This window comes from Pseudophryne corroboree, chromosome 3, assembly GCF_028390025.1.
Source record: "Pseudophryne corroboree isolate aPseCor3 chromosome 3, aPseCor3.hap2, whole genome shotgun sequence".
NCBI lineage: Eukaryota > Metazoa > Chordata > Amphibia > Anura > Myobatrachidae > Pseudophryne > Pseudophryne corroboree.
In genome coordinates, this window is record NC_086446.1 from 307763219 (window position 1) to 307907397 (window position 144179).

Sequence of the window (144179 nt, forward strand, 5' to 3'; positions counted from 1 at the left end):
AACTGCTGTTCGTGCAGATCTCCTGCACATGCGATTGCACACCTCCACAGCGAATTCCCTCTCCCCCTGTAGACTATCTGATCGCAGGGGTGCAAAAAACGCACCCTAGCAATTAGGTTTGAATTACCCCCTTTGTACACAGTGGCTGTTCAATAATATACTAATGCCGCAGGCAGTGGTCGAAGTGGAATTTTTGAAGTGGGGGTATGGAAAAGTTAAGGATGCAATTATGAGCGCGCCTTCGGTGCGCGCACTCCAGAAAAGGATGTGTGGCCACTCAAAGGGGGCATATCCAGTGTAGTAGCCGAAATTCACATTATAGCACACGGTACGAGCCTAAATTCACATTATAGCACACTGAATAAGCCAAAATTCACATTATAGCACACTGAAAGAGACGAAATTCACATTATAGCACACAGAATGAGCCGAAATTCACATTATAGCACATGGTATTATCCACAATTCACATTATGACACACGGTATGATCCACAATTCACATTATGCCACATTGCATGATCCACAATTCACATTATGACACATGGTATGATCCACAATTCACAATATGACACATGGTATGATCCACAATTCACATTAAGACACACGGTATGATCCACAATTCACATTATGACACACGGTATGATCCACAATTCACATTATGACACATGGTATGATCCACAATTCACATTATGACACATGGTATGATCCACAATTCACATTAAGACACACGGTATGATCCACAATTCACATTATGACACATGGTATGATCCACAATTCACATTATGACACATGGTATGATCCACAATTCACATTATGACACATGGTATGATCCACAATTCACATTAAGACACACGGTATGATCCACAATTCCCATTATGACACACAGTATGATCCACAATTCACATTATGACACATGGTATGATCCACAATTCCCATTATGACACATGGTATGATCCACAATTCACATTATGACACACGGTATGATCCACAATTATGGGAGAGGGAGAGTGACAGCAGGGACATAGGGACAGTGCCAGGGAGAGTGAAAGTAGGGACAGTGACAGAGAGAGTGACAGCAGTGACAGGGAGAGTGAGACCCCTACCTATCCCCTATTGATTATAGGCACATTGCCCCAGGGATAGGTTGGAGTGACCTGGGCCTTGCGCCCAGATCACCCTTAATCACCTGAGGGGGGGCACTTATTGGCCTAGCGCCCCCTAACTGCGCACAGGCCAGAGGCCTGACTTCACCCACGGGCCTAGCACCCGCCTAACGTGGGCCCAGTTGGGTGACCTGGGCCTAATGCCCAGGGTCACCTTATTTACCTAAAGGGCCACTCTGAACTAGGGCCTTATGCCCTCTACATGGGGACAGGCCTAATGCCTGAATTAACCCCACGGGCCTTGTGCCCGCCTACTGCGCCACAGGCCTGTAGCCTGATTGTGCCCAAGGGCCTAGTGCCCGAACCCTGATGGTGTAGGGAGGGGGGGGGGGTGACAGGTGCCCTCACCGAGGGCCTACCTGTCCTGGAGGGAGAGGCACCAGGGGGGAGCTTCGTTAGCTCTTTTTCTTTCCAAACCCATGTGGCCTCTCCGGTTCTCAGCTTCTGTCTTCTGCCGCTGGCCTGTCCTGGCTTGCGGCGCCGACTTTTCTGTCTTCTGCCGCAGGACATCTTCCTCCTGGAGCGTGTCTTCTGGCCTCTTCCGCGGCCACCGGAGCTCTTCACCGCTCTTCCGTGTGCCCTCATCTCTTCTACTCGTCCCAGCGGCATCTGACGTCAGATGCCGGGGGCGGGGCCTATGACGCAGCGCATGCTGATTGGCTCGCCGTGGCCGCCTGTGATTTGCCGCTGGTCCGTGAGCCACGATTGGCTCACAGATGGCGCCAATCTTTAAATGCCTCCGCCGCTGCAGCCTCATCAGCGCTGTGATCAGATTCTTGATCCCAGCGCTGTCCACCACGTCCTGCCGGTCCACCAGCACTGGGAACAGACACACTGCCCCAGCGCTGTCTGCTGCAGAGTCCTGTAGGGGACGCAGGTCCCCTGAATGCTGCTGCTATAAAAAAAATAAGAATTTACTTACCGATAATTCTATTTCTCGTAGTCCGTAGTGGATGCTGGGACTCCGTCAGGACCATGGGGATTAGCGGCTCCGCAGGAGACAGGGCACAAAAGTAAAAGCTTTAGGATCAGGTGGTGTGCACTGGCTCCTCCCCCTATGACCCTCCTCCAAGCCTCAGTTAGGATACTGTGCCCGGACGAGCGTACACAATAAGGAAGGATTTTGAATCCCGGGTAAGACTCATACCAGCCACACCAATCACACTGTACAACCTGTGATCTGAACCCAGTTAAAAGTATGATAACAGCGGAGCCTCTGAAAGGATGGCTCACAACAATAATAACCCGATTTTTGTAACAATAACTATGTACAAGTATTGCAGACAATCCGCACTTGGGATGGGCGCCCAGCATCCACTACGGACTACGAGAAATAGAATTATCGGTAAGTAAATTCTTATTTTCTCTGACGTCCTAGTGGATGCTGGGACTCCGTCAGGACCATGGGGATTATACCAAAGCTCCCAAACGGGCGGGAGAGTGCGGATGACTCTGCAGCACCGAATGAGAGAACTCCAGGTCCTCCTCAGCCAGGGTATCAAATTTGTAGAATTTTGCAAACGTGTTTGCCCCTGACCAAGTAGCAGCTCGGCAAAGTTGTAAAGCCGAGACCCCTCGGGCAGCCGCCCAAGATGAGCCCACCTTCCTTGTGAAATGGGCATTTACATATTATGGCTGTGGCAGGCCTGCCACAGAATGTGCAAGCTGAATTGTACTACACATCCAACTAGCAATCGTCTGCTTAGAAGCAAGAGCACCCAGTTTTTTGGGTGCATACAGGATAACAGCAAGTCAGTTTTCCTGACTCCAGCCGTCCTGGAAACTATATTTTCAGGGCCCTGACAACATCTAGCAACTTGGAGTCCTCCAAGTCCCAAGTAGTCGCAGGTACCACAATAAGCTGGTTCAGGTGAAACGCTGACACCACATTAGGGAGAAACTGGGGACGAGTCCGCAGCTCTGCCCTGTCCGAATGGACAATCAGATATGGGCTTTTGTGAGACAAAGCCGCCAATTCTGACACTCGCCTGGCCGAGGCCAGGGCCAACAGCATGGTCACTTTTCATGTGAAATATTTCAAATCCACAGATTTGAGCGGTTTAAAATGTGATTTGAGGAATCCCAGAACTACGTTGAGATCCCACAGTGCCACTGGAGGCACAAAAGGGGTTTGTATATGCAGTACTCCCTTGACAAACTTCTGGACTTCAGGAAGTGAAGCCAATTTTTTCTGGAAGAAAATTGACAGGGCCGAAATTTGAACCTTATGGACCCCAATTTGAGGTCCATAGACACTCCTGTTTGCAGGAAATGCAGGAATCGACCGAGTTGAAATTTCTTCGTGGGGCCTTCCTGGCCTCACACCACGCAACATATTTTCGCCACATGTGGTGATAATGTTGTGCGGTCACCTCCTTCCTGGCTTTGACCAGGGTAGGAATGACCTCTTCCGGAATGCCTTTTTCCCTTAGGATCCGGCGTTCCACCGCCATGCCGTCAAACGCAGCCGCGGTAAGTCTTGGAACAGACATGGTACTTGCTGAAACAAGTCCCTTCTTAGCGGCAGAGGCCATGAGTCCTCTGTGAGCATTTCTTGAAGTTCCGGGTACCAAGTCCTTCTTGGCCAATCCGGAGCCACGAATATAGTTCTTACTCCTCTAAGTCTTATAATTCTCAGTACCTTGGGTATGAGAAGCAGAGGAGGGAACACATACACCGACTGGTACACCCACGGTGTTACCAGAACGTCCACAGCTATTGCCTGAGGGTCTCTTGACCTGGCGCAATACCTGTCCAATTTTTTGTTCAGGCGGGACGCCATCATGTCCACCTTTGGTCTTACCCAACGGTTCACAATCATGTGGAAGACTTCCCGATGAAGTCCCCACTCTCCCGGGTGGAGGTCGTGCCTGCTGAGGAAGTCTGCTTCCCAGTTGTCCACTCCCGGAATGAACACTGCTGACAGTGCTATCACATGATTTTCCGCCCAGCGAAGAATCCTTGCAGTTTCTTGCCCTCCTGCTTCCTGTGCCGCCCTGTCTGTTTACGTGGGCGACTGCCGTGATGTTGTCCCACTGGATCAATACCGGCTGACCTTGAAGCAGAGGTCTTGCTAAGCTTAGAGCATTGTAAATTGCCCATAGCTCCAGTATATTTATGTGGAGAGAAGTCTCCAGACTTGATCACACTCCCTGGAAATTTTTTTCCTTGTGTGACTGCTCCCCAGCCTCTCAGGCTGGCATCCGTGGTCACCAGGACCCAGTCCTGAATGCCGAAACTGCGGCCCTTTAGTAGATGAGCACTCTGCAGCCACCGCAGAAGAAACACCCTTGTCCTTGGAGACAGGGTTATCCGCTGATGCATCTGAAGATGCGATCCGGACCATTTTTCCAGCAGATCCCACTGAAAAGTTCTTACGTGAAATCTGCCGAATGGAATCGCTTCGTAAGAAGCCACCATTTTTCCCAGGACCCTTGTGCAATGATGCACTAACACTTTTCCTGGTTTTAGGAGGTTCCTGACTAGCTCGGATAACTCCCTGGCTTTCTTCTCCGGGAGAAACACCCTTTTCTGGACTGTGTCCAGAATCATCCCTTTTCTTTGAAGAAGAATCATCATTTCGGCCATTACCTTGGTAAAGACCCGGGGTGCCGTGGTCAATCCAAACGGCAGCGTCTGAAACTGATAGTGACAGTTCTGTACCACGAACCTGAGGTACCCTTGGTGAGAAGGGCAAATTGGGACATGGAAGTAAGTATCCCTGATGTCCAGGGACACCATATAGTCCCCTTCTTCCTGGTTCGCTATCACTGCTCTGAGTGACTCCATCTTGATTTGAACCTTTGTAAGTGTTCAAATATTTCAGATTTAGAATAGGTCTCACCGAGCCTTCTGGCTTCAGTACCACAACATAGTGTGGAATAATACCCCTTTCCTTGTTGTAGGAGGGGTACTTTGATTATCACCTGCTGGGAATACAGCTTGTAGGATCCAAGGGTCCTGTACGGCCCCAGCGTCATGCTGAGAAACTCGGCAGTAGCGGTGGAGGGCTTCTGTTCCTGGGAATGGGCTGCCTGCTGCAGTCTTCTTCCCTTTCCTCTATCCCTGGGCAGATATGACTCTTATGGGGACGAAAGGACTGAGGCTGAAAAGACGGTGTCTTTTTCTGCAGAGATGTGACTTAGGGTAAAAACGGTGGATTTTCCAGCAGTTGCCGTGGCCACCAGGTCCGATGGACCGACCCCAAATAACTCCTCCCCTTTATACGGCAATACTTCTTTGTGCCGTTTGGAATCTGCATCACCTGACCACTGTCGTGTCCATAAACATCTTCTGGCAGATATGGACATCGCACTTACTCTTGATGCCAGAGTGCAAATATCCCTCTGTGCATCTCGCATATATAGAAATGCATCCTTTAAATGCTCTATAGTCAATAAAATACTGTCCCTGTCAAGGGTATCAATATTTTTAGTCAGGGAATCCGACCAAGCCACCCCAGCTCTGCACATCCAGGCTGAGGCGATCGCTGGTCGCAGTATAACACCAGTATGTGTGTATATACTTCTTAGGATATTTTCCAGCCTCCTATCAGTTGGCTCCTTGAGGACGGCCCTATCTGGAGACGGTACCGCCACTTGTTTTGATAAGCGTGTGAGCGCCTTATCCACCCTAAGGGGTGTTTCCCAACGCGCCCTAACTTCTGGCGGGAAAGGGTATACCGCCAATAATTTTCTATCGGGGGAAACCCACGCATCATCACACACTTCATTTAATTTATCTGATTCAGGAAAAACTACAGGTAGTTTTTTCACACCCCACATAATACCCTTTTTTGTGGTACTTGTAGTATCAGAAATATGTAACACCTCCTTCATTGCCCTTAACAAGTAACGTGTGGCCCTAAAGGAAAATACGTTTGTTTCTTCACCGTGGACACTGAAATCAGTGTCCGTGTCTGTGTCTGTGTCGACCGACTGAGGTAAATGGGCGTTTTAAAGCCCCTGACAGTGTTTGAGACGCCTGGACAGGTACTATTTTGTTTGCCGGCCGTCTCTGTTGACATTATCACGTAATTCCTTGAATAAGCCATCCATTCCGGTGTCGACTCCCTAGAGAGTGACATCACCATTACAGGCAATTGCTCCGCCTCCTCACCAACATCGTCCTCATACATGTCGACACACGCGTACCGACACACAGCACTCACACAGGGAATGCTCTGATAGAGGACAGGACCCCACTAGCCCTTTGGGGAGACAGAGGGAGAGTTTGCCAGCACACACCAAAAACGCTATAATTATACAGGGACAACCTTTATATAAGTGTTTTTCCCTTATAGCATTTAATATATATAGTCATATCGCCAAATAAGTGCCCCCCCTCTCTGTTTTAACCCTGTTTCTGTAGTGCAGTGCAGGGGAGAGCCTGGGAGCCTTCCCACCAGCATTTCTGTGAGGGAAAATGGCGCTGTGTGCTGAGGAGAATAGGCCCCGCCCCCTTTTCGGCTGGCTTCTTCTCCCGTTTTTCTGAGACCTGGCAGGGGTTAAATACATCCATATAGCCCCCAGGGGCTATATGTGATGTATTTTTAGCCAGAATAAGGTACTATCATTGCTGCCCAGGGCGCCCCCCCCAGCGCCCTGCACCCTCAGTGACCGCTGCTATGAAGTGTGCTGACAACAATGGCGCACAGCTGCAGTGCTGTGCGCTACCTTATGAAGACTGAAAAGTCTTCTGCCGCCGGTTTCTGGACCTCTTCACTTTTCGGCATCTGCAAGGGGGTCGGCGGCGCGGCTCCGGGACGAACCCCAGGGTGAGACCTGTGTTCCGACTCCCTCTGGAGCTAATGGTGTCCAGTAGCCTAAGAAGCCAATCCATCCTGCACGCAGGTGAGTTCACTTCTCTCCCCTAAGTCCCTCGATGCAGTGAGCCTGTTGCCAGCAGGACTCACTGAAAATAAAAAACCTAACAAAACTTTTACTCTAAGCAGCTCTTTAGGAGAGCCACCTAGATTGCACCCTTCTCGGCCGGGCACAAAAACCTAACTGAGGCTTGGAGGAGGGTCATAGGGGGAGGAGCCAGTGCACACCAGCTAGTTCAAGCTTTTACTTTTGTGCCCTGTCTCCTGCGGAGCCGCTAATCCCCATGGTCCTGACGGAGTCCCAGCATCCACTAGGACGTCAGAGAAAATAAAAAAACTTCTGGGTCTGTGGATAGACGCTTCCTGACGGCTTCTGTGATCTGCTGCTGCATCTGTACACAAAGCATCGGATCATCTGCATGAACATTGGCCATCTGAGTAACTTCTAAGGACACAGTCACTGGCCTAGGCTTACCCAGAAACTGTGGCTCACAAATCAAAGCATGTCAATGATGCTGTAGCTTAGGGGGAACTGCGACTGTCACTGCAGAAACAGATTTGCACATGTACAGTACAGATCCAGCGCATGCACAGATCGCCAAATATTGATGTAACCATCAGGTTTGCATACACATCTTATTCATGGTATCACTGGGGTGGGTGATACCTGGTGCACCACAAAAAATGTTTGTAAAACGGGTGTGGCATCGGAAAGGGCATGGTCTCACAGCACATTTCCGTTTTTGTCAATCCAGGGGCATACCCAGCATTCCCGGAGATGCTGGGCTGACCTCGAAGACTCTTCCTGTACTGCCAGCTCCACCTCCGTGACAGGAGCCGGGCGCTGCATGATAATATCACAGTACAGCACCTGGTTCCATGTGACTGAGGAGAAGCCGGTATTTTGGTGTCACCCCCTGGAAGTGCTCTGAATTAGGCCCTTTGTTGTTACTAATAAATACACATTTGCCATTAATCAAGGAGTTGGAGCCTTAATCTGACAGTAAAAATAAAGATTCCAGAGTCAGAACCCAAGTTGAAAGTTTGGTGAATGTTGCCACAGCCTTGGACTCACAGGTGTCACAAGGGGGGTGCCGTGTGGGACGCACCTAGGCAGAGGCGGATTGGCCATAGGGTTTTCAGGGAAGATTCCCGGTGGGCCGACGCACCCGTGGGGCCTGTTTTGTTTGTGGACATGTGGTCCTTTTTATAGACATAATGAATAAGATGCAAAATAATTTGTATATATGAAAATGACTTTGCCACTTAGCCTGTGATTGCAGATGATCTAGTGTATGCTCTGTCTGCCTGCTTGGCTGACATATAAAGGGGGGTACTCACGGGAGAGATGTGTGCTGAGCGATCTTAACACAGACCGCTCAGCACACATCTCTCCCCCCGCTCAGCACAGCGCGATGTGCTGAGCGAGGGGGAAAGCCGACGGGGGGCCGCTCACTTCACACAACGGTGAAGTGAGCGACCCGCTAGATTGAGCCTGCATGCAGCTCAATCTAGCATCGGCGATAGCGATGCGCGGGGCCGCGCATCGCTATCGCTGGAGGGCATACACACGGCAGATCCGTGCTTAAAATCTAAGCAATCTAGCAAGATTGCTTAGATTTTAAGCACGGATCTCTCCGTGTGTACCCCCCTTAAGATTGAGTGAATAGTGATTGGGATACGGTTGGTGTAATAAGCAAGAAAATATATCTTTCTAAAGAATGATATAGTTTCCTAAATTCTGAAGGTGTATCATATAATGTGCTCATAATATTTAATTTTATTTTTTTATTTCTTTTTAACTTCCCCCTTGATGCTGGACATGCCCACTATCTGGAAAGTCTTGGGGGGAGGGACCTTACACCTCTGGTGCTGCCCATGTGGGGCCACTAGTACAAATTTTTCCAGGGCCGCTTTTTGTTCCCATTCCGCCCCTGCACCTAGGTGTCACACTTCAAAGGAGTGACACCAAAATGCCAGCTCCTCAGCAGTGACAGGAGTTGGGTGCTGTGGTGTGACATTATCCTGCAGCAACCAGCTCCTGTCACTGAGAAGGAGCCGGCATTGCAGGCACTAGTCTCTGGGGGCAGCCAAGCAACTGCGGGGATCCTGGACATGCCCCTGAAGTGAGGTAATCGGCAGCTTTACGCGAGGCCATGCCTCCATAGATACATGAGTGGAGGGCTTCACGAGAAGTCATGTCCCCATAGTGACACCAGCGGAGGACTTCTTCAAGGTCATGCCCCTTTTTCGGGTGCGCACACATGGGTGTCACTGACACAATGTAATATGCGTTAGACTATCACACTGTGTATACACTTATTTGAAGTGTCTTTCATTTTGTATGGTTATTTAATTTTTGCCCTAATTTGCATTAATATGTAACAAGCAATATGTTATATCTATATATATATAAATGCGAAAGCCCTCACTCACTCACTCACTGACTCATCACTAATTCTCTTACTTCCCGATATATTAGGAAGCTGAAATTTTGCATAGATATTCTTCAGGTGGGAAATAGGAAACCTACATAATTAGAATTTTAGTTAACCTCCCCTAAGGGGATGAAAAGGGGGTTGACATAATGATGTCATTACCGCTGCGTGGCTTGGGTTGTGTGAACGATAGCAGCCCAAATGGACAATCGGATCAAAATTTGGATTGCACCTCCAGTGTGTAGAACTTAATAAACTACAAAAATGGTCCTGCCACTTTTTAACGTATCTGCTACGGGTGCTCCTCAGATAGCGCCAAGAACCATGGATTAATATTTATTTACATTAAGATGTCTCAAATTTATATCTCTATAGATTTACCACATTTTTAACACTCATTTATATTTACAACCGTGAAAATCAGAAACTCCCGTGCAAAGAACGGGTAGAACAGCTAGACTTTATATATTTAAAAAAAATATACCTTCAAATGTGTTCTGCATATATATATATTTTATTTTGCTAGTGCTTTAAAGTCCAGTCTTCTGTACCATCTAATTAAAAGCAACTGTTCCATTTTGATCTTCCAATACTGCTAGCTTGAGCCTTGTTTATGTCTGCTTGCACTTAAATACTTCTTTGCCTACATGCACATGAAAGGTAAAGGTGCAACTTTGCTCAATCAGTTCCCATTTTACTGATTTAAGTACCAGATTCCCAATGACATTTTTTTTTTGTTTCAGTTAGCTATGCATTGTGCACAAAAATATGCTAGTCAGTAAATTTGCACTTGAAATCCCCGTACCATCTTTGGAACTCAGTTTCTTTGCTGTTTTAACAGATCTCTGTTGTTATAGAGAATAAATTCTAAAAAATGTGACACTCGCCCATGAGCCACGCCTTTTTAATCCATTAGTCAAGCTCTCTGCTCACCTTGACCACACCCAACACATCAACCATGCGCATAGTGCATAAGCTAAACAAACTTCATTGTCATATTAAAATAACTTGACTGATGAGTATATAGCTATACATATCTCTAGAAATCAGGACATCTACCAACTGTTTCCAACTACACAACTGGGAAATAAATCCAGTACTGTAATAACACACTGACAACTGCATAAAAAATTGAGCGTTTCCTTTACATGTATGTAAGAAAACAATCAGTGATATTATGCTTTGATTTTCCCTCAAACTGTTTCATCTCTTTGTATACAGTGTAACAATGTATTTCAACTCATGTACCACTAGAGGGAGTCAATTAAACCATCCCTCAATTCAAATCTGTATGAACAGATTTTCAATGAACTTCAGAAGCCAATTAACTATGATCTGTCTAGTTCTCACTTAAATGCAATGTTGGTAAATTCCCCCTTGTTATAAAGTAAACTAAATTACATTTATTTATCACAGACATATAGTCATTGCACTAGAGTATTGTGATTTATTAGCTTATATTATTTGTTAACCACCTCCTATGGGAATTTCTATACCTATCTATGTGGGTTTTTTTTATTTGTCTCAGTGATATCAGTAGTTCCTAGTAAATATATTGGCTGCATTTTCAGAATTAACCGTTGACAAAATAAGCATTACTTACCTCATTGCTATCTGAAGATAATATTGTTCACTACGATCTGCAACAATGTTAATTCATGAAATAACTTGTTAATCTGCAAACAGTTATTGACGTTGTTATTATTACTATTTAGTAACTTGTGTGGAAGAATAACAGTACTGCAATCATTTAAAAGAGGAAAAGTGGAGCCTACTTAAACTTGTCCTCCTAATTTGGTTCCATGAGTTTAAATTCTGAAGAAAAAAAAAAAGTATTGTGAGTTAAAGAATTTAAAAGGAAAAACTGAGACTGTCTTGAGTAACCCAGAAGACATGGCAGCCCTAAATAGATGGTGGCTGTTTCATAATTTAGAATAGTCCTGGAGGGTCTGTTCCTGTTTATAGACCAAGAAAGGTGTGTGATCTCTTGGGGCACAGGAATGACTTTACTGAATGCAATGTGTGTGGTTGATAGAAACTGTCCAAGGTTTGGGGGATGATTTGGGCGGAGTGTGGGTGCGGCTCTATTGTCTGATACTGTATTTAAATGTTGGGAGGGATTTTTTTTATTCTCAGTAACTGCCTGGAAAACATGACTATAGCCTGGGTGCGGGAAGCAGTTAGCTTCCCGACGGATGGTATACCAGTTTTCCAGTAACTGCCTGGAAAACATGACTATAGCCTGGGTGCGGGAAGCAGTTAGCTTCCCGACGGATGGTATACCAGTTTTCCAGTAACTGCCTGGAAAACATGACTATAGCCTGGGTGCGGGAAGCAGTTAGCTTCCCGGCGGATGGTATACCAGTTTTCCAGTAACTGCCTGGAAAACATGACTATAGCCTGGGTGCGGGAAGCAGTTAGCTTCCCGACGGATGGTATACCAGTTTTCCAGTAACTGCCTGGAAAACATGACTATAGCCTGGGTGCGGGAAGCAGTTAGCTTCCCGGCGGATGGTATACCAGTTTTCCAGTAACTGCCTGGAAAACATGACTATAGCCTGGGTGCGGGAAGCAGTTAGCTTCCCGGCGGTCGATATAACAGGGCCGGGCTGCGGCCACATCGAATAGTCAATGTTGGGCTGTGCAGCACATTGCACCGTGTGTACACACCATTAGACAATGAAAATAGAAGCCTGATTGATTGATGTGGTTGGGTGAAAAGCTTTCAGCTGCGAAATACTGCCAGTGAGGGTTGTTCAGATCCCGTCCACTCTGCTACTTCATGCGCAAAGTACAGATGTTCAGTACTTTGCGCATGCACAGGACCCATTCTGCGCATTTCCCAAAACGGAGGCATGTCGCCGCTGTTTAGTGGGAGGGTAGAGCCCAGGGATCCCTGTCGTTGGCCTCTGTGACAGACGGCTTGCGTGTCCCCATGGGTGCAGTAAGCCCCCTAATAGTGAGTCAGTGATCCGATGCCTGCATCCTAGGACACAAGTCAGATCACTACTACAGCAGGAGGCGTCTACTTGTAATAGTATTAAATACTACTACCATTGGTTATTTGTTTAAAGGTGTAAATAAACAACAATGTAGACGTCATTAGTATAACCAGTGTTATGAAGATGTTTAATTAGTTAAAAATAAATGCCAGCCTGTACTCAATACACTTATAATTGTAATAATCAGCCCCAGCACTAGACCCATGATCATGGGAACCAGACATCAAACATTTTGCTTTTAATAAAGTGAGAGGGATGGTAGGGCGTGTGCCCCTGCTGCCCTAAACATAACCAGACCAGCACTGAACAGCACAGCCCTGTGTGATATTAAAGACCCTTCAATGTTACATCATTATTATTATTATTATTATTATTATTATTATTATGATGAATCCCATAGCTAACATGCTGGACTTGCTTGCCTGATTTTTTAAAGACCTGCAGCACACGGTACTCCCCTACATCATACCAAATCCAGTGTTGCACGCCCTTGCACGAATAAAAATAAAATATAATTAAATACAAACTAAATACAATACACAAATACTAAGTACATTAAAGTTAAATAGAAACACCTGCTGTTTTCCCTTTACATGGAATAGGAATCTCTTTTTCTGCTGCAGTCAAAATGGAAATATAAATGAATGTAAAAACAGGTACATATCTGACGCAAATATAACGGGTGTAAGTCCACCTCTACATCAGCCCCTTCACGTGTATGGCATCATTTACTGTACCGTGAATAAAAACAAAATATTCATGTGTATTCCTCTTTTGGTACTGTAACTAATTACATACTAGAATCATTTTTGAAATGGTGATAGGTACATTATCTAAAAGAACACCCCCTGTATTTTGATGCATATTTATACGTTTAATACAGTCAGTGTTACTGCCTTTCTGTCTGTATAGTTCTAGCTGTGCAATTTCTTGTGTACAGTATTGTGTGTGGGCGAGATGCATCATCCCTTGGAGAGTGATAAAGTGAAGAGATATAAATAAGGGGAGATGTACTAAGCAGTGAAAAAAGTGGAGAAGTTAGCAAGTGGGGAAGTTGCCCATGGCAACCAATCAGCTTCTCTGTTTAATTTTATAGTATGCATTTTATAAATGTTACTTCAATGCTGATTGTTTGCCATGGGCAACTTCTCCACTGGCTCACTTCTCCACTCTTTTCACTGCTTAGTACATCTCCCCCATAAAGTATTAACTAATCAGCTCCTAACTCTCATTTTTCAAATCCAGCTTGTAACATGACAGTTAGGAGCTGATTGGATGGCACTTTTTCTCTCAGTTTATTACTCTCCAAGTGATGATGCATCTAGCCCTGTGTCTCTTATTTTTGTTATTCAGCATAGAGTATTTGTGTATAACTGAAGTTTTGTATCTCTATGTATACCTGTTTGTACTAGTGTATATTTGTGTATGTATAGTACAGTGTGTATGTGTTTATGTACAGGCTATAAGCATCTACAGCTACATATTGGGGGTAATTCCAAGTTGATCGCAGCAGGAATTTTGTTAGCAGTTGGGCAAAACCATGTGCACTGCAGGGGAGGCAGATATAACATGTGCAGAGAGAGTTAGATTTGGCTGGGTTATTTTGTTTCTGTGCAGGGTAAATACTGGCTGCTTTATTTTTACACTGCAATCTAATTTGAAATCTAACTCTCTCTGCACATGTTATATCTGCCTCCCCTGCAGTGCACATGGTTTTGCCCAATTGCTAAAAAAAAATTCCTGCTGCGATCAACTTGGAATTACCCCCTTTGTGCAGGAGAATCTATATATCTCCTAAAAGTCTTTAGTCCCTGGAGAAAGTCCTATGCAAAGGGCCGCATATGTATGTGTGTATCCCCGAGTGTGTACATATGTGTTAGTGTAATGCGTGGGTGAGAGAGTGGAATGAGGTGAGAGCTTCAAACTATGAATGAACAGCCAGGATGCATTGTAATAATAGTCTGCAAGACCCTGAAAAGTCTCCACCTCTTCTTAGTTTAACCTATAACTGCCAAGCTCCATTAAATCTAACAACACACTGTGGACAGACTGCCTTCATGAACACATTAGTATGTGATCAGAGAGAATACAGAGTTTCTCCACACCAGAAGCCCCTGTGTTACACACAAAGTGCTGACACTGGCCAGCTCAGTGGTGCAGACCGTCTCATCGGTGACAAGTTTTCACTTCTCTTGGATCCAAAACTACTTCTGCTATCAAGACTCTGATTTCCTGGAAGGAGTACGTTATTAGCTGGAAGTGATGGCACAGCGTTACTGCACCCTGGGATGTTTTCTAGGTAGGCAACAAAGCAATTATTTTGCATGCCAAAAATAGGAATCTGTGGGTCTCTAGATTGTTGTAGAACTACAAGTTCCAGCATACCCATTCTGGTACTTGTAATTCTGCTATAGTTGGAGAATTACAAGTTGCCTACCTCTTTTATATTTGAATTAATTTGGGATTCAGAAATGAATTGTATGATATGGAATTCTGAGACTTGTAGTTCCAAAGCAACTGGTGTGCCACTGGTCGTCTGACGTTGATCTGTATGAATAACTGTATACTTCATACATGTGGGAATACTGAACTACCTTAAAAGCTTAAACAATAGACTTTTATTGTCAATATATTTTTTGACATAACAAAATATGTTCTAAATGTAATAAGATAAAGAAAGCTATAGTAGACAGTATAAATGTATATATAAGCAGCTGAGTACAAGCTATTCCTCTCTGTTATCACCAATTTGTGACAAGAGATCATCTTTGGTTTTCCCCCTGATATCTCTTTGGATCTGACAAGCTCCTGATCCCTTTACAAATATATGAATGAAAGTATCAGTACTTCCACTACACTTGTATTGAGGTGCACTGTAGTTACCTTACAAACATAGATATTGGAGGATATTAAGCTTCCATTCTGTTCAGACTGTGTATCAGACTGCATACCATGATGGAACATCTACTACACAGGCATCCAATGGGTCCATCCATTTGGGGGAAACAATACTTTGGCAACCTGCGATTACAATAGCGAATCTAAGAAAAAATGTTTTGTAAGCACTCAAGCAATGTGTCTGAACAGTAGTTTGGTATAATGATGAACATTCAATGTATTATCTGGTGCAAAACAAATCACTGTGCATAATAGCACTTTCCCTGGCGCTATAGAAAAATACTGACAGTTCCCTTGTACTGTACATGGATAGGATTTATTATCTGAAATGTCTGGGACTTGGAGATTTCCATAATTTAGAGCAGCAACTCTAAACTATACTAACTTAAAAAATGTACAGGATGGCACTGTGCTTTGTCACACATTATGTGGTTTAGTATAGATTCTCATAGTGACCGTACAGATAAACCGCTTTTGTGTCTGACATCATCTCAAACGGCAGAAATGATTTACTGGCTTTTACGGTTATATCTGGATATCAGGATTCCTCATAAAAGATCCCATATCTGTGTTCCTTTGTAAAAAGTCTTGTGTGCACTCTGAATGCATACCACAATTGCCATAGTGATCAGTTGGTCTATAATACCTATGCAGATACACACTATAAAGAGTGGGTGTACACAGAACCTGGGGTACCAATGCCGTTCAGATTGGCTCATCTGATCAGGGCTGCAAGCAGGACATTTTTCAAAACAATGAGCTTAATTCCATAGCAGCCAGTCAGGTGGTATCCTATGGTCATTCCGAATGGAACGATCATTGACTAATATGTACACTAGTTTCTAGACAGATTATTTATTGATTGGATGTAACGTTGGTGCATGGCTGACATGTGTACTTAGCTTTAGTCTATTAAGAATAAGATTTGTTGAATCTGATCTGTTCTATTGATGACCAATCATGTTCTTAATAGACCTAGTAGAACATACCAACTTTTCCCATACTTTTATGGAGAATGCATTGAGGATCCTGGCAGTCAGAATGCCGACAGCTGAACCCCAACTCAGAATCCTAACCATCTGTAAATACTGACCTTGAGGATAGGGTTAGGCACTAGAAGGAGGGCTAGGGTAAGGCTGCAGGGGTGGGGGAGGTGAGGGTTAGGCTGCGGGACGGGGAGGATAGGGTTAGTCTGTGGGAGGAGTGCGTTAGGGGTAGAATTAGGGGTAGGGTAAAAACACTTACTGCGATTTGTATGGATCCCGCTGTTGGTATTCTGACTGTCTGGATTCTGACTGCCAGGATTTCGTACCCATCCCATTTTACGGATTCCTATACAAACCATATGTGATAAGCATCACTCAAATATAACTTGCATACCTCAACATGATTTCTAATCTAATGTGTAGAAAGTAGATTGAGAGTTACAGATCATTTATAGATCACATAGATTCTGCATACATTTATCATAGTATTGTACTTATTAGATCTGCAGTGTACTTGCTAGACCTATTACGAGCATAGTGTTAAATAAAGGATCATTAAAGGAACTGGATTAGATGTATTTAGTATAGAAGGAAGCTTGACAAGTGTGTATTGATCTGTTCCATTTACTCCATCTCGCCCTTTGTACCTTGTAGTAAACCACTTAGGCATTCGGTAAATAGAATTAGAGACACATTTTTCTTGGGTCCTCCGGTCAGTTACACCTTTCCCATATTTGTTCATGTAGATAGCATTTATATAACATCTCTAGATTTCATATGGACTCTGCAGCACAGCACATGTATACTCTTTAAATCAGGCATCAGTGTTGTGAAACCAAGAAGCTCAATTAAAGACAGGCAATGTCTGCTGCAACTTCCACTTCTACAATAGCTACCAAAGCATAGGCTACTTGCTTCAATAGAAAACATGATCCAAGAAGCTTTCAACTAAAAAATAAATAAAATACATCCTCAATAGACACTTGCAATCAAATTATATTAATAGTCTATTAAACGGATGTCTGCAGTAATTAACATGCAACAGTGGTTCCCAAACTTTTTGGAATCACAGCGCCCTAGAGTATCAGATTTTTTAATACTGCACCCCAAGGCCAAAAGTTTCTTACTGAGCAATTTAGAAAGAAATGTTAAATTAAGTAAATTGTGTTTTTATGTCATACTTAAGTTCAATTGTGTGCTGAAGGGCAAGATTTTCTTGTTTGTCCACATATTTTATGACTGGCAGCCACCAGCACTGGTTTTGCCTATTACATTGACCATAAATAATTTGAATTGGTCCTGGACCACCTTACCCAGGGTAACCCAGGGTGCCGCGGCACACAGTTTGAGAACCACTGACATACTAGAAGACCTCTTTCGTAAGTAGTTTGCATTGTAATTGTATAGAGCAATACTCTGAAGAAGTTTGCAAACTAGTATTATAATAATGGGAGGTTTATCTGAATGTTTTACAATGCAATGGCATTTTACTCTCTTGCAGTCCTAATGGAAAAGCATTCCACAACAAGGCACAAACTGAGTTATATGTCTGTTACAAAGAGCTAACAATTACAGTAGTTGTTCTTAAAAAGTATTAGCCGCCATACAGTTTGCAATCTACAGTAGTATTGGGATACTGTACCTTGATTAGAACCTAGTAAAGCAAAAGGAGATACTTCACCACAGTGATTGTACAATCCAGCATCTAGAAGAAATTGACACTGCAGAGTTTTGGTGAACTTTACAATAAAAGGATGATAATGACAAAGAGATTCTGATAAAAGCAGATTTTAATGAAAATAATGCGCTACTACTTTAAAATATATGGATATTGAGTGTCATAGACAAGTTCCATGAACAAGGCAACAGGCCAAGTACTTTCTTAAGGGTTGTGAACCCTCTAGGATCTTAGACTCTAGTTGTAAACATTATACAATGCCCACAGTTTTACAATCTAGTAATAGGAGAGATTGATACCTAAGGATTAAACAGTTTAGGGGAACAGAAATACCATTCAGATTACCGTGGAGTAGAATAGAGGTCCATCCTATTAATTCAATGTGATGTGCCCAGATACCCTGGAACCATAGGAGTCTAATGGAAACTTCTCTCTCAGAGGAGTCAGCAGTGAGTAACACTGGAAGGAAATTTTAATATTGGTTTCCATAAGCACCTTTTATTTATCTGTGGCCCTGGAAAATGTCCATGATCTGCAGTCTTTGCTCCCAGATGGAGCCAGGTTCTACCACACTCTTTATAATAGCATGGACGCATCTCTAACACTTGCCATTAATTACTTACTTTCTCTCCTTCTCTCATGTGCACTAGAGGAGATGAGAGGAGTCACTCAGAATAACAGTAGTGTGGGGCCGCCTACGAAACAGAGACTTTGATGACTGATCAAAATGGCATATTATACAACCCGTTTTCAATCAAACATGCAGGAAAGATTTATGAAGATTAACTTTAGTATGAGTACTAAAGGCCTTTCACCATACAGTAGATATATAAAAAGTGTAAGGTATCATGTATATAACATGGAGGATATCCAGAACATTCTTACAAACAGTAGATCATATACAGCAACACATTAGCAACAGAACCACCTGCATTCATCCAGTGTAACTTCTCAAGCAGTAGTAAGCCTTACACTGTTGCTCTTTTCCAACACTATGGAGCCAATTCAATTAGTGGCTTTGTGCCACGAAAACATCTTGTGATGTTCGGGTGCAGATACAGTACAGTAGGCTTAATATATTTTCCCTGCATATCTCTATTGTGTGCAAGAAAAAACTAGCAATGTTGCTGGACTGAATAATCGCAACTTAATAGTCAGTGGAGGACAATGTCATGGCATAGTGGAAAAGATACGTGAAAAATGAGTGATTGTAGAAATGATAAAGGGAATTGCATTGGGGTAATAAGTTAAACTATTTTTACTTTTATATACTAACTAAATATTGGTGTGAATAAGAATAATAAGAAATCAGTTAGCTCAGCAGATCAGTGGCACTGTGCCCGAAATACTATATTACATGTACAGCACATGTCATGACATCTTTGTATGAATTCATATACAAATTGTATTTCTCGCTTATCATTTCTCTGTCACTCATTCATGGTGGAGGCAGAATATTTTGGGCTGAACCAATATTGAACCTATGAATTTTCTAGGTGTTAGAGACATCATAGGTGCATGATGCACAAAGTGTCTTCTCTCAGTGACGTCACATGTTCCTAGTGAATACAAAGGCTTTGTTCTTATACATGTTGGATAGAACCAGAGGATGACAGCCTGCTCATTGAGCATCCAGTGCAGTGTGACAAAGCAGTTAGTTATTTGTGCATTGTGGATAACTAATCACGTCAGACATGGAAGATTCATTAAGGGAGATTACAGCTCTCCAGTAAAAAGTAGCAGCTGGCCGAAACATTTGCTCATTTTGGCACAAAGCTATGTTTCTGAGGTTTTAACCAGAAATAAACACATGCTGATGAATCTACAGATAGGACTTGTGGATATTTTTTACTTGATTAATTGTACATATATCATCTCAGCAAATGGATGCAGTGTTATAGTGTAACAAATCCAAATGTTCTGTTTGCAAACTGTCTTCTGGATCAAATGTTACTGTTCTATCTGTTTATAACAGAATACAAATATGTATACACAACCACAAATAGCCTGATTAGTGCAGCTACTCAGAATAATAATTCACTCTTCTACACATATCACTTGCAGGATTGCTACATCCCTTATCTAAATACCTGTCACATACATCTAGTGGAGGCAGCCATTAGTCATGAGCAGTCACAAGCAACCAGGCAGCGGCTGTGCAGAAGCATGAGGCACTTGGGGAACTGACTGAGCCATACTCTGGAAATGGTAAAGCTTGACCCATTCTGGTGCAGAAAATCTGAACCGCAAGAAGGAACGGTATCTGGTCTTTAGGTCAACAGCACTTAGGTCAGCACTCATTAGGTTGACCACTATTGGTCAACATGCATTAGGTCGACATGGTCAGTAGGTCGACATGGCAATGGTCGGCACATGAAAGGTCGACGTGAATTTTATTTTTTAAATAATGTTTTATTTTTTATTTTTCATACTTTACGATCCATGTGGACTACAATTGGGAATAGTAACCTGTGCCAAGCGCAGGGGTAGCAGAGCGAGTCACCTTGCCCGAAGTTCGGGGACATGGTGCACTAATTGGGGTTCCCGGTCACTCTATGAAGAAAACGACACAAAAAATATATAAAAAACTCATGTCAACCTTTTCTATGTCGACCCAATGACCGCGTTGACCTAATTTATGTTAACACACCTTTACCATATAAATACAATAATTAAGGGCAGGCTATTACAATGGGATCCATATAATGTAAAAGACCCAGCTTCTCCGCCCAGAGCTGCCTGTGTGTTTTCTGTCTCCTGTAGGCTTCTTGTCGATTATTGTAGTTTTCCTTGGCAACTTTCTCCGAGGTGGAGCACTAGCTGATTTCCTCACTGTATTGGCATTATTGTTCAAGCAAGTGCTATGGGTCATATTTGGGTCAAGGTTTTATTAAAAGTGGACTTTCATTTAAATACACTTCTTGATACTTACACATATAAAAGTTACTCTGCATATCAGTATCTTTTACCAAACTAGCAATGTAACACCAGTATCATATTATCATTATTGTTATTATTACCAGTTATTTATATAGCGCACACATATTCCGCAGCGCTTTACAGAGAATATTTGCCCATTCACATCAGTCCCTGCCCCAGTGGAGCTTACAATCTATATTCCCTATCACATGTACATGCACACACATTCACACTAGGGTTAATATTGGTGGTAGCCAATTAACCTACCAGTATATTTTTGGATTATGGGAGGAAACCGGAGTACCCGGAGGAAACCCACACAAGTACAGGGAGAATACACAAACTCCACACATTTAGGGCCATGGTGGGAATCGAACCCATGACCTCAGTGCTGTGAGGCAGTAATGCCCATGATGCAAGTATAAAAAATGTCTTACAGGCACTGTGTGCACGCGCCAAAGGCACGCGCGCCCAAAAAATGGGTGTGGCCAAGTGGCACATGGGGCGTGGCCAATGAAAATGGGGGCGTGATACACATATGGGGGAGGGGGAGATACACATATGACCCCAATAGTGCCAGATACACATTGCCCTACATTGCCAGATATACATTGCCCCACAGTGCCAGATATACAGTTGTGCTCATAAGTTTACATACCCTAGCAGAATTTGTGATTTCCTGGCCATTTGTCAGAGAATATGAATGATAACTCACAAACTTTTCTGTCACTCATGGTTAGTGGTTGGGTGAAGCCATTTATTGTCAAACAACTGTGTTTACTCTTTTTAAATCATAATGACAACAGAAACTACCCAAATGACCCTGATCAAAAGTTTACATACCTTGGAGATTTTGGCCTGATAACATGCACACAAGTTGACACAAACGGGTTTGAATGGCTACTAAAGGTAACCATCCTCACCTGTGATCTGTTTGCTTGTAATCAGTGTGTGTGTATAAAAGGTCATTGAGTTTCTGGACTCCTGAAAGACCCTTGCATCTTTCATCCAGTGCTGCACTGACGTGTCTGGATTCTGAGTCATGGGGAAAGCAAACGAATTGTCAAAGGATCTGCGGGAATAGGTAATTGAACTGTATAAAACAGGAAAGGGATATAAAAAGATATCCAAGCAATTGAGAATGCCAATCATCAGTGTTCAAACTTTAATTAAGAAGTGGAAAATTAGGGATTCTGTGGAAACCAAATCACGGTCAGGTAGACCAACAAAAATTTCAGCCACAACTGCCAGGAAAATTGTTCGGGATGCAAAGAAAAATCCACAAATAACTTCAGCTGAAATACAGGACTCTGAAAACAAGTGGTGTGGTTGTTTCAAGATGCACAATAAGGAGGCATTTAAAGAAAAATGGGCTGCATGGTCGAGTCGCCAGAAGAAAGCCATTACTATGCAAATGCCACAAAGTATCCCGCTTACAATACTCCAAACAGCACAGAGACAAGCCTCAAAACTTCTGCAACTAAGTCATTTGGAGTAATGAGACCAAAATTTAACTTTCTGGCCACAACCATAAACGTTACATTTTGGAGAAACGCGGAGGTGGATCACTGATGTTTTGGGGATGTGTGAGCTACAAAGGCACTGGAAACTTGGTCAAAATTGATGGCAAGATGAATGCAGCATGTTATCAGAAAATACTGGAGGAAAATTTGCACTCATCAGCCCGGAAGCTGCGCATGGCACGTACTTGGACGTTCCAACATGACAATAATCCAAACAACAAGCCAAGTCGACCTGTCATTGGCTACAGCAAAATAAAGTAGTGATGAGCGGGTTCGGTTCCTCGGGATCCGAACCCCCCCGAACTTCACCCATTTTACACGGTTCCGAGGCAGCCTTGGATCTTCCCGCCTTGCTCGGTTAACCCGAGCGCGCCCGAACGTCATCATCCCGCTGTCGGATTCTCGCGAGATTCGTGTTCTATATAAGAAGCCGCGCATCGCCGCCATTTTCATTCGTGCTTTGGAGATGATAGCGAGAGGACGTGGCTGCGTTCTCTCAGTTTCTGTGTTCAGTGTGCTGCAAATATCTGTGCTCAGTGTGCTGCAAATATCTGTGCTCAGTGTGCTTGCAAATATCTGTGCTCAGTGTGCTGAAAATATCTACGTTCTCTGCCTGAAAAACGCTCCATATCTGTGTTGCATTGTAGAATATAGTAGGAGGACAGTGCAGAATTTTGCTGATCAGCAGTATATATATAGCAGTACGGTACAGTAGTCCACTGCTCTACCTCTGTGTCGTCAAGTATACTATGCATCCATACCTGTGCTGCATTTTAGTTGTGCGCAGTATATAGTAGGAGGACAGTACAGAATTTTGCTGACCACCAGTATATATATATATAGCAGTACGGTACAGTAGTCCACTGCTCTACCTCTGTGTCGTCAAGTATACTATGCATCCATACCTGTGCTGCATTTTAGTTGTGCGCAGTATATAGTAGGAGGACAGTGCAGAATTTTGCTGACCACCAGTATATATATAGCAGTACGGTACAGTAGTCTATTGCTCTACCTCTGTGTCGTCAAGTATACTACAAATGTTCAGTAAAATGACCCAAAAATCTAAATTAAAAGCGTCTGATGAGAAGCATAAACTTGCCAATATGCCATTTACGACACGGAGTGGCAAGGAACGGCTGAGGCCCTGGCCTATGTTCATGGCTAGTGGTTCAGATTCACATGAGGATGGAAGCACTCATCCTCTCACTAGAAAACTGCAGTGCCACTCCTATATGGGCCAGGTGTTTGTGTCGGCCACTTGGGTCGCTTAGCTTAGTCATCCAGCAACCTTGGTGCACCTCTTTTTTTCTTTGTATCATGTGCTGTTTGGGGACTATTTTTTGAATCGGCCATCCTGTCTGACACTGCAGTGCCACTCCTAGATGGGCCAGGTGTTTGTGTCGGCCACTTGGGTCGCTTAGCTTAGTCATCCAGTGACCTTGGTGCACCTCTTTTTTTCTTTGCATCATGTGCTGTTTGGGGACTATTTTTTGAAGTGCCATCCTGTCTGATACTGCAGTGCCACTCCTAGGTGGGCCAGGTGTTTGTGTCGGTCACTTGGGTCGCTTAGCTTAGCCATCCAGCGACCTTGGTGCACCTCTTTTTTTATTTGCATCATGTGCTGTTTGGGGACTATTTTTTGAAGTGCCATCCTGTCTGACACTGCAGTGCCACTCCTAGATGGGCCAGGTGTTTGTGTCGGCCACTTGGGTCGCTTAGCTTAGCCATCCAGCGACCTTGGTGCACCTCTTTTTTTCTTTGCATCATGTGCTGTTTGGGGACTATTTTTTTAAGTGCCATCCTGTCTGACACTGCAGTGCCACTCCTAGATGGGCCAGGCATTTGTGTCGGCCACTTGGGTCGCTTAGTTTAGTCATCCAGCGACCTCGGTGCAAATTTTAGGACTAAAAATAATATTGTGAGGTGTGAGGTGTTCAGAATAGACTGGAAATGAGTGGAAATTATGGTTATTGAGGTTAATAATACTATGGGATCAAAATGACCCCAAATTCTATGATTTAAGCTGTTTTTGAGGGTTTTTTGTAAAAAAAACACCCGAATCTGACGAAAAATTTTCAGGGAGGTTTTGCCAAAACACGTCCGAATCCAAAACACGGCCGCGGAACCGAATCCAAAACCCGAAAAATTTCCGGTGCACATCACTAGAATAAAGTGGCCATCTCAGTCTCCTGACCTCAATATCATTGAGCCACTCTGGGAAGATCTCAAACATGCAGTTCATGCAAGACAGCCCAAGAATTTACAGGAACTGGAGGCTTTTTGCCAAGAAGAATGGGCAGCTTTACCATCTGAGAAAATAAAGAGCCTCATCCACAACTACCACAAAAGACTTCAAGCTGTCATTGATGTTAAAGGGGGCAATACACGGTATTAAGAACTGGGGTATGTAAACTTTTGATCAGGGTCATTTGGGTAGTTTCTATGATTTAAAAGAGTAAACACAGTTGTTTGACAATAAATGGCTTCACCCAACCACTAACCATGAGTGAAAGAAAAGTTTGTGAGTTATCATTCATATTCTCTGACAAATGGCCAGAAAATCACAAATTCTGCTAGGGTATGTAAACTTATGAGCACTACTGTACATTGCCCCACAGTGCCAGATACAGAAATGCCCCCCACAGTGCCAGATATGCCCCCAGTGCCAGATACAGAAATTACCCCAGTGCCAGATACAGAAATGCTCCCACAGTGCCAGATATACCCCCAGTGCCAGATATGCCCCCAGTGCCAGATACAGAAATGCCCCCAGTGCCAGATACACATGTCCCCCCAGTGCCAGATATGCCCCCAGTGCCAGATACAGAAATGCCCCCACAGTGACAGATATGCCCCCAGTGCCAGATACAGAAATGCCCCCAGTGCCAAATACACATGTCCCCCCAGTGCCAGATATGCCCCCAGTGCCAGATACAGAAATGCCCCCCCCACAGTGCCAGATATGCTCCCAGTGCCAGATATGACCCCAGTGCCAGATACACATGTCCCCGCAGTGCTAGATATGGCCCAGTGCCAGCTACACATGTCCCCCCAGTGCCAGATATGCCCCCAGTGCCAGATACACATGTCCCCGCAGTGCCAGATATGCCCCCAGTGCCAGATACACATGTCCCCCCCAGTGCCAGATATGCCCCCAGTGCCAGATACACATGTCCCCTCAGTGCCAGATATGCCCCCAGTGCCAGATATGACCCCAGTGCCAGGTACACATGCCCCCCCCCCCCTGCTGCTCACTGCTGCTGCTGTCCTGTGTGTGAGGGGAGGAGAGCGCAGCGTGCGCCTCTCCTGCCCCTCAGTCCCCAGTGGCGGTGCGGGTGTCTACCTTCAATTCAGCGATGATCCAGGCCGGCGCGGAATTGAAGGTAGACACTGAGGGGCCCTCGCAGCAGCGGCGGTGAGCATCAGTGGAGGGAGGGAGGGAGCGTCGGCCCGTCGGCGGTGGGTACGGCGTACCCACGGCTAATTTCTTAAGGGTACGCCGTACCCACCCGTACCCGCCCACTTGCACTTGCACTTGCTGAGTAATGCTAACCATTACACCATCCGTACTGCCCATCATATGAAGTCCATTGAATAATACATGCCAACATTACCAATTTAAAAGTACCGCAACATGGTGAGGCAGAAAACCAGATAGACAATGTTAAAGTATTCAATAAGCAGGGTCCAAATACACATTAGAATTTTATAATAGTCCATTATTGTATACGTTACATAACATTTCAGGGCTAGTTGCTTCTGGCTATGACCCAGATCTACCTTAATCACACCCTAAGCAGCTTTGTCAGACATGTCTCCAATTTCTAGTACACTTACTTTATTTTGCATTGGGAAATATCAGGAAATTCCTTTAAAAATGTGAAATGGGTGTGGGTGTAATGGGAGGGGGTCGGGGAGGTGGGTGTTTAATGTTCATACAGCTTGTTTTAACTATATTTTATTCACAAACATGCTGCATGCCTAACTAAGCCATCTAGCAGGCATTTGATCTATTGAAACATTTGAGCATGTGTATGTGATAAGGCTGCAGATTTATAGGTCTTATCTGGTATCTATATGTCGCCCTTCCACAGTATATTTTCCCTCTCCCCCTACACTATATACCAGCTCTGAGAAAACATCTATTTCATTTGATCTATTTCACTAACTTCTCACACTTGTGAATGAAATCTTCGGAATTCCTCACATACACGCCTGGGACAAAAGCCATTTCTGTCTGACGTTTTTATCTTAGAAGTCAGCTTCACTTGCCAGTACCTCAATAAGATCAGTGACGGTAGCTTTTGATCACATTTTATCTAAATACAGATAAACTGTGAGAAAAACACAAGCAATGTACCCTTTTCACTGCTAATTCTCTCCTTGCCTAGCAGACGTCTCTCCTATTCAGGGCTATTATCACAAGTAGATGGATGAGAGACCGATCTTCCCAGCTTTCCAAACACGGCCCAATTCAATTTAATGCAATATTCTAAAACTAGTTCAAGGAGATTTATTTACATGTTTGGCTTCTGTGCACCATTTACAAAGTATACGTGTGATTGGATGGGTTTATTCTGCCATTGTTTATTGGTTTTACAATTTTATCTTGGGGTTACCCTTGCTGTCAGTAACGTGCAGTTACTAAATAATCCTACTGGTGTTACTCAGCCAACTAGCACTCATCAACTGCAAATGCCAACTGCACACAAGTTATAGGAGAGAAATTGCTGTCACCAACAGGTTCCTTCACTGGCACCTGGAACCACTTACCTGTAGGTGTTGTGTGTAGCCGCAGCATTACTTATTGGTGATTATGGCTGGTTCCTCCGGACTGATAATTTAGGATGAAGACCGCAGTTGGAACAGGCCGAGCATTGACTCAATGCAATGGGTTTGAAACAGGACAGCCAGGGAACAGATTAGAGTCTTATCCACAGATTACAGCAGGTAATAGGCATCATGCAGGATTTTGTAGAAAGAATTGTGTTTATTGCTTATGCACAGACTGTAGAAGGACAGTTACACATCACCATGAGGAAGTGACCTAGGTGAAATACTAAAAGTACACACTTTATATGGGGCACTGGTGCCCTTTTATTCAGTATATACACATATGTTGGTAGCGGGTAATCCAGTCCACACCTCTTTAACTAATCCAGATTTAGGGGGACATTTACTAAGCAGTGATAAGAGCGGAGAAGTGAGCCAGTGGAGAAGTTGCCCCATCAACCAATCAGCAGCTCTGTATCATTTTATAGTATGCAGATTATAGTGCTGATTTGTTGTCATGGGCAACTTCTCCACTGGCTCCCTTCTCAGCTCTTATCACTGCTTAGTAAATGTCCCCCTTAAGGGGGTACACACAGAGAGATCCATGTTTAAAATCTAAGCAATCTGACTAGATTGCTTAGATTTTAAGCACGGATCTGCCGTGTGTATGCCTCCCAGCGATAGCAATGCGCGGCATCGCCGGTGCTAGATTGAGCCTGCATGCTGGCTCAATCTAGCGGGTCGCTCACTTCAGCGCTGTGTGAAGTGAGCGGCCCCCCGTCCCCCCATCCCCTCGCTCAGCACATCGCGCTGTGCTGAGCGGGGGGAGAGATGTGTGCCGAGCGATCTGTGTTAACATCGCTCAGCACACATCTCTCCCGTCAGTACCCCCCCTTTAGTCCACTCTCCACCCTGGCACCACAAAATCTGGTCTGAGAGATTTAGGGCAAAATTTACTAAGCAATGGTTTGTAAATCCTTTATATTGTTGGGTAAGGAGAGCAGTGTGAAAGGGTACAATGCCGGGTGCCACCCGGGAAGAACCCGTTTCCAATTCCCGGGTTGGACCCGGCATTGGGACTTGAAAGGGGTATTACTAATGTCAAAACCGCAGAGAAAGCACACTTTAGAATAGAATAGAACAGAATAGAATATCAAAGCACCATCAATGTTTTAGATCACAGAAGCCCTGGACTTATGAAGCACCAGTTTTGAAACCCACCTAAAATCACTGGCAAACACCCTGAAAAAAATTACTAGCCTCAGACAGGCGTGTTTGCTAAAACAGCAGGTAAATTAATAGATTTTGACAGGCAACAATTGATTGACAGGAATATCATCCAATTAGGCTATGTAGGATTAACATGTCTCTCACCAGTCACAACTGGTCTTTAACAGAAATACATGAATAAATAAAAAATCTCAAACACACAATCACACTACACTCACGCACAAAAACACACACAGGACTATAAAAAAAATACTATATGGGATACAAACCTCAAATAGACAAATACAAAACAAGATAACATATATAAAACGTTCTCCTTCTCCACTTATACTCCTCACAAGTAGTAGACAGCAGTGGCGTGCGGTGAGGTCAGTGGCTGGTGAGGTACTGCAGCCATAATGTCCTCCGAATCCCGCCAATGACCCATACCGCCGCTGAGCCAATGCCCGCTACTGCCCCTGAGTCAATGCCCGCTACCCCCGCCAATGGCTTACAAACTCGCCCACACATCAACTGCCCCTGCACTCCACCACTAATTCGCATGTCAGTCCGATGCCCGCAGCCTGCCTGCTCATTAAACTTGTGATGAGAAGGCGGCTAATATATTGTAAATTTTTATAGAAAAAAAATAAATTAGTGTTTGGGACTGGGGAGGGAGTGGGAGGAGAACATGAATGCAATTTTGTTGTCCAGGGCTTCCATTAACTTAATAGCACCGTGGGTGTGGCGCTATTCAGTTAATGGAATTCCTGGACAACAAAATAGCCTGCAGTGGGTGACAGGGAGAGGGTGACGCTAGAGAGAGGGTGACAGCTGTGGGTGACAGGGAGTGGGTGATGCCAGGGAGAGGGTGACAGGAAGAGCGTGACGGCAGTGATAGGGTGACAGGAAGAGCGTGATGCCAGGGAGAGGGTGACAGCAGTGAATTATGCCAGGGAGAGGGTGGCAGCAGTGGGTGACAGGGAGTGACGCCAGGTAGAGGGTAATTGCAGGGAGAGGGCGCCAGGGAGAGGGTGATGACAGGAAGAGGGTGATGCCAGGGAGAGGGTGACAGGAAGAGCATGACGCCAGGGAGAGGGTGACAGCAGTGGGTGATGCCAGGGAAATGATGACGGGAGGGTGGCGGCAGTGGGTGACAGGGAGTGACGCCAGGGAGAGGGTGAAGATAGGAAGAGGGTGACAGTAGTGGGTGACAGGGAGAGGGTTACGCTAAAGAGAGGGCAACATTAGTGGGTGACAGGGAGAGGGTGATCTGCATTGCCCTGGACCCTTGAGGGCTTGTAACAGCAGTTGGATACCTTCCTGGTAGCAGACCAGACTATACTGGTACCAGTAACTTCAATCTAGCTCCACTGCCCGCCCGAGCACTACCCCTGTCGAGGTCTCCAACTGGTCAGAACAGAGATGCAGGGAGCAGTGGTTACTATGGGCTGCTGCCGCCCCCCCAACTTCCCCCCCCCCCCTCCCCCCCGCTCCAGCAGCTATTTCTATTACCGGTGCCTACAAACCCCCCCACCCCGAATCGCTGACACTCACCCAGGCTGGCACCGTGGGCTAAGCGCTGTCCAGCAGGTCCCAGGGGCCACCTGTAGTCGGGCCAGCTGTGACTGTGATCGCAAGTAGAGCACCATCCAGCATGGGGGGGTGTAAGGAGATGGGGTGCAGCAAGGGGGAAGGTGGCTGGGAGGAGGTGCAGCGAGGGGGAAGGTGGCTGGGAGGAGACAGTGCGAGGGCAGCTGATGTGGAGAGAGGTCACAGTATGGTCTGGCATAGCAGCGGCTGTGGGTGATAATACCCACAGCCGCCACCAGTGCCATGTAAAAGGATGTCTCTGAGGTAGACATACTCAGCAGCGCCCCTAAAGTACCGGCGCCCAATCACCTCTCCACAGTGACAGAGGCGTGCTTTCATATGGGCTGAAAGCACGCCCCTTGTCAAAGAGGCACTTCTACTAGTGCCGCTTACAGGGATTTTTTTTTAATGGGATTTTACTCCCCGCTGCTTGGCCCCGCCCCCCGCTTCTGGCCTCCAAAACACTTTTAACTCAGATAAAAATGATTAAAATAATACAAATATACTTATGACACAAAATCTGTGTCATAAGTATCTTCTTTGTATTATTTTAATCATTAATGACAGGGGAGGCACTGCCTCCTGACTGCACGTCCCTGGTAGACAGCTATCTGTTGCTATGATGTCAGATGAATTTTGTTTCTGTAAAATTACCGTTAAATGAATGTGAATACAATGGGGTAAATTTACTAAGATGGGAGTTTTATTTAAGATGGGATGTTGCCAATAGCAACCAATGAGATTTCAGGTATTATCTTCTAGAAGGTGCTAGATAAATGAGAAGTAGAATCTGATTGGTTGCCATGGGCAACATCCCATCTTAAATAGAACTCCAATCTTAGTAAATTTACCCCAATATCTTCTATTTCACATTGGTCTGTTTCTATTGTGTCAGTTGAATGTTGGTTCTATAAAAGCAACATTAAATGAATATTAATAGAATAGCTTCTAATCTTCAGTGGTTTCAATATAAACTGCTGCCAAATAGAACATGCCATAACACATCAAAATTGCTGCTTAGAAAATGCTATTAGACAAGAAACTGCTGTCAACTGATGGCAGTTTCTAGCATTTTTTTCAAATAACACCAAAACCGCCGATTAGTAAATTTTGCCCTTCATTTTTAAATCTCCAACGAAAAATTCTTCCTGGAGACCTGGTTCTGGAAACCTCCCTCCAAGCCTCAATCAGTCTCCTTGCTGTTGCTGTTGTGTTGGAGCCCTCCAAGCACAAGTTTAATGCTTATCTCCTGCAATTATTTTAATCCAGGAGACTCCACTGCAAGTTAATGCTAATGATTAGTGTTATAACATATCTCCCAACTGTCCTGATTTTCATGGGACAGTCTCAATTTTTGGGCAGTGTCCTGCGGTTTGGGGGCAGTTGGGAGGACTCCTGTCACTGCACACAGTGTCTATTCTTGGAAGAAAAAGGAATTGGGGGCATGGCCAGCAGGTCACAGAGTCCTCAATGTTGGGAGGTATGGTTATAATACACAGGTTTGAGGAAGTGCACATTCTTGCGCTGGTTAAAAGGCACCAACACTGGGCAGGGCGAATACAAGGTATCCAGAATGGGCCTCCCTTGCGAACCCAGTGATGGCATATTATGTTAATGGCATGTGGGGCTCCATCTGTGCAACAATAAAGGCTGGGAAAATCGACTGCATGGACCAGTAACATTCTATTGGTTCTTTGGCTTTAGCTTAGTCTGTATGAGCAGCCTTTGGAGAATGATAAAAGCAGAGGCATAAGGGTACAAGATTACTTTTGGCGCCATTGCATACTTGGCATGAATGTCTTCTGCCTGTTTGGTTAGTCCAGATGCATCTTTTCCTTTCTTTGCTCCCGTGTTCCCTTTTTTTCTTTTACTCTGGTTATTGTTGTTTGTTCTAGCACAAAATGAATGCAGTTTCCTAAGTAAAGTATCATTTTACACTCCCAGCTAATGTAAAAATGATCTGTATAAAAAGGTTTGCGAAAATGTAGGATCAGTGTATCTACTTTGGCGCAGGGGAAGAAAAGGTAAATATGTCAGTGATAAACACAAAAATTCGTATGTGTATTACTTTCCTAGATTTTTCTCTAAAATGAAACTTTGGATAGGTGGAGTGGTGTTGTTTTGCGTTGTTCAAGGTTAAGTTGTACACATAAAGGTTTCTTTAACCTCCTCAATGGCAACAGTGTCTGGGTTCAATCAACCAAATATTATAGGATAATTGAAGGACTGGGTGTCGTACCCTAACTCACACAATGATGGAAATGTAGACTCTTATCAAGGTTTCTTTCACTGTTGTCCAAACTGATTTCAGATGTACGTCAACGTCACATAATCGTCTCATATGTCGAACAAAAAATAGAAAGAGACAACCAATGTGTAGTATTATCTATGACTCAATTCCTGTGCAGAAATCAATGTCGTTAGTACATTCGTACCCTACTCACAATGAAGGCAGGAAGGTGATCGTACCCGTATATTTGATGGGAGCCGCAGGTGTTGAGAAAGCAGATTCCCCTGAGTCAGCCTTGAAAAAGGGACAGCATAGTCCCAAAACGCATTGGCCTTGCCCTGCTGTGCCTTATTCCATTATCAAGATGGATCTATTGCCCTGTTTTGGTGGCATGGTTTTTTTCAATAATTCCTGGTGTGATACAGCATCTGCATTGGATTTTGCTTTCTCTACATTTTGTTTAGCATATCCACTTGCTGAGAATCTATCTATAAGTCCCTGGGCTTGGGTCTGAAATGTTGCCTCATCTGTGAAGTTTCTCTTCAGTCGCTTGAATTGGCCTCCTGGAATGGATTGCAACCAATTTTGATGGTGACAACTATCCGCTGGAATGTAGCACTGTGAATCCGTCGGTTTCGTATAGGTCTTGGTGTTCATCCTGTCAGCTTCTATATAGATGGTGATATCAAGAAAATTTACCATTTCCTTACTTGTTTCGAAACTCAGTTTGATATTCCTATCATTATCATTGAGTCTAGTGCAAAAATCATTCAGGGATTCTTCACCTCCCCTCCAAATAAAAAATATATTGTCTATGTAATGAGCATAGGTCACCAGGTTCGTGCCATATGGGTTATTGGACCATACATGGTCCAATTCCCAAGTGCCTATGAAAAGGTTAGCGTAACTTTGCACGAACCTGGTGCCCATTGCCATACCTTTCTTTTGTACATAGAACTGATCTTTAAAAAGGAAAAAAATATTATTTAAAATAAACTGGATCCCTTCCAAAATCAAGTTCTGGAGATTTTTTTTCCAGATCCGAAAGCTCTAAAAAATGTTTCACCTCTTCTACACCATATGTATGATCAATCACGATGTAGATGGAGCTGACGTCCGCAGTTGCCAAAATGAAATCTTCTTTCCATTGTAGGGGTTCCAAAAGTAACAAAAAAATACCTAGTATCTTTCAAATGAGATTTATTCAACATTACTAATGGTTGTAAGTAAAAGTCTATAAACTTGGATAGATTTGCCGTAATGGTATTTACTCCTGAAATAATCGGTCTCCCCGGAGGATTGTTTACATCCTTGTGGACTTTGGGGAGTACATTGATGACCGGTGTTGTGGGTGTCTCATTGATAATAAATTTAGCTTCTTTCGTGCTTATAGTGTAGTTCTTTTCATATTGTTCAACCAATATTTTGAGTTTCAAAATGGTTGCTTCCGTTGGATCATTTCTGAGTCTTCTGTATGTAGTCATGTCATTCAATTGTCGCATGATCTCAGATTCATAATTAGTCACATCCATCAACACAACTCCCCGTCCCTTATCCGCTGGTTTAATAATAAGGGATTTCTCCTGCTTTAAATCTTGTAGGGACTTGCGTTCTTTGAAGGTCAAGTTTAACTTCTTCCTGTTGGCCTTTTGCATCTGTTCTAAATCCTCTAATACCAGTGCTCCAAAGGTTTCGATAAATGGACCTTGTACATATTTGGGATTGAAGATAGATTTTGGCTTAAAAGGAGTTGACTGAGGTTCCACATCTAGACTCTTATTGTCTTGATTTGCAAAAAAAATCTTTATACTTAGCTTTCTTAGAAATCTCTGGACATCCAGATACAGGTCGAATTAATTTGAGCTGTAACTGGGGACAAACTTCAATCTTTTTTCAAGGACCGATGTTTCACTGTGTGTGAGGATGTGGGAGCTAAGGTTGAAAATGTTCACTTTTGGTATTGGGATGGTGTGTTCATCGTTATCATGGGTATTAATGTGTTTGATTTTTTTCTTTTTTGTTCTTTTCCTCTGTTTTCGGACAAACGGTTTCTTTACACCTCCTCTTTTTCCTCTATAGCTTCTCTGGATCGTCTGTACCTGACCGGGGTCTGTCCTTCCCCAAAAAACGTGTTGATCTTCTCAGTTTACTCAAAGGAGAGAACCGATTCGTCAGTGGAAGTGGTTCCTTATCCAAATGGGATGACCTCCTATAGGATTCTTTAAATTATACACCTCTCCATTCTGGTGTCGGATCTCTTTGACCTCTGTCAAAATGGAATTCAATCAGAGATTCTCATCATTGTAATCTATCTGTCGATCTTGTCCTCTCCCATTGTGGTGTATATAGAGATGGACTTCTTTCTCTCAATTTTTTTCTTCTTCTCCCTGTGTGGACTGGTGGTCTGTATTTCTTTGCTGTCCTTAACTGTCTTCTTTGTTGGTGTTTGGTCTTGAAGTTCCTCCTCAAAAGTCTCCTCATTGTTGGTATACTTCTGTTGTTCCTCAATATCACTTTTATCCCTCTGGTATTTCTTCACTTTCTTCTCGATGAGGAGTTTCTGAGTTTTCCTTAAATTTAATTCTATTTTACTTTCCAGGACTTTGTACTCATTCGAATTTACATAAGGATCAACTAAAGATTTGTAAGTGGCTATCTCCCCATCCAATTTTTCTAGTTCCCTTTTTCTTTCTCTGATGATTCATTTCATCAAAGAAAGTGAGCACCTTCTAGGTTTTATTAATTTGAAGACCCCTAGGAATTAAGTTCTCCGCTAGATATTTCTCCAGGGTCATAACCTCCCACCATATTTTACATTCTTTCATTAGGATTACTGATAACTTATTCATCATCCCTGCCACATTGTCATCATGGAGATCAATGCATTCTGACTCATTTCCAAATACTTTCTCCAGCATGGCATTTCTCTGATCTCTACAGGTAAACATGATTCGCTATTTAGCGGATGGTAATAGAGTGCTGCCTTTGTTAGTATGTTCTCACGAATGGGTGAAAATACACAACTAAAATGGGTTCAAATTTGTAAGACACAGAACTTGGCGCAAAGGGGATGCGGCTTGTGGGATCACTGATTTAATTGGATTACACCACTATCCAAAATGTGTAAGAATGTTTGCAAAAAAAAAGGGTAGGATTAGTGTATCTACTTTGGCGCAGGGGAAAAAAAGGTGAAAGAAACCTTGATAAGAGTCTACATTTCCATCATTGTGTGAGTTAGGGTACGACACCCAGTCCTTCGATTATCCTATAATATTTGGTTGATTGAATCCAGACACTGTTGCCATTGAGGTGGTTAAAGAAACCTTTATGTGTACAACTTACCCTTGAACAACGTGAGTGGGGGTACGTAGAACAACGTCCATAGTTTCATTTTAGAGAAAAATCTAGGAAAGTAATTCACATACGAATTTTTGTGTTTATCACTGACATAATTTCCTTTTCTTCCCCTGCGCCAAAGTAGATACACTGATCCTACCCTTTTTTTTCGCAAACATTCTTACACATTTTGGATAGTGGTGTAATCCAATTGGATCAGTGATCCCACAAGCCGCATCCCCTTGCGCCAAGTTGTGTGTATAAAAAGGGTATCCACCTTCACTTTACTTTCATTTGTTGGCCTTTAAACCTTTTATAAGTACTTTGTTACTTTGTTTTATCTCTCTTACCTCTTACTGTGTTTTAAACACCATAATGTAGAAAAAGTGATGGGATCACTTACTACAAGGATTGTACATGCGGGTTGGGTTCGGTAGACTGGCAGTGAAGATGCCGGCAGTCTAAATACTGACCCCAGCATCTTGACAGGTCTTAATTCTGACAGGGGTTCAGCAGGAATGGAACCCTTATCCTAACCCTCTCTCTCCACAGCCTCACCCTAACCCAGCCTCCCTCCCCGCAGCTTATCCCTAACCCTCCCTCATCACAGCCTAACGTTAACCCCCTCCCCCCAACAGTCTAACCCTAACCATTCCCCAGCAGCCTAACCCTCCCCAGCATACTTACATTCAGGATCCCGGCGTTCGGAATGCTGGCGCTGGCATCCTGACTGCTGGGATCGCGAGTACTGGCATGCTGACTACATCCTGTACAAGCATGCTAATGATTATATATATATATATATATATATATATATATATATATATACATACAGTACTGTGCATATATAGAGATAGATAGATAGATAGATAGATAGATAGATAGATAGATAGATAGATAGATAGATAAAAGCATTTGAGGGAGATTGTGAAAGCAGCACCTGTGAGCCCATTAAAGTGGATGTGTAATGCTCCGCCTGAGCAATGTTGCCCAGTAATATCTATTTGTTGATATAAACGTAGATACTTTTCAGATCTTGTTCATGTATTGTGTTCTACTCACGTGTGGTCATAGGCGTGCGCAGCTAACTTTATTAGGGGGTGCGCTGCTGGAGGGGCGTGTCTAATACCACTTTTTTGGACGTGTCTAGCATCGCCTTTTGGGAGTGTCTAGCACCGCTCAGGGACATGTCTAGCACTATTTTACATTCTCTCAGTAAAATCACATGGCTTAATCTAATTTCTCCCTAGTTCCTAATGCTACAAGTAAATATAATACACCCCAGAGAAATAAAATAAGACATAATGGTGCGACCACAAGCCAGAACTGACGTCTACGGCATAATCCTGAGCCCTAGCTGCCGCTGCACCCGATCGCTGCTTACACTTCCCCAACCTATCCCTGACCCAGTGGTGGAACTAGCGAGTGGTGGGCCTAGGTGCAAGATTCACATTACGCCACACAAAATGAGGCAAAATTCATGTTATGCCACACAGTATGAGCCGAAATTCACATTATATCACACATTATAAGACAAAATTCACATTACACCACACAGTATGAGCCGAAATTCACAATTATGCCACAATTATCCCACACAGTATAAGCCGAAAGTCACAATATGCCACACAGTATGAGCCGAAATTCACGTTATGCCACAATTATCCCACACAGTATGAGCCAAAATTCACAATATGCTACACAGTATGTTCCGAAATTCACGTTATGCCACACAGTGCTGATGTATTAACCTGGAGAAGGCATAAGGAAGTGATAAACTAGTGATTAGTGCAAGGTGATAAACGCACCAGCCAATCAGCTCCAATATGTAAATTAACAGTTAAGAACTGATTAGCTGGTGCGTTTATCACCTTGCACTTATCACTGGTATATCACTTCCTTATGCCGTCTCCAGGCTTAATACATCTGCCCCAGTATGAGCTGAAATTCACATTACGCCACACAGTATAAGCCAAAATTCACAATATGCCACACAGTATAAGCCAAAATTCACAATATGCCACACAGTATGAGCCAAAATTCACGTTATGCCACACAATATGAGCCGACATTCAAGTTATGCCTCACAGTATGAGCTGAAATTCACATTACGCCACACAGTATGAGCCAAAATTCACAATATGCCACACAGTATGAGCCGACATTCAAGTTATGCCTCACAGTATGAGCTGAAATTCACATTACGCCACACAGTATGAGCCAAAATTCACAATATGCCGCACAGTATGAGCCGACATTCACAATATTCCATACAGTATGAGCCAAATTCACATAATACCACACAGAATGAGCCAAAATTTACAATATTCCATATAATATGAGACAAAAATCACATTTCATCACATAATATGAGCCACAGTCACAATATGCTACACAGTATGAGCCAAAATTCACAATATGCCAGGAGGAGGGGGCCCGTGTGCACTTTTGCGGAGACCAATTTAACTACTGCGCATGCGCAGAGGCCATTTTGGCAGTGATAATCACCGCGATTGTAGCGCCGATGCTGAACTCTGAAAGGTAAGTTTTCAAATATGGGCGCAGTGTGTGCGGCGTGGGCCCCCCTGAACCCAGGGGCCCGTGTGCACCACACACATTGCACCCATTATAGAAAATCCAATGTGCTGTATGGTATAAGGGTGTAAATGTAAGACATTTTATTTTGCTCACCAGTTTGCCTATGCAGCATCCTGTGTATAGAAAAGATAATCTACTAACACACACACACACACACACATATATACATACACACGTAATATCCCTCTAGGATTCCGGGCCAGCAGCGTGCAGGGACTTGCAGGGGCACTCTGTGCACGCGCGCCGGAGGCTTGCGTGTGGTCGAAATGGGGGCATGGCCGGCCGGGGAGGGGGAGCATCACAACTGGGGGCGTGGCAGAGTAGTCGGCATCAGTGATGGGTTTACCCTAAGCGCTTCCTTTCCTGTGGATAAATCTAGGCATCTATTCACGTGGTGGTGGCGGCACGGCAGACTGTTTTATCAGGGTGCTGTAGAATGGTCAGTGTGCATTTTGCCCTTTAAAAATCGGGCTAAAACAGCCTAGTGTGAACACTACACACACAAACACATGCGTGCGCGTGCACACAGACACAACAGTCTAAGGGCGGTATTCAAATTACTTATCACACCCAATCTCCTTTCTAAAGTGATCCCCGTTAAAGCACATATCGCGCCCATAGTAATCAGGTTTTGCTGCGTAACGTGCTGGGTGCCCTCGCTACCGCAGGGGTAGCGAGCTAAAATGATTATACCATGCCCATCAGCAGAAACAGAACGAGTGTGGAAGGGGGTGAAAAGAATTGAATACCACCCAAAATGTCCATGGAGGAAATCTTTAAAGCTCCTAATTGTTATTTATCTAGTACAGTCTTTGAAATGACCGTTAGTAGCTGATTGGATGCTTTGGCCGACTTCTCCACCTATCTTTCTCCAAGGCTTGATACATCTCCCCTCATATCACATGTGTGTACATAACAACTGACAGGCTTATGCCTCCTGCAAGTGTAAAGGGGCGTACACACGGGGAGATGAGTGCTGAGCGATCTATCACAGAACACTCAGCACACATTTCTCCCCCTGCTCAGCACAGCGCAATGTAAGCTGACGAGGGGAAGGGGGGGACGGGGTGGGGGATGCTCACTTCACCGAGCGGTGAAGTGAGCGATCTAGTTTGATTTGGCATGCATGCATGCCAAATCTAGAGCTGGCAATAGCGACATGCGGGACTGCGCATAGCTGTCACCGGCACCCTACACACGGAGCGATGTGTGCTTAATTTCTAAGCAATCTAGTCAGATGGCTTAGAAATTAAGTCAAAATCGCTATGTGTGTACCCCCCTTAAATATCCTTAAATTAAATCCTTAAATTGCAGCATGCACCAGAAACACCTAGCTTTTAATTTTCCTGAGTTTGGACAAATGTGCTAACTGATGGACTGCGGGACTATTATGATTTGATGGGTGTTTGTGAGGAATGTGTTTGTTGCCACTAACGGGAATGTTGGGAAGCATGTGCCACTCACTGTCACTCTGTGTTGGCAGCAATGGAGAGGCGTCAGCTGGGGAGGGATGATGGGGATGGCCTAGCACGTTAACATTTCTAGACACACCACTAAGTAGATATAGATATTATTATATACAGTTTGTATATCTAATCTCACGCACGATACAGTCTCAGTGGACACAGAGGACCCCAATCAAATGGCAAGTCATGTTATTTGAATTGAAAACGTTAAACTATAGTTCTGAAGGAAAACAGTCAAAATAAATAATTTTCGGTGGAAAATATAAATTAAAAAACAAAACAAAATGAGTAACATTAAAATGTGCTAATTGGCATACTTAAAGCAAGGCTGCCATCAGAAAATTGTGGGGCCCGGGACCGACATAATAGACAGCCCCCCCCCCACAAAAAAAGATTCTGTTGCACCACTCCACCCCTATGTACATACAGGTGGAGCATTGCGGACCTGCGGGAATGATTCACGGAGAGCTGATCCACAGGTAAAGCTTGTTTTAAGAAGTCCTCCCAGTGCATCAGTCCGCTGTTGTTGCGCAGCCCGGTGCAGCTCTCCAGGTATTGGCGGTAGGAGCCATGGGTGAGCCCCCCTTTCTGTAAGGGCCCGGGAATCCAGTCCCCGCAGTCTCCCCCTGATGGCTGCCCTGCCTTAAAGCATCCATAACAAGAAATGGAGCTGTTCTTGAGGTCAGGTGAAATGCATGCAATCAAGGGAGTAATTGTTGAGACCACATTGAGAGGCATATATAACAAGTGCTAGGCCTTCCCCTACGCCCTTTGTCACCAGTAAATAAAACTGCACTGCCACACTTACCATTGGCATTTGCATGCTGCACTCACTTCCCACAAGAAAACTTGCAGGTAGGCCCCACATTTGCAGCCATACAACCCTGGCGCAAGCAAAGAAGAGGATTTGGTAAGTGGGTAGTGTCGCAGTATTACATCCCTGCTAACAGATCACATTATCAGCAACATAACAGGAGTGTTCTGCGCACTGATCGAGGGTATAAGACACTCTGTTAAATGTCAGTGAATAAATAACCCTTCAGGGTTTAGCGTTTAAGATAAATCTGGTGAACAAAAAGTCTCAATAAGGTCAGTTGTCCAAAGATACTATGGTTAGTCCTTGTGTTGATCTCCCTAAATAATAGAAGATCAGACCAAAAATTAGAAACAATGTCCCAATCAAAAGATTTTTCCAACAAAGTCAGACGTAAAGTCTCTTATCTGGTCTCGTTCTTGGTCCTCCAATCACTTAAAAACGTAAACGTGATAAAACTTGGATTCAGTCAGCCCCACCGTTTTTCAATTCTTTGTCTCTGTCCTCAAATAATGGTACATGAAAGACAAATAACGGGGAATCATAGTGCAGACTTATAAAAGTTTATTTGAACACGTATACAATTAAAAGACTTAGCATGCGTACCCTCAGTGACCTTCGGTGGAAGGCACAGTTTTAGGCGTATAGGGGTAATAAAAAAGCTTCCCCTATTAAGCTTTACCTTCACCGAGTCCTGGGCCGCAGGAAACACCAACGCGTTTCAACCGGTATGGTCTTTATCAAGGTGTGTAAGGTGCATGGAGGACCAGATATTTAAAGGGAAACATAAACCACACCCATTTCCTGTTTCATGTTTCCCTTTAAATATCTGCGGCCCAGGACTCGGTGAAGGTAAAGCTTAATAGGGGAAGCTTTTTTATTACCCCTATACGCCTAAAACTGTGCCTTCCACCGAAGGTCACTGAGGGTACGCATGCTAAGTCTTTTAATTGTATACGTGTTCAAATAAACTTTTATAAGTCTGCACTATGATTCCCCGTTATTTGTCTTTCATGTACCATTATTTGAGGACAGAGACAAAGAATTGAAAAACGGTGGGGCTGACTGAATCCAAGTTTTATCACGTTTACGTTTTTAAGTGATTGGAGGACCAAGAACGAGACCAGATAAGAGACTTTACGTCTGACTTTGTTGGAAAAATCTTTTGATTGGGACATTGTTTCTAATTTTTGGTCTGATCTTCTATTATTTAGGGAGATCAACACAAGGACTAACCATAGTATCTTTGGACAACTGACCTTATTGAGACTTTTTGTTCACCAGATTTATCTTAAACGCTAAACCCTGAAGGGTTATTTATTCACTGACATTTAACAGAGTGTCTTATACCCTCGATCAGTGCGCAGGAATCTCGTTTGTGTTTTTATTGTACTTTGGTGATTGGTGTAAGTCACGTCTTATTTCTGCAGCCTGATTTTAAGCAAGGAGCGCAGGTGATTATCTATTATTTTTTGTATAACAGGAGTGTTACCTGCAAGAAATGGGTAGTGCTTAGGCTGGACTTGGCATGGGTGGATCTGAGCAGTCTTTGGGCATATCAGGGGACATGGCTTACTCTCCAATCAGGAATGTTGGCAATTTAAGAGCAATTTCCCTATCACAGACATGCCTTCCTGTGCTCCACTTAATGAAAATAATAAACTACTTCTGTCTGCAACTATAATATGACATGTTGTCCCATAAAAACAATTGCACGTCTTGCATTATGTATAGGTCCACCCAAAACTTTATGAATACGTTTTTTGGAATACCATAATTTAAACATTTATCTTATCTTACCTGGAGTCTGACATCACACCTGATGCAACAAGTCCCCCAATGTCTGCCACAGCTCAATGCCTGTATGTATAAGGCCACCACAGAATGACTGAGAAGAGTCCACAGATGTCTTCACTCTTCTAGCACCTACAAGTTATGAAGTTTTAAGTTATGAAATTCAGCTGAGTTCAGCCTATATCATTATTTATAAGTGGGGTGTAGCTTAGTCTCATTTTCCAATGCTTATTGCTTATGTCGTGGATTTTTGCTGTCATTTCTCTATGCATTGGAGCACAATGGAACAAGAGTAAACAGAGATTTTATTTTAATTACAAAGGGGTTTTATTTGATTAAACTTTATTTTACCATTGTTTCTGTTTTACATATTTATTTTTAATCTTTTGGTCTTGGGATAGCAAGATCGTCTCTGAATGGGTTTCAACCTTGATAATTAACCTAGATCCCAAGGCATGTGGTTTGAACAATTCGCCTATCAAAAACAGATCAAAATCAGAAATATTTAACTTTTTTTGATGGGGGTTTGCAAACCACTGCTTGATGCACTGTATGTTTTGTAGTTTTCAAAACCAACAATGTGGTTTGACCTTAGACTTTTTAACGTCATGTAGTAAAACGTGCAGCTTTGCCTTTTATATATTGCAAAGTTTGCAAATTGCAATAAAGAAAAAGTTGTTTGGGCCAAACATGCCTACATGACCACCCTCCTGAGATGTGTACAATCTTACAGTGGTGTATGGGCAGGGCCGGTTCTTGCCCTTGTGGCGCCCCGGGCAAATGATAGGGGCGTGGCTTAATATGGGGGTGTGGTCAGTCACCCCCCCCATTTGTAGCGCCGCTGAAAGGAAATAATAATTAAAAAAAAGTATACTTACTATACCCCGCTCCTGATTCCAGACATGCAGACCTCCGCCGGCGCCGCTCTTCTCCTCGGATCTATGGGAGAGACGTCAGTCATGACGTCTCTCCCATAGCACAGCATAGGCACTAGAGGTCAATTATGACCCCTAGCGTCTGTGCCACAATGCTGTGTGGTGCGCGATGACATCATCGTGCACCGCACAGCAAAGGTCCTCTCCATGAAGGGAAACTAGACGCTTAGCGTCTGATTCCCTTCACAGCGGGGGGGAAGGGACCAGCGCTACGAAGGGAAACCAGACGCGTAGCGTCTGGTTCCCTTCTCACAGTGGGGGGGGGCACTGCTGGGGGGCACACTGCACAGTGGCGGATCTTGCCATGGTGCGGTACCCTCCGGATGGCGCCGGCGCCCTCCGGAAGGCGGTGCCCCGGGCAAAAGTCCTGCTTGCCCGTGGCAAGATCCGCCACTGTGTATGGGCGAAGGGGGCAGGTCATAATAATGCTATTCATATTGGCTCACATACACAGCCGGTCTTAGGCATAGTTAAACTAGACAAATGCCTAGGGCATTTGGAATACTTGGTGGCACAAGCAGCTTCTGCTGATTAAAATGATATGCAGCGTGCCTATATTCTGTGTGTGACTGTGGCCAGGGGGCGGATTGGGAAATAAATGTGGCCCTGGAAAAATTTCTAGAAGTGGCCTCATGTGGGCGGCACCAGATCAACTGAAGGCGGGACCAATACAAAAGTAGGCGGGATTATTACTTCAAAATTTAATGTAGGCGGAGTTAAACCTACAAATGGCACAGCATGTCATATTAGCTGGACCTAACACATTAAAAAGTTTAGAAAGGATTGTGTTGTAGCAGAATTAGTTAAGAAATTAAACTTGGGGTAACATTTAATCCGCTGCACACTCACTAAATACATTTTAAAGCAATTATAGCTCCTTAATACTATGCTCTATTACAGTGGTTCTACAACTCGGTCCTCAGGACCCCAAACAGTGCATGTTATCCAGGTCACATACAAGGTGCACAGGTGTATTAATTTCTCACTAACACATTTTTAAAAGGTGGAGCTAATTATTTCACTTGTGATTCTGTGAGGAGACCTGGAAACATGCACTGTGTGGAGTCCTGAGGACTGAATTTGAGAACCTGTACTCTATTAAAAATAAGATTTTACTTACCGATAAATCTATTTCTCGTAGTCCGTAGTGGATGCTGGGGACTCCGTCAGGACCATGGGGGAATAGCGGCTCCGCAGGGGACAGGGCCCAAAAGTAAAAGCTTTAGGATCAGGTGGTGTGCACTGGCTCCTCCCCCTATGACCCTCCTCCAAGCCTCAGTTAGGATACTGTGCCCGGACGAGCGTACACAATAAGGAAGGATTTTGAATCCCGGGTAAGACTCATACCAGCCACACCAATCACACTGTACAACCTGTGATCTGAACCCAGTTAACAGCATGATAACAGCGGAGCCTCTGAAAAGATGGCTCACAACAATAATAACCCGATTTTTGTAACAATAACTATGTACAAGTATTGCAGACAATCCGCACTTGGGATGGGCGCCCAGCATCCACTACGGACTACGAGAAATAGATTTATCGGTAAGTAAAATCTTATTTTCTCTGACGTCCTAGTGGATGCTGGGGACTCCGTCAGGACCATGGGGATTATACCAAGGCTCCCAAACGGGCGGGAGAGTGCGGATGACTCTGCAGCACCGAATGAGAGAACTCCAGGTCCTCTTTAGCCAGGGTATCAAATTTGTAGAATTTTACAAACGTGTTCTCCCCCGACCACGTAGCTGCTCGGCAGAGTTGTAATGCCGAGACCCCTCGGGCAGCCGCCCAGGATGAGCCCACCTTCCTTGTGGAATGGGCCTTGACAGATTTAGGCTGTGGCAGGCCTGCCACAGAATGTGCAAGTTGAAATGTGCTACAAATCCAACGAGCAATCGTCTGCTTAGAAGCAAGAGCACCCAGTTTGTTGGGTGCATACAGGATAACAGCGAGTCAGTTTTCCTGACTCCAGCCGTCCTGGAAACCTATATTTTCAGGGCCCTGACAACATCTAGCAACTTGGAGTCCTCCAAGTCCCTAGTAGCCGCAGGTACCACAATAAGCTGGTTCAGGTGAAACGCTGACACCACCTTAGGAAGAAACTGGGGACGAGTCCGCAGCTCTGCCCTGTCCGAATGGACAATCAGATATGGCTTTTGTGAGACAAAGCCGCCAATTCTGACACTCGCCTGGCCGAGGCCAGGGCCAACAGCATGGTCACTTTTCATGTGAGATATTTCAAATCCACAGATTTGAGCGGTTTAAAATGTGATTTGAGGAATCCCAGAACTACGTTGAGATCCCACAGTGCCACTGGAGGCACAAAAAGGGGGTTGTATATGCAATACTCCCTTGACAAACTTCTGGACTTCAGGAACTGAAGCCAATTCTTTCTGGAAGAAAATTGACAGGGCCGAAATTTGAACCTTAATGGACCCCAATTTGAGGCCCATAGACACTCCTGTTTGCAGGAAATGCAGGAATCGACCGAGTTGAAATTTCTTCGTGGGGCCTTCCTGGCCTCACACCACGCAACATATTTTCGCCACATGTGGTGATAATGTTTTGCGGTCACCTCCTTCCTGGCTTTGACCAGGGTAGGAATGACCTCTTCCGGAATGCCTTTTTCCCTTAGGATCTGGCGTTCCACCGCCATGCCGTCAAACGCAGCCGCGGTAAGTCTTGGAACAGACCTGGTACTTGCTGAAGCAAGTCCCTTCTTAGCGGCAGAGGCCATGAGTCCTCTGTGAGCATTTCTTGAAGTTCCGGGTGCCACGTCCTTCTTGGCCAATCCGGAGCCACGAGTATAGTTCTTACTCCTCTACGTCTTATAATTCTCAGTACCTTGGTTATGAGAAGCAGAGGAGGGAACACATACACCGACTGGTACACCCACGGTGTTACCAGAACGTCCACAGATATTGCTTGAGGGTCTCTTGACCTGGCGCAATACCTGTCCAGTTTTTTGTTCAGGCGGGACGCCATCATGTCCACCTTTGGTCTTTCCCAACGGTTCACAATCATGTGGAATACTTCCCGATGAAGTCCCCACTCTCCCGGGTGGAGGTCGTGCCTGCTGAGGAAGTCTGCTTCCCAGTTGTCCACTCCCGGAATGAACACTGCTGACAGTGCTATCACATGATTTTTCGCCCAGCGAAGAATCCTTGCAGTTTCTGCCATTGCCCTCCTGCTTCTTGTGCCGCCCTGTCTGTTTACGTGGGCGACTGCCGTGATGTTGTCCCACTGGATCAATACCGGCTGACCTTGAAGCAGAGGTCTTGCTAAGCTTAGAACATTGTAAATTGCCCTTAGCTCCAGTATATTTATGTGGAGAGAAGTCTCCAGACTTGATCACACTCCCTGGAAATTTTTTCCCTGTGTGACTGCTCCCCAGCCTCTCAGGCTGGCATCCGTGGTCACCAGGACCCAGTCCTGAATGTAGAATCTGCGGCCCTTTAGTAGATGAGCACTCTGCAGCCACCGCAGAAGAAACACCCTTGTCCTTGGAGACAGGGTTATCCGCTGATGCATCTGAAGATGCGATCCGGACCATTTTTCCAGCAGATCCCACTGAAAAGTTCTTGCGTGAAATCTACCGAATGGAATCGCTTCGTAAGAAGCCACCATTTTTCCCAGGACCCTTGTGCAATGATGCACTGACACTTTTCCTGGTTTTAGGAGGTTCCTGACTAGCTCGGATAACTCCCTGGCTTTCTTCTCCGGGAGAAACACCTTTTTCTGGACTGTGTCCAGAATCATCCCTAGGAACAGCAGACGTGTCGTCGGAAACAGCTGCGGTTTTGGAATATTTAGAATCCACCCGTGCTGTCGTAGAACTACTTGAGATAGTGCTACTCCGACCTCCAACTGTTCTCTGGACCTTGCCCCTATCAGGAGATCGTCCATTTTCTTTGAAGAAGAATCATCATTTCGGCCATTACCTTGGTAAGGACCCGGGGTGCCGTGGACAATCCAACCGGCAGCGTCTGAAACTGATAGTGACAGTTCTGTACCACGAACCTGAGGTACCCTTGGTGAGAAGGGCAAATTGGGACATGGAGGTAAGCATCCCTGATGTCCCGGGACACCATATAGTCCCCTTCTTCCTGGTTCGCTATCACTGCTCTGAGTGACTCCATCTTGATTTGAACCTTTGTATGTAAGTGTTCAACTATTTCAGATTTAGAATAGGTCTCACCGAGCCGTCTGGCTTCAGTACCACAATATAGTGTGGAATAATACCCCTTTCCTTGTTGTAGGAGGGGTACTTTGATTATCACCTGCTGGGAATACAGCTTGTGAATTGTTTCCACTACTGCCTCCCTGTCGGAGGGAGACGTTGGTAAAGCAGACTTCAGGAACCTGCGAGGGGGAGACGTCTCGAATTTCCAATCTGTACCCCTGGGATACTACTTGTAGGATCCAGGGGTTCACTTGCGAGTGAGCCCACTGCGTGCTGAAACTCTTGAGACGACCCCCCCACCGCACCTGAGTCCGCTTGTACGGCCCCAGCGTCATGCTGAGGACTTGGCAGAAGCGGTGGAGGGCTTCTGTTTCTGGGAATGGGCTGGCTGCTGCAGTCTTCTTCCCTTTCCTCTATCCCATGGCAGATATGACTGGCCTTTTGCCCGCTTGCCCTTATGGGGACGAAAGGACTGAGGCTGAAAAGACGTTGTCTTTTTCTCCTTTATACGGCAATACTTCCATGTGCCGTTTGAAATCTGCATCACCTGACCACTGTCGTGTCCATAAACAACTTCTGGCAGATATGGACATCGCACTTACTCTTGATGCCAGAGTGCAAATATCCCTCTGTGCATCTCGCATATATAGAAATGCATCCTTTAAATGCTCTATAGTCAATAAAATACTGTCCCTGTCAAGGGTATCAATATTTTCAGTCAGGGAATCCGACCAAGCCACCCCAGCGCTGCACATCCAGGCTGAGGCGATCGCTGGTCGCAGTATAACACCAGTATGTGTGTATATACTTTTTAGGATATTTTCCAGCCTCCTATCAGCTGGCTCCTTGAGGGCGGCCCTATCTGGAGACGGTACCGCCACTTGTTTTGATAAGCGTGTGAGCGCCTTATCCACCCTGAGGGGTGTTTCCCAACGCGCCCTAACTTCTGGCGGGAAAGGGTATACCGCCAATAATTTTCTATCGGGGGAAACCCACGCATCATCACACACTTCATTTAATTTATCTGATTCAGGAAAAACTACAGGTAGTTTTTTCACACTCCACATAATACCCTTTTTTGTGGTACTTGTAGTATCAGAAATATGTAACACCTCCTTCATTGCCCTTAACAAGTAACGTGTGGCCCTAAAGGAAAATACGTTTGTTTCTTCACCGTCGACACTGGAGTCAGTGTCCGTGTCTGTGTCTGTGTCGACCGACTGAGGTAAAAGGACGTTTTAACGCCCCTGACGGTGTTTGAGACGCCTGGACAGGTACTAATTGGTTTGCCGGCCGTCTCATGTCGTCAACCGACCTTGCAGCGTGTTGACATTATCACGTAATTCCTTAAATAAGCCATCCATTCCGGTGTCGACTCCCTAGAGAGTGACATCACCATTACAGGCAATTGCTCCGCCTCCTCACCAACATCGTCCTCATACATGTCGACACACACGTACCGACACACAGCACACACACAGGGAATGCTCTGATAGAGGACAGGACCCCACTAGCCCTTTGGGGAGACAGAGGGAGAGTTTGCCAGCACACACCAAAAACGCTATAATTATACAGGGACAACCTTTATATAAGTGTTTTTCCCTTATAGCATTTTAATATATATAGTCATATCGCCAAATAAGTGCCCCCCCTCTCTGTTTTAACCCTGTTTCTGTAGTGCAGTGCAGGGGAGAGCCTGGGAGCCTTCCCACCAGCATTTCTGTGAGGGAAAATGGCGCTGTGTGCTGAGGAGAATAGGCCCCGCCCCCTTTTCGGCGGGCTTCTTCTCCCGTTTTTCTGAGACCTGGCAGGGGTTAAATACATCCATATAGCCCCCAGGGGCTATATGTGATGTATTTTTAGCCAGAATAAGGTACTATCATTACTGCCCAGGGCGCCCCCCCCAGCGCCCTGCACCCTCAGTGACCGCTGCTATGAAGTGTGCTGACAACAATGGCGCACAGCTGCAGTGCTGTGCGCTACCTTATGAAGACTGAAAAGTCTTCTGCCGCCGGTTTCTGGACCTCTTCACTTTTCGGCATCTGCAAGGGGGTCGGCGGCGCGGCTCCGGGATGAACCCCAGGGTGAGACCTGTGTTCCGACTCCCTCTGGAGCTAATGGTGTCCAGTAGCCTAAGAAGCCAATCCATCCTGCACGCAGGTGAGTTCACTTCTCTCCCCTAAGTCCCTCGATGCAGTGAGCCTGTTGCCAGCAGGACTCACTGAAAATAAAAAACCTAACAAAACTTTTACTCTAAGCAGCTCTTTAGGAGAGCCACCTAGATTGCACCCTTCTCGGCCGGGCACAAAAATCTAACTGAGGCTTGGAGGAGGGTCATAGGGGGAGGAGCCAGTGCACACCACCTGATCCTAAAGCTTTTACTTTTGTGCCCTGTCTCCTGCGGAGCCGCTATTCCCCCATGGTCCTGACGGAGTCCCCAGCATCCACTAGGACGTCAGAGAAAACAAGGAATACCATCGCCACTAGCAGATCCTCCCGACCTACCACCGCTACTGCTACCACTACCACCACCAGACCTGCCACTAAGACATCATTATCATCATCATCATCATCATCATCATCATCATATTTTGACTTATTCGCTCCACACCAGTGTGTTCCTACATACCCACTATACAACGACATTACCCCATATACACTACACTACATGTCTGCACAACATCACTATACTGTACAGTTGTAGGTAGAATGGGAGGGCAGCGTTTAAATGACTGCAGGCATCTTTGTAACAGTGTATGTTTTTTGTCAGACACTAGCTACCACCTGCCATCCATTGCAAACAGGCTCTTGTGCATAGCGTGTGTTTGTGCCGCTGCTCTGTCGCTTAATTTAGTTAGTCAGCTCGCTGCAGAAAAGTTGGCGTGGCCATGCCAGCTAGCCATTTTCCCAAGTTTAGTCACGTTTGAGGCTTCCCAGCACTCCTGGAGCAGCAGGGCATGCCCCCAGTACCTCTCAACTATGAATAAGCACTCCAGTGCCATCCCCCTGTGTGTCTCTCCAGCGCCATCTTTCTGTGCGTCTCTGAATGGCGTTCCCCCAGCGACATCCACCTGTGCGTCTCCCTAGTGCCATTCCCCTGTGTGTCTCCCTAGTGCCATTCCTCTGTGTGTCTCCCTAGTGCCATTCCCCTGTGTGTCTTCCTAGTGCCATTCCCCTGTGTGTCTCCCTAGTGCCATTCCCCTGTGTGTCTCCCTAGTGCCATTCCTCTGTGTGTCTCCCTAGTGCCATTCCTCTGTGTGTCTCCCTAGTGCCATTCCCCTGTGTGTCTCCCTAGTGCCATTCCTCTGTGTGTCTCCCTAGTGCCATTCCTCTGTGTGTCTTCCTAGTGCCATTCCCCTGTGTGTCTTCCTAGTGCCATTCCCCTGTGTGTCTTCCTATTGCCATTCCTCTGTGTGTCTCCCTAGTGCCATTCCTCTGTGTGTCTCCCTAATGCCATTGCTCTGTGTGTCTCCCTAGTGCCATTCCTCTGTGTGTCTCACTAGTGCCATTCCTCTGTGTGTCTTCCTAGTGCCATTCCCCTGTGTGTCTCCCTAGTGCCATTCCTCTGCGATTCTCCCTAGTGCCATTCCCCTGTGTGTCTTCCTAGTGCCATTCCTCTATGTGTCTTCCTAGTGCCACTCCCCTGTGTGTCTTCCTAGTGCCATTCCTCTGTGTGTCTCCCTAGTGCCATTCCCCTGTGTGTCTTCCTAGTGCCATTCCTCTGTGTGTCTCCCTAGTGCCATTCCCCCGTGTGTCTTCCTAGTGCCATTCCCCTGTGTGTCTTCCTAGTGCCATTCCTCTGTGTGTCTCCCTAGTGCCATTCCCCTGTGTGTCTCCCTAGTGCCATTCCCCTGTGTGTCTTCCTAGTGCCATTCCTCTGTGTGTCTCCCTAGTGCCATTCCTCTGTGTGTCTTCCTAGTGCCATTCCCCTGTGTGTCTCCCTAGTGCCATTCCTCTGTGTGTCTCCCTAGTGCCATTCCTCTGTGTGTCTCCCTAGTGCCATTCCTCTGTGTGTCTCCCTAGTGCCTTTCCTCTGTGTGTCTCCCTAGTGCCATTCCTCTGTGTGTCTCCCTAGTGCTATTCCTCTGTGTGTCTTCCTAGTGCCATTCCTCTGTGTGTCTTCCTAGTGCCATTCCTCTGTGTGTCTCCCTAGTGCCATTCCTCTGTGTGTCTCCCTAGTGCCTTTCCCCTGTGTGTCTCCCTAGTGCCATTCCTCTGTGTGTCTCCCTAGTGCCATTCCTCTGTGTGTCTCCCTAGTGCCATTCCTCTGTGTGTCTCCCTAGTGCCATTCCTCTGTGTGTCTTCCTAGTGCCATTCCCCTGTGTGTCTCCCTAGTGCCATTCCTCTGTGTGTCTCCCTAGTGCCATTCCTCTGTGTGTCTCCCTAGTGCCATTCCTCTGTGTGTCTCCCTAGTGCCATTCCTCTGTGTGTCTCCCTAGTGCCATTCCTCTGTGTGTCTTCCTAGTGCCATTCCTCTGTGTGTCTTCCTAGTGCCATTCCTCTGTGTGTCTTCCTAGTGCCATTCCCCTGTGTGTCTCCCTAGTGCCATTCCTCTGTGTGTCTCCCTAGTGCCATTCCTCTGTGTGTCTTCCTAGTGCCATTCCTCTGTGTGTCTCCCTAGTGCCATTCCTCTATGTGTCTTCCTAGTGCCATTCCCCTGTGTGTCTCCCTAGTGCCATTCCTCTGTGTGTCTCCCTAGTGCCATTCCCCTGTGTGTCTTCCTAGTGCCATTCCTCTGTGTGTCTCCCTAGTGCCATTCCTCTGTGTGTCTCCCTAGTGCCATTCCCCTGTGTGTCTTCCTAGTGCCATTCCCCTGTGTGTCTCCCTAGTGCCATTCCTCTATGTGTCTTCCTAGTGCCATTCCTCTGTGTGTCTCCCTAGTGCCATTCCTCTGTGTGTCTCCCTAGTGCCATTCCCCTGTGTGTCTTCCTAGTGCCATTCCCCTGTGTGTCTCCTAGTGCCATTCCCCTGTGTGTCTTCCTAGTGCCATTCCTCTGTGTGTCTCCCTAGTGCCATTCCTCTGTGTGTCTCCCTAGTGCCATTCCTCTGTGTGTCTCCCTAGTGCCATTCCTCTATGTGTCTTCCTAGTGCCATTCCTCTGTGTGTCTCCCTAGTGCCATTCCCCTGTGTGTCTTCCTAGTGCCATTCCTCTGTGTGTCTCCTAGTGCCATTCCCCTGTGTGTCTTCCTAGTGCCATTCCTCTGTGTGTGTCCCTAGTGCCATTCCTCTGTGTATCTCCCTAGTGCCATTCCTCTCGGTGTCTCCCTAGTGCCATTCCCCTGTGTGTCTCCCTAGTGCCATCCCCCTGTGTGTCTTCCTAGTGCCATTCCTCTGTGTGTCTCCCTAGTGCCATTCCTCTGTGTGTCTCCCTAGTGCCATCCCCCTGTGTGTCTCCCTAGTGCTATTCCTCTGTGCGTCTCCCCAACACAATCCTCTTGTGTATCTCCACAGTGACATCCAACACAACGCTATCCCCCTGTGTGTCTCCCCAGAGCCTTCCTAGCACTTACTGACACCCCCTTTAAGGCTAACACACCATGACCAAAACCCCTGCTCCTCTGTATTGGATGCCATAGAGGGCATACCACATAATACAGAATGATATAGTCCCATCCAGGGTTGACACAATGCCCATACCGCCCACCCCGAGAGCCCTAATAACAGAGAACTCACAAGGCCTATACCCCTAAAGGACCCAGCACATTATTGACGCAAAACAGGTCCTGCATGAGCCTCTTCCTCCGGACCTCTGGACCCTGATGCCTGTAGTGAAACTTCATCCTCATACAGCCGCTGCTTTTGTCTGCCACCTCACACAGCCCCCTGCAGAGCCGCTGCAGTTGCTCTCCTCACAGACCTGACCCGGCAACCAATTATATTTCCTTAAGGAGAGAAGCAGGGATGGCAGCCCCTCCTACCCCTCTGACTGGACTGCTCCCCCCTCAGGCTTGAACAGTAGCGCGGCACAGACAGCGGGGCACACTCAGGGGACTGGCAGCATGCAGCAGCAGCATATAATGAGTCAATCTGACTCATTGTAATGCTGTCGGCACCTTCCCTGCGGTGGTCCTCGGCTGCCTTTCATTCACAAAAGCCGGGGCGGGGCCACAGATGACAGGCGGCCCACTCGTCTTTCGGCCCACCTGGGATCTCCCCTGTGAAGGCTATGGCCAGTCCAGGTCTGACTGCGGCTGTATCTGCATATGAAGTGCTACAATACAGTGTATTTCTGGAAATCACTGTAACGTAACATTTCGTATGCAAATACAGCCACAGTCGCACACAGAATATAGACATGCCGCAAATAATTTTAATCAGCAGAAGCTGCTTGTGCATCCTAGCCACATAGTAATGCAAAAAAGGCGCTCGACGTTAGCAGAGCTTCCAGCTGACTCATGCCAGATATCTCCTGCTGCATGGCTTATTGAGGCAAGATGTATGAGGTCGAGGACACATCTGTATCCAAGCAGAGGACACAGCATTAGCGGCCATGTGAGTGCTGTGTGCGAGTGGGTTGGTTGTGCAACAGTGTTCGACATATGTGTAAGGGGCATTATGTATGTCATGTGTATAAATGCATTAATAATGTGTGGCATATGAATGAGGGGCACTATGTGTGTCAATATGTGTATAAGGGCATTAATAATGTGCAGCATATATTTAAGGGACATTATGTGTATAAGGGCATTAATAAAGGTTGGCATAATGTGTAAGGTGCTTTATGTTTATAAGGACATTAACAATGGGGGTGATTCCGAGTTGTTCGCTCGCTCGCTGCTTTTAGCAGCATTGCACACGCTAAGCCGCCGCCCTCTGGGAGTGTATCTTAGCTTAGTAGAATTGCGAACAAAAGATTAGCAGAATTGCGAATAGAAATTTCTTAGCAGTTTCTGAGTAGCTCGAGACTTACTCACAGATTGCGATCAGATCAGGCCGTTTCGTTCCTGGTTTGACATCACACACACGCCCAGCGTTCGGCCAGCCACTCCCCCGTTTCTCCAGACACTCCCGCGTTTTTCCCTGACACACCTGCGTTTTTCCGCACACTCCCAGAAAAGTTGAAGGAAGAGACGTTTGTAATGGCCCACATACAGTACAGATATATAGCTATATACTTTTTATTAGGGGGATTTTGAGTGAGGACAATGATAAAATAAACTTCAAAGTGTCTCCATGAACCGTCATCGATCACTTTCGGTTATCTTTTCATAACAAATGGTTTTGTAAATGACGACTTTTCTGTATATTTTCCATATGCTAGTTATAAAGAAAACACATTCAGTATAATGTGTAAACATTAATTTGAACTTTTCATTATAAATTCAGTTTTAGATAAGACAGCATATCATAAACTATCAATTCATCATTGTGTGATTCTTTAATTCCAAAAATTCTTACTGAAAGAAGGAATCGCATCCTGAAAGGGGACGTAGCCTCACAGAAAAGGAGAATGGTCTTGTGTCATGCCTCCATTTTCATCACTCTTAGTGCTTGCCCAATTCTCCTCGAGTACTCCCGTGGGTGAGGATGGTGCTAAATTATGGAATGAAAGCAATTTAGCCCCGCCCCTTCACACAGTCGCTGCAATTCCAGTGATTATGGGGTCTATTCATAAAGCAGTGAAAAGTGTGGAGAAGTTAACCAGTGGAGAAGTTGCCCATGGCGACCAATCAGCATTGAAGTAACATTTATAATTTGCATACTATACAATTGTATGGGGCATTTGATTGGTTGCAATGGGTAACTTCTCCACAGGCTCAATTTCTCCACTCTTTTCCCTGCTTCATGAATAGACCCCCCCATATGCCCTCACTGACAGCAGCACATTCCTTCCTCGCTGACGGCAGCACATCCCTGCCTCTTTGACGACAGTGCACCCCTGCCTCTCTGACGGCAGCGCACCCCTGCCTCACTGACAGCAGCACACCCCTGCCTCACTGACGGCAGCACACCCCTGCCTCACTGGCGGCAGCACACCCCTGCCTCACTAACGGCAGCACATTCCTGCCTCACTGATGGCAACACACCCCTGCCTCAATGCGGCAGCACACCCCTGCCTCACTGACGGCAGCACACCCCTGCCTCATTGCGGCAGCACACCCCTGCCTCACTGACGGCAGCACACCCCTGCCTCACTGGCGGCAGCACACCCCTTCCTTACTGATGGCAGCACACCCCTTCCTTACTGATGGCAGCACACCCCTGCCTCACTGACGGCAGCACACCCCTGCCTCACTGACGGCAGCACACCCCTTCCTCACTGACAACAGCACACCCCTGCCTCACTGACGGCAGCACACCCCTGCCTCACTGACGGCAGCACACCCCTGCCTCACTGACGGCAGCCCACCCCTGCCTCACTGATGGCAGCACACCCCTGCCTCACTAACAGCAGCACACCCCTGCCTCAGTGACGGCAGCACAGCCCTGCCTCACTGACGGCAGCACACCACAGCCCAATGTCAGACTGGGGAATGAAGGGTTAGGCTCATGTTTAAGGGCCTGGCCATCTCTAGAGGGAGTGTGGCCAACTCAACAAAGAGGTTTGGCTAACCATTGGAGAGTGCATGGGCTGGGCCCCTTGATAAAAATATATAGTAAATACTGGTAATGTATTATGATAATATATGCCAGATTAATAATAGCAATGCACCATAGCATACCTCCCAACTTCTCACTGCATGGAAGAAGGACACCTGCGTGCACCACAAGCGTGTGCCTGAAATTACATCACAGCCTCACTGACAGCAGCACAACCCTGTCTCACTGACAGACATACACATTTCTGACTGAAAAACTTCAACTGTTATATTCATTTTTCATTAAAAATAAACAACCTATTCCAGTGGTTCCCAAACTTTCTTGAATCACTGCACCCTAGAGAATCAGCATTTTTCCACGGCACCCCTTGGATAAAAAATGTTTATTGATAAATTTAGAAAAAATATTAAATTAAGTAAATTGTGTCTACCTGTCATCCTTAGGTGCAGATATGTGGTGGTGTAGAGAGTTGTGGTTCTGATTGTCCACTTGTTTTATGACTGGCAGCCACTAGCACTGGTCTTGCATATCACATTGACCATAAATAATTTGATTTTGTCCTGAACCACCAACCCACACAAAGTTTGGGACCCACTGATCTATTCTGTACTATTTTTCCTCCTATTCTATATCTGTTTCACCCTATTTGACAGATAGGATAGTAAATGCAGCAAAAGTTGTAAAAACATGACAAAACCCCCCAAAAACATTTTTCATGTTGGCATTTTGACCCTGTCGACGTTTTGACTGTTGAACTTGTAATTATCTATCAACCACCTCCCAGGCTGTTCAGCTCAGCTTCAAATCATAACTGGAGTGTGTGTGTGTGGGGGGGGGCACCGTTTTCTCAGTAACCAGCTGCCATCTCCTCGGCTGTGAGGTGGAGCTTACTCATGGCTTGCTGGGAGGGAAGGAAGGGGTGGAAAGAGCATGGGATGGGACTCGGGAGCAGGGGCAGGGCAAGGGTGGTGCCGGTGGAGCTCATGCTCCAGGTGCCTGCTCCAGAAAGGGCACTGCAATCCCGCCATCGATGCTTCTGTGTGCAGTGAGTAGCGGTGCAAGTAAGGCAACCACCTTACTGCTGCCAGTAGCTACACAATGCCAATGGGCAAGTCACAGTGCTCAGTGGTGCAATACATGGCGGCTGCGCTGCGGGAGGCAAAGGAATGGATGCTCGGCTCCCCAGCGCCCAAGCCCAATCACATTATGACTGTCGAACAGGAGGAGCCACAGTGATAAGGAATTCAGCACTACAGAAAATCTGGGGACCAGGGCAGGAGAGATAAGTGTGGCTACTGGAGAGACACGGGGTGAAATGGCCTTGGAGAGACACAGGGGTGGGGCAACCATGGAGAGAAAAGGGGGAGGCCGAGAAAGACAGGGTGAGGGGAAAGATACTGGGTAAGGGGCAGGTTGAGAGAGAGTCTGGGTGAGGGGGTGGCTGAGAAACGCAGGGGGAGGAAGAGGCTGAGAGACACAGGGGAATCTAAGAAAGACACGGAGGGGGATGTTGAGAAACACGGTGAGGGGGAGGCTTATAGAGACACAAGATGAGGTGGAGGCTGAAAGACATGGGACAGGAGGCTGGAGTGATGGGGTAGAAGGCTGGAGATGCAGGAGGCTGGATAGACACAGGGGGCAGGATGTTGGAGAGATGGGTCTGGAGTGACAGGGGGCAGGAGGCTGGAAAGACAAGAGGAAGGAGTAACAGAACAGGAGACTGTAGAGGACATTGGGCAGGAGGTGACATGGGGCATGAGTCTGTTTGAACCTCTATTGTATGATGATGACATTGGTTATATTCCTACACAAACAGGCATCTTCTGCACCATGTGATCTCTACTTGAATAGTGGATACCGACAAAAGACGTTGTCATCCCAGGGAGGATCAATTTCTTCAGACGTTCCACATGCAGAGAAACCATCATATAGTTAAGGTGTATTTTTATTTAGTACACATAAAGCTGTGGATTGTACAAGTGCAATTACTTTAGCTGCACTGACTGTTTCACAGCAGACCTATAATTGCTGTTGTGTCTGAAAGCAGGGGAGAACTGTGGCACTGGATGCGGCTTATAAGCTTTGCAGCCGTATCCAGCATCATTTTAAAGAATGTTTCAACATTTTGGTTTTGCCAGCCAGGGGTGTATCTAGGGGTCTGAGCGCCCCTGGCAAAGTAAGGAACTGGCGCCCCCCACCTCCCCCATCCAGGGACACAGAGGGGGAGTTACAGATAGGCTGAGGTCAGGGACACTGAGGGAGAATTACAGGGAGGGTGCGGGTAGGGACAATGAGGTGGAGGGCTTACAGGGAGGCTGAGGTCAGGGACACTGAGGGGCAATTACAGGGAGGATGTGGGCAGGGACACTGAGGGGGAATTACAGGAGTGTGCGGGCAGGGACACTGAGGGGGAATTACGGGGAGGGTGTGGGCAGGGATACTGAGGGGGAAGTCACAGGGAAGCTGAGGTCAGGGACACTAAGGGGGAATTACAGGGAGTGTTCGGGTAGGGCAAATGAGAGGGAGGGGCTACAGTGACGCTGAGGTCAAGGACACTGAGGGGCAATTACAGGGAGGGTACGGGAAGGGAAACCGAGAGGGAATTACGGGAGTGTGCGGGCATGGACACTGAGGGGGGTGTCACAGGGAGGCTGAGGTCAGGAACACTGAGGGAGAATTACAGGGAGGGTGCAGGTGGGGACACTGAGGAGGAATTATGAGGAGGGTGCGGGCAGGGACACTGAGATGGAATTACGGGGAGGGTGCAGGCAGGGACACTGAGGAGGAATTACGAGGAGGGTGCGGGCAGGGACACTGAGATGGAATTACGGTGAGGGTGCAGGCAGGGAGACTGAAGGGGAATTACAAGAAGTGTGTAGGCAGGGACACTGAAGTGGAATTATGGTTAGGGTGCGGGTAGGGACACTGAGAGGAAATTACGGGGAGGGTGCGGGAAGGGATACTGAGGGGGAATTATGGGAAGGGTGCGGGCAGGGACACTGAGAGGGAATTACAGGAGTGTATGAGTAGGATTACTGAGGGGGCAGTTACAGGGGATGGTGCGGGCAGGGACACTGTAGGGGAATTACAAGGAGGGTGCAGGCAGGGACACCGAGGGGATATATGCACACATACATACAGTTAAAAACCTCTCCCTAGGTGTGATGGCAATACATGTCCCAGCAAATCCAGTTGACAAGGTGTGCTGGGATTTATAGTCTCAACACAGCTGGACAGGCAGTCACTGGCCTAGATACCTCTCCATACAGAGCTCTTTGTAAGCTGTGATCCAGACTGCCAAGATAGACCATGCAGTGCAGCTACGGTAACTCAGAAAATGTACAGGTATGCTCATGCTGCACTGCTGACTGGTGCTGATTGTAGTTGCTGGTGTTTGGTGACAAACCGCGTGGGACCAATGAGAAGGGGAGCGGATGAGGAAGAGGAGGTGCCTCGCCCCTCTCCATACCTGGAAGTGCCCCGTACTCACACAGAGAGTGTCAGAGTGCAATACGCTTCATAGAGTCCGGCAGTGGATGAGCACTGCTAAGGGATGTACTCAGTGAGAACTACTATGTCATTTTATCCCCTGGCATGGGTGGCACTGCCGGGCGGCGCTACTCCCCCCCCCCCCCCCCCCCCCCTTTGGCCGGCGCCCCTGGCAAGTGCCATCCTGGCCAATAGGAAGATACACCCCTGTTGCCAGCGTCCTAGGCAGCTACCTAAGGTTGATATGTCATGTGACACTGATGAGGAAAGCACTGTGCATGCAGAACACAGAGCTACGGCAAGCACTGAGTCAATAGTATAGTGCTGAGCGGCTGTGGTGTTTTGGGGGAGTCTCTGCCAGTCTCCCTCCACTATGTTTTTTCCTGAAGGCAGGAATGAAAGAGTTTGAGACTGTTTGTGAGTGACTCAGATAGAACTGACTGCAGAGTTACACAGGTGCGATGGCCACTGTTTACATCAGGAAAAGCTGAGCTGCACCTGATCTGCTGCAGCGTGTGGCACTCACTCCTACAGTGGTACATTGAAAATGTTTACAGCCAATGGTATTCATTTCTAGAATCTACTATTCAGCATTACTGCAAGGTTCAAGTTTTAGAATGTACAGTTAAAGTAGTACATTCCTAGCAACTGTCACAATTTTGGTGGGAGTGTCCTAATTCGAGGGCTCTACAATGCTTCACAAAGCAGAGGACTTGGATTGTGGAATTGTGCCCACAATAGGGCACTACTTCCATATCTAATGGCATACAGTGACCGCTGGTCCTGTCTGAGTTATTGCATACAAAGCACTTTGTATAAGGCACACGGGTGTGGTTCATCAAATCGACAGTGTCTAGGTCGACAATGTTTAGGTCGACCACTATAGGTCGACAGTCACTAGGTCGACATGGATGGAAGGTCGACAGGGTTTCTAGGTCGACATGTGCTAGGTCGACAGGTCTAAAGGTCGACATGAGGATTTTATTTTTATTTTTGGTGTCGTTTTCTTCGTAGAGTGACCGGGATCCCAAATTAGTGCACCGCGTCCCCTCGCATGGTGCCTTCGCTCCGCTACCGCTTCGCTCGGCACACTTTACCGTTCCAATCGTAGTCCACGTGGATCGTTAAGTATGAAAAAAATCAAAAAGAAAAAAAATGTGAAAAACTCATGTCGACCTTTAGACCTGTCGACCTAGCACATGTCGACCTAGAAACCCTGTCGACCTTCCATCCATGTCGACCTAGTGACTGTCGACCTATAGTGGTCGACCTAAACATTGTCGACCTAGACACTGTCGATCTTCAGACCGGATCCCCAACAGAGCATCATATCATACTCCATTTATGTTTTAATTAATAAAGAGTGTTTCTCCTTTAAAACAATTATATATTTTTTTCCATATCTCTTCCAGAATGTAACCGTGACCTGTTTTTGTACACGAACTTATGCCAATGTGGTCTTGACCACAAACTCTGTAAAACTGCAAGGATATGTAATAGAAGCTTTTTCTGAAAATCTATCATCAACATTTTGGATAATCATATTTATGTTTAAATAAAGTCTTGAAATGGCAACATTCTATACATTTCACTGTATCATCATCTTTGAAATAATGTTCTCCACATGGTTAGTGTTTTGCAATTCATGTCTGTGTCCTCTTCTGTAAATCTCAAACTGTTGTTATTTTAGGGGTTTTGCTACACCGCGACCACTGTTGTCCTGAGGCCCATGCATCCTGATTTTCCCAGGACAGGTCTTAATTTTGCTACAGGACATGTGATACTTGGAAAACTAATTTTGTGAATGTAAAATTAATTTCACCGATCAGTTCTGTGGTCTCATGACTGTTGCGTCATCAGACCCACCAACTTAAAACATTTCCTTACAGAGTTATTATCATAAACTAATAGGTCTAACTCCAATGTAACATAAAAGCTATGCATCAACTAAATAAGCAAAAAAAGCAGCAGGGAAAAGATCGTATTTATTATGTCCATATGCTCCCCGAGTCAGAGGCATTACAAGGGTTATGTCAGGTGCACTTACACCTATATACACTTACACACACCTATATACACTTACTCACAACTAAATCAGAAACAGGAGAAATCTTTATTAATATATGTTTTTATAACTCATTAAATATTTGTTTTAAATAAAATACAAATAAGCCTGTAATGCAGTATTTGTAATCTTCTTTCTCATGTAGGAATGATAGTAGCAAAAAGAACCTTGTTATGAAGTATTGCTTAAACAAAAATGTTTTCTGGGTGGGTTGACATGTTGAACTGTCAACAAACAGTCCCTGGTGGCAGGGTCGGATTAAGCCTTGGGGGGCGCAGGGCACTTAAGACAAGGGGCCCCTGGGGAATTGGGAGGGGTTTATATGAGATTGTGTTTACCTCCCAACATGACCCATTCCAGGAGGGACAAAATGCTCTGCTCCTGCACTTCCCTCTTAACATATGATTGGTGTCATCTGTGTTAAACTATTTAATTCATGAGACAGGTATTCCAACACCGAAGAGGAGGGGATGCTGGGATCGCTGGGTCACTTACAGCTTTCTCCCCCCTCTTATCTCTACTCTGGTAGGGAAGCTACATCGGTAGGTCATGAAACCTGATACTCCTATATCTCTGCCTGCACTGCATACTGTCCTCACATTCTGGCTGCCTGGTTTTGCCGCTGCACAAGAGGGAGAGCTAATGACGTCAGTGTGCTCCAGCAGGGGGGCCCCTGACAGAAGGGGGCCTGGGGTACAGTATCCCTTGCAACTCCCCCTTAATCTGGCTATGCCTGGTGGGTTAGCGGTGTCTTATCTGGCTGCAGTATCTCCTGCGTGCTTTGATATTAAATTCTGTTCTATTCTAAAGTGTGCTGTCTCAACAATTTTGCAGCAGATTTGGATTTAGTTAATCACTGGATTGCAATGCTGCCACAAAACTCTATTATAATGCTCTGCTTAGTAAATTTTGCCAAATGTCGGCTTCGTAAATTTGACGACACAGACATATCTTCATCAAGCACTCTAAAATGATCTATATGTACCTGGCACACACAGGGGCAGATGTACTAAGTCTTCGAGAGTGATAAACCATCAACCAATCAACTATCATTTTTCAAACACAGCCTGTAACATAGCAGTTAGGAGCTGATTGGCTGGTACTTTATCTCTCTCCAGTTTATCACTCGACAATGCTTAGTACATATCCCCCATAATCCTTTGCTGAATTTAGTTTAGTCCTCCATTAACACAGTTCAAATATCCAAAGAGATGCTTTTAGCTTGCTTGAACAGCTTTACACAATCCCAAAACTACAAATCTTGTCCAAATTAAAAAGAAAATAAAAAAAGACAGAGTTCAGAAGGGCCCTGTGGGGCCAGACTTAACTGTTTTTGTAAGCTCAAAACTGTTATGTTTTCGATAAATTCCATGGGAAGGAAGACGCTAAGTTTCGTCTGGCGATGATCTTATGACCCCATTCTGTGGATAATAATGTTTTAGTTTTGGGATATGAGCTCACGTTCTACCAGAGTGTAATTTCTATTTGTGTCCATTCTCCTAGAACTGTACACCACCATTTGGGCTTTTTTTCATATTTCTAACATAAACCAGAAAGTCTCATAACTGAAAGTAACTCAGTCCCTGGTCTTAAACCAGTAACATTTATAAATAACCTGATGTGGTATGTGGTATCAGTAGAGAAGATTAATACAACTATCTATACATCAGACAGATGTAAGAAGTGTATAGGGTATGTAGGTTTCAGAACTTCAGTACTGTCCTCAATGCTTTGCTCTCCATATATAGATGAGTCCTCCTACACTGTTGCTCTCAGCATGACAAATAGCACCTCTTGGTACTGTAGCCAGTCTGCGCTGCCATAGGGCAACCCTTATCCTTCATGTTCCTTTGTTTTTTTGTGTGGGCTGCAAATGTGTACGCAATTGTGAATGAGTTTACAATGGCTCCAGTGGGCATCTCTTTTCATTCCTAGGCGGCAGCTTCACTTGCTAACTTTAGCAGCTCCGTAGCCAAGAAAATAGGAATTTAATATCTACCGGTAATTCCTTTTTTTCCTACTCCATAGTGGATACTGGGGTCTTGTACTTAAGTACCATGGGGTATAGATCGGGTCCACTGGAGCCTGGCACTTTAAAAACCTTTAGTGTGTGTATGTGTGTGCTGGCTCCTCCCCTCTATGCCCCTCCTACCAGACTCCAGGAAAACTGTGCCCGAGGAGACGGATATAATATGAGAGAAGAAACATTACCACAGCGGTGAGGCAACAAGCCAACACACAACCATAAACGAAAAGGAGGGCGCTAACTAGAACAGAGGATAGCAACACCAACCTTACCAGGATAGCACAGCTATCCCAACAACATAATGGGACCGTAATGCTGGTCCAACCAAAAACTTACATGGGTAAGCAGGAACGAAGCACTGAAGCAGGCGCCCAGTATCCACTACAGACTAGGAGAAAAGGAATTACCGGTAGGTATTAAATTCCTATTTTCTCTTACGTTCTAGTGGATACTGGGGTCTTGTACTTTAGCACCATGGGGAAGTCCCAAAGCTCCCAAACAGGTGGGAGAGTGCTGAGACCGCTGTAAAACCGCCTGACCAAACTGAAGGTCATCCTTGACCAAGGTATCGAACCTATAGAATTTAACAAACGTGTTCAAACCAGACCAAGTTGCAGCTCGGCACAATTATAGGGCCAATACACCCCGGGCAGCCACCCAGAAAGACCCCACCGACCTCGTCGAGTGGGCCTGAATAGACGCCGGCAAAGGCAGAGCCAACAAAGAATAGGCCTGTTGAATGGTCGACCTGAGCCAGCGAGCAATAGATTGCTTAGAAGCCGGCCGACCAATCTTGGAGGCATCATAAAGGACAAACAGCGAGTCAGATTTCTGATGACGGGCCGTCCTTTTGACATAAATATTCAGAGCCCTGACCACATCCAAGGACTCAGGACCAACGGAAGCGTCAGACAATACTGGAACCACAATAGGTTGATTCACATGAAAAGTTGACACCACTTTCGGCAAAAACTGAGGACGGGTCCTAAGTTCCACCCTGTCTTCATGAAATATCAAATAAGGGCTTTTACAGGATAAGGCCCCCAATTCAGAGACACGTCTGGCAGATGCCAATGCCAATAACATCACTGTCTTCTAGGTGAGAAATTTTAACTCTACCCTATGTAAGTGTTCAAACCAGTCCGATTGGAGAAAGGACAGAACCGCATTGATGTCCCACGGAGCCATGGGAGGTACAAAGGGCAGTTGCATATGAAGAACTTCCTTTAGGAAGGTCTGTACTTCTGGCAACAAGGCAAGCTGTTTCTGGAAGAAAATAGAGAGTGCAGAAATCTGGACTTTGATGGAGCCTAACCGTAGGCCCATATCTACTCCCACTTGCAGGAAAAGTAGAAAACGACCAATTCTAAATTCCATGGGATAAACTTTTCTACCTTCACACCAGGAACATACTTTTTCCAGATACGATGATAATGTTTTGACGTAACTATCTTCCTGGCTTGAACCATGGTGGAAATAACCCGGGAGGGAAGACCCTTTCTTGCTAGAATCTCCCTCTCAACTTCCAAGAAGTCAAACGTAGCCACGGTTTATGTACGCCAACGCCGTGGTATTGTCCGATTGGAGCTAGATCACCTGATCCTTCAGGAGATGGGAAGCTTGCAGAAGAGCATCGTAAATTGCTCTGAGTTCCAGAATGTTTATCGGCAGAGCAGATTCCTGTCTCCACCATATCCCCTGGAACTGGGCCCCTTGGGTCACAGTCCCCCACACCCGGAGGCTGGCATCCGTTGTCAGGAGAATCCACGAGTGGATATTGAAACTCCTGCCCTCTACTAGGTGAGGAACTTGTAGCCACCATAATAGAGAAATCCGGGCACTCGGAGATAAGGTCACTTTCTGATGCATGTGAAGGTAAGACCCGACCATATGTCCAGCAGATCCAGCTGAAATGGTCGGGCATAAAATCTGCCATATTGGATTGCCTTGTAAGCAGCCACCATCTTTCCCAGTAATCGGATGCAAAGATGTATGGATACCTTGCGAGGACTGAGCACCGAACGAACCATAGCCTGGATAGCCAAGGCTTTGTCCATCAGGAAAAACATCTTTTGAGACACTGTATCGAGTATCATTCGCAGGAACTGAAGATGTTGGATCGGTTCCAGGTGTGATTTTTGAAAATTTAGGATCCACCCATGATCCGTAAGCAGACGAGTTGTCAGATCGATGTTGTGCAGTAGGCGCTCCCTGGACACAGCCTTTATTAGGAGATCGTCCAAGTAGGGGACTATGTTAACTCCCATCATGTGCAGTTGCAGCATCATCTCCGCCATGACTTTGGTGAAAACCCTCAGAGCTTTGGACAGGCCACAGGGCAAGGCCTGAAACTGGAAATGGTCATCCAAGGTGGTGAACCTGAGATAAGCCTGATGAGGGGGCCACATGGGAATGTGCAGGTAGGCATCCTTGACATCCAAAGACACCAGGAACTCCCTCTAGACCGGACACCACTGCCCGTAGGGATTCCATTTTTAACTTGAACACCCGCAGAAATGGGTTCAGAGACTTCAGGTTCAAGATGGGTCGCACCGAACCATCTGATTTGGGAACAACAAAAAGACTGAGGTAAAAAACCTTGTTGCGTGACAGACGAGGTACAGGAACCCCTACCCCCGTCTGCAAAAGTCTTTGAATAGCCTCTTGCAAAGTAACTTTTGTGCGGGTAAAGCTGGTAAGCCCGGCCTGAAGAACCTGTGAGGAGGGAGTGCTTGAAATTCCATCTGGTATCCTTGGGAAATGAGATCCCTCACTCAAGGATCCCGGCAGGACTTTGCCCACACGTGGGCGAAGTGATGAAGACGAGCACCCACCTGAAAATCATGCCTTGTGCCTCATTTTCATCTGTTCCTGCCAGGCAAGTCTGGTACGCATATGGGTGTTGGCAATCTGCATGGGTGTCACCATTGAAGTACATAATTCCTTACAAAGGTCCACAGTGACCAACAGTAAAGTCTACACTCCTGTTGTAAATCCTATCAAATTGGACTGACTGAACTGGATCCATTACATCCTTGTGAATTCCTGATATTACCTCTGCTTTAAAAACTAGAGTGCTTCATTAATGTTGTATCCATAGATAATGCTAAGATTGCATCCTGCGCTAGCAGCCAGCTGGCATTGGTCTGTGTCATTTTCTCGTGGTAAGTGGAGCTCATCGTGCAATAGCCTCCATTCACCCAGTAACCATGTGAAAGGATGTGAGAGCTGGAAGGTCAGATTTGGTGAGGGCACATAGAGAACTAAAGTACATGGTATAATGTCACTTTGTCCATTCAGTAGGAAACAGATGTTTTGTTTTGCTCTCTCTTCTGCTTCATCTTATTTGAGGCATAGAGCTATGTTTTGGCATTAAAGCATCCAGCTGGAGTGCAGACAGCAAATGTGTTTACTGCTCAAGTGTCTTATATCAAACAGTGCTCTTAAAATTGGGAAGAATGAAGTCTCTAAAGCAGTCATGAACTCACATGTCAACTTCCTACAGTAAATGCTCCAAAACCATGTGTGCTCAGGGTTGCTGACTTTGTGCATTAAATACAATAAAGGTAATTTGAGACAAAAAGGACAAAAGTACCTTATAGTCTAATGCTTCAAATGTAATCCATAGCTGGCACTTAGCAGTGAGTAGTTGTTGGGGCAACTGCTGGACACTAGCTGAATCTCAGGAACAAGACTTTAGGAGGTCTTAATCTACTCTATAGCAAGCCTATGTTCCTGAAGAGCACAATATGTTCACAGGTACTTGGATCCATCCAGAACTTTAGAAAACTTTAAAATAGTAGGTACCGTACTTATTTCAGTGTCAACTTTCTGTAAGATAATAATAATAATTATCATTATTTTATTTATATAGCCCTCTTTCTGCAGTATGACTCAAGGCGCTTAAGAGATAGAATGAACATAATACATCACAGAAACAATGAAGTAGAGAAAAGCTTTTCATAAAATACAGAGCATGGAGATACTAAAGGGACATTATGGAAATGCTTGAGTAAACAGAAAAGTCTTGCGTCTGTTTTTGAAGGATTCTAGACTCTCGAACTGTGCATGGTTAAAAGCTCAACCCCCAGATGGATTCTGTGAGATTCTAGGTACAGCTAAAAGTCCTTCATATACAGATAGTGGTAATCAAGTGTGGCAATATGGAATCAGAAGCAGCTTCAAGTACCTTGGGCACTGATTCACAATTCAACATCTTACAGTTAGCTAATGGATGGAATAGAGAGTGGGTGTTATGTGACTGGAATGGGGCTGGTTGGTTAATAACCTGGCAGCTGCGTTTTGTACCAGCTGTAAGCGGTGCAATTCTTTTGCTGGGAGACCAAGGTAGGGGATCAAGCTTTGCAGTAGTCTAATCGAAATGAGACAAATGCATGGATGACTTTTGGCAGATCATCAGAGGTAGTTAAGTACTTGATTCAATAGAGCCTTGGAAGATACTAGATGGCCTGCCGAGTGCTTGTTTCACTGTCATTTGGGCTTTCAGTGGACAAAATAATAAACAGGTACAGGCCAAGGGTTAAACCGGGCAGTAGACAAAGCTATCAAATCAGACAAGCTACTGGTTTGGGCCGGCGGCAAGTAAGCTTATATCAGTAAATGCAGACAAAGGTCAGTAGGTAGCAGAAAGCAGGTAAGGCAAAAATCTGGAAGTAATTAATAAAGAATGTTTGAGCAGCTTACAGTAACTCGGCAGAATGAGAATACTATCCTTAGCATTGAGGTTCTTAGGAGCGAGCCCCCCAAGCGAGATTGATGGAATTACGATCACGTGACTGCCAATAAACCTGTAAGTGGTATTACAATTGCTTAGCAACAAGCAGCTAGAACTAAAAAAAAGATGGCAGCATCTACCTGCGTGTGAGCCACCCACCACCATGGATGGATGAATGCTTTATAAAAACATACTTTACATAATTCCCTTTGTGAACACAATTTAGATTAAAAGTTTTGACTGAAGTTTTATATCAAAGTTCAGCATTTATAGTTGAAAAACAAAATCTATAATGAAGGCCAGGTACACATGTTCACCCAATGGTGGCAGCATTACATATAAGGCAACAGATAAGTACATATGGGCCTAATTCAGATCTGATCGCAGCAGCAATTTGTTAGCACTTGGGCAAAACCATGTGCACTGCAGGGGGGGCAGATATAACGTGCAGAGACAGATTTTGGTGGGGTGTGTTCAATCTGAAATCTAAATTGCAGTGTAAAAATAACACAGCCAGTATTTACCCTGCACAGAAACAATATAACCCACCCAAATCTAACTCAGCACATGTTACATCTGCCCCACCTGCACTGCACATGGTTTTGCCCAACTGCTAACAAATTTGCTGCTGCAATCAGGTCTGAATTACCCTCTATGTTTCATTTCTTGCACTAAAATCCACAGTATTACAAACATCTGTACCTAAATATATGAGGTAAGTTGTGAGCCTCGGTTGGTACGATGGTGACAGCAAAGTAGAAGATCTAACTGACCCCTCTATTGCAGAAGCAAAGCACATACACGCAATCTGTTTTTTATCCAGGCAAGACAAGGAAACTGCGTGTGTGGATTATCAGCTCAGCCATGAATTGAGTCAGATGATAAATCCAGGAATAAGGTGATAACAAACATGTGAAGGGCAATTCCAGACAAAGCTAAAACTACAGTGTTATCGGGAAAACTAGTTCAATGTGTTTTCCGTTATTAAATAAACAATGTTCTCTATTTATAACTTGAGTTTATTTCAAATGTATATGTAACGTAGTCATTTCTCTGCATATTTTGTATATGTATATATATATATATATATATATATATATATATACAGTATATACACATTTATATAAAAGTGGGCTTTGTATTGCTGTTTGCGCAGACAAGCTTATTACGAATTACCATGCAGACAATGTACAAGTATATCTAGAAAACAAGCAATAATGGAAATGCTATCTCACCTTGGAGTACTTGCAATTTGAAATGACAGTATTTATTTTAGTAATAAAAAGATTAAAATTCAGGCACAAAATAAATGATAAGAGCCAACCTTGATAATTTCATGTATAGCTGCTCCTTGTTTACCCTTGGTATTGGGTACAGTTTCACAGGATATAAATACTAGTATACACAATGCCTGGCCTGTAAGTACCCATCCAAGGCAACACCATAGGGATGCAGGATGTTGCACCAACAAGATCAGCAGACATGGTGTAATCAGGGGATGGTTGAGCAGGGGGGCAGGGTGCCATCTGCCCCTGGGGCTAGTGCAATTTAAGTGTTCCAGGGTTGCCTAACTGCTTAGGCAGGCAAAGGATGCTCCTGCTCACCCTGGCTACTGCTCGGCTAGAGACAGATATAGAGTAGCACAGGTGCAAGATTTATTTGTAAACTCGCACATAATTTAATGTAAATACAGTATATAGGTACTGCCCGTTATTTCATTAGCTATTTCAACCGCACCCACATTACACAAACCACACGCCCAATATTATTGTCATGCCCATTTTTGGATTGCATTCCCTGTGAAAATCTGGGCCACTTACTAGAGATGAGCGGGTTCGGTTCCTCGGAATCCGAACCCGCCCGAACTTCAGCTTTTTTTACACGGATCCGAGCGACTCGGATCTTCCCGCCTTGCTCGGTTAACCCGAGCGCGCCCGAACGTCATCATGACGCTGTCGGATTCTCGCGAGGCTCGGATTCTATCGCGAGACTCGGATTCTATATAAGGAGCCGCGCGTCGCCGCCATTTTCACACGTGCATTGAGATTGATAGGGAGAGGACGTGGCTGGCGTCCTCTCCATTTAGATTATAAGAGAGAGAGATTTACTGGAGCTTAGGACTAGGAGGAGTACTGTAGAAGTGTAGAGAGTGCAGAGAGTTTACTAGTGAGTGACCACCAGACAGTGCAGTTTATTTAATATATCCGTTCTCTGCCTGAAAAAAGCGATACACACAGTGACTCAGTCACATACCATATCTGTGTGCACTGCTCAGGCTCAGCCCAGTGTGCTGCATCATCTATATATATTATATATCTGTCTGACTGCTCAGCTCACACAGCTTATAATTGTGGGGGAGACTGAGGAGCACTGCAGTGCCAGTTATAGGTTATAGCAGGAGCCAGGAGTACATAATATTATATAGTGAGTGACCACCAGACAGTGCAGTTTATTTAATATATCCGTTCTCTGCCTGAAAAAAGCGATACACACAGTGACTCAGTCACATACCATATCTGTGTGCACTGCTCAGGCTCAGCCCAGTGTGCTGCATCATCTATATATATTATATATCTGTCTGACTGCTCAGCTCACACAGCTTATAATTGTGGGGGAGACTGGGGAGCACTGCAGTGCCAGTTATAGGTTATAGCAGGAGCCAGGAGTACATAATATTATATTAAAATTAAACAGTGCACACTTTTGCTGCAGGAGTGCCACTGCCAGTGTGACTGACCAGTGACCTGACCACACTGACCACCAGTATAGTTAGTAGTATACTTATATTGTGATTGCCTGAAAAAGTTAAACACTCGTCGTGTGACTTCACTTGTGTGTTGTTGTTTTTTTTATTCTATAAAAATAAAACTCATTCTGCTGACAGACAGTGTCCAGCAGGTCCGTCATTATATAATATATAATATATACCTGTCCGGCTGCAGTAGTGATATATATATATTTTTTATATCATTTATCATCCAGTCGCAGCAGACACAGTACGGTAGTTCACGGCTGTGGCTACCTCTGTGTCTGCACTCGGCAGGCAGTCCGTCCATAATTGTATACCACCTAACCGTGGTTTTTTTTTCTTCTTTATACATACATACTACTACGACATCTCTTTATCAACCAGTCTATATTAGCAGCAGACACAGTACAGTATGGTAGTTCACGGCTGTGGCTACCTCTGTGTCTGCACTCGGCAGGCAGTCCGTCCATAATTGTATACCACCTAACCGTGGTTTTTTTTTCTTTCTTCTTTATACATACATAGTTACATAGACATCTCTTTATCAACCAGTCTATATTAGCAGCAGACACAGTACAGTACGGTAGTTCACGGCTGTGGCTACCTCTGTGTCTGCACTCGGCAGGCAGTCCGTCCATAATTGTATACCACCTAACCGTGGTTTTTTTTTCTTTCTTCTTTATACATACATAGTTACATAGACATCTCTTTATCAACCAGTCTATATTAGCAGCAGACACAGTACAGTACGGTAGTTCACAGCTGTGGCTACCTCTGTGTCTGCACTCGGCAGGCAGTCCGTCCATAATTGTATACCACCTAACCGTGGTTTTTTTTTCTTTCTTCTTTATACATACATAGTTACATAGACATCTCTTTATCAACCAGTCTATATTAGCAGCAGACACAGTACAGTACGGTAGTTCACGGCTGTGGCTACCTCTGTGTCTGCACTCGGCAGGCAGTCCATAATTGTATACTAGTATCCATCTCCATTGTTTACCTGAGGTGCCTTTTAGTTGTGCCTATTAAAATATGGAGAACAAAAATGTTGAGGTTCCAAAATTAGGGAAAGATCAAGATCCACTTCCACCTCGTGCTGAAGCTGCTGCCACTAGTCATGGCCGAGACGATAAAATGCCAGCAACGTCGTCTGCCAAGGCCGATGCCCAATGTCATAGTACAGAGCATGTCAAATCCAAAACACCAAATATCAGAAAAAAAAGGACTCCAAAACCTAAAATAAAATTGTCGGAGGAGAAGCGTAAACTTGCCAATATGCCATTTACGACACGGAGTGGCAAGGAACGGCTGAGGCCCTGGCCTATGCTCATGGCTAGTGGTTCAGCTTCACATGAGGATGGAAGCACTCAGCCTCTCGCTAGAAAAATGAAAAGACTCAAGCTGGCAAAAGCAGCACAGCAAAGAACTGTGCATTCTTCGAAATCCCAAATCCACAAGGAGAGTCCAATTGTGTCGGTTGCGATGCCTGACCTTCCCAACACTGGACGTGAAGAGCATGCGCCTTCCACCATTTGCACGCCCCCTGCAAGTGCTGGAAGGAGCACCCGCAGTCCAGTTCCTGATAGTCAGATTGAAGATGTCAGTGTTGAAGTACACCAGGATGAGGAGGATATGGGTGTTGCTGGCGCTGGGGAGGAAATTGACCAGGAGGATTCTGATGGTGAGGTGGTTTGTTTAAGTCAGGCACCCGGGGAGACACCTGTTGTCCGTGGGAGGAATATGGCCGTTGACATGCCAGGTGAAAATACCAAAAAAATCAGCTCTTCGGTGTGGAGGTATTTCACCAGAAATGCGGACAACAGGTGTCAAGCCGTGTGTTCCCTTTGTCAAGCTGTAATAAGTAGGGGTAAGGACGTTAACCACCTCGGAACATCCTCCCTTATACGTCACCTGCAGCGCATTCATAATAAGTCAGTGACAAGTTCAAAAACTTTGGGTGACAGCGGAAGCAGTCCACTGACCAGTAAATCCCTTCCTCTTGTAACCAAGCTCACGCAAACCACCCCACCAACTCCCTCAGTGTCAATTTCCTCCTTCCCCAGGAATGCCAATAGTCCTGCAGGCCATGTCACTGGCAATTCTGACGATTCCTCTCCTGCCTGAAATTCCTCCGATGCATCCTTGCGTGTAACGCCTACTGCTGCTGGCGCTGCTGTTGTTGCTGCTGGGAGTCGATGGTCATCCCAGAGGGGAAGTCGTAAGACCACTTTTACTACTTCCACCAAGCAATTGACTGTCCAACAGTCCTTTGCGAGGAAGATGAAATATCACAGCAGTCATCCTACTGCAAAGCGGATAACTGAGGCCTTGGCATCCTGGGTGGTGAGAAACGTGGTTCCGGTATCCATCATTACTGCAGAGCCAACTAGAGACTTGTTGGAGGTACTGTGTCCCCGGTACCAAATACCATCTAGGTTCCATTTCTCTAGGCAGGCGATACCGAAAATGTACACAGACCTCAGAAAAAGAGTCACCAGTGTCCTAAAAAATGCAGCTGTACCCAATGTCCACTTAACCACGGACATGTGGACAAGTGGAGCAGGGCAGGGTCAGGACTATATGACTGTGACAGCCCACTGGGTAGATGTATGGACTCCCGCCGCAAGAACAGCAGCGGCGGCACCAGTAGCAGCATCTCGCAAACGCCAACTCTTTCCTAGGCAGGCTACGCTTTGTATCACCGGTTTCCAGAATACGCACACAGCTGAAAACCTCTTACGGCAACTGAGGAAGATCATCGCGGAATGGCTTACCCCAATTGGACTCTCCTGTGGATTTGTGGCATCGGACAACGCCAGCAATATTGTGTGTGCATTAAATATGGGCAAATTCCAGCACGTCCCATGTTTTGCACATACCTTGAATTTGGTGGTGCAGAATTTTTTAAAAAACGACAGGGGCGTGCAAGAGATGCTGTCGGTGGCCAGAAGAATTGCGGGACACTTTCGGCGTACAGGCACCACGTACAGAAGACTGGAGCACCACCAAAAACTACTGAACCTGCCCTGCCATCATCTGAAGCAAGAAGTGGTAACGAGGTGGAATTCAACCCTCTATATGCTTCAGAGGTTGGAGGAGCAGCAAAAGGCCATTCAAGCCTATACAATTGAGCACGATATAGTAGGTGGAATGCACCTGTCTCAAGCGCAGTGGAGAATGATTTCAACGTTGTGCAAGGTTCTGATGCCCTTTGAACTTGCCACACGTGAAGTCAGTTCAGACACTGCCAGCCTGAGTCAGGTCATTCCCCTCATCAGGCTTTTGCAGAAGAAGCTGGAGACATTGAAGGAGGAGCTAACACGGAGCGATTCCGCTAGGCATGTGGGACTTGTGGATGGAGCCCTTAATTCGCTTAACAAGGATTCACGGGTGGTCAATCTGTTGAAATCAGAGCACTACATTTTGGCCACCGTGCTCGATCCTAGATTTAAAGCCTACCTTGGATCTCTCTTTCCGGCAGACACAAGTCTGCTGGGGTTGAAAGACCTGCTGGTGACAAAATTGTCAAGTCAAGCGGAACGCGACCTGTCAACATCTCCTCCTTCACATTCTCCCGCAACTGGGGGTGCGAGGAAAAGGCTCAGAATTCCGAGCCCACCCGCTGGCGGTGATGCAGGGCAGTCTGGAGCGACTGCTGATGCTGACATCTGGTCCGGACTGAAGGACCTGACAACGATTACGGACATGTCGTCTACTGTCACTGCATATGATTCTCTCAACATTGTTAGAATGGTGGAGGATTATATGAGTGACCGCATCCAAGTAGGCACGTCACACAGTCCGTACTTATACTGGCAGGAAAAAGAGGCAATTTGGAGGCCCTTGCACAAACTGGCTTTATTCTACCTAAGTTGCCCTCCCACAAGTGTGTACTCCGAAAGAGTGTTTAGTGCCGCCGCTCACCTTGTCAGCAATCGGCGTACGAGGTTACATCCAGAAAATGTGGAGAAGATGATGTTCATTAAAATGAATTATAATCAATTCCTCCGCGGAGACATTGACCAGCAGCAATTGCCTCCACAAAGTACACAGGGAGCTGAGATGGTGGATTCCAGTGGGGACGAATTGATAATCTGTGAGGAGGGGGATGTACACGGTGATATATCGGAGGGTGATGATGAGGTGGACATCTTGCCTCTGTAGAGCCAGTTTGTGCAAGGAGAGATTAATTGCTTCTTTTTTTGGGGGGGGTCCAAACCAACCCGTCATATCAGTCACAGTCGTGTGGCAGACCCTGTCACTGAAATGATGGGTTGGTTAAAGTGTGCATGTCCTGTTTTGTTTATACAACATAAGGGTGGGTGGGAGGGCCCAAGGACAATTCCATCTTGCACCTCTTTTTTCTTTTCTTTTTCTTTGCATCATGTGCTGATTGGGGAGGGTTTTTTGGAAGGGACATCCTGCGTGACACTGCAGTGCCACTCCTAAATGGGCCCGGTGTTTGTGTCGGCCACTAGGGTCGCTAATCTTACTCACACAGTCAGCTACCTCATTGCGCCTCTTTTTTTCTTTGCGTCATGTGCTGTTTGGGGAGGGTTTTTTGGAAGGGACATCCTGCGTGACACTGCAGTGCCACTCCTAGATGGGCCCGGTGTTTGTGTCGGCCACTAGGGTCGCTAATCTTACTCACACAGCTACCTCATTGCGCCTCTTTTTTTCTTTGCGTCATGTGCTGTTTGGGGAGGGTTTTTTGGAAGGGACATCCTGCGTGACACTGCAGTGCCACTCCTAGATGGGCCCGGTGTTTGTGTCGGCCACTAGGGTCGCTAATCTTACTCACACAGCTACCTCATTGCGCCTCTTTTTTTCTTTGCGTCATGTGCTGTTTGGGGAGGGTTTTTTAGAAAGGGCCATCCTGCGTGACACTGCAGTGCCACTCCTAGATGGGCCCGGTGTTTGTGTCGGCCACTAGGGTCGCTAATCTTACTCACACAGCTACCTCATTGCGCCTCTTTTTTTCTTTGCGTCATGTGCTGTTTGGGGAGGGTTTTTTGGAAGGGACATCCTGCGTGACACTGCAGTGCCACTCCTAGATGGGCCCGGTGTTTGTGTCGGCCACTAGGGTCGCTTATCTTACTCACACAGCGACCTCGGTGCAAATTTTAGGACTAAAAATAATATTGTGAGGTGTGAGGTATTCAGAATAGACTGAAAATGAGTGTAAATTATGGTTTTTGAGGTTAATAATACTTTGGGATCAAAATGACCCCCAAATTCTATGATTTAAGCTGTTTTTTAGTGTTTTTTGAAAAAAACACCCGAATCCAAAACACACCCGAATCCGACAAAAAAAAATTCGGTGAGGTTTTGCCAAAACGCGTTCGAACCCAAAACACGGCCGCGGAACCGAACCCAAAACCAAAACACAAAACCCGAAAAATTTCAGGCGCTCATCTCTACCACTTACTTGAGTCTACCACCCAGGCTGAAAGTTGCCAGCCAGCACCTGGGTGTAATGACTTGCGTGCATACCATAGGTAATCAGTAACCCAGTTCCTTTCCATGTTGATACAAAAAACACGAAGAAAAACTTGGTTCATTTATGTGGAAACCAAGATATTGAAATAAACAATTTTCTCTAACGTCCTAGTGGATGCTGGGGACTCCGTAAGGACCATGGGGAATAGACGGGCTCCGCAGGAGACTGGGCACTCTAAGAAAGATTTAGTACTACTGGTGTGCACTGGCTCCTCCCTCTATGCCCCTCCTCCAGACCCCAGTTAGAATCTGTGCCCGGACAGAGCTGGGTGCATTTTAGTGAGCTCTCCGGAGCTTGCTAATAAGAAAGTATTTTAGTTAGGTTTTTTATTTTCAGAGAGCTTCTGCTGGCAACAGACTCTCTGCTACGTGAAACTGAGGGGAGAGAAGCAAACCTACTAACTGCGGCTAGGTTGCGCTTCTTAGGCTACTCGACACCATTAGCTCCAGAGGGATCGAACACAGGACCTGACCTTGTCGTCCGTTCCCGGAGCCGCGCCGCCGTCCCCCTCGCAGAGCCAGAAGTCAGAAGCCAGCGGGTTGAAGCAAGAAGACGTCAAAATCGGCGGCAGAAGACTCCTGTCTTCATATGAGGTAGCGCACAGCACTGCAGCTGTGCGCCATTGCGCCCACACTAACCCACACACTCCGGTCACTGTAGGGTGCAGGGCGCAGGGGGGGGCGCCCTGGGCAGCAATTGATTACCTCCTGGCAAAAAGCAGCATATATACAGTTGGACACTGTTATATGCATGAGCCCCCGCCATTAATTTTACACAAAATCGCGGGAGAAGCCCACCGCTGAGGGGGCGGGGCCTTCTTCCTCAGCACTCACCAGCGCCATTTTCTCTCCACAGCTCCGCTGAGAGGAAGCTCCCCAGGCTCTCCCCTGCAGAAGCACGATAGAGAGGGTGAAAAAGAGAGGGGGGCACATAAATTTGGCGTAAAAACAATATATACAGCAGTACTGGGTTAACACTAAGTTACTGTGTGATTCCTGGGTCATATAGCGCTGGGGTGTGTTCTGGCATATTCTCTCTCTGTCTCTCCAAAGGGCCTTGTGGGGGAACTGTCTTCAAATAGAGCATCCCCTGTGTGTGTGGTGTGTCGGTACGTGTGTGTCGGTACGTGTGTGTCGACATGTCTGAGGTAAAAGGCTCCCCTAAGGAGGAGATAGAGCAAATATGTGTGTGAGAGGGTGTCTCCGTCGACAACGCCGACACCTGTTTGGATATGTGTAAGTGCTGAGGTGAATTTATTGCACAAAAGATTAGAGAATAGACAGGAAATCTACCCATGTCTGTCCCTATGTCACAGAGACCTTCAGAGTCTCACAATGCTCACTATCCAAAATAATAAACACTGATATCGACACGGAGTTTGACTCCAGTGTCGACTACGATAATGCAAAGTTACAGCCAAAATGGCTGAAAGGTATTCAATATATGATTATTGTAATAAAAGATGATTTGCATATCACTGATGACTCATTTGTCCCTGACACAAGGGTACACATGTTAAGGGGAAGAAAGCTGAGGTAAATTTCCCTCCTCTCATGAGGAAAAAGAGCGGGAATCTCCAGACAAGAGACTGCAGCTTCCCACAAAAAATTCTCAGGCAGTATCCTTTCCCCACTAGGGCCAGGATGTGATGGGAATCTTCCCCTAGGGTGTCACGTTTGCACAGAAGGTAGCACTAGCTATTCTCAGGGATACTGCAGATAGCGTGCACATTCTAGTACACTACTCAGACCGGCGATTGTGAGATTGAGACCCTAGTATGCATTTAGATATATATATATGTGTATATATAGAGATATATATATATTAAAGATGCTGTCTTAAGAGATAGGTATATATATATATATAAAACATGCCCGAAGAGACATGAGTATACTGGGTCCTAGAGTCAAAGCTATGTCGATTTCTGCTTGACGTGTCCTGTAGAATGTGCAATGGACAGATGATGCCGACTTAAGAGGCATATGGAAGGCTGAGGATTGTGTGGAGAAGGGTTCTCGGACCTGGTCTCCACAGCTATAGCTGGTAATTCTGATATTTTGCCTTATATTCCTGCACAGCCTAGGAGAGCACAACATTATCAAGTGCAGCCTTTCGAATAAAGAAACAAGAAAGTCCGAGGTGCGTCCTTTCTTGCCAGAGGCGGGGGCAGAGGGAAGAAGCTGCACAACACAGCTAGTTCCCAGGAACAGAAGTCCTCCCCGGCCTCTACAAAGATCCACCGCATGTCGCTAGGGCTCCACAGGCGGAGCTAGGCCCGGTGGGGGCACGCCTTCGTAAGTTCAGCCACAAGTGGGTTCACTCCCTGTTAGATCCCTGGGCAATAGATATTGTGTCTCAGGGATACAAGCTGGATTTTGAGAAGATGCCCCCTCACCGACGGCCCTGCCAGCTTCCCCCCATGAGAGGGAAACAGTGTTAACTGCAATTCACAAATTGTATCTTCAACAGGTGGTGGTCATGGTTCCCCTTCTTCAACAAGGAGGGGGTTATTATTCGACCATGTTGTAGTCCCTGAAACCAGAGGCTTCGGTCGGACCCATATTGAATTTCAAATCCCTGAACATATACCTGAAAAGGTTCAAGTTCAAGATGGAATCGCTAAGAGCGGTTATTGCAAGCCTGAAAGGGGGAGATTTTATGGTGACTTGGGACATAAAGGATGCATACCTTCATGTCCCCATTTATCCACCTCATCAGGCGTACCTCAGAATTGCGGTACGGGATTGTCATTACCAATTTCAGACGTTGCCGTTTGGTCTCTCCACGGCCTTGAGAATATTCACCAAGGTAATGGCGGAAATGACGGTGCTCCTGCGGAAGCAAGGTGTCACTATTATCACGTACTTGGACGATCTCCTCATAAAAGCGAGATCAAGAGAGCAGTTGCTGAACAGCGTATCACTTTCTCTGGAAGTGTAACGGCAACACGGCTGGATTCTATATATTCCAAAGTCGCAGTTGGTTCTTACAGCTCATCTGCCTCTCCTAGGCATGATCCTAGACACAGACCAGAAAAGGGTTTATCTTCCGATAGAGAGAGCTCAGGAGCTCGTGTCACTGGTCAGGAATCTATTAAAACCAAAACAGGTGTCAGTGCATCACTGCACTCGAGTCCTGGGAAGGAGGGTGGCATCATACGAGGCCATTCCCTTCGGCAGGTTCTCTACGAGGACCTTCCAATGGGACTTACTGGACAAGTGGTCCGGATCACATCTTCAGATGCATCGGTTAATCACCCTATCCCCCAGAGCCAGGGTGTCTCTCCTGTGGTGGCTGCAGAGTGCTCACCTTCTCGAAGGTCGCAGATTCGGCATTCAGGACTGGGTCCTGGTGACCACGGATGCAAGCCTCCGAGGGTGGGGGGCAGTCACACAGGGAAGAAATTTCCAAGGGCTGTGGTCAAGGCAGGAAACTTGCCTTCACATCAATATCCTGGAACTAAGGGCCATATACAACGCCCTAAGTCAAGCGGAGACCCTGCTTCGCGACCAACCGGTTCTGATTCAGTCAGACAATATCACCGCAGTGGCTCATGTAAACCGCCTAGGTGGCACAAGGAGCAGGGTGGCGATGGTAGAAGCCACCAGAATTCTTTGCTGGGCGGAGAATCACGTAAGCGCACTGTCAGCAGTGTTCATTCCGGGAGTGGACAACTGGGAAGCAGACTTCCTCAGCAGGCACGACCTCCACCCGGGAGAGTGGGGACTTCATCAAGAAGTCTTCGCGCAGCTTGTAGGTCGGTGGGAACTGCCACAGGTGGACATGATGGCATCCATCCTCAACAAAAAGCTACAGCGGTATTGCGCCAGGTCAAGAGACTCTCAGGCGATAGCTGTAGACGCACTGGTGACACCGTGGATGTTCCAGTCGGTTTATGTGTTTCCTCCTTTTCCTCTCTTACCCAAGGTGCTGAGAATCATAAGGAAAAGAGGAGTGAGAACAATACTCATTGTTCCGGATTGGCCAAGAAGGACTTGGTATCCAGAGCTGCAAGAAATGCTCACAGAGGACCCATGGCCTCTGCCTCTAGGGCAGGATCTGTTGCAGCAGGGACCTTGTATGTTCCAAGACTTACCGCAGCTACATTTGACGGCATGGCGGTTGGACACCGGCCCCTAGTAGAAAAGAGGGTTTCCGGATGTGGTTATTCCTACGCTGATAAGGGCTAGGAAGGATGTGACGGCTAAACATTATCACCGTATACGGCGAAAATATGTTGCTGGGTGTGAGGCCAGCAATGCCTCTACAAAGGAAGTGCAGCTGGGCCGTTTCCTTCACTTCCTACAGTAGGGAGTGACTTTGGGCATAGAATTGGGGTCCATTAAGGTCCAGATTTCGGCCCGATCCATTTTCTTTCATACAAAAACTAGCTTCTCTACCTGAAGTTCAGACGTTTGTAAAGGGACTGCTGCATATTCAGCCCCTTTTTTGTGCCACCAGTGGCACCTTGGGATCTTAACGTGGTGTTGAGTTTCCTGAAATCTCACTGGTTTGAGCCGCTTAAGACCGTGGAGTTAAAATATCTCACGTGGAAAGTGGTCAAAAATTGGCGGTTTTGTCATGTAAAAGCCCCTATGGTTTTCCATATGGACAGGGTAGAATTACGGACTCGTCCGCAATTTCTGCCAAAGGTGGTGTCATCTTTTCATGTGAACCAACCTATTGTGGTGCCTGCGGCTACTCGTGACTTGGAGGATTCCAAGTTACTAGATGTAGTCAGGGCTTTGAAGATTTAGGTAGCCAGATCGGCTGGAGTCAGGAAACCTGACTCGCTGTTTATCCTGTATGCATCCAACAAGCTGGGTGCTCCTGCTTCAAAGCAAACTATTGCTCGCTGGATCTGTAACACGATTCAGCAGGCTCATTCTGCGGCTGGCTTGCCGCCTCCAAAATCAGTAAAAGCCCATTCCACAAGGAAGGTGGGCTCTTCTTGGGCGGCTGCCCGAGGGGTCTCGGCATTACAGCTTTGCCGAGCAGCTACTTGGTCTGGTTCAAACACTTTTGCAAAGTTCTACAAGTTTGATACCCTGGCTGAGGAGGACCTTGTGTTTGCTCATTCGGTGCTGCAGAGTCATCCGCACTCTCCCGCCCGTTTGTGAGCTTTGGTATAATCCCCATGGTCCTTACGGAGTCCCCAGCTCCACTAGGACGTTAAAGAAAATAAGATTTTACTCACCGGTAAATCTATTTCTCGTAGTCCGTAGTGGATGCTGGGCGCCCGTCCCAAGTGCGGACTTCTTCTGCAATACTTGTATATAGTTATTGCTTAAATAAGGGTTATGTTATGGTTGCATCAGGTTTGTCTGATGCTCTGTTGTTGTTCATACTGTTGACTGGTTATGTTATCACAAGTTATACGGTGTGATTGGTGTGGCTGGTATGAGTCTTACCCTGGATTCCAAAATCCTTTCCTTGTACTGTCAGCTCTTCCGGGCACAGTTTCCTTAACTGAGGTCTGGAGGAGGGACATAGAGGGAGGAGCCAGTGCACACCAGTAGTACTAAATCTTTCTTAGAGTGCCCAGTCTCCTGCGGAGCCCGTCTATTCCCCATGGTCCTTACGGAGTCCCCAGCATCCACTACGGACTACGAGAAATAGATTTAGCGGTGAGTAAAATCTTATTTTTTCCATGATATAGTTTAAGTCTGTTATATTCTAGTGTTTGCTATGTTTACATACAGTTATGTGTTTGGCTTATCACATTGGAGAGTGAGTGTCTAGTCTTTATACTGTTCTTCTAAATATATGTTGACTGTTGTTTAGTGGCACCTTTTAGAGCACATTATTTTTGTATCATCAAACAGATTGCCATGACAATATAAAAAAGGTGTATAATTAAAAACAACACTTTATAAGTTACTAAACATGGTATGAATGAATGACCAATATTCTGCTGTAAACAGTACATAGTATAACATTTTCATAAATAATATCAGATAACATGAAAATGATAATAGCATAGCTTAGTAACAGATTTTAATACTTAAGTTCATTTTCTGGGGGTTGGTATTTGCTCCAACCATATATGAATTCCATTGTTCTGTTTGGCCTAATCAGTGTCAAGGGACAGCCATGGGAAGTGTGCTGGCTCCCACATATGTCTGGCTAGATGTGCAGCGTAAAACACTGATAATCTCTGTGTGAGCCAGATCAAAAAGTGTGAATATTTGAAAGTCATACTAATAATATGCGTCAAGGAAAGAGGTTAGACTTTGAGAATGTTTTGAGATAACTGGATAATAACAATCCAAAGTAATTATGTTTTTGTCAAAAGCTGTTATAACACACATTAATAGAAAACTACAGCCAAATAACTGTCCCCTGCATGGAGATATCGATCTTCCAAAACACAAGAAAATGGTTACAGCCAATTATAGAGCTTAAAAATAAATAATATACATGAGAATTATACATGAGAATAGAAGGAAGAGATTATTATTATTTTTTATAAGAAATAGAATAAGAATTTATTACATAATGGGAGAAAATCCCATTGCCGATTTGAATTATGACCCAAAGCAATTTTAAACTCTGCTATATTTTACTGTTGCACTCATGTACAGTATGTACTCATCATAACTATTAATTATTGAACATTTTCTGTAAAGGTTTGTTGTATACGTGTTTGTTTGACACATTTGTGCCCTAAAGCAAGCAAGAAAAGATGCAAGCATTTACATGCAAGTGTTCTGCCAAACACATCTCAAGTAGTATATGCAATTTCACACCATATAGCAGCCACACTATTGAATTAAGAGGATCAGTGTGATATCCCGGCTGTTGGGATCCCGGCGGCGCTCTACATGCTTCGGGCCGAGTGGCGGCCTCCGGTTCGCCCCAGGGTTATATTCCCTCTCAGGTTGTGGAATGGTCCAATACCCAAAGTGGGGATTCCAGCCGGTATTTCACCAGGTGTCGGGATTCTGGCGTTGGCATCCTGACAGCCGGGATCCTGACAGCACGATAAATTGACTGCCTCCCGAATTAAGTACTATCAGCAGTAGGTGTCAATCCACAAGTAGTTAGCTAGTGCTTTTGCTGATGATGATGATCATCATCATCGCTTCTCGTTTCAGCCCTTCAACGCCTGTAAGAGAGTCACCTGACAGGTGTACAGTATATGCATGTACTACTTAACTAGCGAGTAATAATCTCCTTCCATACTTGGCCTACACTTGCTTGCCCCCTTTCTTCCCCTATTCTGCCTTTTCAAACATGAGGAATTGCAAGTGTAATATATAGCAAAGTGGAATGTAAGCTTTCATGAATGTTAACTTTCTTCTTTTCATTACTCCCTTTGATGGCACCAAATCCTACGGTTTTCTGCTGCCCTGATACTTATTTAAGTGCTGTTTACTGACCCAACTACAGTATGTTTATATACCCTGTACTTGTCCTATATTGTATTGAACTGTAAGTCACTGTCTTCATGTTTTGCTTATTTGTTTACTCTGTACATGGGCACTGCGGAACCTATGTGGCACCATATAAAGAATAATAATGATGATAATAATAATAATAATATGGATGTACAGCATGTACACTAATTTTTGTTGCGTATGTGCAGTGTGGGAATGCGGATTTTACACAAGAAGAGGTATATCCAACTCTGGAATGATGGAAGAAGTCACACCCTAATGTAACAAAATCTTGAACTTGCTTGGTCTTTGTGATCTGGACTCTATAATTTCCAAGACATCTTTCTAATAGTCATTTAACATCCCATTTTATGGTCCATCCTCTTCCCCGATCTCTGATTTGTTATAGCCTTGAGAAGTGTGGCTGCTTTTCAGGTGTCCTCAATGTGTTGCTTTATGGTGTGCAAAGAGATTATTAATCCTTTTGAAACAAACATTAATGGGGAATACTTGGCAGCTTTTGGACATGAGGTTCTGCTGCTTGTAGAGCTGCCCCACAATGAAAGATCAACAGTGAATGTCTGTGTATACAGAGAGCACATTCACCAGAGATTAATTATCCCTATTCATTGGTACTTTCAAATGCACAATTGAAGTTACCTTGGTGTGACTCACCAAGGATACTGTACCTGATATGTGCCAGTGTGTACAAGGGTTTACAGTGATCACTGCTTTTTCCCGACTCCTCACTATTCTGAGTCTACATCTCCCGCTGTGGCCTACATAGCCTCATGGTTTAAAGAACAACCATTTTAATAAAAAGGCAGAGACATTTGTCCTAGGCCAGAATAACCGGAGGCCAGCTACTAGGTTATCTTGTAATGTATTCTGCACAGGAGAGGTCCTATAAAAGAAAAAGGAATATTCTCCTCAACCTTAAATTACCAGACCCTAGATTTCCTTTACCCTTACATGTTCCTATGCCTTATAGCTGCCTAAATCTTACCAGTCAGTCAATAACCCTAACATAATCTAATATTTACCAATTCATAACTCTCACATGCCCTTAACCTTTACCAGTCCTCCTAACCCTCTTCCAGACCATAACCCTTACATTTCACTAGCCCTTAAATGTGCCTAACCCTTACTAGTCAATAACCATAACATATCGCTAACATTTACCACTCTATAACCCTAATATGCCCTTAACCTTACCTTAGATTTCTTGCAGTGGCCCCTAGGCTGCAACCTGTCAATTGGAGGGGGGGCCACCGTTCCAGAAAACAGTGGTGTTTTGGCCATACCGAGGCCAGTGGCTGTGTCCTTGGACGCTGCTTCACTGGCCACATGTACATGAAAACACACTGCCCTGAGTAACTTGAGGGATTCTCAGATGGGCGATGTTCATGCAGAGTGGGCCGATGTTGCATCTTTGGTTGTACCAGCGCATTACAGAAGCCGGCAGGTGGCGTATCATTACACTAGATGCCTCCTCGGCATTAGAATATTTTAGCACAGCCGCAGCTGTTGTCCCAATGCAGTCATCTCTGAATCAGTCCCTTGTCTCTAATATCACCCAGGTGTTCATTGTGCTTTATAAACTAATAACTATCAAAATATGTTATCTATATAGTCACCAGAATTAATGAAAGTTCAGCGTAATGAAAAGGTAAAAAATTTGGGAGTTGCAGTTGAGCAGTCTTCCTGCCGGTGTGTGATGGAGCAGCGCTGTCCTCCTGGAGACTCAGAGAGGATTAGAGTGTCTCTGGCCGGTTTAGCAGGGTGCCATCTTGTCTCAGCCATGTACTAGAAAGTAAATGAAAGAACAAGCAATGTCAGGGAAGGTAAAGAAATGTCATGTAGTGGTTTTGCTCTTCCACTCAGAAAAATAGGATTTTGGTGCTTACCAGGTAAATCCTTTTCTTTGAATCCATAGGGGGCACTGGAGTACTCTTGGGATATGGATGGCTTCCATAGGAACAAGGCACTGAATAGTTAAATTTCGAACTCTCCTCCCCTCCATATCCCAGAGTACCTCAGTGTTCTTTACTGAGCAGAACAGGAGCTATAGCGAGGTTGACAATGGAGAATTACATATAACATAACGGACAACAATAAAGTTGACACATAACGTGACTGACAACTAAACAGTTGGCACTATAACCGCTAGAACTTGAAACTTTGAACCAGTCGGTGAAAATGTGTTACCATAAGATCCTCTAAACTTACGACAAACCAGGTAATACTGCTCTGATTGGGCGTCCAGTGCCCCCTATGGATTCAAAGAAAAGTATTTACCTGGTAAGTACCAAAATCCTATTTTCTTTTTCATCCACTAGGGGTCACTGGAGTACTCTTGGGACGTACAAAAGTTTCCCCCTTGGGCGGGAGAGCTGTTTGGAACCTGTAACACTAGGCGGCCAAAGCTAGATGCTGATGCCGCAAACGTATCAAACTTATAAAAGCGCACAAACGTGTGCACTGATGACCATGTAGCCGCACGGCAAAGCTGCGTCGTAGAAGCCCCATGACCAGCTGCCCACGAAGTTCCCACAGAACGTGTGGAAAGAGCTGTTACTGATGTAGGCGGCTGTAACCTAGCATAAAGGTAAGCCTGACGAATGGTCAGTTTAATCCATCTGGATAAAGTCTGCTTAGAAGCTGGCCAACCCATCTTGGCAGCATCATAGAGAACAAACAACGTATCCGTCTTCCGAACTGTAGACGTTCGGGATACATAAACGCGTAATGCGCGTACCACATGCAAGGTTCCAGAATTTCCTGTCAACACAGGAACTACTATTGGTTGAGTGATGTGAAATGATGACACTACCTTTGGTAAGAAAGTGGAATTCGTCTGAAATTCCGCTCTGTCATCATGAAACACCAAATACGGTGGCTTGCATGACAAGGCACCCAAATCTGAAACACGCCTTGCCGAAGCTAAGGCTTGTAGAAAAATTGTTTTCCAAGTGAGAAACTTTATATCCACTTGTTGTAAGGGTTCAAAATATGAAGACTGTAAGAAATCTAAAACCAGATTCAAGTCCCATGGCGCTGTAGGTGGAATGAATGGAGGCTGTACTCTGAGGACTCCTTGCAGAAAAGTGTGTACCGACGGCAATAGAGCCAATCGTCTTTGAAACTAAAATTGACAACGCAGATATCTGCACCTTTAGTGTAGATAAACGCAGTCCTCCATCTAACCCTGTCTGTAGAAATAACAAAAGACGGGATAACTTGAAAGATGAAGTCGGAAACTTCCGATCTTCACACCAAGCTATATAGACACGCCAAATTCTGTAATAATGAGCTGCCGTAACCGGCTTCCTAGCTCGTAACATGGTTGGTATAACAGATTCTGGAATGCCCTCTCTTCTTAAGAGGGTGGTCTCAATAGCCACCCCGTCAAACGCAGCCGCGCTAAATCGGGGGAAAAGGAACGGACCCTGTTGTTACAGGTCCGTACGTAGTGGGAGCGGCCAATGATCGTCTGCGAGTAGTCCGCGGAGATCCGAGAACCAAGCTCTCCGAGGCCAATGAGGCGCCACTAGTATTACTGTGACGGACCCTCTTTTGATCCGTTTTAGCAACAGAGGGAGCAGCGGAAACGATGGAAACAGATACACGAGGCTGTACGGCCACGCGATGGTGAGAGCATCCACCGCCACTGCCTTTGGATCTCACGTTCTGGACACATACTGGGGCGTTTGGTGATTGTGGCGAGATGCCATCAGGTCCACTTGAGGGTAACCCCACCTCTGGACCAACATGTGAAACACTTCTGGATTTAATGCCCATTCTCCTGGATGAAAATCCCGACGGCTGAGATAATCCGCCTCCCAGTTGTCCACTCCCGGAATGAACACTGCCGACAATATCACTTGATGATGCTCGGCCCAATTGAGGATTCGAGCTACTTCCCACATTGCCATGCGGCTTCTCGTTCCTCCTTGTTTGTTGATGTATGCGACCGCCGTCGCATTGTCTGACTGCACCTGAACAGTCTGAGACCGAAGCATGTACACTGCTTGTCGTAGCACATTGTAAATTGCCCGGAGTTCCAGGACATTTATAGACAGCAATCTTTCGTGATCCGCCCAGAGACCCTGGAGCTGACAATTTTGAACTACAGCTCCCCAACCTCTGAGACTCGCGTCCGTCGTTAGAATAATCCAATTCCAGGCGCCGAACCGTTTTCCTGCGGTTAGATTGTGTACTTTGAGCCACCAGAGTAGAGACACTCTGGCCCGTGGCGACAACCTCACCCTGTGGTGAATCTGCAGATGCGAGCCCGACCATTGTGCGAGCACATCCAGTTGAAAAGGATGTGAGTGAAATCTCCCGAACTGAAGCGTTTCGAAAGCCGCCACCATTGTGCCTAAGAGGCGAATGCACAAATGTACCGAGACTGTGCGTGGCTTGAGCACTAAATGTACCAGATGACGAATGACCTGTACTTTCTGTTCTGGTAGGTAAATTCTTTGATTTACCGTATCGAGAATCATACCTAGGAATTGAAGTCGTTGAGACGGAATCAGATGTGATTTCTTGAAGTTGACAATCCAACCGTGCTGAACCAGTACATTGTACGTTAGCAACGCATGTTGGAGGAGCATCTGGTGAGATGAAGCCTTGATGAGCAAATCGTCCAAGTACGGAACTATTATCACTCCCAGGGATCTGAGATGAGCTATCATCACAGACATCACCTTGGTGAATACCCGGGCGCTGACGAGAGGCCAAACGGTAGAGCCTGAAACTGATAATGGTTCTGCCGTATTGCAAACCGCAAGAACCTCTGATGAGGTGGCCAAATCGGAATGTGTAAATACGCATCCTTGAGATCCAGTGCAATCATGAATTCCTGTGGCTCTAAACCTGCAATTACTGACTGCAGAGATTCCATCTTGAATCTGTAGTAAGTGACGTACTGATTGAGACCCTTTAAGTTCAATATTGGCCTGACCGAGCCATCCGGCTTTGGTACCACAAACAGACTGGAATAATAACCCTGACCTTGTTGGTGTACAGGGACCGGAATCAAAACTGCTGCATCCAGCAGAGACTGAATGGCAATTTGCAGAACCGCCCACTTGTCGTCCGACACAGGCAGTCCTGTCTTGAAAAACCGCAGTGGCGGGAGACATTCAAACTCTATTTTGTAACCTTTTAACACTAAATTGCGGATCCACCCATCTGTGGACGTCTGGAGCCACGCCAACTGGAACGTCTGAAGGTGTGCTCCCACAATTGGAGATCCGAGATGGGCTGGGAGCCCGTCATGCCACTGGCTTGTCAGTGACCTTAGCGTCCTGACGACTGGTGTTGGTTTGTTGGAAACCACGTCCTCGACCTCGTCTACCAGGCATGGCTGTTCCTCTGCCACGCCCGCGAAAGGACTGAGGTCTAAAGGATTTGAACGCAGGTCCAGAGTATCTCCGTCTAGGTACTGTTGGAGGCAATGGTAAGAAAACAGACTTTCCTCCCGTGGCCTCAGAAATCCATTTGTCCAATTCAGGACAAAACAACTTCTCGCCACCGTAAGGTAACGCCTCTATAACTTTTTTGACCTCCGCCTCCGCTTGCCAAGACCGCAGCCAGAGTGCTCGTCGTGCTGTAACTAGCGAGGATGAAAGGCGAGAAGTGAGCTGACAGACGTCAGTAGAAGCTGTACATAAATAATCAGCAGCTTCCCAGATTTGATCAGCGAGAAGTATAAGGTGATCGTCACTTAAGGCAGACATGAGTTTTGTTATCCATACCATTAACGCCTTAGTTACCCAAATGCCAACCAACCCAGGTCTAAGCAACACTCCTGCTGCTGTATACATGGACTTTAGCATAGCTTCTATTTTACGGTCCGAAGGGTCTTTAAGCGTAGTTGCAGTTGGTACTGGTATGGTTAATTTCTTTGTAAGTTTAGACACAGATGAATCCACCAATGGCGGATTCTCCGATGTAGCTGTCACAGACTCTGGAAATGGGTAACTAGACTTAAATCTGCGAGGTATAGAAAACCGTTTATCCGGATTCTTTCGTGTTTCTAGTAACATCTTATTAAGAGATTCCGAAACAGGAAAACACATTGGAGTTCTCTGTCGTTTAGTAAAGACGACCTCATCATTTGTCAGAGGCTCCTCAGTTTCTGTAAACTTCAGAGACTGACGTACCGCTCTGATGAGATTATCAATGCCTGGGCTGTCAAAATCGTCACTATCTGACTGCTGGTCTACTTCGCCCTCCTCACCGTCATCTTGCGCAAAGAGGTATGGCATAGAATCGTCAGAATGCAACATAGCAGAAACTGGTAAATCATAAGACAAATGAAATTTCTCCCTTTTACCCAAATTGGACTTGGACTTTTGGCAAGGCTGAGACCCCTCCGGTAGTTCTAGCGGTCTCACCCTAGACTCAGATCTTGCCACTTCCCGCTCTTATCGAGCGGCGGCCAATTCTGATTGCAATCCAGCCATAACCTGTGTTAGCATAGCCCATGGAGGGTCCGGGGATGAAACCGGCTTTGTAACCGGAGTCAAACTTGTATTCATAGCTGAATCCACAAAACATACTGTACATGTGGTAGATCCATCCGGTAATACATTCTTACAGACATGGCAGTGAAACTGCTTTTTTGTTATGCTGGTGCCTTACTCATTATGCAGACAGACAACACAAAATACAAAGACAGACAACTTGCACGACTCAGTAAAATTGTACTAAGGTGTCTCTCTATATATATTAGAGATGAGCGCCTGAAATTTTTCGGGTTTTGTGTTTTGGTTTTGGGTTCGGTTCCGCGGCCGTGTTTTGGGTTCGAACGCATTTTGGCAAAACCTCACCGAATTTTTTTTGTCGGATTCGGGTGTGTTTTGGATTCGGGTGTTTTTTTCAAAAAACACTAAAAAACAGCTTAAATCATAGAATTTGGGGGTCATTTTGATCCCAAAGTATTATTAACCTCAAAAACCATAATTTACACTCATTTTCAGTCTATTCTGAATACCTCACACCTCACAATATTATTTTTAGTCCTAAAATTTGCACCGAGGTCGCTGTGTGAGTAAGATAAGCGACCCTAGTGGCCGACACAAACACCGGGCCCATCTAGGAGTGGCACTGCAGTGTCACGCAGGATGGCCCTTCCAAAAAACCCTCCCCAAACAGCACATGACGCAAAGAAAAAAAGAGGCGCAATGAGGTAGCTGTGTGAGTAAGATTAGCGACCCTAGTGGCCGACACAAACACCGGGCCCATCTAGGAGTGGCACTGCAGTGTCACGCAGGATGTCCCTTCCAAAAAACCCTCCCCAAACAGCACATGACGCAAAGAAAAAAAGAGGCGCAATGAGGTAGCTGACTGTGTGAGTAAGATTAGCGACCCTAGTGGCCGACACAAACACCGGGCCCATTTAGGAGTGGCACTGCAGTGTCACGCAGGATGTCCCTTCCAAAAAACCCTCCCCAATCAGCACATGATGCAAAGAAAAAGAAAAGAAAAAAGAGGTGCAAGATGGAATTGTCCTTGGGCCCTCCCACCCACCCTTATGTTGTATAAACAGGACATGCACACTTTAACCAACCCATCATTTCAGTGACAGGGTCTGCCACACGACTGTGACTGATATGACGGGTTGGTTTGGACCCCCCCCCAAAAAAGAAGCAATTAATCTCTCCTTGCACAAACTGGCTCTACAGAGGCAAGATGTCCACCTCATCTTCACCCTCCGATATATCACCGTGTACATCCCCCTCCTCACAGATTATCAATTCGTCCCCACTGGAATCCACCATCTCAGCTCCCTATGTACTTTGTGGAGGCAATTGCTGCTGGTCAATGTCTCCGCGGAGGAATTGATTATAATTCATTTTAATGAACATCATCTTCTCCACATTTTCTGGATGTAACCTCGTACGCCGATTGCTGACAAGGTGAGCGGCGGCACTAAACACTCTTTCGGAGTACACACTTGTGGGAGGGCAACGTAGGTAGAATAAAGCCAGTTTGTGCAAGGGCCTCCAAATTGCCTCTTTTTCCTGCCAGTATAAGTACGGACTGTGTGACGTGCCTACTTGGATGCGGTCACTCATATAATCCTCCACCATTCTATCAATGTTGAGAGAATCATATGCAGTGACAGTAGACGACATGTCCGTAATCGTTGTCAGGTCCTTCAGTCCGGACCAGATGTCAGCATCAGCAGTCGCTCCAGACTGCCCTGCATCACCGCCAGCGGGTGGGCTCGGAATTCTGAGCCTTTTCCTCGCACCCCCAGTTGCGGGAGAATGTGAAGGAGGAGATGTTGACAGGTCGCGTTCCGCTTGACTTGACAATTTTGTCACCAGCAGGTCTTTCAACCCCAGCAGACTTGTGTCTGCCGGAGAGATCCAAGGTAGGCTTTAAATCTAGGATCGAGCACGGTGGCCAAAATGTAGTGCTTTGATTTCAACAGATTGACCACCCGTGAATCCTTGTTAAGCGAATTAAGGGCTCCATCCACAAGTCCCACATGCCTAGCGGAATCGCTCCGTGTTAGCTCCTCCTTCAATGTCTCCAGCTTCTTCTGCAAAAGCCTGATGAGGGGAATGACCTGACTCAGGCTGGCAGTGTCTGAACTGACTTCACGTGTGGCAAGTTCAAAGGGCATCAGAACCTTGCACAACGTTGAAATCATTCTCCACTGCGCTTGAGACAGGTGCATTCCACCTACTATATCGTGCTCAATTGTATAGGCTTGAATGGCCTTTTGCTGCTCCTCCAACCTCTGAAGCATATAGAGGGTTGAATTCCACCTCGTTACCACTTCTTGCTTCAGATGATGGCAGGGCAGGTTCAGTAGTTTTTGGTGGTGCTCCAGTCTTCTGTACGTGGTGCCTGTACGCCGAAAGTGTCCCGCAATTCTTCTGGCCACCGACAGCATCTCTTGCACGCCCCTGTCGTTTTTTAAAAAATTCTGCACCACCAAATTCAAGGTATGTGCAAAACATGGGACGTGCTGGAATTTGCCCATATTTAATGCACACACAATATTGCTGGCGTTGTCCGATGCCACAAATCCACAGGAGAGTCCAATTGGGGTAAGCCATTCCGCGATGATCTTCCTCAGTTGCCGTAAGAGGTTTTCAGCTGTGTGCGTATTCTGGAAACCGGTGATACAAAGCGTAGCCTGCCTAGGAAAGAGTTGGCGTTTGCGAGATGCTGCTACTGGTGCCGCCGCTGCTGTTCTTGCGGCGGGAGTCCATACATCTACCCAGTGGGCTGTCACAGTCATATAGTCCTGACCCTGCCCTGCTCCACTTGTCCACATGTCCGTGGTTAAGTGGACATTGGGTACAGCTGCATTTTTTAGGACACTGGTGACTCTTTTTCTGAGGTCTGTGTACATTTTCGGTATCGCCTGCCTAGAGAAATGGAACCTAGATGGTATTTGGTACCGGGGACACAGTACCTCCAACAAGTCTCTAGTTGGCTCTGCAGTAATGATGGATACCGGAACCACGTTTCTCACCACCCAGGATGCCAAGGCCTCAGTTATCCGCTTTGCAGTAGGATGACTGCTGTGATATTTCATCTTCCTCGCAAAGGACTGTTGAACAGTCAATTGCTTACTGGAAGTAGTACAAGTGGGCTTACGACTTCCCCTCTGGGATGACCATCGACTCCCAGCGGCAACAACAGCAGCGCCAGCAGCAGTAGGCGTTACACGCAAGGATGCATCGGAGGAATCCCAGGCAGGAGAGGACTCGTCAGAATTGCCAGTGACATGGCCTGCAGGACTATTGGCATTCCTGGGGAAGGAGGAAATTGACACTGAGGGAGTTGGTGGGGTGGTTTGCGTGAGCTTGGTTACAAGAGGAAGGGATTTACTGGTCAGTGGACTGCTTCCGCTGTCACCCAAAGTTTTTGAACTTGTCACTGACTTATTATGAATGCGCTGCAGGTGACGTATAAGGGAGGATGTTCCGAGGTGGTTAACGTCCTTACCCCTACTTATTACAGCTTGACAAAGGGAACACACGGCTTGACACCTGTTGTCCGCATTTCTGGTGAAATACCTCCACACCGAAGAGCTGATTTTTTTGGTATTTTCACCTGGCATGTCAATGGCCATATTCCTCCCACGGACAACAGGTGTCTCCCCGGGTGCCTGACTTAAACAAACCACCTCACCATCAGAATCCTCCTGGTCAATTTCCTCCCCAGCGCCAGCAACACCCATATCCTCCTCATCCTGGTGTACTTCAACACTGACATCTTCAATCTGACTATCAGGAACTGGACTGCGGGTGCTCCTTCCAGCACTTGCAGGGGGCGTGCAAATGGTGGAAGGCGCATGCTCTTCACGTCCAGTGTTGGGAAGGTCAGGCATCGCAACCGACACAATTGGACTCTCCTTGTGGATTTGGGATTTCGAAGAATGCACAGTTCTTTGCTGTGCTGCTTTTGCCAGCTTGAGTCTTTTCATTTTTCTAGCGAGAGGCTGAGTGCTTCCATCCTCATGTGAAGCTGAACCACTAGCCATGAACATAGGCCAGGGCCTCAGCCGTTCCTTGCCACTCCGTGTGGTAAATGGCATATTGGCAAGTTTACGCTTCTCCTCCGACAATTTTATTTTAGGTTTTGGAGTCCTTTTTTTTCTGATATTTGGTGTTTTGGATTTGACATGCTCTGTACTATGACATTGGGCATCGGCCTTGGCAGACGACGTTGCTGGCATTTCATCGTCTCGGCCATGACTAGTGGCAGCAGCTTCAGCACGAGGTGGAAGTGGATCTTGATCTTTCCCTAATTTTGGAACCTCAACATTTTTGTTCTCCATATTTTAATAGGCACAACTAAAAGGCACCTCAGGTAAACAATGGAGATGGATACTAGTATACAATTATGGACTGCCTGCCGAGTGCAGACACAGAGGTAGCCACAGCCGTGAACTACCGCACTGTACTGTGTCTGCTGCTAATATATAGACTGGTTGATAAAGAGATAGTATACTCGTAACTAGTATGTATGTATAAAGAAAGAAAAAAAAACCACGGTTAGGTGGTATATACAATTATGGACGGGCTGCCGAGTGCCGACACAGAGGTAGCCACAGCCGTGAACTACCGCACTGTACTGTGTCTGCTGCTAATATATAGACTGGTTGATAAAGAGATAGTATACTCGTAACTAGTATGTATGTATAAAGAAAATAAAAAAAACCACGGTTAGGTGGTATATACAATTATGGACGGGCTGCCGAGTGCCGACACAGAGGTAGCCACAGCCGTGAACTACCGCACTGTACTGTGTCTGCTGCTAATATATAGACTGGTTGATAAAGAGATAGTATACTCGTAACTAGTATGTATGTATAAAGAAAGAAAAAAAAACCACGGTTAGGTGGTATATACAATTATGGACGGGCTGCCGAGTGCCGACACAGAGGTAGCCACAGCCGTGAACTACCGCACTGTACTGTGTCTGCTGCTAATATATAGACTGGTTGATAAAGAGATAGTATACTCGTAACTAGTATGTATGTATAAAGAAAGAAAAAAAAACCACGGTTAGGTGGTATATACAATTATGGACGGGCTGCCGAGTGCCGACACAGAGGTAGCCACAGCCGTGAACTACCGCACTGTACTGTGTCTGCTGCTAATATAGACTGGTTGATAAAGAGATAGTATACTCGTAACTAGTATGTATGTATAAAGAAAGAAAAAAAAACCACGGTTAGGTGGTATATACAATTATGGACGGGCTGCCGAGTGCCGACACAGAGGTAGCCACAGCCGTGAACTACCGCACTGTACTGTGTCTGCTGCTAATATAGACTGGTTGATAAAGAGATAGTATACTCGTAACTAGTATGTATGTATAAAGAAAGAAAAAAAAACCACGGTTAGGTGGTATATACAATTATGGACGGGCTGCCGAGTGCCGACACAGAGGTAGCCACAGCCGTGAACTACCGCACTGTACTGTGTCTGCTGCTAATATATAGACTGGTTGATAAAGAGATAGTATACTCGTAACTAGTATGTATGTATAAAGAAAGAAAAAAAAACCACGGTTAGGTGGTATATACAATTATGGACGGGCTGCCGAGTGCCGACACAGAGGTAGCCACAGCCGTGAACTACCGCACTGTACTGTGTCTGCTGCTAATATATAGACTGGTTGATAAAGAGATAGTATACTCGTAACTAGTATGTATGTATAAAGAAAGAAAAAAAAACCACGGTTAGGTGGTATATACAATTATGGACGGGCTGCCGAGTGCCGACACAGAGGTAGCCACAGCCGTGAACTACCGCACTGTACTGTGTCTGCTGCTAATATATAGACTGGTTGATAAAGAGATAGTATACTCGTAACTAGTATGTATGTATAAAGAAAGAAAAAAAAAACCACGGTTAGGTGGTATATACAATTATGGACGGGCTGCCGAGTGCCGACACAGAGGTAGCCACAGCCGTGAACTACCGCACTGTACTGTGTCTGCTGCTAATATATAGACTGGTTGATAAAGAGATAGTATACTCGTAACTAGTATGTATGTATAAAGAAAGAAAAAAAAACCACGGTTAGGTGGTATATACATTTATGGACGGGCTGCCGAGTGCCGACACAGAGGTAGCCACAGCCGTGAACTACCGCACTGTACTGTGTCTGCTGCTAATATAGACTGGTTGATAAAGAGATAGTATACTCGTAACTAGTATGTATGTATAAAGAAAGAAAAAAAAACCACGGTTAGGTGGTATATACAATTATGGACGGGCTGCCGAGTGCCGACACAGAGGTAGCCACAGCCGTGAACTACCGCACTGTACTGTGTCTGCTGCTAATATAGACTGGTTGATAAAGAGATAGTATACTCGTAACTAGTATGACTATAAAGAAAGAAAAAAAAACCACGGTTAGGTGGTATATACAATTATGGACGGGCTGCCGAGTGCCGACACAGAGGTAGCCACAGCCGTGAACTACCGCACTGTACTGTGTCTGCTGCTAATATAGACTGGTTGATAAAGAGATAGTATACTACTAATATTATATATACTGGTGGTCAGGTCACTGGTCACTAGTCACACTGGCAGTGGCACTCCTGCAGCAAAAGTGTGCACTGTTTAATTTTAATATAATATTATGTACTCCTGGCTCCTGCTATAACCTATAACTGGCACTGCAGTGCTCCCCAGTCTCCCCCACAATTATAAGCTGTGTGAGCTGAGCACAGTCAGATATATATATACATTGATGCAGCACACTGGGCTGAGCAGTGCACACAGATATGGTATGTGACTGAGTCACTGTGTGTATCGTTTTTTTCAGGCAGAGAACGGATATATTAAATAAAACAAACAACTGCACTGTCTGGTGGTCACTGTGGTCGTCAGTCACTAAACTCTGCACTCTCTTCTACAGTATCACAGCCTCAGGTCAATCTCTCTCTCTCTCTCTCAACCCTAATCTAAATGGAGAGGACGCCAGCCACGTCCTCTCCCTATCAATCTCAATGCACGTGTGAAAATGGCGGCGACGCGCGGCTCCTTATATAGAATCCGAGTCTCGCGATAGAATCCGAGCCTCGCGAGAATCCGACAGCGTCATGATGACGTTCGGGCGCGCTCGGGTTAACCGAGCAAGGCGGGAAGATCCGAGTCGCTCGGACCCGTGAAAAAAAACATGAAGTTCGGGCGGGTTCGGATTCAGAGAAACCGAACCCGCTCATCTCTAATATATATATATATATATATATATATATATATATAATCTGGCCAAGTGCAGTGCACGCCAGTCTATATGAAATCTGATCCCAAATTCCCACTAACACCCCTGCGCCTTCTGTGGAGTAGAGATGTAGTACAGGAATGTCTGGAATCACAACAGGAAGAAACAGGAAGCATGGTTAAAATGGCCCCCCCATGCTTACAGTATAAAACAAAGTGCAGATTATAACTTCCCAAACAGATATAATCAGTGAATATCCTGTTAAAAAAGGCTTAATAGCCTCTCTATCTAATAACCCATGCAGCGTTCTGCTGCTGCTATGGGCACACTCTCCCCCCTTGTGTGTGTGCTCCCCCCCCCCCCCCCCGTACTCCGTGTACCGCTATCTATTACACGGAGCCGGGGATTACCTGCGGGGAGCTGAGGTAGAGGAAGCCGGGGAGCTGAGGTAGAGGGAGCCGGGGAGCGGTAGCGGGAGCCGGGGAGCGCACTGCATAGAGCCGTGGAGCGGCGGCTATGCATGGTGAATGCGGCCGGCGCGGCTCTGTGAGCGGCGGGAGGCAGCACAGCGGCGGTGACCAGGTAGCGGCGGCGGGCCATCACATAGCGGCGGTGTTCCTGGAAGCGGCAACGGGCAGCTACAAACAACAGTGTCCCCACACAGCGGGGCGGCAGCGTGAGCTGACCGCCCCATCCCCAACATACCTGGACGCCTTGTAGTGAGGGCTATGACGGGGCTTCTTCTGCAAGCTCCGTCCAGCTTCTCCTGCAGGTAGTCCTGCACGTGGCTGTGAGGGAGCTCTTTTTAGAGAGGCCCGACATGCCAGTAGCTGCTTGTAAGCAGCTTCCACTATCCCGGACCCACGCCTATTGGAAGGGGGGAAGGGATGTGAAAAATGTTGTAAAAATAAAAATATTCAAAAAGTAGTGTGGATAACTCCACACAAGCCTTGTTGCTACTATGAGCACAGAAAAAACACTGAGGTACTCTGGGATATGGAGGGGAGGAGAGTTCTAAATGTAACTATTCAGTGCCTTGTTCCTATGGAAGCCATCCATATCCCAAGAGTACTCCAGTGACCCCTAGTGGATGAAAAAGAAACAGGTATTACTCCACTCACTCAGCAAAAGACTAATGGCAGTGTGCATATTTGCATTCAGTCCTACATGTCTGGTAAAACCTCACATCTGCTTAAAGAATATTATTAAGACAACTGTGTTATTCCAGTTACTTTATTTCCAGTTTGTGTGCCTTAAATAAAGCCAATAAATCCATGCATGCAGAGAGTCTATTGAGTAGCAATGGCACACAGTACTTAGGGCTGGTGCTACCCTATGGACAGGGCCGTAACTAGGTGTGTGCGGAGTGTGCTCTGCACACTGCAGGGTAGGGGGCGCTGTTGGCAGCACTTGTCAATTATGAATTATCTAATTACTTTTACTTGCAGCTTCCCCCCTTTTTGAAGCCCAGCATCTCCTGACAGCCCTGTCTCTTACCCTGACCTCTTCTGTCGCTAATACCTATACAGCATTTATGGACTTGACTTGATGGCTCTTTGTTGTTCAGTCGCACTTTATTACATTTTGGGATGCTGATGTACCCAGGATTCTAACCGTTGCCTTTGACATTGCAGTCAGACACTCTATTCATTGAGCTATCTGTCATTGCATAGAAAGCTAGAGAATTCCAAGCTGGAGAGTTTTAACTATTTGAAGCTTGCCTTGTACTTTATGAAGGGGTGATCAGCGTTACAGCTGGGCAGATCTATGTAGTGTGTGGCTGCAAGTGATTAGATGTGTAGTTGCACACTTCATGGATCTGCTCGATTGTGGTGCTGGTTATTTTTTTACAGGGTATAGGTAGCTTTTAAAAATCTCAATTTTACGCAGGATCAAGTGGTACGGTGGGTGGAGTGTTTGGCTGGGATACAGCAGGTTGTGGGTTTGAGTCCTTGGTGCGGCAGTATATTGAAATGTGTTATTTAATGACGAGTATTGTGGCTGAATGGCAGCAAGCTCTCTGACTGAGTGCATGAATGTGGTATAGAGAGGATGTGTCCAAATCCATTTTCTTGCATTGTACTATAAATGTGTGTGCATATGTCATGCCCATTCCCTGCAAAGCATACCCCATACGTTCCTATTGGAAAAATGGGGGGGGGGGGGGGGCGGACCAAAAAGTTTAGTTATGGCTCTGCTTATGGAGTGAGAGTGAAATCACCCCCCATCATTCATTTTTCATGGTACATGCTTAGGCAGCTCCAGCAAACACACCCTCTTCTATTGTTTATTACTGGGAAATATAGGTTGGTGAAAATCATATGACAAGAATGACTAACATGAACATGAAATAACAGCAAGTGGGTGGGATTGCAACGCCCCACCAAACTCTGTAAGTACTGAATAGCAGGGTGTGGTAATGCACTTCACCTCATCATGTCCCCACCCCTCTGTATGTTCCTCATGGCAGGTCCCAGCTCACCTTGCAGTCCCTCTCTCAGGAGCAAGATGGGATGTCAGAGCAAAATCTCCTGGATGTTTTCCACCTTATGGTTAGGTTTACCATACTATCCCTTTAAACTGGACACTTTCACCTGGTTTTAAGCAGCCACAGAACCTGTGTAATTCATGAGTGTCCCGGTTTAAAGGGATAGTAGATTCACAGTTACAGAATATCTTTACTCAGAGAGTAATATAGAGAGACGGAAATCAGGCTTGAGACAGAATAAGATGGAGGGGGAATGTAATAGGGTGTGAGCATGGCTGCAACTGGGGTGGCCCTAAGGGGGCATGTGCCCCAGGTGCAGAATCTGAGATGGTGCAGAGATGGGTACTCTACCTCCCCTCCTTCCTCTTAGCCCTAAGGGGATACCTTCTGTCGGGTCAGAGAACCCTCACACTGCAGGCACCCGCTCCCCAGCACCACCAATGAAACTCTCCCTCCTCGGCAACTAGAACACTAATGAATGGGGCAGGGGTGGTGACCAAGCACTCTCCAGCTGCCCCCTTTCATTTCCCAAGCGCTGGTCCATGGCCGCTCACACACTTTTGTGCCTGTGTAAGCGATGTCTACCCCCAGGGCTGTTCCCCAGCACCTCCCCCTTCCTGCACACAGCTCCACCAGAGGAGGACAGTGCCTTAAGCGGCTACCTACTGCCGGGTACCAGAATACTCACTGCAGGTGCCTGCTCCCCAGTACCACCAATGTGGAATCCTGGGAAACCAACCCTCCTGGCAACTATAACACTTATGAATGGGGCGGGGGTGGCTGTTCACACACTCATGTCCATGTGTACACTATGTCTGCCCCAGGCCCTGTTCCTCAGGGTTTCTCCCTTCCTGCACGGAAGCTCCACCAGAGGAGAACAGGGCGAGAGAAAGCAGCAGCAGCCGATAATTACTCAGAGCACTGAGGTGAGGTCTCTATACGCCAGGACAGCTGCTGCCTCCCAAAGTGTGGTCCTGGTCCAACTTGCATCTAGGGCTTTGTAGTCCTACAGCAGTTGGCCAGTTGGAGTCCTCTCCCCAGTGTGTGTGATACCGTGATTGCATGGCTTATATCAGGTATATAACACCAGCAAGTCCTAAGGACTCCTCTCTGCAGCCAGGATAACCCACATTGTGTGTCCCTCTCCCCAGAAAGTTGGTACTAGGTCCTGACTGGCATACTGGGCTTTGTAGTTCTACAGCAGTTGGCCAGAGTCCCCCACAATACTGTATCTGAGGTGCATGTTAGTTTTCTTGTCTTTCTTCCTATATTTTTTTCTAGGGAATGTGTTCTGGATGCACCCTGACGGTGCCGGTTGTCACTTTGCCAACTATTTATTACTGTGTTTTTAACATGGTTCCAAAGTGTGTGTATGTGTGCATGGGGGGCACCAAATTACTGCCTTGCCCGGGTGCCAAAAATCCTAGTGAGAGAATCAGAAAGTGAGAGATTTTGTGAGATTTCTTCTGGGTTTTTTTTAAAAGTGGCAATCATTAGCATGGCAAAACTAGATTGATTTTGCCACATAAATGATTACGAATTTAAAAAAAAGTGGAGAATTCTCCCAAAATCTGTTTGCAGCAGCTTTGCAATTAATGTCCTTAGGAATGCAAATGCAGGAGGAGATGTATACCACCTCATCCCTGCATTTGCTTTCTCAGCCTTGCCATCGCAATGTGCCTTCCGAGGCCAAGGTAACTGCGTCTTCCGACGCAGTCCTTGGCCTTGCCACTCCTGGAAAACAGGGGCGACACCCGTTTTCCCCAACGCCGGCCGCCCCTCCCCACGGACGCCTCTGCCTGTCAATCAGACAGATTAATTTGCATATCTGAGCTGCAATCGCGGGACTCAAAAATTTGGGAAATGTAGTAAGGATCCCTAATTCACTAAGGATTGCAAATGCAAAGCTGCAGTCCTCAGCAATGCAAATGCAGGAGGAGGTGCACACTACCTCCTCCCTGCATTTGCGAAGTTTGCAATGTTCATCTGCGAACGCAGGCTGTTAGCTTCAACTTCTCAGCCTTACCGTCACAGTGCGACTTCCGAGGCCAAGGTAACTGCATCTAGTGATGCAGTCCTTGGCCTCGCCACTCACGGAGAACAGGGTGAGACGCCCCCGTATTCCCTAATCCGGCCGCCCACATCCATCCCTGAGAATGCCTCTGTCTGCCAATCAGTTGGAGGCGTTTGCATGTCTGCGCCGTGATCACAGGACCCGTTCTGCGCAGGACTCAAACATCAGAGACATGCAGTAAAGATCGCATCAATGATCCTTACTGAATTAGCCCCTGAATCCCATAATCTGTAACAATGCAACAGAATCTGTTAAATAATGAACATGTGAATTCCATGCAAAGAAAATGAATGGTGTACACCAAGAGGTGGTACATGAAGGGAGAAAACCAATTACATATATATCACTAAATATCATCCCTGTACAAGAGCCATGTCAGAATAAAGAAACATGGTTAATTATCCATAGACTATATCTGCTATTAATCCATTTAACTACTTGTTCACCTTTCAGTGTAATTAACCTAAAATTGTACAAATAGCTTTCAGATGTAACAGATGCATTTCACTGCATGTGGTTTATATATTTTTTGTAGCCCTGGTTTATGGGGACAAGCTGTGGGATGTTCCAGTCCCTTCTGAGAAGTTCCTTGGTTCTGGAAAAATGAATTGGGAGCCTCAATGTCAATACCAACTGCGCCACCTGCAGGATGGAGCACGTATTTCTGCAATTTTGCCGCCCAACATAGAAGGTCATTGGATTTCAACAGGGTAAGAGAACTGCATAAAGCCTATGGAGGTAATTTACAAAACGTACAAATGTGGCCCCTGCAGTAATTTTCCGTTTTTCCGCACGAGACTATATGAAAGCTTGGCATATGCCTACATTCCTGTTTTTGGAAATTACCTTAGAAAATGGAGATGAGCCTATTTTTATGGTATTGAAATTATTGTTCGAAATGCAGATGATGAGTAAAATTGCCAAAGTCCAGCCTACTACTACTTTAGGATCCTCTTTTACTTCCGCAGTACCTCCTAACAGCTGCATTTTGTTCACCAGTCCCTTCCCCCTCACAAAATTCCAGGGTCTGCTTCGTGCAGCCATTTTACCCAGGGTGCCCTTGTTCTTCTCGAAGCTTAGGCAGAAGTATGTAGTGGAATTATAAGTGGAAGTGGAATATTATAAGTGGAATAGTGTGTTGTGGTTAATGATTGATTCAGGATCAACCTAAAAGTTGACAGCATGGTTCAATACATAAACAGGTCTCATTATGAGAAAAACAATGGGGAAGCGCTATTTAATCTGTTAGTAGATTTAATTATATAATATTTTATAACATATCACTATAGTTGATTCCGGCCAGCATCAATACAATAAAAAATAAAAAAACATAAAAAACTTTTATATTTCAATATTACTTAAAATTCACTGTTTAAGATAATGACCTGTACAGCTGCACCAAGAACTGATAAGCAACAAAGTCTCTTTCCTATATTCTTCAGTGATACTTTGTACCACCTAAGCACTCAGCACATTTTCAATTTCCTCCATAAGCCCAATGTAACATACAAGTCATGCGTTTATTAAAATTAGGATTAGTACTTGCACTTAGCAGCTGTTAACTCTGTAATGTAGTTAGTAGTTTCTCAGACTTGCCTCCCAATTAGTATATAAAACGTTCATGCATGGCCATGCAACATGTATTAAGCAGTCCAAAACTCTTTCTAAACGGGTTAATTACCAGAGTATAATTGTAAACTGTTCAGCAGCTTATCACAGACACGGTTTGTATAATAGCCCTCCCGGCTGCCGCTCTTCTCATCAGCCTTATCTGGAGTCCGTGTGTGGTCACTTTTCACCTCCTTAACCCCTTTAAGCAATGGGGTAAAAAGATAGCCAGCCGGCTGATAGGTGAATCTCCACTGTGTCCTGCAATCTGCGGCTTTAACACTAGTAAACACTCAGCATACCTCCCAACATGACCCTCTCCGGGAGGGACAGCATTATGACCAGTACCTGATAACCAAGTGTAATGACACTGTCAAAATAGCTATTACAATGATGGCATGTCTATTCTTCTAGTCTTGTATTTTACTGTATTACATATTTGCTATATTTCCAATCAATGGGAAACCCCCTCTTGAGGTACTCATGAATTTGTCCAGTTTTAGCTTGATAAGTTGAAGTCGCTTTGAGCAAAGAGAAAAATTGTCCAAAAACGCACCAAAGATTATGCACTCCTGGTTTTATATACATTAATGGTGCTTTCAATGATAATGTGTTCACTGCGGGAGGCAATCACGAGACCGCCGGACGGGATCCCAGCGGTCACTGCCAATGCTGGAATCTCGACAAACGGTGAAATGCTGACCCCAGAATACTGGCGCCTCAAGATTTTCTCTCTCTGTGGGAGTCCATGAAACCCATAGAGCAGTGATTTTCAACCTTTTTTTACTCGCGGCACACCGAACAATATTTTAAAATTGCCAAGGCACACCATCAGTTCCCCACAGAAAAAAAACAAAAAAAACACATTGGCCGTCACAGTAAAAAAAAAATCCACACATACATTGGCCTACACAGAAAAAACAATCACATTGCTCCCCACATAAATCATGTTGCTCAATACATAAATCCTATTACTCCCCACATAAGTCAATCACATTTCTCCCCACATAAATCATGTTGCTCCCCACATTAATCATTCACATTGTTCCCCCCATAAATCCATAAATCCTTATTCTCCCCACATAAATCCTATTGTTCCCCGCAGGAGAAATAAAACAACAAATATTAACCCCTACCGGTCAGCTGTCCTCCTCCCTGTCCCTCAGTGGCGGGGGTTGTTCATAGTGGAGTGCTGCGAATACTGAGCAGCGGGCGGTCGGGCACGTGTGGATGTGGGTGGGCAAGGAAAGCTGTGTATGCATGCAGGAATTGGAAGATGTGTATGCAGGCGGGTGGGCTGGCTAGGTGGTGAGACACGGCGGCCGTGACCTATGATATCACACCGCCATGTCTTCAAGGCATAGGTCAAGGCCAGAGCACGACTGATCCTCTAAGAAGAGCCCGGGTCAACAGTTCACTCTGGAGGTGCAGAAAGCTGCTCTGGCTCCGCGGCACACCTTGCAACTGGTTGCGGCACACTGGTGTGCCACGGCACACTGGTTGAAAAAGCCTGCCATAGAGGGAGAATATAACCTCCCATGGCGAACGCAGCGAGCCCTGCAAGGGGCTTTCTAGCGATCACACAGCTGGCAGCATACTGGTGGCCGAAATGCCTCTGTCAGTATCTTGACAGCCGGCATCCCAGCCACCAGTAAATAGTATATATTCCGTTCACTACATAGTGAATGCAGCTTGCGATCACTATGAGCAGTCCCCTGTGAAATGCAGGGCAGTATTAGGGCTATATTCAATAAGAGTCGGAAACTGCCGCCTTGTCGGAAAGACGGCAGTTTCCGACTGGTTAAGGTCGGAAGGGGTTCCGACCTATTCAATAGGAGCACATTTTTTCCGATAAGTCGGGAAACCCGACTTGTCGGAATGCTGTCGGAAAGCAGGTGGATCGGCGGAATACCCGCTGATCCGCCTGCTGCTGTCGGAAACGGGGCCAAATCCGACAGGTTTTGGCCCCCTTTCCAACAAACTCAATCCGACTTGAAAACAAGTCGTATTGAGGTGAGGAGACGGGGAGCGGTGCGGCGGGCTACGGGGATGATCGTACCTGCAGTGCCTCCTCCGCCGCCGCACAGGTCACTCCCACTGCCAGCTCCCACCGCCGCTGGAAGCTCCCCCGCCGGCTGCCGCACACTACCCCCCCACCGGCCGCTGCAAACTGCTCCCCACACCGTTGCTGTCAGCGCACCCGGCAACCGCTGACAGCAGCGGCAGGACAGGACACAGGGAACGGCCAAATCCGACAGTCGGATTTGGCCGCTCTTTGAATAGGGGTTGTCGGGTCCATTCCGACAACTGCATGTCGGAATGCACCCGACTCTTATTGAATATACCCCTTAGTATTAGAGGCTGGGTCTATCAGGCAGCCTGTAAGAGCTGTAAGGCTGGGAGGAGGATGCTGGGCCTGCCTCCAGCTTGCTACCGCACCTGTGCTAGACTAACATAGGGACATTCTTTTGTATTTTAAACTCCTATACCTCCAAACTATATTAAGGTGACTTGTAGATATTGTAACATTTGCCTGCTTTGGTGCTTAAATAAACATTTATTGAAACTGCTAACTTATTTATTCTGGAGTTGGATGTTTCAGCGGACTTATATGAAGTGGGTTTAAAAAGTCAGAATTGGAATTTGCAAAAATGCTTAGTCAATTGTTGCTGCGAATAATAAAGACTGGAGGAAAATGATAAAAGCATTTATTTGTGCAGATGCTGTAACATATGTTTTATTTTAACTCTACCACTTTTAGATGTGAAGTCCGACCTGGACCAGAATTTCTTACCAGATCCTACATGTTCTATCCTAATCGTTTGTTTAAAGCTCTCCAATTTTACTACATGGATCCCCAGTGCCATCAGCCGTCCTATTCTCTGGTGATCAAGGGAAAACTGCGCTTGCGCCAAGCATCATGGATAATGAGGGGAGCTACAGAGGCAGACTATCACTTGCACAAAGTTGGAATTGTGTTTTACAGCCAGGAGGCCATGAGTAACATTAAAGCACAGATGAACAGGACATGTGCTGATTTTGTATCCACTGGCAGGACTTGGGCACCAGGAAGAGTATATGAGCTTCTCAGTGACAAAGCAGATAGAGACTGTACTGCTGCCATTAACTTCACTATGCATGAGTTAAGCCTGGTGAGACTGGAAAAACAATACAACTCTCAGCAGATGGGCGGACTGGTAGAGAAGCTGTTTCTGGGAGACATCCACACAGAGATATCGGAAAGAATCCACTACCGACCAAATGGATACCAGCTGCCACTACAGAGTGCCATGGTGAGTATCACCTACACCAAGCTTAGGAAACATACAGTATAACCCTACCTCTGCAGAACTACAAGCCCTAGCAAAGTGCTGGCAGGGGATCCTGGATGTCCCCTTTTCATCTACTTTAAACTACCTAAAGTGCTAGGCTGAGGGGGCTTACAGGCCAGAAGAAGGCTACCACGTAAAAGTACTACAGCATATGTTGGCACTACATAAATGTTTGCAAGTAGAAAAAAATGTCTTATAGGTACTGTGTGAGTGCAAAAAAATGGGTGTGGCCAAATGCCACATGGGGCATGGCCAATGAAAATGGGGGCGTGACACACATATGGGGGGAGGGGCAGATATACATATGACCCCAATAGTGCCAGATACACGTTGACTCACTGTGCCAGATACACAAATGCCCCCAGAGTGCCAGATATACATTGCCCCCCAGTGCCAGATACACATTACCCCACAGTGCCAGATACACAAATGCCCCCAGAGTGCCAGATATACATTGCCCCCCAGTGCCAGATACACAAATTCCCCCACAGTGCCAGATATGCCCCCAGTGCCAGATACAGAAATGCCCCCAGTGCCAGATACACGTCCCCCCAGTGCCAGATACACATGTCCCCCCATTGCCAGATATGCCCCCAGTGCCAGATACATATGTCCCCCCAGTGCCAGCTAAGCCCCCAGAACCAGATATACATACCCCCCCCCCCCCTTCCACTGCTGCTCACCGCTTCTGCTGCTGTCCTGTGTGTGTGTGAGGGGAGGAGAGTGCAGCGTGCGCCTCTCCTGCCCCTCAGTCTCCGGCAGCGGTGCGGGTGTCTTCCTTCAATTCACCGCCGATCCGTGAGCCAATCAAAGCTTGCGGTCCGTGAGCTCTGATTGGCTCACGGGCGGCGCTGAATTGAAGGAAGACACTGAGGGGCAGGAGAGGCGAACGTTGCACTCTCCTCCCCTCGCAGCAGCGAAGGGAAGGAGCGGTGAGGAGTGACGGCCCGTTGTCGGTGGGTACGGAGTACCCATGACTAAATTCTTAAGGGTACGCCGTACCCACCGGCTTGCACCACTGGACCTACTGTCCATGCGGTGGGGACAGCCATTTAGTGGCCAGACACAATATTCTTGAAAGGACTGAATGGATTAGGTGCTAGTGGCATCACTTCAGCATGATCTATATAGATAACACACTGCACATCCCCATTTGAGAATAATCATTGCAGAATCCAGACCGTAATGCAAAAAAATAGGAAAAACGATTTAAGCCCTTATAATGTATAAAAATGTATTACTTTCATGCAGATCTTGATAGCTACCTGTAATTTAAAAAAAATAGGATTTTAATTACTTACCAGTAAATCGTTTTCTCATAGTCCGTAGAGGATACTGGGGTCCATATTAGTACCATGCAGTGGCGTAAGGTTGTCCCAATTGCCCGGAGGCAAGAAAAATATTGGTTATATATACACATACACACACACACACACACACACACACTTGCTCCTGCATAGCAAGCCTGCAGATTCTAACTACATGAAGCTACTACAAAACCATTGCAACTAGGCAGATCTATGTAGGGGTCCAGCCACACACTACATAGATCTGCCCAGTCACTCACAATGCTGATTATTTCTCTGTGCAATTAATTTGCAAGTGTCATATCCAGGATTAGAACCCACAACCTATTACACTGGAAGCATGCACCTTACTGACGGATATATCTGCTCTTGCAGAGCCGGCCCTAACCAATATGATGCCCTAGGCAAGATTTTGGCTGGTGCCCCCCTAGCACCACCGCTGGTTCCGCCTCTGACCTTGCACCTCTTTTCCAGCACCATCACCCCTCACCCATAGCAGTCCTTATTTTGGGGTTTGTACCCCCTATATTTTAAATAGGAACAGTTCGCACATTTGGCGCACAGCCCAAAAAGGGGTGTGATTTTGATGGCAAGGGGCATGGCCACACAATAGTAACCCCAATTCCAATTACGCCACATAGTACTGCAACTTTATTCACATTTTATCATGCAATAGTGTCCATAATTCATATTACATCCCACAGTAGTATCACTTTACCTTATAAACGTTACTCCTCACAGTAGAGCCCCTTATTCACATTACATCACACTGAATTGCTCCTTATTCACATTACACCATACCCTATTGCTCTTTATTCACATTAGATGAAACAGTAGTGTCCTTTCTATACGCAATGCCACATAGTAGAGCACCTTATACACATAATGCCACACATTAGTAATGCATTTATACACATAATTCCACACAGTAATGCCCCTTACACATATGAGACACATTATTAATGTCCTTATAAACATAATTCGCCTTAAACATTATGACAACCTTTATTAATGCCCTTTTACACTTAATGTCCCTTACACATATGCCGCACATTATTAATGCCCTTATACACATAATGACATGTATAGTGCCCCCTACACATTTGCTGCACATTATTAGTGCCCCTATACACATAATGACACACATACAGTAGTACCCTGTTACACATATGCTGCACATTATTAATGCCCTTATACACGTAATGACACACAGTGCCCCTTACACATATGTTGCACATTATTAATGCATTTTTACATGACACACGTAATGCTCCTTACACATATTCCGAACACTACTGCACAACCAACCCACTCACATGCACACAGCACTCACACTGCCACTAACACTGTGACCTCTGCCTCTGCTTGGATACAGATGTGTCCTCCCAAATCTTGCATCAATGCTAACGTCGGGCACCTTTTTTTATGAAAATGCATCTTATTTGCAATGCATTGGTATGTGGCTAGGATGCACAAGCAGCTTCTGCTGATTAAAATGATATGCTGCATGCCTATATACTGTGTGAGACTGTGGCTGTATCTGCATATGAAATGCTACACACAGAATATAGGCATGCCGCATATCATTTTAATCAGCAGAAGCTGCTGATGCCCCTATGCATATCAAATGCCCTAGGCAATTGCCTAGTTTGCCTATAGCTATGGCCGGCTCTGTGCTCTTGCATAGGAAGTATGAGAATCCTAACTATATGAAGTTACTTGTAATTGTCAGAGAAATAATTTCATATAGTTAGAATTCTCATGCTTCCTTTATAGGAGCAAATAGCTTTATCAGTAAGTTGTCTGCTTCCAGTGTATCTATAATAAAGAGGGTGTGATTTGTAAGGTGTAGTGACTAGTGGGGGAGTCTGCTACGGAAGAGTTACCGGCTGCTGTCAATGAACTTAATTGATTAATGTCGCTGAACACATGGAACAGGAGGAGAGGTGCCCCCCTTCAAAGCAGGAGCCCGGCGGCAGCTGACTCCGTTGCCTCCCAGAGTTCTGCCTCTGGTACCATGGGTATAGACGGGTCCACTAGGAGCCATGGGCACTTTTAGAATTTAAGTGTGGGCTGGCTCCTCCCTCTAGGCCCCTCCTACCAGACTCAGTCTAGGAAACTGTGCCCGAGGAGAAGGACATACTTTGAGAGAAGGATATAAAAGGATAGTGGTGAGATTCCGAACCAGCACACACAAACTAGAGGAAAGCCAAGCTAACCAAACTTTAAACCAGTAACAGCAACCACTAAACCAACAATACTTAACCAAGTAACAGTGCAGGAAGAAACGAAGCACTGGGCGGGCGCCTAGTATCGTCAATGGACTACGAGAAAAGGATTTACCAGTAGCTGCTCGGCAGAGCTGTAAAGCCGAGACACCCCAGGGCAGCCACCCAGGAAGAACCCACCGACCTAGTAGAGTGGGCCTGTACAGATTTTGGACATAGCAAACTTGCTGTGGAATAAGCATGCTGGATAGTAAGTCTGATCCAGCGTGCAATAGTTATAAAGAACAAACAGCGAGTCCGTATTTCTGTGATGAGCTGTTCTTTTCACATACTCCTTCAAAGCCCTCGCAGCATCCAAAGACTTTGAGTTGTCGGTAACAACTGGGACAACAATAGGTTGGTTGATGTGAAACACCGACACCACCTTAGGAAGAAGTTGCTGACGAGTTCTGAGTTCAGCCCTGTCCTCATGGAAAATTAAATAGGGACTTTTGTGAGACAAAGCCCCCAGCTCAGACACACGTCTTGCTGAAGCCAAAGCCAACAGTGTGACGGTCTTCCACGTAAGATATTTTACGTCCACCTCCTGTAACGGCTCAAACCAGTCCGATTGGAGGAAATGCAGCTCCACATCGAGATCCCAAGGTGCCGTGGGAGGCACAAAGGGAGGTTGGATGTGCAGAACACCCTTCAAGAACATCTGGACCTCAGGGAGAGAAGCCAATTGTTTCTGAAAGAAAATGGACAAGGCCGAAATCTGGACTTTTATGGAGCACATATGTAGGCCCACATACACTGCTGCTTGTAGAAAAAGCAGGAACCGTCCTAAATGGAATTCCTCCACAGAAAATTTTCTGCTGTCACACCAAGAAACGTATTTCTTCCAAATATGATGGTAATGCTTAGACGTTACCCCCATTCCTGGATTGGATCGTAGTCGGGATAACCTTGTTAGGGATCCCTCTCCTGGCTAGAATCAGCCGTTCAACTTCCATGCAGTCAAACGTAGCCGCGGTAAGTCCTGATAGACGAATGGGCCCTGTTGCAGAAGATCCTTGCAAAGAGGTAGAGGCCACGGATCTTCAAGGAGCATCTCCAGAAGGTCCGCGTACCAGGTCCTTCTTGGCCAGTCCGGAGCATTTAGAATTGCTTGAACCTTTTCCCTTTTTATTCTCTTCTTGGGATCAGAGGAAGTGGAGGAAACACGTACACCATCTAATAGACCCATGGAGTCTTCAGGGCGTCTATCGCCACCGCCTGTGGGTCTCTCGACCTGGAACAATACCACCTGGGCTTCTTGTTGAGACGAGAGGCCATCATGTCGATCTGTGGATATCCCCATCAACTTGTCAAGCACCTGAACACTTTCGGCCCCACTCCCCCGAGTGCAGGTCGTGTCTGCTGAGGAACTCTGCTTCCCAGTTGTCTACTCCCGGAATGAAAACCGCTGACAATGCCACAGTGTTTCTTTCTGCCCAAAGGAGAATTCTTGACACCTCTGACATTGCTGCTCTGATTTTCGTTCCGCCCTGTCGGTTTATGTACGTTACTGCCGTCACATTGTCCGACTGGACCTGCATGGCCCGATCTTGAAGAAGAATGTGAGGCCTGCAGAAGGGCGTTGTATATGGCCCTGAGTTCCAGAATGTTGATTGGAAGGATGACTTCCTGACTGGACCATCTTCCTTGAAACTGCACCCCCTGAGTGACTGTTTCACAACCTCTGAGGCTTTGCGTCTGTGGTTAGTAGAATCCAGTTCTGAATTCCGAACCTCCGACGAGGTGAGAAGTCTGTAGCCACCACAGAAGGTAGATCCTGGCTTTTTGCGACAGACGGATCCTCTGGTGCATGTGAAGATGCGATCTGGACCATTTGTCCAACATATCGAGGTGGAAGGGTCTTGCGTGAAACCTTCCGTATCGAAGAGCCTCGTAAGAGGCCACCATTTTCCCTAGAAGTCGAATGCATAGATGCACAGATATCTGGGTTGGCTTCAGGACATCCGGAACCATCGACTGGATTACTAATGCCTTTTCCAACGGAAGGAACACCTTCTGCTACTCCTTATCCAGTATCATTCCCAGGAATGGGAGCCTCCGTGTTGGCTCTAGGTGAGATTTCGGAAGGTACAGAATCCACCCATGATCCTGGAGAAGTCTGGTTGAGAGAGCAATGCTGTCCAGCAACCTTTCCCTGGACGGTGCTTTTATCAGATCGTCCAGGTACGGAAATATGTTCACTCCCTGTTTGCGGAGTAGAAGCATCATCTCTGCCATCACCTTGGTGAACACCCTCGGTGCTGTGCTGTGGCAGGGCCTGGAACTGGTAGTGACAGTCCTGCAGTGCAAACCATAGATAAGCCTGATGAGGCGGCCAGATCGAAATGTGAAGGTACGCATCCTTGATATCCAGAGACACTAGGAATTCCCCTTCCTCCAGACCTGAGATCAACGCTCTCGGAGACTCCATCTTGAATTTGAACACTCGTAAATACGGGTTCAACGACTTGAGGTTCAAAATCGGTATTACTGAACCGTCCGGTTTCAGTACTACAAACAAGTTGGAATAGAACCCCTTGTTTAGCTGATGAGGTGGAACTGAAAATATTACGCGAGTCTGTACCAGTTTTTGGATGGCATGTTGTAAAGTTATACTTGCCTCTTGTGAAACTGGTAAGCCTGATTTGAAGAATGTGTGAGTTGGGAGCTCTTGGAACTCCAGTCTGCAGCTCTGGGAAAAAAGATTTTGACCAGATTTGACTGAAGAATTGTAGGCGTTCTCCCACCTGACAGCCTTCCAGGCATTGTGGTCCACTGTCATGCTGAAGTCTTTGAGGAAGCAGAGCCTGAGCTTTGCCATTGAACTTGGCCATCCGAAAGGACCGTAAGTTAGAAGCTGAATAAGTCTTCTTGGTTGGGAGGGCTGTGGAAGGAAGATACGTAGACTTACCCGCAGTAGCTGTGGAGATCCATTTGTTTAATTCATCTCCGAACAAGGCCTCTCCTGTGAATGGTAGACCTTCCATGCCTTTCCTGGAATCTGCGTCAGCAGTCCACTGGCATAGCCACAAGCCCCTGCATGCCGACACTGTCATAGCGGTGGTGCGTGCGATAAGCACGCCTATTTCCTTTATGGCTTCCACCATAAAGTTCGAGAGTCCTGTATATGCTGCAGGAGTAAGACAAAATCCCCCCTAGATAAGGCATCTAACCCCTCAATTAGGTTACCTGACCATTTAGCAAAGGCTTTAGTGATCCACGCACATGCAATAGTGGGTCTGTGGGCCACTCCAGCAGCTGTGTACAATGATTTGAGTGTAGTCTCAATTTTACAATCAGGAAAATGGCGCTGGTGAGCTGCTGGATCCTCTCATAGTGAAAACCCCATCAATGGCACGCGGTCTACCCGCTTCTCTTATACTGGCTGAGGAATCTGGTGCTTAAAATGGAGAGAACTATTTTAAGGCTGTGGTGCCAGTATGGGTACTGTGTACAGTGTACTGGGACGCAGTTGTATACTGTGTCCGGAGACGCATTCCGCCCTGTGTAGAAGCCGTGCATCTCTGTACCCTCATTCCGCCATAATAGCCGGCGCCCTGGTAGCTGGGACGCCTGCTCAGTACTCACCACTATTCGGTCTTCTGGCTCTGTTAGGGGTGGCGGCGTGCTGCGGGAATGTACGCTTGCCGTGGTGGGGCTTACGAATAGTTCCCTCAGGAGCTCCATGTCCTGTCAGCGGGCTACGGGACCATTAACCCTTCAATAAGTTGGGCTGTTCCCCCCCCCCCCGGAGGGCGCCGCACCAGGACAAGATCCGCTGCTGCTGTGCCCCCCGCTGCCGCTGTGAAGAGAAACTAGATGCGTACGCGTCTAGTTTCCCTTCGTGGAGAGGTCCTTTACTGTGTGGTGCGCGATGACGTCATCGCGCACCGCACAGCAAAGGTCCTCTCCATGAAGGGAACTAGACGCTACGCACATCATTTCAGTCTGTACAGGGGGCGTAAATGACCACGCCCCCTGTACGTAGCCACGCCCCCTGTTGTCGCTCGGGGCGCCCAAGAACCGGCCCTGGTCTATGGTCTCCTGTGCCTGTGATCGCATCTGCTTACATCGACATGCCTGCGACACTCCCATAACACGCCACTGAACACACCATTTCTTTGTGCACAAACGGCCACCACCCAGTCATCGCATTTCTGGATTGTCTAAATGGACTACAACAGCACCTTTATGCGCATGTTACTATGTTACTATTGCGCTGATGACTGCTCCCGCAGGTTGCCAGCAACATCCTCAGTCGGCCCTACACGCAGGGCCGACGGGGGGATGTCGTTAGCGAGGGCCATGCTGCCAAATGGGCTCCTCTGTCACTGCCCCGCATCGGCAAGTGTGTATGCACTTGACGATTCCAGGCCATGTGCAACGTCGCTGGGTGCACACATTGCATAGTATGTACCCAGCTTATAGCTTTTCAGGAATTTTCGCACAGGCGCAGTTGCAAATAATCTCTGTACTGTGAGCATTACGTGCAACTCAGAATCTTGTGCACATGAAGGTTTTTACATTAGGGTAAATTAGCAGATTGCACTCATTGTTTAACTGATCTAGATTTGATGTCTGAATGTCTTTTACAATGATCTCACATTTAGTTCTGTCTTCCACTTTTATTTACAGCACCATGTCTATCCGTGTCGGGTCTGTGAAATTATATACAATGCGGATGAACACCAACCACCAGTCCTGCCTCAGACTCTGCAACCACAAGGCCATCTTAAAGGTAAATGGGTGAGCAGCCAGTGTGAAGTGCGCCCAGCTGTCCTCTTTCTCACCCGCTACCTGATATTCCACGACGATAACCATACGTGGGAAGGATACTACTACCACTATGCTGACCCTCTCTGCAGACAGCCAACTTTCACCCTTTGCGCTAGAGGACACTACACTAAAGTGGAGAACTCCAAGCATGTTAAAGGAGGCACAGAACTTGTGTTCACAGTAAGCAAAGTTTGGGTTAAACCATTAAGCCAGGAAATTTTGCAGATGTTGAATACCTCTCCGTCTGGGAACTGTGGTGTGGCCGGATTATGGGCCATGGGGGAGGAACAGGACATTGCAGGAACAGGAGGCTGTGATGTGTTGGGTATAAGCCTACCACACACTGAATATGAACTTTTTAAAATTGAGCAAGACAACAGTGGGCGCCATCTCCTGTACTTGGGTGAGAGGCCAACCGATGGCTCCAGCCCATCAACACCCAACAAACGGCCCACATCATACCAGCCCCCTCTTATCCAATGCTTTGATGAGCTCACACTACCTTCCAAGCAAAGTCTCTCTATGGATTTTGCACCGAACATTGCACACTTATCCTTGCCCCATTTTTGGGCTCTGCTCTTAATGTTTATTGTACTACATATTTTAAGACTGAACTGATTCACTCAGGCTGTTTTTTCAGGTGCAGCTTTCTGACCCTGTCGGAGCTGGGACACTCATATTCCACTAAAAAGAAAAAAATTGAGGTTCTTTTTTGTTTGTTTTGTTTAAAGATATTGTACATAGTATTCTATCTAGCTAATGCACTTGCTGAAAATATATATATATATTTAAACAAAAAAAAGATTTTCCTCTGCAGATGTCTCAGTTCTCAGAGACAAAAGACTAAAATGAAAACTGCCAGACTGTGCACTGGGAGAAGCAAAATGGCAGGCAAATGCTGGCTTATCGCTGTAAACACTGCACTTTCTCCGACAGAACTCGAGAAGCAACCTGCAGGTGAACTGCAAACAACAGGTCTTTTTAATCCTGCAACAGATTCACCACTTCATTACAATGAACAACTGAAGCCAAAATATGGTCTTCAAAAACACTTAAAAATAAAAATTTACATTTTAAAGATTGATGGAAGTCACTATTTTAAAATTAAGGTTTGTGCAAACCACTAGGTAAGATTTCCCAATGAGCCAAATCAATGTACAGATTTGTCTTCATACATCATTGCTGCAGTCGTGCCAAACAGTCCCTCTCATCGCGCCAGGCCCTTTAGGTTCTGCTAGCATTGGGCATCTTTTTTGCCAAAAATGCATCTACTGTAGTTCGCAACACAACTAGTGTGCACCAGGAGAATGTGCTGATTAATTTAATATGCAACACTTGTACAGATGGAGCAACGATCATCTTGGCTTCACTGCTGCGCCTAGGTGCACCATGGTTTATTAGCATAAGCCTTTCATCTATTGTTCTCAGCTGCAATACAATAAGAGAAAACAATACAACATGGGATTAAGTCCGACTGCCCTGGCACAATTAATCCTATTGAGGCCAAGATAAAGATGGCTCTATCTGTACATCTGTGCTTTTTCCATGCCAATTTCGTTGGGCTTCATAGACACACTCAGTCGCACACAGATATACAAGTGTTGCATATATAATTAATCAGCAGCCTCCTGGTGCCCGACTAAAGGGCCCTACACATTGACCGATCCACCGCCGAGCTGCCCGACGGCGTATACGGCCCACCCAGCGGCGGGGTGGGCAGTGAACTTCACACCCCCCGTCACCCGGCTCCATAGAAATGCAGGCAAATATGGACGAGATTGTCCAGATTGGCCTGCATGCACAGCCGACGGGGCACCAGCTATGAACGAGCACAGGGCCGCACATCGTTCATCTCTGGTGACTCCACACTCAAAGATATGAACGTTATCTCGTTCAATAATGAACAAGATCGTTCATATCCTTGAGGATTGTCGGCCAGTGTGTAGGGCCTATAAGATGCATTTTCAGCATAGAAAAAGACACCCAAATCTAGCAGAGTTGCACGAGATCTAATGGTTCTCTCATGCCGGGCATTTCGCACTGAAGCTAGATGTAGGACACATCTGTACTAATGACATCTTTTAGAAGTCTGACAACTTTAAAATGCTGCCTGAACAATTCTATATACAGGCAGACTTGATAAGTAAAACAAAATTATATTAATTTTTTTTGCCTTATCTACTGTTGCATATTATTTTATGACTGCTAAGTGTCCAACCTAGAGACCAAAGCCACTTGGAGAAGAGTCCATAAAAAGTGGAGCAATCTCTAAATGTTCATTAAAAAATGTCTTTGTTGGAACAAAGATTTTTAGCCCAAACTACACCGGCTGTTCACCAATTAGCTGCAGTAATTTGCCACAGCTAATGGATTCAGCTGGGGCCATAAGCGATTAGCAGTCGTCAGAGCCATGATAACACACGGGATCGGGAACTTATCCCGAATTTCATGTATTATCGCATGATCGCGGTCCTTCTTTGATCAATAAAAATGGCATATAATTTGATAACATGATAATAAGCACTGATCAAAAACTATCAGGCTGTTTTTATCGGCCAAAAAAGGGTCGCACCAAATTAGCGTTAAAACGGATTTTTTGGATGTAAAAATGTACCTTGACGCACTTTACAAACAAAAAAGTTGCCTTACTTAGCATGTGCTCTATAGAACTAACATTTTATTGACATGTGAAGCTGCAGCAACTTTAACAAAAAACCCTACAAACGATAATTATTAAAACAAGGCAACGTTTGCACTATTCTGTTTTATAGAATATTCACCTCAGACAATTTATACACTTAGATCAGGCATTCACAACCTTGATCCTCAAGGCTCACTAGAGTGCAGGTTTTAGTGATATCCAGCACAGAAGGTTACATCCAAATAACTGAGGTACTAATTAAGTCACTTGTGCTGAAGCATGGATATCACTAAAACCTAATGTTAAGCGCATCATTGCAAAAATCCTCTATATTGTTTAAACAGCAGCCTGATTCTCAACAGCAGTAAATAAGACAGACTGCAAACCTGAGACAATGCCAGGGCTGTTTTTCCAAGCACAAAGTGCCGGGAATCGCCAGCCCTTAAAATGATTATTTTTTTGTTCCAGATGTAATCAAATTGAATTAAAAACCAACATTTTTATCGAGTTATTATTTATGACATTTTTAAATCTGAATTAGTCAATATAGTAGAAAGTTGTAAGGAGTTCAGAAAACCATTCAGACTGAAAACCAGGTGTATTGTTTTAGTGTCAGTAGTGTGTTAAAAAGTCTGTCAGCATGAAAAAATGACGAGCTTGGGTAAAACGTATCTTTGTTAACTCTCTTTCTTCGATGCCCATGGGATCCACAGGGTTAATGTTTAACCTTGGGTATGATGCTGGTGGAGACCAGGACTGACACCGAACAAAAGCTTGTGAGCCTCCCAAGATGCACTGGGCTACTCCCGCTTTATACCCCGCCCCCATGCTTAGGCACTTCAGTTTAGTAACAAGCTCAAAGCAGGAGCTGAAGAGAAGAGAGAGAATGAAGGATGGTACACACAGGAAACACACTCTCACATAGAGGAAAAGGGAACTGGTGACTGGCCATTGAAGCTAGATGCATCAATGTGGGAGCCCTGCGGATCCCATGGACCCCGAAGAAAGAGAGTTAACAAAGGTAAGTAAGTTTTACCATAACTCCTTCGGTGTCCATGGTCTCCACAGGGTTAATTCTAACCTTGGGAAGTCCCAAAGCAGTTGTAATAGGGAGGGAACACTCCTAAGCTGAAAGGAGGACATTGCAGAAAAAGGTTGCATCCTGAGATGCAAACGTATCAAAGGCATAGAACCTGAGAAACGTATGGGTAGTAGACCAAGTAGCTGCCTTGCAGAGTTGTTCAGCAGATGCGCCACGGCGGGCTGCCCATGAAAGACCCACGGAGCGAGAAGAGACTGTATTTGGAACAGGCAGATCTGCTTGTTTATACACCTATGAAATGGTCATGCATAGCCAACCTGCCAATGTTTGTTTAGTGGCTGTCCAACCCCGCTTGTGGAATCCATAAAGGATGAATAAAGAATCGGTCTTCCTGAGGGAACCAGTACGGTCCATGTAGATCCGGAGAGCACGGACCACATCCAACAATTCTTCCTCTTGTCAGAGGCTGGGTTCCAGAAAGGCCGTACCACAATGGGTTCATTATTATGGACTTTTTCTTGTTCTAAGGACTGCCGGTCCTGGTGAAACATTAAGAATGGTTAGCAACATGAGAGAGCTACCAAGTCTGGGACTCTGCGTGCTGAGGCAATTGCCAGGAGAAAGATGGACTTTGCAGTTAACCACTTGAGGTCTATCGACTCCAAAGGTTCGAAAGGAGGCCGAGATAAGGCCTGTAGAACCAAAGACAAGTCCCACGGAGCTACCGGAGCGACAAATGGAGGTTGTATTCATAGTACCCTTTGAAGGAAGTAACGTACATCTGGCAATGGAGCCAGTCTCTTCTGGAACCAGACGGACAAATCCAAGACCTGGACCTTCAGAGAAACCAGGCGAAGACCCATGGCTAGGCCTGCATGTAAGAAGGCTAACAGCTGAGGAATCCTGAGAACTTTAGGATCATAGTCACGGTGAGCACACCACTGAAAGTATGAGTGCCATATCCAACAATATACAGTCAGGTCAATAAATATTGGGACATCGACACAATTCTCATATTTTGGACTCTATACACCACCACAATGGATTTGAAGTGAAACAAACAAAATGTCCTTTAACTGCAGACTTTCCGCTTTAATTTGAGGGTATTTACATCCAAATCAGGTGAACGGTGCAGGAATTATAATGGTTTCTATATGCGCCTCACACTTTTTAAGGGACCAAAAGTAATGGGTTAAACGACTCATAAGCTATTTCATGGACAGGAGTGGGCTATTCCCTCGTTATTTCATCATAAATTAAGCAAGTAAATGGTCTGGAGTAGACTCCAGGTGTGACATTTGCATTTAGAATCTGTTACTGTCGACTCTCAATATGAGATCCAAAGAGCTGCCACTATCAGTTAAGCAAGCCATCATTAGGATAAAAAAATCAAAACAAATACATCAGAGAGATAGCAAAAACATTAGGTGTGGCCAAATCAACTGTTTGGAACATTCTTAAAAAGAAAGAATGCACCGGAGAGCTCAGCAACACCAAAAGACCCGAAAGACCACAGAAAACAACTGTAGTGGATGACAGAAGAATTATTTCCCTGGTGAAGAAAAAATAAGATTTTAAACCTACCGGTAAATCTTTTTCTCCTAGTCTGTAGAGGATGCTGGGGATACCGCAAGGACCATGGGGCATAGACGGGCTCCTCAGGAGACATGGGCACCACAAAGAACTTTAGATGGGTGTGCACTGGCTCCTCCCTCTATGCCCCTCCTCCAGACCCCAGTCAGAGAACTGTGCCCAGAGGAGACGAACAGTACGAGGAAAGGATTTTTGTTAATCTAAGGGCAAGATTCATACCAGCCCACACCATCCACACCGTATAACCTGGAATATACGCAACCAGTTAACAGTATGAACAAAACAGCATCAGCTAAAGACTGATCTTAACTGTAACATAACCCTTATGTATGCAATAACTATATACAAGTCTTGCAGAAATATGTCCGCACTGGGACGGGCACCCAGCATCTTCTACGGACTAGGAGAAAAAGATTTACCGGTAGGTTTAAAATCTTATTTTCTCTTACGTCCTAGAGGATGCTGGGGACTCCGTAAGGACCATGGGGATTATACCAAAGCTCCAGACCGGGCGGGAGAGTGCGGATGACTCTGCAGCACCGATTGAGCAAACATGAGGACCTCATCAGCCAGGGTATCAAACTTGTAGAATTTTTCAAAAGTGTTTGAACCCGACCAAGTCGCCGCTCGGCAAAGCTGTAATGCCGAGACGCCTCGGGCAGCCTCCCAAGAAGAGCCCACCTTCCTAGTGGAATGGGCCTTTACTGAATTTGGTAATGGCAATCCAGCCGTAGAATGAGCCTGCTGAATCCAGCGAGCAATAGTCTGCTTAGAAGCAGGAGCACCAACCTTGTTGGCTGCATACAGGACAAACAGTGCCTCTGTTTTCCTAACCCTAGCCGTCCTGGCTACGTACATTTTTAAGGCCCTGACTACATCCAGGGACTTGGAATCCTCCAAGTCACTCGTAGCCACCGGCACCACAATAGGTTGGTTCATATGAAACGATGAAACCACCTTAGGCAAAAATTGAGGACGAGTCCCCAACTCTGCTCTATCCTCATGGAAAATCAGATAGGGGCTTTTGTGAGACAAAGCCGCTAATTCGGACACCCGCCTTGCAGATGCCAAGGCCAACAACATGACCACCTTCCAAGTGAGAAATTTTAATTCCACTGTTTGAAGGGGCTCAAACCAGTGAGATTTTAGGAACTGTAACACCACGTTAAGGTCCCATGGTGCCACTGGAGGCACAAATGGAGGCTGTATGTGCAGCACTCCCTTTACAAAAGTCTGGACTTCTGGGAGAGAAGCCAATTCCTTCTGAAAGAAAATTGATAGGGCCAAAATCTGTACCTTAATGGAGCCTAATTTAAGGCCCATATCCACTCCTGTCTGCAGAAAGTGGAGAAAACGGCCCAGATGGAAATCTTCCGTAGGAGCATTCTTGGATTCACACCAAGATACATACTTTCTCCAGATACGGTGATAATGTTTCGTCGTCACCTCCTTCCTAGCCTTTATCAGAGTAGGGATGACTTCTTCTGGAATGCCTTTCCCAGCTAGGATTCGGTTGTTCAACCGCCATGCCGTCAAACGTAGCCGCGGTAAGTCTTGGAACACGCAGCACCCCTGTTGAGAGGAAGAGGCCACAGATCTTCTGTGAGCATTTCCTGAAGATCTGAATACCAGGCCCTTCGAGGCCAATCTGGAACAATGAGTATTGTCTGCACTCTTTTTCGTCTTATGATTCTCAATATCTTTGATATGAGTGGAAGAGGAGGGAACATATAGACCGACTGAAACACCCACAGTGTCACCAGGGCATCCACTGCTACTGCCTGAGGGTCCCTTGACCTGGCACAATACCTCCGAAGCTTCTTGTTGAGGCGTGACGCCATCATGTCTATTTGAGGAAGTCCCCAATGACTTGTTATCTCTGCAAAAACTTCTTGATGAAGTCCCCACTCTCCTGGATGGAGATCGTGTCTGCTGAGGAAGTCTGCTTCCCAGTTGTCCACTCCCGGAATGAAGACTGCTGCCAAAGCGCTTATGTGATTTTCCGCCCAGTGCAGAATCCTGGTGGCTTCAGCCATTGCCACTCTGCTCCTTGTTCCGCATTGGCGGTTTACATGAGCCACGGCTGTGACGTCTGATTGAATCAGAACCAGTAGGTCGCGAAGAAGATTCTCCGCTTGACGTAGGCCGTTGTATATGGCCCTCAATTCCAGTACGTTGATATGTAGACAAGCCTCCTGGCTTGACCATATCCCCTGAAACTTTCTTACTTGTGTGACTGCTCCCCATCCTCGGAGGCTCTCGTCCGTGGTCACCAGAACCCAGTCTTGAATGCCGAACCTGCGACACTCTAGAAGGTGAGCACTCTGCAGCCACCACAGGAGAGACACCCTGGCCCTGGGGGACAGGCTTATTTTCTGATGAATTTGAAGATGGGACCCGGACCACTTGTCCAGAAGGTCCCACTGAAATGTCCTCGCATGAAACCTGCCGAAGGGGATGGCCTCGTAGGTCGCCACCATTTTCCCCAGTACTCGAGTGCATTGATGGACTGACACTCTTTTTGGTTTTAACAGGTCTCTGACCATGTTCTGGAGTTCCTGGGCTTTTTCCATCGGGAGAAAAACCCTCTTTTGTTCCGTGTCCAGAATCATGCCCAAGAAAGGTAGCCGAGTTGTTGGAACTAACTGTGACTTTGGTAGATTTAGAATCCAGCAATGTTGCTGCAGCACTCTCAGGGAGAGCGACACGCTTTTCAGCAACTGATCTCTCAATCTCGCCTTTATCAGGAGATCGTTCAAGTACGGGATAATTGTGACTCCCTGCCGGCGCAGGAGCACCATCATTTCCGCCATTACCTTGGTGAAAATCCTCGGGCCGTGGAAAGCCCAAACGGCAACGTCTGAAACTGGTAATGACAGTCCTGTACAGCGAATCTCAGGTACGCCTGATGAGGGGGATATATGGGGACATGAAGGTATGCATCCTTTATGTCTAGTGACACCATAAAATCCCCCCCTTCCAAGCTGGAGATCACTGCCCGGAGCGATTCCATCTTGAATTTGAACTTTTTCAAGTACAGGTTTAGGGATTTTAAATTTAGAATGGGTCTGACCGAGCCATCCGGTTTCGGGACCACAAATAGGGTTGAATAGTACCCTTTCCCCTGTTGAACTAGGGGAACCTCGACAACTACTTGTTGTTGACACAGTTTTTGAATTGCAGCTAAAACTATCTCCCTTTCTGGGGACGAAGCTGGTAAGGCCGATTTGAAAAAACGGCGAGGAGGCACGTCTTCGAATTCCAGCTTGTAACCCTGGGATACAATTTCCATTGCCCAAGGATCCACGTCTGACTGAACCAAGATGTGGCTGAAGAGTCGAAGACGTGCCCCCACCGGCGCGGACTCCCTCAGTGGAGCCCCAGCTTCATGCAGTGGATTTAGTAGAAGCCGGGGAGGACTTCTGCTCCTGGGAACTAGCCGTAGCAGGCAGTTTTTTCCCTCTACCCCTACCTCTGGCGAGGAAGCAACAGCCCCGACCTCTTCTGGACTTATGCGACCGAAAGGACTGCATCTGATATTGCAGCGTTTTCTTTTGCTGTGGAGAAACATAAGGTAAAAAAGTAGATTTAGCCGCGGTAGCTGTGGAAACCAGGTCGGCGAGACCTTTCCCAAATAAATCCTCACCTTTGTAAGGTAAAACTTCCATATGTTTCTTTGAGTCGGCATCACCCGTCCATTGGCGGGTCCACAGGGCTCGTCTAGCAGAAATCGCCATGGCGTTGGCTCTCGAACCTAGCAGACCAACGTCTCTCTGAGCGTCTCTCATATATAAGACTGCGTCTTTAATGTGACCTAAGGTCAATAAAATGGTATCTCTATCCAGGGTATCAATGTCAGCTGACAAAGTATCCGTCCAAGCCGCAACAGCGCTACAAACCCAAGCCGACGCTATTGCCGGTCTGAGCAAGGCACCCGTATGTGTATAAATTGATTTTAAGGTAGTTTCCTGTCTGCGATCAGCAGGATCCTTGAGGGCCGCCGTGTCTGGAGACGGTAGCGCCACCTTTTTGGACAAGCGCGTTAACGCCTTGTCCACCCTGGGTGAGGATTCCCACCGTAACCTGTCCTGCGCAGGGAAAGGATACGCCATAAGAATTCTTTTGGGAATCTGCAGTTTCTTGTCTGGAGTTTCCCACGCTTTTTCAAATAACGCGTTCAGTTCATGAGATGGGGGAAAGGTTACCTCAGGTTTCTTTTCCTTAAACATGTGTACCCTCTTGTCAGGGACAGAGGGGTCATCAGTGATATGCAAAACATCCTTTATTGCAATAATCATATCATGAATACTTTTGGCCACCCTTGGGCAGTGCCAGATTAAGGTCCACATGGGCCTGGAGCTGAGATTTATGAAGGGACTATTGTTTGTGCCGCAGGAGGTATGATCAGTATGGTGGGGGTATGAGTACTGATGGGGGGGTATGACCAGTGTTGGGGGTGTGTGGTCTTAACAGGGAGTGTGGTCTACCGTCTGTCTTCAACCATTTCAAACTCCCTCCCCTCTGGCTTATATGAAGCATATATCCTCCTGTTATATTACTGATCATTGCATATCCCCCCCCCCCCCACCACCACCACCACCACACACTCACAAATAATGGTTTATTAATAATATTTTTATCTAGAGTGCATTGGCAGAGACATATACCTCAAAATTGATAATTCTCCAATATCTATCTGTAAACATAGTGCAGAACATGAAAACATAAGAAATACAAAATAAATATTAAATAACATTATGTGACCTGCATTTTCTGCAAATGCTACTGCAAAGCCCTTCCTTTGTGTACAAGTATGCATCTGAATGTGCAAGGACTAAGACGCCCACTGTCAGTGTCTGTAGATGCTGTAACACCGCTTGGTGCTTCTTTAGACACTATCATTGGTCGCACCGTCGAAACTTGCACCAGCCCTTGGGTAAGTGCAGATTTTCCAATTTGAGGGTGGCCTCCAATGTTAACGATGAATCGTCTGTGTATGCAACCACTTTAGCATCATGTACGCAACACGCCCATGAGACGCCCATTTTTGTGCCCATTAATAGCCACCTCCCAGTCACTGGCCAGGAATTGGATACACATTGGAGGGAATTCAATTAGCATTGCATGCACGTAGCTCCCACTTTAAGTGCCTGGAGCTATAATATCTAGTACTGGTCCTCCTTACACATTATGCCATACAGAATGAGCCAAAATGCACATTATGCCACACAGTGTCAGCCAAAATTCCCACAGAATGAGCCAAGATTGATATTATGCCACATGGAATGAGCCAAAATTCACATTATGCCACACGGAATGAGCCAAAATTCACATTATATGCCACACGGAATGAGCCAAAATTCACATTATGCCACACGGAATGAGCCAAAATTCACATTATGCCACGCGGAATGAGACAAGATTCACATTATGCCACACGGAATGAGCCAAAATTCTCCCTGGGAGAGTGACAGCAGGGACATAGAGAGGGACAGGGAGAGTGACAGAGGGACAGGGAGAGTGACAGAGGGACAGGGAGAGTGACAGCAGGGATATAGGGACAGGGAGAGTGACAGAGGGACATACGGACAGGGAGAGTGACAGAGAGACAGGGAGTTTGACAGGGAAAGTGACATAGGGAGAGGGGGAGTGGCAGAGGGACATAGGGACAGGTAGAGTGACAGCAGGGACATAGAGAGTTACCGAGGGAAAGGGAGAGAGACAGAGGGAAAGGGAGAGAGACAGAGGGACAGGGAGAGTGACAGCAGGGACAGGGAGAGTGACAGCAGGGACAGAGAGAGGTACAGCAAGGAGATACAGTAGGGAGAGAGAAAAGCAGCAAGGTTAGATTACCTAATGGGTAGCGGTGAGGAGAAGGAGGCTGTGGTCAGTTGTTGTGTGGAGGAGGCTATGGTCGGCAGCAGTGCAGAGGAGGAGGCTGTGGTCGGCGGCAGTGCAGGGGAGGAGGAGGCTGTGGTCGGCGGCAGCGGTGTGAAGAAGGAGGCTGTGGTTGGCGGTGCGGAGGATGCGGCGGCTGCTGTGGCCTTCACTGTGGCTCTGGCTGTGCCCCACAGTGCCAGATACAATGCCCCACAGTGCCAGATACAATGCCCCACAGTGCCAGATACAATGCCCCACAGTGCCAGATACATGCCCCACAGTGCCAGATACATGCCCCACAGTGCCAGTTACATGGCCCCACAGTGCCAGTTACAATGCCCCACGGTGCCAGATACATGCCCCACAGTGCCAGATACAGTGCCCCACAGTGCCATACATGCCCCACAGTGCCAGATACATGCCCCACAGTGCCAGATATATGTCCCACAGTGCCAGTTACATTGCCCCACAGTGCCAGTAACAATGCCCCACGGTGCCAGATACATGCCCCACAGTGCCATACATGCCCCACAGTGCCATACATGCCACACAGTGCCATACATGCCCCACACACAGTGCAAGATACAATGCCCCACAGTGCCAGTTACATGCCCCACAGTGCCAGATATATGTCCCACAGTGCCAGTTACATTGCCCCACAGTGCCAGTTACAATGCCCCACAGTGCCAGATACATGCCCCACAGTGCCATACATGCCACACAGTGCCATACATGCCCCACACACAGTGCAAGATACAATGCCCCACAGTGCCAGTTACATGCCCCACAGTGCCAGATATATGTCCCACAGTGCCAGTTACATTGCCCCACAGTGCCAGTTACAATGCCCCACAGTGCCAGATACATGCCCCACAGTGCCATACATGCCACACAGTGCAAGATGCAATGCCCCACAGTGCCAGTTACATGCCCCACAGTGCCAGATATAAGACCCCCCCCCCCCCCCCCCCCGTCACTTAACGCTTCCTTCCCTCTGCTATGTGAGGGGAGGAGAGCGCAGCGCAGCACCTCTACTGCCCCTCAACGCTCCAGGTCTCCGGCGGCGGCTATGTGGTGCCGGTTCGTTAGCCAATCAGAGCTCGTGAACCAGCAGCCAATCAGGAGCCGGTCCGCAAGCTCTGATTGGCTAACGCCGCCGGAGACCGGACACATGCAGCGCTGCTGGCAGCGGCACTGAGGACATTGAGGGGCAGGAGAGACGCTGCGCTCTCCTCCCCTCACATTGCGGCGTGACGGGGGTGAGTGGGCATGATGCCCTGGCCAGCGGCGGCGCCCCCCTCTGTTGGGCCTGCCAAGGCGCCCACGGCACGTGCCCCACTCGCCCTATCCTAGTTACGCCTCTGGCGCCCAGCTATGCCACAGTGTGCTTGCTGCGATGCATACACATTACAGCAAGGACAAAAAGGGACACATCTGTATGCTGCTTTACAGACAACAGTGAATACAACCAACTAGGGGGAAAAATCACTCACCAATGCTGGGTTGCAGAGATCCAGTGCTGTAGTTGGTCCAGTAGACTGCACACCAAAGCATAGATTCTTCGGATAGCTGGGGGGGAGCTTAGAGCAATCAGGGGACACCCATACTGGTGACACAATTTCAGGTGACCAGGAGTGGGGTTTATCAAGACTGGGGGCGGAGCTAAGTGAGACCAGGGTGGTCCACTCTGGTGACACAGCTATTCAAATGACCAGGAGCAGAGCTAAGTATGGCCAGGAGGCTCCTAGCCTCCCACACTGCTGGCAAAGAATCGCATGGCTGGGGGGCGGGGCTTATTGCGCACAGGGGGCGGAGCTTAGCGCGGCCAGTTTCTCTATCACTGTTAGTACTGCATCTCATACCGGGGGCGGGGCTTATCGCGCACAGGGGCGGGGCTTATCGCGGCCAGTTTCTCTATCACTGTTAGTACTGCATCTCATACCGGGGGCGGGGCTTATCGCGCCCAGGGGGCGGGGCCTAGTATGGCCAGGAGGGTCACTAGTGGTAAAGCATCGGATGGCCGGGGGGGCGGAGCTTATTGCGGACAGTGGGCGGGCCCTATCGCAGCCAGGAGGGTCACACACTGGTGGCAAATCCTCGGTTGGCGGGGCGGAGCTTAGCACGGCCAGGGGCGGAGCATAGGTCTGCAGCGCTCCGGCCTCCGGTGATCAGCGGCCAGGAACTGGGGGTATGTGAGTGCTATGTTTGGGGAAGCCAGGGTGATAATGTGCTGGGCTGGTGCTCGGTCACAGTAGTGACAGGAAAAAACATTTTTTCCTGTCAACACTGCACTGCAGGGAATCCTCTGGGCCTATTTTCATGGGAGGCCTGGAGCTGCAGCTCCATCCGCCCCATTGTTAATCCGGCCCTGCCCTTGGGTATAACCTTGCATCATCGTAGTCGACACTGGAGTCAGAAACCGTGTCGGTATCAGTGTCTGCTACTTGGGACAGGGGATGTTTCTGAGACCCTGAGGGGCCCTGTGACACAGTCAAAGCCATTGATTGACTCCCTGTTCTATCCCTGGACTCTGCTTTGTCCAATCTCTGATGTAATAAAGACACATTTGCACTTAAAACATTCAACATGTCCAACCAGTCAGGTGTCGGCGTTGCCGACGGAGACACCACAATCATCTGCTCCACCTCCTCCTTAGATGAGCCTTCCACTTCAGACATGCCGACACACGCGTACCGACACCCCCACACACTCAGGGACATATTTATATGGAGACAGTTCCCCAATAAGTCCCTTTGGAGAGACAGATAGAGAGTATGCCAGCACACACCCAGCGCCAACTGACACTGGAAACAAATTCCCAGATAAACAGCGCTTTTATATCAAAATATGTGTGTGTATATATATATATATATATATATATATATACACTCACTGCGCCATTTAAAGTGCCCCCCCCCCCCCCCTCTTTTTTGGCCTCTGTCACCGTTCAGCAGGGGAGAGTCCGGGGAGCCAGCTTCTCTGCAGTGTGCTGTGGAGAAAATGGCGCTGGTTAGTGCTGGAGGATCAAGCTCCGCCCCCTCAGCGGCAGGCTTCGGTCCCGCTCAAATTTCTAATACTGGCGGGGGAATATATAATATACTGCCTCCGCAGCCTATATATATGTTAGCCAGTCCCAAGAGGTTTATTATTGCTGCCCAGGACGCCCCCCCTGCGCCCTGCACCCTTCCGTGCCCGCTGTGTGTGGGAGCAATGGCGCGCAGCGGTAACGCTGCGCGTTACCTCAGAGAAGATCTGAAGTCTTCTGCCGCCTTTGAAGTCTTCTTTCTTCTTATACTCACCCGGCTTCTATCTTCCGGCTCTGTGAGGACGGCGGCGCGGCTCCGGGACGAACGGCGAGGGTGAGACCTGTGTTCCGACCCTCTGGAGCTAATAGGCTCTGCTTCTTAGGCTACTGGACACTATCACTTAAGTAGGTCTGCTTCTCTCCCCTCAGTCCCACGATGCAGGGAGCCTGTTGCCAGCAGTGCTCCCTAAAAATAAGAAACCTAACAAAATTATTTTTCAGAGAAACTCAGGAGAGCTCCCCTGTAATGCACCCAGTCTCCTCTGGGCACAGGATCTAACTGGGGTCTGGAGGAGGGGCATAGAGGGAGGAGCCAGTGCACACCCCTCTAAAGTTCTTTGTGGTGCCCATGTCTCCTGCGGAGCCCATCTATGCCCCATGGTCCTTACAGAGTCCCCAGCATCCTCTAGGACGTAAGAGAAATAGGATTTTAATTACCTACCGGTAAATCCTTTTCTCGTAGTCCGTAGAGGATGCTGGGGTCCACATTAGTACCATGGAGTATAGACAGGTCCACTAGGAGCCATTGGCACTTTAAAGAGTTTGAGAGTGTGGGCTGGCTCCTCCCTCTATGCCCCACCTACCAGGTGAAAATCCTCGGGCCGTGGAAAGCCCAAACGGCAACGTCTGAAACTGGTAATGACAGTCCTGTACAGCGAATCTCAGGTACGCCTGATGAGGGGGATATATGGGGACATGAAGGTATGCATCCTTTATGTCTAGTGACACCATAAAATCCCCCCCTTCCAAGCTGGAGATCACTGCCCGGAGCGATTCCATCTTGAATTTGAACTTTTTCAAGTACAGGTTTAGGGATTTTAAATTTAGAATGGGTCTGACCGAGCCATCCGGTTTCGGGACCACAAATAGGGTTGAATAGTACCCTTTCCCCTGTTGAACTAGGGGAACCTCGACAACTACTTGTTGTTGACACAGTTTTTGAATTGCAGCTAAAACTATCTCCCTTTCTGGGGACGAAGCTGGTAAGGCCGATTTGAAAAAACGGCGAGGAGGCACGTCTTCGAATTCCAGCTTGTAACCCTGGGATACAATTTCCATTGCCCAAGGATCCACGTCTGACTGAACCAAGATGTGGCTGAAGAGTCGAAGACGTGCCCCCACCGGCGCGGACTCCCTCAGTGGAGCCCCAGCTTCATGCAGTGGATTTAGTAGAAGCCGGGGAGGACTTCTGCTCCTGGGAACTAGCCGTAGCAGGCAGTTTTTTCCCTCTACCCCTACCTCTGGCGAGGAAGCAACAGCCCCGACCTCTTCTGGACTTATGCGACCGAAAGGACTGCATCTGATATTGCGGCGTTTTCTTTTGCTGTGGAGAAACATAAGGTAAAAAAGTAGATTTAGCCGCGGTAGCTGTGGAAACCAGGTCGGCGAGACCTTTCCCAAATAAATCCTCACCTTTGTAAGGTAAAACTTCCATATGTTTCTTTGAGTCGGCATCACCCGTCCATTGGCGGGTCCACAGGGCTCGTCTAGCAGAAATCGCCATGGCGTTGGCTCTCGAACCTAGCAGACCAACGTCTCTCTGAGCGTCTCTCATATATAAGACTGCGTCTTTAATGTGACCTAAGGTCAATAAAATGGTATCTCTATCCAGGGTATCAATGTCAGCTGACAAAGTATCCGTCCAAGCCGCAACAGCGCTACAAACCCAAGCCGACGCTATTGCCGGTCTGAGCAAGGCACCCGTATGTGTATAAATTGATTTTAAGGTAGTTTCCTGTCTGCGATCAGCAGGATCCTTGAGGGCCGCCGTGTCTGGAGACGGTAGCGCCACCTTTTTGGACAAGCGCGTTAACGCCTTGTCCACCCTGGGTGAGGATTCCCACCGTAACCTGTCCTGCGCAGGGAAAGGATACGCCATAAGAATTCTTTTGGGAATCTGCAGTTTCTTGTCTGGAGTTTCCCACGCTTTTTCAAATAACGCGTTCAGTTCATGAGATGGGGGAAAGGTTACCTCAGGTTTCTTTTCCTTAAACATGTGTACCCTCTTGTCAGGGACAGAGGGGTCATCAGTGATATGCAAAACATCCTTTATTGCAATAATCATATCATGAATACTTTTGGCCACCCTTGGGCAGTGCCAGATTAAGGTCCACATGGGCCTGGAGCTGAGATTTATGAAGGGACTATTGTTTGTGCCGCAGGAGGTATGATCAGTATGGTGGGGGTATGAGTACTGATGGGGGGGTATGACCAGTGTTGGGGGTGTGTGGTCTTAACAGGGAGTGTGGTCTACCGTCTGTCTTCAACCATTTCAAACTCCCTCCCCTCTGGCTTATATGAAGCATATATCCTCCTGTTATATTACTGATCATTGCATATCCCCCCCCCCCCCACCACCACCACCACACACTCACAAATAATGGTTTATTAATAATATTTTTATCTAGAGTGCATTGGCAGAGACATATACCTCAAAATTGATAATTCTCCAATATCTATCTGTAAACATAGTGCAGAACATGAAAACATAAGAAATACAAAATAAATATTAAATAACATTATGTGACCTGCATTTTCTGCAAATGCTACTGCAAAGCCCTTCCTTTGTGTACAAGTATGCATCTGAATGTGCAAGGACTAAGACGCCCACTGTCAGTGTCTGTAGATGCTGTAACACCGCTTGGTGCTTCTTTAGACACTATCATTGGTCGCACCGTCGAAACTTGCACCAGCCCTTGGGTAAGTGCAGATTTTCCAATTTGAGGGTGGCCTCCAATGTTAACGATGAATCGTCTGTGTATGCAACCACTTTAGCATCATGTACGCAACACGCCCATGAGACGCCCATTTTTGTGCCCATTAATAGCCACCTCCCAGTCACTGGCCAGGAATTGGATACACATTGGAGGGAATTCAATTAGCATTGCATGCACGTAGCTCCCACTTTAAGTGCCTGGAGCTATAATATCTAGTACTGGTCCTCCTTACACATTATGCCATACAGAATGAGCCAAAATGCACATTATGCCACACAGTGTCAGCCAAAATTCCCACAGAATGAGCCAAGATTGATATTATGCCACATGGAATGAGCCAAAATTCACATTATGCCACACGGAATGAGCCAAAATTCACATTATATGCCACACGGAATGAGCCAAAATTCACATTATGCCACACGGAATGAGCCAAAATTCACATTATGCCACGCGGAATGAGACAAGATTCACATTATGCCACACGGAATGAGCCAAAATTCTCCCTGGGAGAGTGACAGCAGGGACATAGAGAGGGACAGGGAGAGTGACAGAGGGACAGGGAGAGTGACAGAGGGACAGGGAGAGTGACAGCAGGGATATAGGGACAGGGAGAGTGACAGAGGGACATACGGACAGGGAGAGTGACAGAGAGACAGGGAGTTTGACAGGGAAAGTGACATAGGGAGAGGGGGAGTGGCAGAGGGACATAGGGACAGGTAGAGTGACAGCAGGGACATAGAGAGTTACCGAGGGAAAGGGAGAGAGACAGAGGGAAAGGGAGAGAGACAGAGGGAAAGGGAGAGAGACAGAGGGACAGGGAGAGTGACAGCAGGGACAGGGAGAGTGACAGCAGGGACAGGGAGAGTGACAGCAGGGACAGAGAGAGGTACAGCAAGGAGATACAGTAGGGAGAGAGAAAAGCAGCAAGGTTAGATTACCTAATGGGTAGCGGTGAGGAGAAGGAGGCTGTGGTCAGTTGTTGTGTGGAGGAGGCTATGGTCGGCAGCAGTGCAGAGGAGGAGGCTGTGGTCGGCGGCAGTGCAGGGGAGGAGGAGGCTGTGGTCGGCGGCAGCGGTGTGAAGAAGGAGGCTGTGGTTGGCGGTGCGGAGGATGCGGCGGCTGCTGTGGCCTTCACTGTGGCTCTGGCTGTGCCCCACAGTGCCAGATACAATGCCCCACAGTGCCAGATACAATGCCCCACAGTGCCAGATACAATGCCCCACAGTGCCAGATACAATGCCCCACAGTGCCAGATACATGCCCCACAGTGCCAGATACATGCCCCACAGTGCCAGTTACATGGCCCCACAGTGCCAGTTACAATGCCCCACGGTGCCAGATACATGCCCCACAGTGCCAGATACAGTGCCCCACAGTGCCATACATGCCCCACAGTGCCAGATACATGCCCCACAGTGCCAGATATATGTCCCACAGTGCCAGTTACATTGCCCCACAGTGCCAGTAACAATGCCCCACGGTGCCAGATACATGCCCCACAGTGCCATACATGCCCCACAGTGCCATACATGCCACACAGTGCCATACATGCCCCACACACAGTGCAAGATACAATGCCCCACAGTGCCAGTTACATGCCCCACAGTGCCAGATATATGTCCCACAGTGCCAGTTACATTGCCCCACAGTGCCAGTTACAATGCCCCACAGTGCCAGATACATGCCCCACAGTGCCATACATGCCACACAGTGCCATACATGCCCCACACACAGTGCAAGATACAATGCCCCACAGTGCCAGTTACATGCCCCACAGTGCCAGATATATGTCCCACAGTGCCAGTTACATTGCCCCACAGTGCCAGTTACAATGCCCCACAGTGCCAGATACATGCCCCACAGTGCCATACATGCCACACAGTGCAAGATGCAATGCCCCACAGTGCCAGTTACATGCCCCACAGTGCCAGATATAAGACCCCCCCCCCCCCCCCGTCACTTAACGCTTCCTTCCCTCTGCTATGTGAGGGGAGGAGAGCGCAGCGCAGCACCTCTACTGCCCCTCAACGCTCCAGGTCTCCGGCGGCGGCTATGTGGTGCCGGTTCGTTAGCCAATCAGAGCTCGTGAACCAGCAGCCAATCAGGAGCCGGTCCGCAAGCTCTGATTGGCTAACGCCGCCGGAGACCGGACACATGCAGCGCTGCTGGCAGCGGCACTGAGGACATTGAGGGGCAGGAGAGACGCTGCGCTCTCCTCCCCTCACATTGCGGCGTGACGGGGGTGAGTGGGCATGATGCCCTGGCCGGCGGCGGCGCCCCCCTCTGTTGGGCCTGCCAAGGCGCCCACGGCACGTGCCCCACTCGCCCTATCCTAGTTACGCCTCTGGCGCCCAGCTATGCCACAGTGTGCTTGCTGCGATGCATACACATTACAGCAAGGACAAAAAGGGACACATCTGTATGCTGCTTTACAGACAACAGTGAATACAACCAACTAGGGGGAAAAATCACTCACCAATGCTGGGTTGCAGAGATCCAGTGCTGTAGTTGGTCCAGTAGACTGCACACCAAAGCATAGATTCTTCGGATAGCTGGGGGGGAGCTTAGAGCAATCAGGGGACACCCATACTGGTGACACAATTTCAGGTGACCAGGAGTGGGGTTTATCAAGATTGGGGGCGGAGCTAAGTGAGACCAGGGTGGTCCACTCTGGTGACACAGCTATTCAAATGACCAGGAGCAGAGCTAAGTATGGCCAGGAGGCTCCTAGCCTCCCACACTGCTGGCAAAGAATCGCATGGCTGGGGGGCGGGGCTTATTGCGCACAGGGGGCGGAGCTTAGCGCGGCCAGTTTCTCTATCACTGTTAGTACTGCATCTCATACCGGGGGCGGGGCTTATCGCGCACAGGGGCGGGGCTTATCGCGGCCAGTTTCTCTATCACTGTTAGTACTGCATCTCATACCGGGGGCGGGGCTTATCGCGCGCAGGGGGCGGGGCCTAGTATGGCCAGGAGGGTCACTAGTGGTAAAGCATCGGATGGCCGGGGGGGGGCGGAGCTTATTGCGGACAGTGGGCGGGCCCTATCGCAGCCAGGAGGGTCACACACTGGTGGCAAATCCTCGGTTGGCGGGGCGGAGCTTAGCACGGCCAGGGGCGGAGCATAGGTCTGCAGCGCTCCGGCCTCCGGTGATCAGCGGCCAGGAACTGGGGGTATGTGAGTGCTATGTTTGGGGCAGCTGGTGGTCGGTCACAGTAGTGACAGGAAAAAACATTTTTTCCTGTCAACACTGCACTGCAGGGAATCCTCTGGGCCTATTTTCATGGGAGGCCTGGAGCTGCAGCTCCATCCGCCCCATTGTTAATCCGGCCCTGCCCTTGGGTATAACCTCGCATCATCGTAGTCGACACTGGAGTCAGAAACCGTGTCGGTATCAGTGTCTGCTACTTGGGACAGGGGATGTTTCTGAGACCCTGAGGGGCCCTGTGACACAGTCAAAGCCATTGATTGACTCCCTGTTCTATCCCTGGACTCTGCTTTGTCCAATCTCTGATGTAATAAAGACACATTTGCACTTAAAACATTCAACATGTCCAACCAGTCAGGTGTCGGCGTTGCCGACGGAGACACCACAATCATCTGCTCCACCTCCTCCTTAGATGAGCCTTCCACTTCAGACATGCCGACACACGCGTACCGACACCCCCACACACTCAGGGACATATTTATATGGAGACAGTTCCCCAATAAGTCCCTTTGGAGAGACAGATAGAGAGTATGCCAGCACACACCCAGCGCCAACTGACACTGGAAACAAATTCCCAGATAAACAGCGCTTTTATATCAAAATATGTGTATATATATATATATATATATATATACACTCACTGCGCCATTTAAAGTGCCCCCCCCCCTCTTTTTTGGCCTCTGTCACCGTTCAGCAGGGGAGAGTCCGGGGAGCCAGCTTCTCTGCAGTGTGCTGTGGAGAAAATGGCGCTGGTTAGTGCTGGAGGATCAAGCTCCGCCCCCTCAGCGGCAGGCTTTGGTCCCGCTCAAATTTCTAATACTGGCGGGGGAATATATAATATACTGCCTCCGCAGCCTATATATATGTTAGCCAGTCCCAAGAGGTTTATTATTGCTGCCCAGGACGCCCCCCCTGCGCCCTGCACCCTTCCGTGCCCGCTGTGTGTGGGAGCAATGGCGCGCAGCGGTAACGCTGCGCGTTACCTCAGAGAAGATCTGAAGTCTTCTGCCGCCTTTGAAGTCTTCTTTCTTCTTATACTCACCCGGCTTCTATCTTCCGGCTCTGTGAGGACGGCGGCGCGGCTCCGGGACGAACGGCGAGGGTGAGACCTGTGTTCCGACCCTCTGGAGCTAATAGTGTCCAGTAGCCTAAGAAGCAGAGCCTATCACTTAAGTAGGTCTGCTTCTCTCCCCTCAGTCCCACGATGCAGGGAGCCTGTTGCCAGCAGTGCTCCCTAAAAATAAGAAACCTAACAAAATTATTTTTCAGAGAAACTCAGGAGAGCTCCCCTGTAATGCACCCAGTCTCCTCTGGGCACAGGATCTAACTGGGGTCTGGAGGAGGGGCATAGAGGGAGGAGCCAGTGCACACCCCTCTAAAGTTCTTTGTGGTGCCCATGTCTCCTGCGGAGCCCATCTATGCCCCATGGTCCTTACAGAGTCCCCAGCATCCTCTAGGACGTAAGAGAAATAGGATTTTAATTACCTACCGGTAAATCCTTTTCTCGTAGTCCGTAGAGGATGCTGGGGTCCACATTAGTACCATGGAGTATAGACAGGTCCACTAGGAGCCATTGGCACTTTAAAGAGTTTGAGAGTGTGGGCTGGCTCCTCCCTCTATGCCCCACCTACCAGACTCAGTCTAGAACAGGAGTGGCCAATTATTTCAGCTGGGGGGCCGCTTAACACTTCCAGTGAATATTCGAGGGCCACACACAAAATATCTTGTATATACAATACCTATCACAAAAATGCTGTAAGATTTTTATTAAAAAATAGTTTTATTATACAAAGCAAACAGTGCATTTTCGCACAGCAGGCGATCGGGTCTGAAATGTGCATACACCGCAATGTGCAGGCAGGTCGGTCCGCAGCGCCGGGATGGTGAGAACAAATCGATTGCACGGGCGATCACAAGGTGATTGACAGGAAGAGGACGTTTGTGGGTGGCAATTGACCGTTTTAGAGGAGTGTCCGGAAAAATGCAGGAGGGACCAGGCATTTGGAGGGAGGGTTTCTGACGTTAGCTCCAGCCCCGATCACCGCACTGGAAGAGTAAGTCCTGGGCTGAGCAGAGACTGCACAAACTTTTGTTTGTGCAGCTCTCTGCAGATGCGATCGCACACCTGCACAGTGATTCCCCCCCCCACCTCCCCCACCCCTGTAGGTGGCGACTACCTGATCCCAGCAGTGCAAAAAACGCCTGCTAGCGATCAGGTCTGAATTAGGCACATAGTTATTTATGTAGCTATAAAAAATAAGATTTTACTTACCGGTAAATCTATTTCTCGTAGTCCGTAGTGGATGCTGGGGACTCCGTAAGGACCATGGGGCATAGACGGGCTCCGCTGGAGACAGGGCACTTTAAGAAAGAATTTGGATTCTCGTGTGCTCTGGCTCCTCCCTCTATGTCCCTCCTCCAGACCTCAGTTAGAGAAACTGTGCCCGGAAGAGCTGACAGTACAAGGAAAGGATTTTGGAATCCAGGGCAAGACTCATACCAGTCACACCAATCACAACGTATAACTTGTGATAAACATACCCAGTTAACAGTATGAACAACAACGGAGCATCAGATCACCCCTGATGCAACCATAACATAACCCTTATTTAAGCAATAACTATATACAAGTATTGCAGAAGTAGTCCGCACTTGGGACGGGCGCCCAGCATCCACTACGGACTACGAGAAATAGATTTACCGGTAAGTAAAATCTTATTTTCTCTAACGTCCTAGTGGATGCTGGGGACTCCGTAAGGACTATGGGGATTATTCCTTGTGGAATGGGCCTTAACTGATTTAGGCAGCGGCAACCCAGCCGCAGAATGAGCCTGCTGAATCGTGTTACAGATCCAGCGAGCAATAGTTTGCTTTGAAGCAGGCGCCCCAAGCTTGTTGGAAGCATACAGGATAAACAAAGATTCTGTTTTCCTGACCTTAGCCGTTCTGGCTACATAAACCTTCAAAGCCCCGACTACATCCAGTGACTCGGAATCCTCCAAGTCAGTAGTAGCCACAGGCACCACAATAGGTTGGTTTATATGAAAGGATGAAACCACTTTCGGCAGAAATTGTGGGCGGTCCGCAATTCTGCTCTATCCACATGGAAAACCAGACAAGGGCTTTTATGTGACAAAGCCGCCAATTCTGACACACGCCTAGCCGAAGCCAAGGCTAATAGCATGACCACCTTCCACGTGAGATATTTTACTTCCATCGTTTTGAGTGGTTCAAACCAGTGTGATTTCAGGAAACTCAACACCACGTTAAGATCCCAAGGTGCCACTGGAGACACAAAAGGGGGCTGAATATGCAGCACTCCCTTTACAAACGTCTGAACTTCAGGCAGAGAAGCCAGTTCTTTTTGAAAGAAAATGGATAAGGCCGAAATCTGAACCTTAATGGAACCCAATTTAAGGCCCAAAGTCACTCCCGACTGTAGGAAGTGAAGGAAAAGGCCCAGCTGGAATTCCTCCGTAGGGGCATTCCTGGCCTCACACCAAGCCACATATTTTCACCATATACGGTGATAATGTTCAGCCGTCACATCCTTCCTAGCCTCTATCAGCGTAGGAATGACCTCATCCGGAATGCCTTTTTCTGCTAGGATCCAGCAATCAAACACCATGCCGTAAAACGCAGCCGCGGTAAGTCTTGGAACAGACAGGGCCCCTGTTGCACAAGTCCTGTCCTAGAGGCAGAGGCCACGGGTCCTCTGTGAGCATTTCTTGCAGATCTGGATACCAAGTCCTTCTTGGCCAATCCGGAACAATGAGTATTGTTCTCACTCCTCGTTTCCTTATGATTCTCAGCACCTTGGGTATGAGAGGAAGAGGAGGAAATACATAGACCGACGGGAACACCCACGGTGTCACCAGTGCTTCCACAGCTATCGTCTGAGGGTCTCTTGACCTGGCGCAATATCTCTGTAGCAGCTTTTTGTTGAGGCGGGATGCCATCATGCCCACCTGTGGCAGTTCCCACCGACTTGCAATCTGCGTGAAGACTTCTTGATGAAGTCCCCACTCTCCCGGGTGGAGGTCGTGCCTGCTGAGGAAGTCTGCTTCCCAGTTGTCCACTCCCGGAATGAACACTGCTGACAGTGCGCTTACGTGATTCTCCGCCCAGCGAAGAATTCTGGTGGCTTCTACCATCGCCACCCTGCTCCTTGTGCCGCCTTGGCTGTTTACATGAGCCACTGCGGTGATGTTGTCTGACTGAATCAGAACCGGTTGGTTGCGAAGCAGGGACTCCGCTTGACGTAGGGCGTTGTATATGGCCCTTAGTTCCAGGATGTTGATGTGAAGGCAAGTCTCCTGACTTGACCACAGCCCTTGGAAATTTCTTCCCTGTGTGACTGCCCCCCACCCTCGGAGGCTTGCATCCGTGGTCACCAGGACCCAGTCCTGAATGCCGAATCTGCGACCTTCGAGAAGGTGAGCACTCTGCAGCCACCACAGGAGAGACACCCTGGCCCTGGGGGATAGGGTGATTAACCGATGCATCTGAAGATGTGATTCGGACCACTTGTCCAGTAAGTCCCATTGGAAGGTCCTCGCATGGAACCTGCCGAAGGGAATGGCCTCGTATGATGCCACCATCCTTCCCAGGACTCGAGTGCATGCACTGACACCTGTTTTGGTTTTAATAGATTCCTGAGCAGTGTCACGAGCTCCTGAGCTCTCTCTATCGGGAGATAAACTCTTTTCTGGTCTGTGTCTAGGATCATGCCTAGGAGAGGCAGATGAGCTGTAGGAACCAACTGCGACTTTGGAATATATAGACTCCAGCCGTGTTTCCGTTACACTTCCAGAGAAAGTGATACGCTGTTCAGCAACTGCTCTCTTGATCTCGCTTTTATGAGGAGATCGTCTAAGTACGTGATAATAGTGACACCTTGCTTCCGCAGGAGCACCATCATTTCCGCCATTACCTTGGTGAATATTCTCAGGGCCGTGGAGAGACCAAACGGCAACGTCTGAAATTGGTAATGACAATCCCGTACCGCAATTCTGAAGTACGCCTGATGAGGTGGATAAATGGGGACATGAAGGTATGCATCCTTTATGTCCAGAGTCACCATAAAATCTCCCCCTTTCAGGCTTGCAATGACCGCTCTTAGCGATTCCATCTTGAACTTGAACCTTTTCAGGTATATGTTCAGGGATTTTAAATTCAATAAGGGTCTGACCGAACCGTCTGGTTTCGGGACTACAACATGGTCGAATAATAACCCCCTCCTTGTTGAAGGAGGGGAACCTTGACCACCACCTGTTGAAGATACAATTTGTGAATTGCAGTTAACACTGTTTCCCTCTCGTGGGGGGAAGCCGGCAGGGCCGTCAGTGAGGGGGCATCGCCTCAAAGTCCAGCTTGTATCCCTGAGACACAATATCTATTGCCCAGGGATCTAACAGGGAGTGAACCCACTTGTGGCTGAACTTACGAAGGCGTGCCCCCACCGGGCCTATTACCAGCTATAGCTGTGGAGACCAGGTCCGAGAACCCTTCTCCACACAATCCTCAGCCTTCCATATGCCTCTTAAGTCGGCATCATCTGTCCATTGCATATTCTACAGGACACGTCAAGCAGAAATCGACATAGCTTTGTCTCTAGGACCCAGTATACTCATGTCTCTTTGGGCATGTTTTATATATTGTTAAAGCTAAATATTTATCTTACTTAAAACCCTTTAAGAGGTCAAAGAACACAGTACGCTATTGGCGTACGGAATACCGTAAGGGTACGCACGTTGCGTAACAATCGCTTAGCCGTAGTCGAGACGCTCAAGCGTCACGTTCGCTCACGGCCAAGAGATCACAGGCAGACACGCTATTGGCTGCCGACTAACGTTATGATACGCTATTAGCGTAGCGGACGCTCGGGACCACGAGGAGATCACAAGCGGCGCTGACGCTCACAGTGTAAAACCTTTATATCTATTCCATAAAACAGTGTATTATGCAGTAAATCTTGGTGTAGTGATAAAGTGTAACTGTACACAGTGTAACCTTATTAACTTAAAAGCTGTTCGAGCGTCTCCGACGCTCTGCGAATACTTAGAAATATAAGAATATACACAGATACTGATCTTAGGTTCTAACACCTTATATGAACGTTATATTTGCAAAAGAATAATACAATACAAGTCATACACTACCAATATAACATAGACTAACTAACCAGATAACTACACATGAAATACAATACAATACAATTACGTTTAAGGGAAAATGAGAGAGAAAGAGGAGAGGAGAGAGAGAGATATGGCTCACAATAACAATAAAGACAATATGATTGCGGAGAAAACTTACGCACAAAGGGAACGATCGCATGCGCCTTTCTGAATATCCAGCTCCCGATTATCAATGATGAGAACCGTTGAAGAGAGTGAGCTGGATCAGATCGGCTTGTCTATTTATGCCCCACACATAATACAATACAATGGTCCCTACAATCTCATTGTTCATTGGACACAGGAATTCGTCTTCGCATTATAACAAAAGGTCATAGGTTGATTCATACAGGTGGGCTGTGACTATTTCCAACTGCTCAGGTGGGTGGGAAACTAGGTTTCCCGCCGCATGGATAAGTGAGTGCAAATAATAGTAAAAGTACATAAACTTCTTATGTCCATAACTATTCGCACGAGCGATTAATCCGCTTCAAACCAACACCGGAATATTGCTAATTAAATACTCTTCCGATGGATACTAAACACCACTGTATAACCCTTGTCTGACCCTTCGTATCAAACAAAGAGGGATCTCTTTGTTTATGAACATGCTACATTAACTAAACTTTCAGATTCTATCAAAGGGACCATAATCTACAAAATACATTATATGGTTAAAATATGTAACGATCGAGTCGCACGCTAGGCGCACATAAACTCTACCATAAATGCGCATACCGTGCGCCTGCGGGTGCACGTAACAGCGGGTATGCGTACGCACGGGAGAGCGCACGCATGCGCAACGCGGACATGTATGAGGTGCAAATATGGCAGTGTGCATCATGATATTTTTCTGACTTTGACAGTCCACCCTTTGGCAGTCAACAATAACTGCCACTTTCTAAAACATTTCAAAAAGAGAAAAATATATGTCATGTGTAAATACATTTCCATGGTTGGGTAAGGGAGGAGAGGAGAAGGTGTGAAAAGGGTATGACCTAGTGAGATAGCAGAAGCATGTGTGTATGAATCCATGTTTGGGGGGTCATGTGTCATCGTGCCGTACGTGTTGTAAATCAAGCTTCGAGGTATTGCGAAGTATACATTTGAATTCCTTCTTATCCCGCGGTACGGGTCTGTGGATGGGCTGTCAAACTTTACCGAGCTCTTTTCGGATTTTAGTTGTAACAAAATGGGGGAGCACATTTTAGTTGATGATACATGAATGGGGGGATATGTGATTGCTGATATCTGTGCCTGTATTCCCTATCGACTATGTGTGTCATTACCTGAAGGTTGTGGAGATGAAGATAGAGAACAATTATGGTAAATGCAGTGGTATTCTATGTCAGGTTAATGAACATTTGTCGGTTGAAGTCTTGTCTGGTGTCTGTTGAATGCAGTCTTCTTTGGGCTTTTGCCAAAAAGTGTGGGCAAAAAGCTTTGTCAATGTCCATAGACTTACAAAAGTGTTGGGCTAGCGTAAATTTAAAATTTCTAGGGAAACTGGGGGTCTATGGCATAGTTCATCAATTATCTGTGTATAAGGTTGTCAAAACTTCTTCTTTAATCCATCTGTTGTCTGTGTACAGGATCATCAAATTCCTCGTCCAAGTGGGTCTTTTTACCTTGGAGAAAACGGAGAAACAGGTGAAAGAAACGGACCGTATAATCGCATTTTCATCACATCATTGTCTCTACCGTTGGGTCATAAATCAAATCCATTGGAATTATAATTTCTTCACTCCTTAGACTCATTACCCTGGTACTACGTTTGCACTTCGTTAAAGCCTGAACGCATCTAAATATCAAGCCAATCGTTATGACGACACCCAAGATACATAGGAGAAACTTCCCTACATCCATTATGACTCCTTGAGCCCATTCTCCTAAACCAGAGAACCAATTTCGCGGGTTCAACCATGACACCCAACCAGTCAGCTCATTACCCACAGCAGCAAGGGTGAGATTGTGTCTCCTGCGAAATTCCCACTTTAATTGGAGAATGTCGTCCATCTTTTGGTCTATGACCTCGACCGGATCCTCGGTACTATTCGTAATATATGTGCAGCATTTCACGCCGTACTGCGTTGCCAGTGTGACACAATATCCACCTGTCACTGCTGTGAGATAATTAAGAACCATTCTATGCTGAACCAGTTCTGTTTTATAAGCTTGAAGCTCTCTTCCA

At 46.5% G+C, this 144179-nt stretch overlaps 1 protein-coding gene across 2 annotated transcripts; it reads left to right on the top strand.

Moving 5' to 3' along the window:
* The first annotated feature begins 14480 nt into the window (after positions 1 to 14480).
* On the top strand, positions 14481 to 118572 carry APCDD1L (APC down-regulated 1 like). Of its 2 annotated transcripts, XM_063959395.1 has the most exons (4): positions 14481 to 14727; positions 102670 to 102844; positions 106504 to 107035; positions 115284 to 118572. In XM_063959395.1, exons 1-4 carry the CDS (start codon positions 14691 to 14693, stop codon positions 116040 to 116042), a joined length of 1503 nt encoding a protein of 500 aa, XP_063815465.1. In that variant the 5' UTR covers positions 14481 to 14690; the 3' UTR covers positions 116043 to 118572. The 2 variants fall into 2 exon arrangements, with proteins under 2 accessions (XP_063815465.1, XP_063815466.1); XM_063959396.1 differs by lacking the exon at positions 14481 to 14727 and having other exon boundaries at positions 102811 to 102872.
* Positions 118573 to 144179: the final 25607 nt, after the last annotated feature.

Excerpts from the sequence above, each read along its gene's own strand:
- APCDD1L (XM_063959395.1), top strand. The coding sequence starts at position 14,691 with ATGGCACAGCGTTACTGCACCCTGGGATGTTTTCTAG. Across the intron at positions 14,728-102,669 it reads CACCCTGGGATGTTTTCTAG|CCCTGGTTTATGGGGACAAG; the intron begins GTAGGCAACAAA and ends TATTTTTTGTAG. Across the intron at positions 102,845-106,503 it reads GGTCATTGGATTTCAACAGG|ATGTGAAGTCCGACCTGGAC; the intron begins GTAAGAGAACTG and ends TACCACTTTTAG.